This window comes from Pagrus pagrus (assembly GCF_965226575.1).
Source record: "Pagrus pagrus genome assembly, chromosome: 4".
NCBI classification, from domain to species: domain Eukaryota; kingdom Metazoa; phylum Chordata; class Actinopteri; order Spariformes; family Sparidae; genus Pagrus; species Pagrus pagrus.
In genome coordinates, this window is record NC_140188.1 from 29,377,144 (window position 1) to 29,512,050 (window position 134,907).

A 134,907-nucleotide genomic window follows, 5' to 3' on the forward strand; every position below is an offset into this window, starting at 1 on the left:
TATATATATATATATACTGTATACTAATGTGTTTGACTGCCACTGTTAAAAGGTGTGACTCATCACATTTTCACTTGTAAGCATAAATAATAACTTTTTTTTCTCTCTTGAAACTTGGGAAATAAACCAACTGACAACAGTTATGGGTCATTTTCAGCACCATTGAATAGTACATTCTCTATATTGCATCAGGATATAAAAATATACAGATATAGTGAGTTTTTTTTTCTTTAAAACATTCTTTCCGTGTTGTTCAATGGCATGAAACAAGAGAGGAAGAAAAGACCTCATGCTGACAATGAGGATTGTTACCATTATTATCGTCTATATTATTAATCCTTAGTAGATCTGTACTGGACTGTTCATTCATCCCTTCACAGCACTTTGAAAACATCAGTAGCAGCCACACATGGGAGAAACAAATGAAACTAGAAAAATTGTATTTCCTGCGAAAATACAGTGTGAATGCTGATTGCTGAAGTGACTTTGCAAAATCTGCTGAATGTGCTAGAAAACACTTGCCTAACGCAAGCTATAGCTGAACATGAAGCTGAATATTTTGAAAGTTGAATGGTTTCTATAGCTGAACATAAAGCTGAATGTTTTGATAGTTGAACGGTTTCTATAGCTGAACATAAAGCTGAATGTTTTGATAGTTGAACGGTTTCTATAGCTGAACATAAAGCTGAATGTTTTGATAGTTGAACGGTTTCTATAGCTGAACATAAAGCTGAATGTTTTGATAGTTGAACGGTTTCTATAGCTGAACATAAAGCTGAATATTTTGATAGTTGAACGGTTTCTATAGCTGAACATAAAGCTGAATGTTTTGATAGTTGAATGGTTTCTATAGCTGAACATAAATCTGAATATTTTGATAGTTGAATGGTTTCTATAGCTGAACATAAAGCTGAATATTTGAAAAAGCTGAAAAGGGTGAAAAGCTGAAAGTAATAGGCTGAAAGAGCTTAAAAAGCTGAACAGTTTGACAGCCAAACAGTTTCTGTAGCTGCACAGATGCTGGAGCAGTAGCAGAACCAAAGTTGAAAATGTCCCCATAAGAATGAATGGGAAAACACCTCCCGAACAGCTACAGGTTTAGGAAAAAGTGTAATGGTTATGGCCAAAATATGTATACAGTGAGTAACAGGAGACATTTCTGAACCATGTGATGTATTTTTTATTTCTGAAGAGTGAAAAATGAGGGCACAAGAGCGAGAGACAAAACCGGTACCGTCTGCTCCACTCCAGAGATTTAGGCTCAAAGTTAACATTGCGGCTTATGGGGGAGTTGCTGGAGTGCTTGTCGCTCGAGGGCTTCTACAGCCAAAAGTTTAAGTCGCACATCTGAAATAAGATGATCATATGAAAGCCAACAAGATTTCCTACATTTCTATGTATATATTGTCTATGTGAAGTAAAAGCTGTGGGACCCAAATCAAGCTGAAGAGAGTTTTTTCTAAAGTTTTTGCAGCTGCTCTCCACTCTAGCGATGATGTTCCGCACTCTAGCTCACGCAATACACACCCATTATAAACCCAGAAGATGAGCTAAAAATCCTTAAAACTAAAACTGTGATAATTTCAAAACCGTAAAAGATTTTCAAAAACTGAAAATCAAGTTCAATAGTTCAAGGTCTTGTGGATAGTTTAAAGTTGGAATGGTGTCTTTAGCTCAAAGTATGAGGGAGAAGAAGAGGTTGAAAGTGGATGAGTTTTGAGGAGGATTTGAGGATTTTCCCATTTGTTTCCATGTTAAATTTTTTTTTGAAAAAGCTGAATATTTGAAAAAGTTGAAAAGCTAAAAATCTGAAAAGAACAAGGCTGAAAGAGCTTAAAAAGCTGAACATTTTGATAGTTGAACGGTTTCTATAGCTGAACGTATGCTGAAGTAGTAGCAGAATGAAATTTGAAAAAATCCCCATAAGGATGAATGGGAAAAAATTTTGGTTTAAGTTTTGAAAAAGCTGAATATTTGAAAAAGTTGAAAAGCTGAAAAGCTTAAAAGCACAAGGCTGAAAGAGCATAAAGAGCTGAACATTTTGATAGTTGAACGGTTTCTATAGCTGAACGTATGCTGAAGATGTAGCAGAATGAAATTTGAGAAATTCCCCATAAGGATGAATGGGAAAAATTTGGCAGAAAAAGCTGAATATTTCCAAAAGTATGAAAGATAGAAAAATGAAAAATAGAGGCAGTAATGTCCTTAACGAGCTGAACATTTTGATGGTTGAATGGTTTCTGTAGCTCAAAATTTGAAAGAGTAGAAGAGAGCTGAAAAACGTACGGAAGCTGGAATAATAATAATAATAATAACTTTAATAAATTCCGGAAGAACAATAGTGTGAATGCTTTGGAGCATTCACACTAATAAAACACATTAGAGGGTCGCCCTCTGAAACATGTCACGTTCACAGTGCCGTCGGCCTCCCAACCACTTTTAGAACAAAGAAAGAGAGTGAAGAAGATGCCAACAGAGACACGGGAGTGTTGCAGTGCAGTGGAGGGGAAAGCCATGAAAACCAAGCTGGCCGGTGGGCTCTAAGCTCTGTGTAACCATTAGCAGTCTGTTACAGTCACACACTAAGAACATTATATCCACAGTCCAAAGTGATGGTGGTAATGAAGATGCTCATGGTGCTAGGGTAGTAATCCCCCTCCCCCCCCCCCAAAAAAAGCATAAAAACAACATGAATTCAAAGCAGGAAAAAGTCAAAAATCGCAACAAGTCAGTTTTAATACTTTGAGGCTTACGAGAAGAAAAAGAAGCGAGGCGCGGCAAGGGTGAGAGTTCGGTTTGCAGTGCATAGAGAGGGACTTCTGAGATGGAGACGGATTCACCTGCAGGTCAGTCAGATGGGATTATTGCCCTGTGTCAGCCTTGCACACGCACACACACTCACACACACACACACACACACACACACACACAAACACACAATAAACACACACCTCCGGCCAGAGTGAGCAAGACACAAGGGTAAAAACAGAGAGGGAAAGACAGCAGGGCTGGTTGATCAGGTTCCTGTGGTTTCCAGAGTATTCCCCTCTCCAGCTCTCTCTGTGGAGAGAAGCAGCCTCCAGCCGAGTGGAAGTGTCTGCCAGAATGTGTGTGTGTGTGTGTGTGTGTACGAGCGTGTGTTTGTGTGTGAGAGAGAGAGACATATATATATGTCAAAGTACAAGTCCAAAATACGCCTGGCTCCACCAACACTCTTGTTTTCCAGCCTTCAGTCAGTGGTCCTGCGGCTCGTCGTCCTCCAGGAGGCTTCACATCCGTGAGGAGGAAGCCAGCTCGTAGAACAATACGTAAGCGTCGCTGCTGCGCACTTGGCTGGAGGACATTGGCGTTACTCTGGAAAGAAAGTGAGGGGATTTGGGAAGCAAACATGAGAAGCAAAAAATGTATGAGGAAGTATGTGAAGACAAAGAAACTCATTATCTAACAACCAATTGATTAATTGTGAAAATGTTCGGTAATAAAAAATAACCCGCAAGTAGCTGCCCTAATCTGCACCATCTAATTACATACACCAACTACTACTGACTTCTTTTGTGAGTTTAAAAGGTGTTCAGTGTATAAAGCATACATGGTGTAATACATGTTCAGTTATTAATAAAGAAAACAGCAGGAGCAGAACACACACAGGACCACACATGATGCATGTGTTCATTTGAAGAGAGAAACACTGTATGGTGATGTACTGCAGTGAGCAGATACAACAGTAGCAGAGATTGGTGGAAAACATTAGATCTGTAACATACATGGTTCAGTTAGAAAGAGAGAGGTAGAGGCAGTAGAGTGGTGTGTTCTGAATGAGTGCAGTGTAGCAGGAAGGAGCCCAGAAAGAGTGACTGGATACTCAGGAGGAAGCAGAGGAGATAAAGGAGGTGAGGAGGATTATCTGCACCTTCATTACACTCACTGGAGTTTGACTTATCTGTTGTTGGTCATGGTAACTGCTAATGAGGTCAGGTTTATAACAGACTCTATTATGTGGTAAAATATTCATTATAAATGATTTAGCTCTTGCATATGTGAAATCAAGAGAGACTGCACAATTATCATTATGAAAGCCCAGTACAAGTACATGTTTTCACACAGCTCTGATAATCCTATTAATTAGTGTCACGGTGCTACTGTGGCAGTGAGGTTGTTTTTCTGTTGTTCTGTGTTTTTCCCCTATCTGCCTTTCCCCCCTCCCTTCTCCCTCACCTGCTCCTTTCCCTGTGTGTGTGTGGATGGTGATATTTGGTTATACATAGTAGCTTCATTTTTAAAGGGGCAATATGAAAGAATTTTAGATGAAAACTTAAACAACAAACAGTTATTACATTATGATGTCTATGTATTGTGTTGCAGTGATATCTCTCCATGCTAACGCGCTAGCCCTGTCCGAAGGTACTCAAAATTCCTGTACTAGGAATATTATCAATAATTAATGGAAAAAATCAACTTGGAAACAAGCAGTTCTTTAACAACCCAATTCTAATGAAAAACCCTACAAGTTATGAGTTACAACTGTTTATTAGTTTGTTTCACCAACTAGATGGCCAGAGTGGAGAACAAATGCAAGCTTAGTCGAATCTCAATTATCAAAATGGTGGTGCATTTTTGTGTGGTATTTGTGCCAGAAGAAGAAGGAATAGTTATAGTAAATCCCAGTTTTAATGGTTATTCCTGCACTTACAAGTGTCTTTTTCCATGCTGCAAACTACATTTCTAATATCAAATGTCTTGATTGGTGATGATGGTGACACCTACCTGGAGTCATTAAAGGTGTACCATTCTCCCGAGTTGGGATTGCGACAGTAGGCTGTGTAATGACCGCCCATAGTGGTGCCTGAGTGGTTGGACACTGCATACAGGTTGTACACTGCATTTACTACAACAGGACAGAAACAAAAAACAAAAAGGCTGCAGTTCTGTTTTTCAAGTCAGTATTGTCAACAGTATGCAAGGAGTGCTGGTCGGTAGGGGGTCTGAGGCACTCAGGTATGGAGGACTGAAAATGCCAAACTCAGAAATAAATAAATAAATATATAAATGATTCAATGAATACATTAATATGCCATTGAATGCACCCAAAACTGAAAATAATGTTCATTCATTTATAAAATGTGACACTGGCATTGATATTTGTGCTTTAATCTCTGAATTTATTTACCTTTGTATTAATTCAACTTTTTTAATTACATCCCGTTCAATTTTCAATTTAAATTTTTAAATGTATATACTTATTTACATCTACTATTTATTTCTGCATTATTTTCATGATTATTCACATTTTCCCACTATTGATTTCCACAATCTTACTTATTCCTGTATTTCTTTTTACTTTTGTGTATGCATGTCTGCTCCATTATGCATAAAGGGGGCTGTCATTCAAAGCCAATCACAGCACAGTAAGGCGGGGAAATGAATATCTTATTGATAAATACAATTGGAAATTAAAAGAGAAATTAAATACATTTATTTTCAATTTTATTTTTGGTGCCTTTAATGGCATATTCTTTATTTATTGAGCCATTTATTTATCAATTTCTGATTTGGGCAGTTTCAGTTTCAGACTTAAAAGCCTTTGATATCTCATTCCTGTTGAATCATAACAGCAGTATAAATATGCCTTCATATGTCAGCCATTCAGGTCTTAATCAGGGCATGTCTAAAACGTTGCCTTTCGGCTATTTCATATATAGGTTAGCAAACAGTCACATGATCAGTTTGGGCAGGTAAGTAGTCACATAATTAATCTTGACAAAATATGCAATGTTTTAACTGCTTTTATGATTCAATAGCCATGAGATATTAAAGGCTTTTTTATCTCATCACCCTCTTGAGTGCCTCAGATTTCAACAATTCTCTACTTAAAATGATGTGACACTACGTCTATATATATTAAATATATTATAATTATGTTCGTTACAAACAGGCCTGGACCTTAGAATCAGTACTTACTGCTGTTTTCGGAGGCAAACTCCCGCAGGTCAAGATCCTTCATAGGGAAGTTAACAAAGGTGGACAGTTTGCTGGTTCGTCGTGCCTCAGAGAAGCGTTTCAGGTCTGGAGAGTCAAGGACCAACTCCTCTGTGTGAACACATAGAATACATTCGGCCAACATTTTGTTCGACTCTGTAAAAATTTGGTGGAATATTTTCAAGTCTTCACTCTCTTCACTGTATGCCATAAACACAGAAACATCTGGGCATTGGTGGATGTGAGTGAAAACTACAGCCAATTATACTGTGCACTACACTGTGCTTCAAACACTTTATTGTACTCGGAGTCAGGATATCAGAGCAGTCATTCACAGAGAAGCAGCTCAAAGCAGCCGCCACACTGAACTATTCTACATGGATGTGTGTTGAAATGGACATTTTCACAAATTATTTGCAGATGCTCAAGTTGCAGTTTCTCTAACAAATCTAATGGGGATTACAAATATATGCAAATTCATGCAAAATAGTACTGACTGACTTGTTTCAAGGCGTGGGTGCATCTGTAGTAATGTTTGAATTGCACTCGACTGCTGTGTGATACAGTGTTGCCATTATACATCCCACTAACACCGACATACTCTCACAGCCATTCACTACTTTTACAGTGACATGTATCCATTTTAGGAGCTGCACATCTGTTTACTTCCTATGTGAACTCTACAGTAACGTTACCAAAGCCCCAAACCTTAGTGATAACATGTCACAGTTAACAATATGTATCGACATGAGGGAACCAGAAGTCCAAAAATGCTAACTTATTTCTGGGTGTTAGGACTCATCCCTGTGGCACCCTATAGGCTCACTGCAGATGTCTAATATAACACATCAGTATCAGACCCTGTTGTCCAGAGAAAGGATACGCAGCACTAAGATCTTGGGGAACTTCTGTATTGTGAACTTCTTTGTGCATCTCCTCCTGGCTTTACACCTGTAGCACGTCTGTGAAGAACAAACACAGAGTTAGTTCAGGCACTGTTTACAAGCTGCCAGTACAACATGAAGCACACAGACTGACATCTAGTGAAATTACTACTACAATGATATGGTTACTAGTTTTTGATTGGCAGAATTGAGACTTTTTAAGGATCTCTTAAGTGTTCGACCATAAAGAAAGAATGCTTGGTAAAGCAGTGAACCACTGATTAAATATAATTGTGGGTAATGAAGAGCAGAAAATGAAACATAAGCCGCGTTTCAACTACCAGAAATTCCCCCACGGACTAGGATCTTTTGGATGAACTCTGTGTGTTTCTAGCACTGATTGGTCAAGTTCCCCCAGCATTGAATTTTAAACCACTATTTTTTTTTTTATTTGTTGCCTCAAAACAGGTTGTTTTTTGTTCATTTAAGGCACCAACATGGACAAAAAAGCACAAGAAAGATGGACAAACAATGAAGACAAGGCCTTACTGTTGTTGTCTAGTTGTGCAAAAAAATTATGTGTCAAACCAGAAGCTGCCTTTTCATACATCAGAGGACTAATTCGCCTAATCTTTGCTGGTCTGTAAACGGTGGTGGAAACGCAGGGCTGAAGTAGAATGTTTCCTGAGACTAAAATCTCCAGGTACCTTGTCTGGAAAATAAATGTGGCTACAGAAATTGTCCAATGAAATGAAACATGTAGTGATGTAGTAATGTATAGTAATGATACTGTAGTGCTACGAAAGTGGCTTGAGAAAGTGTCCATCGGTTCTCACCGGCTTCTCGTCTCCGTCGAGGACGTCTTCTTTGGTGAAGAGCCGCACGCAGTCGATCAGACTCACCTCACCATAGCCCTTCTGAGCACAAACATGGATGCATTCACATTAGCATACACACAAAGCACACAACAGACATACACACACACACACACACACACACACACACACACACACACACACACACACACACACACACAAAGCAAAGCACAAAGAGAGACAGGTAGGAACCAAAAAGCTCATGTTAAGAGCTGTGCTCCAAAGGTTTTCAAATCGTCGAGAAAAAAAAAAAAAAAAAAAACGTCACCTCTGCACCACATGACATCTGCTACCTGTTATGTGAGTATGACCTATGTGTGTGTGTGTGTGTGTGTGTGTGTGTTTCCTAACCTTGGCGATAGGTAGAGAAAGATCCCAAAAGGGGTCGAAGACAGTGGAGCAGAAACCGCAGTGGCTGCAAGTCAGAGAGCTCTTCAGCTGCCCGACAAACAGATCTGCAAGAGCAGGAAAGATTACATGAGAAAAACATGTCACTGATGACTGGAGATGATAACTGTACTTCTCTTTATGCTAATCATATGAATGTCATCTTAGTTTTCGGTTGGACGGTAAGCCAGCTCTGCCTCTACCATGCTATGTCCAGACTAGACAAGTTTAATGTGTAAAACAAAATGTCACCTATACAAGTCGAGAGTTGCAACATTTAATCGATTAATCAATTATTTGATGTCCAACTATTTTGATAATTCAGTGATTTTTTTTCTCTGATTTCACCTTGTTAAATGTGAATATATTTTCTGCTTTCTTTACTCATCTTATGACAGTTAACTGAATATCTTTAGGTAACATTTTACAGACCAAAAAACTAAATGATCAATCAGGAAAATAATCAATAAATTATTCGACAATGAAAAAAATCATTAGTTCCATCCCTAAAGAAGTCAAGTCTAAATTCATCACAAAATTCAATGTATCCCTTTCTATAAAACTGATTAAAAGTGATCATGATGCATTTCGACTTACCGACTATTTTACTGTCTTCTCTCTCCAGATATTTACTCCACATCTTCTTACCTTTCTCTTCATCCCTGAACACAGAGAAGAGAGAGACTGTTAGAATATTACATACAACATGGACAAGACACTGATGATGACACTCAGCTGTCCTGATTCAGTAAAAAGGTTAATAATATAACAGAGGGTTCATTTTTGATTACTGAGGGAGCTGACCTACTTTATCATAGGTGGCAGAATCTGAGAAAAAGGGATTAAAAAGACACTTTCTACCCTGACACACATTTTCAAGCTGGAAAATAGTATTTACCTGCATTGTTTTTCATATTTAGGCGGAAGGGACTCATTTCGAGGGTAATACTGAAAGTTGCAGAGATTAACTCTGACCCTTAAACAAGCCACAGTTAGATAACTGATAATTATATCCAAGGAGAATTGGAGCATTAAGCTGATCTGGGCCCCAGAGAGGCAACCACTCGACACAGGAGCTCAAACTGTTGCACGCAACCTAAAATGATGAAGCCTTAATGATTCATGTTGCCTTGGTCACATACTGTATACCAAACAGAACATATAGCAGGCTTCTAAAATCGCCCTATTTTTCCATCTGTCAGTTGAGGTGTGTCTAATTCTGCTCTTTTGCCAGTCGGACAGGTTGCTCATGGGTAAAAAGTCAATACAATACATGCTTGAATATTTCATTTGGTCAAGTTCCCTAATATCACCCAAACAAATTCCTCAATTTAGGATACACTTTCCAAAATGGTAATTTGGACATTTCATTTAGTTTCTTTATGTCTCTGTCTGTTTAGAGCTACACCTGGTCTGCTGTCCCTTGCAGAAAGGTTACTTACGGCAGGTGGTCAAAGTCCTCCACAGTGCCTCTTGGTCTGACAGTGACCCTGTTGACCTCGTTGTGCAGCCCGTCCAGGAGGAAACGCAGGAACTCCTGAGCATCCTGTTGGCTGCAAGACACGGAAACAATCAGTCAGAACCACAAATATCAGCTGTTGTCACTGTTTTCAGATGTAGATACAGAACTTCACTAATGCAGTCATATTATTATCAGAAAGAGATGTACAGCAGCTTACTTGTATCCCACAAATCTGGGAGCGTATCTCTGGATCTGAGTTTTGAACTCAGACGGGCTGACTGCCTCACTGCTGGACAACGTCCACATGGTCTGTATCAGCTTGGCAAATTCTACCAGAACACAAACACTCAAGTTACTCACACACTGGGACATAAAATAATACATGTATTACACGTCAAAGACAAGGAATCATTGTGTCTCTTTTCCTAATGTGTTCTGAAAGATGTACTTCTAATCCAGAAGTAAACGGGTAATGAGTTTGTTAGTTGTGTGCAGCTATGAGTGTTTGTTTTGGACTCTAGGGGGCCTGTGTGACACATCTCTCACCTTCCATGAGGGCTGTGTTGGTGCGGCTGTTGTTGTTAAGGTCTCTGCGGTGCGAGTTGTGCAGGCAGTAGTCTCGCAGGCTGTGTGTGTTGCTGAGACACTGCAGGATACTGTTCATGAAACACTGCAAGGAAAAACAACACGAAAAGTTTAATTCCTTGACAGATGAAGTGACACAAAGCTCCTGCCTTCCTGTTCATTGCTGACAGACTACATGTCTAGACGCCTGTCTTTTAACATCCAATATCTAGGGCCAGGCAATATATATGGTATATATTGTCAACGTGATATGAGACTAAATACTGAGATTTGATATATCATTGTATCATATAGCGCAAGTGTCGTCTTTGCCTGGTTTTAAAGGCTGCATTACAGTCATGTGTGACGTCATTTACTTCACTTATCAGACTGTTCTACTTGTTTTAAAACTTGCTCTACTTTCCACAATATTGTGATGTTTGATTCTGTCGGCCAGTCCTAACATTTATAAAGGGCTTGTGAGAAGATGTCATAATATCGAGGTATATATCGTGTATCGCGATATGGCCTAAAAATATTGAGATATAATTTTACAGCCATACCGCCCAGCGCTACCAATATCTTTACAATTTAGTTGAAAACATACTTGTCACTATTTACTGGTTGTACTGATTTGTATGTCCAACAAAGTAAAGGAACAGTTTGGCATTTTGGGAGATACACTTTATGACTTTTTTGTCAAGTTGAACAGGAAGATTGATACCACTCTCATGTGTGTAAGCTAAATATGAAGCTACAGCCAACAGCTGGTTAGCTTAGCTTAGCATAGAGACAGAAGGAAACAGCTAGCTTGGCTCTGAAGATAACAAAATATGCCTATAGTGAAAAATAGAAGTGTTAAAAGAAGTTGAGGTCTGAGCCAGCACCTGGTTAGCTTAGCTTAGCATAGCATAAAGACTGGAAACAGAGGGAGACTGCAAGCCTGGTTCTGTGCAATGGTGACAAAATCCACCTACCAGCACCTCTAAAGCCCATTAATTAATTAAACCATTATATCAGTTTGTTCAATCCGTACCAACATGGAAGTGTAAAAGCAAAAAGTTGAGGCTGAGGCCAGCAGATGGCTAGCTTAGCTTATTTGTTTATTCTGTACAATACCCAGTGCTAAGCATAAAAAACACACATTACAGTTATGTGCAGGACTTTCTGAAGTCTCCAGTGGTTGCCTGGCAGCGGCACTGTGAGAACAACACTACAAGAAGTAGTCCTGCGCATAACCTAAATAAAATAAACCACAATGTTATGTATTCAAAATCAGGTCCTCGTATGGATAAAAAAAGGTGTTTCCCATAACAGTCCTTATGCTAAGCTAACTGTCTGCTAGCTCCAACCTCATATTACCTTATAGAGCTCCTCATCTAACTTTCAGCAAAGGGTGAATAAAACCCCGTCTGAGCAAAAATGTGTTGTTAATGTGATGATCAATGCAATGATATTTAGATGGATAGGTGGACAGTATGTAATTAAAATATTTAAGATGATGCAATGAAAGAGATTTGGTGATCTGCAAATGTACTACATTTTAAAAACTTACAAGACAAATTGAAAGAACCCTTACTGAGTATAATGCAATCCTCTATGCAATGTAATGAATATACACAAGGGCATGTTGTCAAAGATAGCACTGTGTATACACTGCTGCTCCCATCACGTGAGACACGAGCAATTTGGTAAGATCAAACCAGTCAGAGAAGGAGAGAACGAGTTCTCCCTGGTCCATAGTTCAGAGCTCTCTGATTAGGTTACTCTACACAAACACACGCACGCACGCACGCACGCACGCACGCGCGCGCGCGCACGCGCACACACACACACACACACACACACACACACACACACACACACACACGCAGCAGCACACATCGTTTATTTTAGGAGTCGTCCATCTGCCTGTTGCCTGGTAGATGGATACGCTGCTGGACCACCAACAAACTGCTATCAGTGTTACACAAACTGCATTATGGGAATTCAGATCGAGCTTCTTCCTCCACTGTGAAGAATAATATGCTATTGCATATGCTATGCTCTTGGAACTAGACAGATGTAATTACACACACAGTATGTGGCTGCTGACTTACAGTGTTTCCCAGGTTTTTTAGTCCCACAAGGCCTTGGGCACTCTTTGAATTCTGAAAGACAAAAGACATAATATTTCGACATTATTCACAAGACAAATCAACCTTATAATCAACTACATTTATGTACTTTAATTCACCCAAGCATTAAACATTTTTCCAACCATATTTAACAGTGGAAACATCTGAATGTACGGAGCCTGTTTCTGTATTACAGGAGACGTGTGAACAGTAAAATCAAATGTGTGTGATCATTGTTAACTTTCATCTCCATTTGTCTTATTGCTATGTTTATGTATATGACTAATATTTACTTTATTTACTTTCTGCTGCATCAAGATAGCAATCCACCATCAGTGCGCCTAACCACACCTCACTTTAAGACCAACACACCCAGGGGTGCACAGCTGGGCGCAGGTACATTTGCTTTTTACACAAAGAGGGAGCTGGATGTGAAAATGACAACTGCGTCAGTCTGAAACTAGCAATGACACTTGCACTGTGATGCTTTGCACCAAACATAAGATAGAGCCCTAAGCCTTAGTTTGTAGTGCTTTACCATGTGTTGATCAGTTATAGATGAACTAAGTATTTTTGAACAGATCTGAAGTTCAAACAGAACCTGTGATGAATACTTCCAGACATTCTTTCTCTTGTTTACATTAACTACTTCTGCTTTCGGGAGATGCATTTTCCCTTAAAAACGGTCTGTATCACATAAATAACTGTGTTTATAATTGCTGGAAGAGGGAAAATGAATTAAAACCACATTCAAACACTTGCAAGAACACAGATGTTATCTTATATACTGAAACCACTGGTTGTTCTATCACCAGATAGATATTCACTGTGTTTTTCCTTCAGGCTGGATTTGTACTTTAATGAGATCCCAGGAAAGCAGGACAAACAATAAAACCCGGACATGTGATGAAGATGTGATCTATCTACATTTTGCAGTTGAATGTGTGTGTTGTGTACGTCTAGGAATGAGGCAGGAGGATTTTCTTTGTCAGAGGAACTTGTTTTTGTTATCTCGCAGTCAGTTCCTCTCCTGGTAATCACTCCCAGATGGCAAAGTTCTGATCAACAACAGTAGATAACACCTACACCTTGAGGAGTTTCTACACTGTGGTGTTCACTGTCGCCGTTTCTCAGGGCAACAAACCATGAAATACATGCATTTAATCCCTGTGAAACACAACAGATGGCTAAGCATATTATCATGATATCAAAATCTTTAAATGGTACAAAATGCTTTGCAGAACTTATGTCATCGCTTGCTGCTTTTAAATTTCATTACATAAGTCAAGCGGTTATATAATTGAGTAGCTAGAGGAAGAACTAACAAAGAACACGGGGGTGGCTAAGGAATGCACTTGTGCCCTCCACTAAGGAGCACACAATTACACTTCATAAAACATAAGCCATGCCACATTTAATTAATTTTCCACATTGTAAGTCAGTAAGTACAATTACAGTGAGTCAGAAAACACATCAGCAAGACGGACAACACAACAGCAAGACAGACAACACAACAGCAAGACAGACATCACAACAGCAAGACAGACAACACAACAGCAAGACAGAAAACACAACAGCAAGACAGACAACACAACAGCAAGACAGACAACACAACAGCAAGACAGAAAACACAACAGCAAGACAGAAAACACAACAGCAAGACAGACAACACAACAGCAAGACAGAAAACACAACAGCAAGACAGAAAACACAATAGCAAGATAGAAACCACGATGGCAAATTCCAAAATAACAACGACATTAACCAGAAATCACATCAGAATTTTGTCAACTGGAAAGGGTGGGACTTTTACTTGTTGAATCTGATTGTGCAGATCAGTGTCAATAACAGTGGAAAATGTGCGGAAGTCCACACTGACCAGAAATGATACAGAATTGTTGAATGTTTTTGGAATTTGCGATCCTGGTTTCCAACTTGCTGTTGTGTTTTCTCTTTTGCTGTTGTGTTTTCTGAATTGCTGTTGTGGTTTGCACCCATCGGCCACCATACTATTTCACGACTGCACTACTCTTCTACCAATCCTTTCTGCATAGAAAATAATATCTGTAACACAATACTGTATGTGTAGAGCAACAAAAATGATGGTTCGACCAGCTTCAGTATTATGTATAAAAACAAGCTGGCTAGCAGTCCAGCAGAGAAACTAACAGCGTGGTAACTCGAGTTTGTATTTTCTAGGCAGAGAGCAACTCTGCAGGACCGGCAGCTTAACACCAGTCACCTGATCTCTCCGGTGACTGAAATCTATCTTACCACATGGCCCCTGTTACCCTCACCTGTGGTGAAGCTAAGGCACATTCACGGAAGAGCACTGTGGATTAGGACCACCACGAAAACGGTCCAAATCCAAACTTGAGACCACATGAAAACTAGAGTCATTTCAATGTTCAAGACTAAACCAAACATAGCACTGGAAGATGAAGGGGACGTGGCTGTTAAAGGATGAATGTTCAAGACCTAATTAGGGGAAAGGGACTATATATACAAAGTGGTGGTGATCCAGTTTTTCCTCTGTAATGGTTTTGTTGCAGTGTGGGTACTGGGTAGTTTTTGACATTTGTTCCACATTTATCCCTGGTCTTCGTTTGGTTCTGGTGCAATAAGTGGTTTGTGGTACTAATATTGTTCATTTTGGTTAACTGATTATGATTAACTGGCTACTTCTATGCACAGGGTCATATACTTGGTTGGTGTTTTTTATTTGTTTTGTTTTGTTTTCTAGATTATAATGTTCAATTTCTATTGTATCTAGCTGGAGGAATCTGACTAACAAAGTTCTGCACTGGATCAGTAGAGGTTGTAGTGGTCTTACATCTAACAATTTTACTTTTATTACTGATTAATTTGCCAAACACCACGGTTTCTCAGTATAGTTTTTTATCACATGACTGTTTTGATTCATTTACTAGCCAGTGTGGCAGAAAGCCTTGAAAGATTTACTCACTAAACGTAAAATCTACCTGCCTTTTGCGCCTGTCAGGTGCTAATTCCGGACCCTTTAAAAAGCATCTACAAGAAAAGCCATAGCCTATATTAAAATATTGATCTCAAGAATTGCAACAGCTGCCTGTTGCTGCTCGTAACAAGGTTGGTGGAAGTCCTGAGACTGAACCAAATAAGCTGAAAGACACTAACAAGCTTTCTAGACCTGAGTGGGAGTGCAGAGTAAAGAGATGATTCTAGGTAGGTCACTATGAGCAAATGACATATTCTTAATGTAAGGACATTCATAGTGCAGCTTTAAGGAACTAATTGATTACCAAAATATTGCAATTGTTGAGTAATTTTCTGTTATTTCAGCTCTAAACAGAAGAGCTTTGTTTGCATTGCAGGTTTAGCGAAGGTTTTGTCAAAGGTTTGTCAAACTGAGCAGTCCTGTCCTGAGCTCTGCTGTTAGCCTCCTGGAGGTATACATATTGGGAGCATGTTCGTTTGTTCATCAGTCGCGTCAGCCTGCAGCTTATCTAGTTATGAGTACTGATAAGAGAAGGGCTTTTTGCTATTTTATAAACAACCTCTGCCATCTGTCTCTGCTTCAGCAGAGAGAGAGTCAGTGCAGCATGCAGGGAGGGGGGAAATCTACAGTTTAATTAACCATGGCTTATCTAAATCCTCCTTTCTGTAAATTCCATTGTAGTGAATGGAACACTTTATTGGCCACGGTCATATAACATAAGTACACAAACACACACACACACACACACACACTTGTGTGTCCAGCTTTGCAAACTCACTTATAACTGAGAATGACAGGATGCAGGACAAATCCTCTGTGGTCATCTCAAATTATATTTCATAACACACACACACACATGCGCGCGCACACACACACGCACCTCTTTGCCCCACTGTTGGAATGTGTGTGTCTGACTTGGTGCTCTGCTGACTAATGCCTCGGCCAGTCCCAAAAATAGCAGCTTTGCTTATAATAACGCCTGCTTGTACACTCGCAATTGGCTGATCCTTCGGCCGGCCTGGCAGACGTCACGACAATGAAACATCTTGGCTCGGTCTCCGTAGCAACGCTATTCTTATTTTTTGCGGGATGGAAAGCTAGAGGACATGGTGAAATCACAGTGACAAGGCCAAGTGTGGAGGGAGTGTGTGTGACTCAATGTGTGAGGGAGTTTGGAATGTGAGGAGTCGAGAGTGAATGACTTGGAGCAGATGTGACTTTCAGACGAGGACCATCATCCCACGTTCACATAAGGGTTGATTCAGTGTTTAGATCAGGATTTGACTCTCATTTAAAGGCAGCATTTGTAGCATCAATGGATGCTAACACCAAAAGCCACACTGATAACAATATTTTTGGTGAGTTAGCAGCTCCTTGGGGCAGGGTCAAGCGGCTTCTATTGCAGCTTTGACAAACTTTTGAGGAAAATCTCCACCACCACACTGGAGGGATTTGATCATGTGGATATGTTCAGGGATAAGCATCCTTTAAACTGGAAGTAAATGAAACCAAGAAGTGACATTCAAATAGCAATATATTGAGTATACATGAAGTGATTCTTTTCTTTTGTAATCCTACTACTTCTAGTCCTTTGACAGACACAATGATGTAGTTATTAGCCAAGTCATTAAGTGCTCATTTTCAAAGCGGTGTGTCAAACAGGAATCTTTAATATATGTGTGCAATGATCCAAGAAGTATTGGTTGAAGCTCTGATCCCAACCTGTGGCATGACTGCAATGACAGCTAATTCCGTTATGCAAATTCTGTGTTTCTTCTATGGAGGCAGTTTAAAGCAGCTTTTAACACTGAAGCAGAAGAGGACACACTAAGTGACTGAGGAATAACTAATAACTAACCACTGTAGACAGTGTACACAGGTGCATCATTCCAAAAACTGGGTTACACAATGGTAGGTTTATAGTTAATTAAACTGTAGTTAGTTATTTCACTGTTAACAAACAATGAAATGCTTTAGAAACAATTTACAAAAGACCTATTATTATTTTTTCCCATTCCTTCAGTGTATGTATAGGTTATTATGCATGTAAATGGTCTTGAAAGTTAAAAAGCCCACAGTCCTTGCTAAAGAGAGCTCCTCTCTCCCACAGAAAACACTGCTCCTGAAGTACCTGAAACACCTCAGCAGTAGTCCCGCCTTTAATTCTGTGACTTCTTGACATCACTACGTCACCATGTCACACATTTGCATAGTCTATTCCTGTATTCACTGTAGAAGTGAACCTAACTGGAAGTTGAAAACGTGACAGAGTAAGGCTGCATGATATGGTCAAAAAGTGATATTGCGATTATTTTGACAGATACCGCGACTGTGATACAATTCATGATTATTATGGATGATTACATTTTACATTTCAATTTTCATTGTCTATACTAGTAAAATCATGATGATGTGGCATTTCTCCCAGTCTCTGCCAAACAAACATGTTTTATTACATCTAGGGAACAAGCCTGTAGGCAAGAGCATCTCTGCAGCACTACAACATTTCATTAAAACACTGTTCGTGACACATTTTACCTTCACAAAATAATTGCAGTTCTTGCAACTTGGATATTGCAATTAGTCATGTTGCGATTTCGATTATTTTGCAATTAATTGCGCAGCCCTATGACAGAGCCTACCAGACACACAGTGCTTGCTTAGTGTGTGTGAGCTGACTAATCAGAGCAGACTGCTTATTTGATAGAGGGGGCCTTAAAGAGACAAGAGCTAAAACAAACCATTTCAGGCAGAGAGGGAATACAGTGCTGCTTCACTGGACAGAATAATAAAAAATGACGTGTTTTTTGAACATTAAAGCATGTAAACCTATTTTCGTAAAAAAACCCAAAATAAAATTATAAATCTGAAAATGAGCATAATATGTCTCCTTCAAGCAAATGTAAAGGTTTATAAACACCAATTGCAACTTGAGTATAAACAATTGATTGATAAATGGTTGATGTAGTTATTCACTGCTTGTGAAATAACTCTCGACCAAAGTTTAATAAACTATAACCCAACTATAACCATTTGCAATCCTGTAATGATTTCGAGACCCCCGAAAGTCTGTTCTCAGTTTCCTACTATTAGCGAGGGGGTTATACGTTTTCTGCCAAAGTTAATAAATCTTAATGAATCATACCCAAAGTTGTGTTTTCTTTATCTTAACTTTGATTGTTTCCATTAGTCAGGGATACTGAATGTTACAGAGAAATATCAAAGATTTTAAAGCACACATATATTCCACACATATTCCAAAGGCTGGTTTGGACTTTCATCCAGTAACACTAACTAAACAAATATGTTACACTATCACAGAAAAAGCAGCCTGTGACATTCTGATCACTTTCACACTAAAAACCATCTTAGGGAGAAGGGGGGAGAAGCAGTGAGAGAGACGGGAGGAGGGGGGATACAGCAGTCACAGCAGTAATAACAGCTTTAGCTAACTGAGATATGAATATTAATAACACTAAACGTATAATTATTATTATTATTCATACACCACCAACACTAGTCCTCACAGTTACTGCTAAGATTCCGTGAATGCAGTATCTCATGCTCCTGAGATACATTCCCTCCACTTTTCAACCCTTTCTACATCCGACTACTTCCTGACTATCTAAAGTTACAAATAAAATACTAAAATCGCTATTTAAAGTATATCTTAAATATCTCAACTGTCAAATAATCTTACAAACAACAATTATAAATCATAACATTTTTAAGATTCTTTTGACTGTTTCAAAACAATGTACACTTTAGGGCTGCACAATACGGTAAAAAAAAAAAAAAAAAACACACTGTGATTATTCTGATGATTCATTGTGAATAGTCATTTTTTCACCACAATTTTTTTTCCCACTGAAAAATATTTTTAAATCAGGATGATGTGACATTTGTTGGGGTCTGTATCATATTTTCTTACATTTGGAGAAGAAGATCTATAGGCCAAGGCATCTCTGCAACACTACAGTACTTACTTATAATGTGTGTATAATGTTCAGTCTAATTATTACTTTTGCAGTTGCCAATTTATTTATAAAGCAGGAAGAAGAGTGATGTACTCAAAAAGGATTTTTGTGTCTTGTAGAAGATAAAGTGAAAGGATGGGAGAAATAAAGAGTGGGGAGGAGTACCAGAGCGGATACATTATACCAACAGTCACAAGAGGGAACATACATCTACTGTTCATATTGCCACTCGTTCCATGTGAGCAGACTGATATGTCCTGTACACAAAAGAGGCAGTCCAGTGGGATAACTTTGCAAAAATGCTCTATTCATAAATATCGGAAGCAGCTCAGGCAACTAGCAAGCTGCTTTTGAAACCCTACTCCTCTGAGGCTAAAAAGCATGGTGAACAGAGAGGCCAGGTTGAAGTGCTTCCTAAAGCCAGGAATAAGAGACAGCGGAAATGTCCCTTTGGCATGTGCCCAGCTTGGTGGAAGTAAAATCTCTCTATCCACTGTGCTCAATTAAGTCAAAGATGTGGGCCTGCTGGCCTGAGGGATGGGGGCTGGTGTCAGAGCAGAGGAAATGGGTCAAAGCAAGGTGAGGAGGCTGGACGAAATGGATAATCCCTCATTATGGCTTTCCTTTCTAGGGTGACTTAATGGGAAAAAGAGGAGGACAACAACAAACTAGATTAAGAGAGAAAGATTCTGCATTTGTGCCCGTTAGACAAACATGATACTGCTCAATGAACTTTGGCCTCCAGGCGGTAGATTAAACTGTGCAGCATGCATTCTTTGTTAACATCAAGCTTAGTCTAAGGAATGTTAAGTGCAACACATGCCTGACATGCATTCCTTTAGCTTCAGACATCAGCTGATATTGATGAGAAGGTCAGAACAAGAAGGATTTCAGGTTCAACTGACTGACGGTTCTAAGGCTACATTCTTGTCATAAGGACATGACTGTGGGAATACATTTACATGTTTGTTGAAGCCATTACAACGCCTATTAAAGCTATTTTACTCGGAAGCCATGCACTTGATAATAGAGCTCATGAGAACCATTTGCTCTTGACTGTTTTATTTGAAATAAGAACAATATTTCTACATCTCTTAATGTTGAAAACATTTACCAGATGAAGTCAACTGTTATCTGTGCCCTCTCTTGGGTGAGGGTAGGCCTCTGGGATATGGCAAAAAAGTCTACCACGATAATGAAGTTTCATATCTGCTGATATCGATAATTATTCATCATGTTTAATGACCTGTCCCTTTTGTTATCATTTTTAAAGACCAGGTGAAAAAAGGTCAAATTTAATCTCTTTATTTTAAATTTAACCACTTTATCAAGTCACACGGGTTATGTTAACGAATGAAAAACACAGAAAAAATTAAAATACTGTCACACCAGTAAGCTGACCTGCTCTTTTTCATTCACTTTCCACTCTGTCAGCACTCATTTTCTTACTCTGGTGTTAATGGGTTGTGCTTTTTCTCGCAGTAGGTTTGAAAAACACTCAGCCAGCGGCAGAACTGGTGCGGCGCATTGTGAGAATTAGTTGCTCAAGTGGTCGCGCCGACCACTTTCGCTGTCACAGCTGCAGCGGGTCTGGCCTGTTTGCTCTGCTGAATGAGCCCGGCCACACTCTGGTAGCGAGGAGCGGCTCCAGTGAATGAGTAACACCGAGAGGGGCAGCACAATACTGGGACAGAGGCTGAAGGGGCCGGTGTGTTTGCCGGCAAGGCTGCAGCCTGTAAGCTGCTGTATCAGACCACAAGAAAAGCACAAATGACTACTGTGTGAGTTAATAGTTTAACAGGCGGAGGATGGCTGGTATAGTGAGAAGCAACCTGATGCCACAGCTCCTCAGTGATCAAAACCTCGTGGAGATGTGTGAAAATAACAAGCTCGGAGCACAAATGGTGGAGCCTAATGAATACCCACAGGGGAGCTTATTCCAAATGATAAATGAGCGCACAGGAGCATTCTGATGATCTCTGTACCATCTGCTATGAAGTTTAACAAGACATGTAGGTTAGGTCAATTGGTGATCCTAAATTGGCTGTAGTTGTTAATGTGTACCAACCTCTTGCCCAATGTCAACTGGGATGGGCTCCAACACCAGCTACCCTCCAAATGATAAGCATTACGCTATATATACGCATGATGTTAAAGAATAGATGCTCTTCATAGTGTATATGAACAAAGAAAATGAAAAAAACTTTCATATCAATGTATTGGGCGCTTACGTTACTCCCTTATAGCAGAGTCGGCCCAAAAAATCCAGTATTGATCAGCCATTGTCCTTAAGTTTAAAACTCCTCTGAGGCAGCTTTCGACCACCATTAGACACTAAAACTCTCCTCTGAAAGAGTCCTGTTCTAGTCCTGGGAACTCACAGAGCTGATTCAAAATCAATGTGGATGATTAATATCTAATTGCAGTATTGGCAATGCTAGAATAATATGCCTCCAACACCAAAGCAATAACACGTGCCACTTTCTCCCCCTCCCTGCTCTGCTTGTGTCTCCTGGGCTGTAAATTAAACTTTACACTACCAGCAGCAGGATGCCTGGGTCCACCTGGCACTGCAGAACGCCAACCGCTGATTGGCTGGCTGCTGAGAAAGAACAGCAGAACAGTCTGTTCTGACCTGTCCCTCTACTTGGCAGACCATCATAAACAATCTCTCTCTAACTCTCTATAAGTTACCTCTTTGGCTGCTGTTAAGTTTCTCCCATGTGAGCAAAGGTGACACTTTTGCTCACATACCAGCTTATGTATGTGTGAGTGTGCAGACACACACTCAGTGTTGCCGCTTAATCGGGAAAGAGAGACAATCTATGTATTTCTCCCTTATAAAAAGCACACAAAGGGATGAAATCAGTCATCAGAGCTTGTGGAGTCAATGTTGGGTGACGTGTCTCACACACTTACATGCAGACTAGTAAACAGTGAGATCCTCTTACTGAGAAGAATGGCTGTCTTTCTGAGAAATACAAATACATATAGCCTATGGTCCTATGAACAGGGCCAATTAGTTGCAATTCACTAGATCAAAGGCTGTGAGAGGACATTCTCCACACACCAGGGGTATCACACTAGCATCCAGCATTGTATAGATAACAGTTTGAGAACATGTGACCATAAAGCAATGCACTGGCTGGTTTCTTACATAACAGCTCTGTTCATCTTCACACATCTCCACTGTTGTGCATTCCTCCAACAGGGAAAAAAAAAATCACCCTCAGTGGTAAAAACCTTAACTACTAGCTAACAGGCTATTATACCAAAGCCTGGCCTTCACATTACGACACCCTTCACTGGAAAATGGCATCACTGGTTTGACAAGTACATGGAAAATGACCAAATACTTACAGTATGTGTAACAAATCACCTCAGTATTGGATACAGTATAAATACTACACAACTCACATAAAAAAAAAGTTACTCCCACTGAAGTCAATGCCAGTGCAGTATTCTCAGGCTATATCTGGTAGTATTTTTCTTTGGTATAAAGGAAATTTAAAAATGTATAATCTTCTGTGAACACATATTTAAATCCACTAGATCCAGATTTTTTTTAGGATTTGCATTAAATTGTACTCACTCATAAATATACCGTCTTAACACGCCTTTTTTTCTAAGTCCATGCCTTATTCCCTTCGAATTAAACAAAAAAGCCATGAAATCTCTCAGTGTTAAAGAAAGTGAGAAAAAAAAATCATGGATCTGTCCCTTTATCTGTATCAATACCAAGAATGGGGTTTATTCTGGGCCGAGACCCATCCTCCATCTTTCCAGTTTTGTGGAAATCCGTTCTGTAGTTTTAGTGTCATCCTGCAGGACAACCAACCAACCAACCAACCAATCACCTTCTGATATATGATTATTATTGGATTGGATGATTACAATTGTTTGCAAGTGATTTTCTGTAAATCATCTAATTGATTCATCATTCTAGCATTAGCTTTAAAACTACTGAGCAAGATTAGAAAGTTGCAGCAGAAAGCAACCTTTGACCTTCCAGCTGTCAGTGCTGGTGTGCTGCGAACATGCTGTGCAGAAACACACACGAGATCACAGATAACTACACACACTCGCACTTGCACACACATTTCCCTCATGCACAAATTCATGTATGCACTTACTAAGAGAAAGACAGAGTACCTTATGGCGGTTTGTAGAGGGGGAGGAGTAGAGGACAGATGATTACCAAGAGCAGAAGGAGGAGGACAGGACAGGAGGAGCAGGTGGACAATAACAACAAGGCAGAAAGCGTGCCAAGCAGCCAGGCCTGGCCTGTACTAAAGTGTATTCTACTGTGATGTCTCATTACATAACAGAAGCTGGCACACGGCAGCTCCACTCCACACTGTAGCTTGGGAACATACACACATACAAACCCATAAACCCACACACACACACACACACAGACTTGCAGCAGGAAGACACCAGTGACAAACTAAGCGGTTCCTCTTCATCTTTTCATATTCGGACAAATTCAGCTGACAAGAAGGCTTTCAAATTTCAGTGTACCCCACAACGCACGCGCATCTTTAACTTCCATTTCTGTACACAAGGAATGGACAGCAAGGAAAGCTTTAATGGTGCAATATGTAATAATTTGCTTCCTCTTGAATTCATACTCAAAACAAATTGGGGGCGTCATATCACCAGAGTTACTGCTAACTGCTTATCTTAACTTCAGTAGATATCTCTTTAAAACAATCAAGTGACATTACAATTCTTATTTCTTCAGATTCAGATGATTTCTTTGACAATTTTAGGCACTTTTTGAAATGATAAATAAAGTAACTAAAATTCTTACATATTGCACCTTTAAGGCAAAGACAACATACAAGGTCTCTTGTTGTCAGTAGGGCCATGCTAACCATTGGACCCATTGCCAACCTCATCCTTATTATGACAATATAATGGTTTGCTGAAATGACTTTTCTTAGACATTAGCAAACCATTATTAACGTTCCTGATTTTGTTTATGTAGTTAAAATGTTTGAGACTATGTTTGACTTTTAATTATTAAAATCATTCCAGTGTGGAAAGACTTTTTCAGAGGAAAAATTATTTTAAAGTCTTTTCCACCATGATAATAACTAAACCCATCAAAATAATTACATACATTTACCCTGAGGAGATGTTTTGTCTACACACCTAGTTGGCTTAAACACAATAATTTTCTGTACATTATGTACTCAGACCTACATTTATGTGTATGATGTATGTGGCTGTGTGTCCATATGGAAACGGCCAGAGGCAACATTCATATCCAAGATATTCTAGGGCATAAAAAGCCCTGTCAGAATGGGTCAGTCTTTTATTTATTTCCATCAGAGGCCTTCAATGGAATACATAAGAGCAGTATAGTAGGAGCAACTGTAGTCTATGAGGGGATTAAATGGTGGTTATATAACCAGTGACCTGCCAGTGCAGGCCTACTGATCCTGACACAGCAGAGTACAGCGGCTTAAAAGAGCGGCTTACCTCTGCAAATGACTCACTTCAACGTTTAACTGATCATCTTTGACAAGATACATAACGCTGTCAGTGAAATAACCATCTGTGTCCTCTTTATAGTGACATACATCCTCGTTCCTGCCTGCAAGGAACCATAACTCTCTTACTACATCTGTGAACACTGGTTCCAATTCCTGCTCACACTCACAGATATTAAGCTGGTTGAGCATGAAAATATCACCCGTCCAATTGTATAAAGTAGTGAGATTTAAATAAATTCAGCATCATTTGACACGTAAGGGAGCACTTTAATATACGTTTTATTTTTACTGTACGTTTACACTGCTTGTTACCACCCACCGAGTATCAGTGACAGGAGACAGTGGACCACACGAGCACCACATCTCAATCAGCTACTGAATAACTGCTGTTTGCTGTTATACATGGCTCTTTTCCTGGTTACTACCAGACAATTCACACATAATCTTAACTACGGCCTTGTGAGTTTTACAGCTTTGCCGATAGGAAAGTAATAATACGATTAAAAAAATTGCCAGATTTTTCAATGGAGTTTGGTGTGCCGTTCTCTTTGAGGCAGAGAGAACGGACCGCAGCGGGCACCGTCTCTTACCTTGGCTTGGTTTATTAAAAGCCCCACGAAAGTTGACACCAGCACCGAGCCGGACATGCTGCCTTTTCTCCGCATCTCTTGCTTCAGAAACGGGAAAGCGGCCGCCGGCGGCTCCTCGGATACGGTCACCGTGTAGGACTGTCGCATGCTCGGCATGCTGGCGGAGGAATGAAGCCAAGGACTGGTGCGAGTTATTCAGACGAGAGCGAGTGTGTTCTGAGCGCTCCTGCTCCGCTCGACGAGCCGCTTTCTGTTGCGGGAATTAGACGTTTTCCTCCGTTTTCTGATAGGCCCCCTGCCTGTTGTCATTCATTCATTCATATAACGGCACCAGCCTCACAAATCACGCCGGAACAGAGGACCTGTGGCGTTCCCCTTAAATCACTCTACTTACCCCTATTGGGAGCGATACAGCGCCAGCAAAACCGATAAAGACTAAATAATTACGAATGAGCCGCTGGCTGCTGTGACATTATACGCAGCTGTGTGCAAAACGCGTGCCCTGTCACTAGAGTAGGTCCGTAAAAGATAATAAATACATATTGTGCTCCCTCTTCGCTGTACAGGACTGGAGGTCTGTCTCCTCTAGCTCGGGTAAAAGTCGGCCTACAACAAACGTCAGCGACCGCCTCCAACCGTGCTGCCTACGTCACAGTCCATCCTTCTCCACGCTGCTGTGTCAAAGCTGAAGAACCAAGGAGACTACTCGTCTCCACAATGATCAGGGTAAACCCTCCATGGTTTATGTAACACAGTGCATTCTGCCAAATACATTGTAACAGCATGACAACAGCTGCACGGAAGGCACACCGCTGTATGAATCTGACAATAGGGAGGGAGGCTACTTTTACTACAGTCTGACTCAGTGGGTCTAAAATTAGATTGTGCAGTACTAAAATTGGTCTTTAATGAGGTTCCGGTGATTCACCAGCAACATAATAGGCGTTGAGTAGTAATGAGTCTCACTTTGTCACAATAAGAGGATGAAGACGAATGACTGCTGCAATTCTAGATTTCACCACGATTACCCAAGTATAGGCTGTTTGTCGACCCAAGTGCTGTGACACTTGTCAAAGGGTAAAAGCAACAATAATGATCCTCCACCGAAAGGGAAAACATCATAGGGTTCATAACTAGCTGCCTATGAATAATTCATAGTTAGTTACAGTTTACAAACAGAAACAATACAAAACAAGCATATAATCACCTGTACTAGTTTAATATGGCGAAGTTGTTAGTACACGGCGTCTTATTAACGCAACCAGCAGTCATGGAACAGCTGGAACCGCAACCCAGTTGCCAGGAAACAAAGTTGATTAACATTTCTGCAAATCACTGATACATTCACAGTTATAAGTTTCATAGGCTATAGTCCATATTGACATTTCTATAATACGTGTCATATCACGTTCACAGTACGACCTGACTTTCATATTGGGAAATGCAGGGAATGGTAGTGGAGTTAAGCGAAAAGGCTGCCAAGCCGGTGGCCACAGTTTGAGACTGTGTTTTAAGCTTTTGGAAGCGTGACACCACTGGATATTGAACGGACATGGGAAAATGATCAGCTGTGTTTGCAGTGACAAAAATAATTAATGATTTTAGGACCTTGTGCGGCCACCAAAAGGTATTTTAAACCAAGGCATGATGTTTCCCTAACCTTAACTAAGTAGTTCTTGTGCCTAAACCTAACCTAACCAGATATACACGTTATGACACGAAGAAATTAAAAGTTTCAACATATTCATGGTTTGCAAAAAATATACATTGCCAACATTTATTCTTGCGACAGGGTGGGTTAAAGACAACGACGAGAGCGGTGAGCCTGAACCAAAAGATTAAAGTTGCAGGCAGGAAAACCAGAAAAATGAGCCGAAATGCTTTGAGAAGCTGGTGGGAAACTTGTGTGATAATTGTTTTCCATTTGACCCACTGAATATGAATGGAGCAGCTTTTAGGCTGAGTATTTATATATTCTTCAATGGTTAGCTCACATGAGTTGTAAAGAACATGGAGAAATGATAGAGTAACAGCTGAAGAGACCTGGAATAATGTTGCCATTAGTGAAAACTATCATCAACATCAACTTAAAAAAGAGTCACAGTTGTTAACATGGTTTCCCTCTCAGCGCTAGAACAAACTCATCTTTCTCTCTCTAAATACATCGTGTTGATTGCTAGAGCACCTGCAAGCAAATCTGGAATACAGACAGGTTTTGCATCACTGTCTTTTGATTCCATGATCAGGTGATACACCAAAGTGTGACTGAATCTGACTGAGGCAGAAGCATTTGTCACTGAGGAAATTTAAGGTGTAGCATGTCATTGCACTGCTGGTGGTTACACAAGGCTGTTGACTTTAAGCACCTGATGACAATATTGAATACTGATACACAAGATCTCTGACTGGGAGTAAAGCCATTTTTTAAGTGGTAGTAGTTTCCGAACTGTGTGTGCTGTGTCTCACCTCTGACTTACAGGTGGTATAGTTCAGGGTCAACAAAATACAATCCTTATCATTATTATCAAATGAAATTCATTATCTATAACCACTTATACATTAGAGGGTCAAAGAGGCCTGGAGCAGATCCCAGCCTACACTGGGTGAGAAGCAGGGTACACCCTGGACAGGTCACAAGTTCTCACCAAAATACCAAACTGGCAAAATTATGAAGAAACAGTGTGCTAGTCTTGCTATGTGCTTAGAATGTCATGAAAGTCAATGCAACATGCGTTTCTGTACTTGTCCTCAGAGAAAGGGTTGAAACAGATAGTGGGTTTACAGCGTTTGTGATTTTAGCTGAACGGATGTATAGAGGGAAAAAAGTGCAACGTGTCCCCAGCAGCAATCTCATGACCCCGGCTCAAGCCTGTGTACACAACAAATAACCAAGGAGCACATTCCATCACCAGGCTAAACATGTGTGTGTGTTTGTATGTCTGAATGTCTAAATCCCTGAGATGGAAAACTACAAAGTAAGAGAAGGGGGCAAAGAGTCAATGTTTGTTTGATGATATCTAATTATATCTAATGCAAAGAGTGAAGCAGTCTGGTATAAAATGGGACTAAAGTAGTCTGAGCAGTTATCTAGGAGAAGCCAGAGTACAATTGCCTAGGGATAGCTGTTCTATTCCCTCAGCTAAGTTAGGCACATGAGACTGACAATCAAGTGTTCGAATTTAACCTAGGTGCAACAGATTACTTTAGAGGGCAATTAAAACAATTAATTGTTGTCAATGGCAGATCTGGGCCTTTATTATACATTCCTACAAGGTGGATAGTGTTCTTTAACTTGCTTGATACTTAATGCTGACGCCACCTCATACCTGGTGGGTTAGCGCATGCGGGAGAGTTTCAAGACAGAATGAATGAATGAATGAATGAATGTCACTGTTACAGAACAGAATGAAGTCTTCTGTACACTGTACAACTGGATATCAGATAAAGTCAGAAGTCTGCTACAAAATTATTAAGCTAGCAAGATGAACAAGCTATTATTGCGTCTAAATGACTTTCTTAGTCAATGAAACCAGGTGCTGATTGGCTCATTAATAGGACGTGTGTATCTATTGAGACAGCTGATATATATATATAAGATCCTGAGGATGTCTCAGTCATGTTGAATTAAAAAAAAAAGAAGTGTATTATGTCTGTCCTCACAACTTCAGATTTAGTCAGTTATGACTCCTTCAACTGTCCTACACAGTATGACAACCTCTGATCTAAATGCTAGACTAAAACTCAAACAGTTTCCATTGTTCTTAGCAAAAGAATTGTAACTCAGTGTGCATTTACTAGCTTTATTCTGGAGCTTTCAACTATTTTGAATATATACTGTATTTATACATTTCATGAGGAAATGTTCTGTTTTCTGTTCCATTTGTCTAAACAAATCGTAAAAAAAGTCAGTAGATTTCTCAATAATGGAAATAATCGTTAGTTGCAGCCCTACTTAAATGCTCTTGTTATTTTCATTAGGGCTAGCACTAAAGAAAACTAAATCCAGGTTTCACCTGTAGTAATGCAACCATTGTAGCAGACAGTGGTTGGGAGGGGAAAGCTGACTCACAAAGCAAAGTTGTTGATTTATTGGTAAACCTTCATCAACCCTTGAGGAAGGTTAAGAGCTTGGGGTAGTGACCCGAAGTGGATGAGATGAGAGTCCTAAGCTGATGGCTGGACTCAGTGTACACAAGTGGTTGGATATTTCTACATATTTGAGAGAAACTCATGATTCAGCTACTGTATCAGAGACATTCCTTCAGGTGGTTGAGGCGCTCTACCAAGCACAAATGACCACACAGTGAATGTTGTTTTCCTAACTAGCATAGACGTGTTTAGGGACCTACAGACGAAGTGTGGGATGTCATAAAGGACATCTGGCTGTCTGCACACCCTGCTGCCACCATGACCCTGACCTTGAAAAACAATTAGAAAATGGATGGGTGGATGTTATTGACTTCAAAGCACTATTGCTCTATTTGTAAAATATAATAGTGCAATACTAATCTCTATAAACAGTTATCTGTATATTATGAATGCAGAATCTGTCTGCAAGAGAAATTCTTAGCCAAATATCCATTATTCTTTATCCAGATATATGTGTGATTTAAGGACAAGATCCAAATATTGATGCTGGGGCATCCATTGAATGGGTACATAATTCTGCTGACAACAGCTTTACTGTAATGTTAAAACTGCTGTCCTGACAGACATTACACACACTGACCTACAAACCCAATCAAGCAGCCCCCTAATCAAATTATGGTCTAGCCCATTATTGCCAAAGAACAAGGCAAATCTCTGAATCGTACCAGACTGTGTTTTGTTTTTTTATCAAACCATAAGCTGTCTGACCAAGGAGGTGAACTGAGAGTTGGGCAGTCTAAAAATATTGTTGACTCAACAGAAAGTCTAGACACAAAGCCTGAGCAGAAAAACCTGGAGCAAAATCAAGACAGCTTTAACTCAGGCCTTACTGTGGCTGTTTGTAGGAGCCAAAGAGCAAAAGTGTGAGTGAAAGGTCGTCAGTCTTTGCACAGAGTTGGCTCTAAATTCAAGGTGAGGCAACAATGCCCCTTGTCTCGTCACACATAAGTCACACATATTTCCCAAAAACTAAACAGGTTTGGACAGTAATAAACAAGTCTGGACTAAGCTTGATGCCATTGATCAACCCAACAGTTTTGTCTGATTAGCTTAATTGTTGCCTGTCATACTGTACATCTTTGAACAACTATGGCAAAGTTTGTGTAATAGTTGTACTCCTCTCTTTCAAATACATCTGACTTATCTTAACGTCTGTTTACAACCTGTTTCATCATCTCAGAATTGCTGTTTGTCTCTGCAATTCTTTTGCCGAGTACAGTGCAATCACAACTGATTCAAACAATGGCCTGAGCCAAAAAAACAAACAAACAAACAAAAAAACAAGTTGTAATCAACTGCAGTTTTCTTCTAAGCTTGGTTGGTAAAGTAATGCTGTAAATCTTAGTTAACCCATAGAAATACTAACATCATATGTTCTTTTCTCGTACATGTGATCTGATTTGAACATCATGCAGGAGAAATTGTGAAAACAGGTATGATAGTTATGGTAAACAGCTTGACTTACTCATAAACATGGCACAAGATGAACACGACCATGTGGCACCAGCAGCTGCTATTTTTGTGTTGTAAGTTTAAACTGGGTTTACTTTGTTTTGCCAATGCTATTTAAAGACAGCCTTCAACAGTAGCATAAGTGAAAAACACAAGATACTGTTTTGAAACCGTATACATTCTATATCTAGTCTGCTATAGTACTGTGACTGAATCAGCCTGATTTTGTATTCTGATGTAAATATTTTTTGAATCTAATTTTTGAATCTCATTAAAAAATATATTTATCATAAGAGCTATTCATGAAAATGCACTTTCATGTAAAGATTAACCAAAACATGCTCTCCTTCACTCTTCCTCCTTCCTACCATCCATCCTAACCCTCCCCCCAATCTCCACACTCTCCTCCACTCATGTAAGTGAGTGGATGTATAGTATCGGGGATTAATCCTGAGGGGAATTGGGTCACTTGTACTGCATAGAGGAAGCTCAGGTCATTAATACTGAGCTCAGAGACAAGGCTAGTGGTCTGAAGACCAAGTTCATCATAACCTGGTAGCTCTTTCTGAGCGGTTTATGCTAGCTAATTGCTGGGTTAGAAAAGGTAGTATCTATGCTAAAACCTCATGTGTGACGTGACCATGGAACTACTTACATAGTATATTAGAATACTGACCTATTGTTTGTATATGATGGGTTTCTTATTAGGTTAATAATGTTTTACTGAAAAGCTTCAACAGTCTACCAAGGAATATGTTAAAGGGATGCAAGCGTGTGTAACATGTCTGGAATATAACTGTTAACAAGGACAAGATTTGATTTGAGCAGCAGTGACCCCACTTGGTAAAAAAACAGTACTATCAGAAGACACAAAGCATTGTGGGGCTTCACCATGTGTGTGAAACTTAAGTGTGCCTCTGTGGTGATGACTGCAGCTCTGACTCAGCCTTACTCAGCTCCTGCATATTGATCCCTCTGGAGCAGCACATCCTCCAGCACAAAGCAGCAAGCTTCAAGCCAGCATGTGTGAGAACAGAGGACATTCTCTTACCATGGAGTCCCTGATGGGGGAGTCGGACAGGCCGTTACTGCTTGGCTCCCATGTTGAAGAGCTGAGCGCTCTGCTGCTGCTGCTGCTGATGCTGAAGGCCTCCTGGGTGGAGCTCCGCAACAGGCCTGAGTAGCCCGAACGGGAGCTAGTGCTGTATGAGTTGGCTCCATCACTGGTTCGACTGCGGTAGCTCCGCAGGACACTGGAGGAGGAGGAGGGAGTGGAGGAAGAGGACGAGGTGTCGTTGAGGCCCAGAGAGGCCAGGTCCCTGCTCAAGTCACTCTGGGATACAGATTTCCGTCGGTTGAGCGAGATGCTAGAGGCCACCGGTGAAGAGGAGAGGTAGCTGGACTGGGTTGAGGACGAAGAGTAGGAGCTGTAGCCAGTGTAGGCCGATCCCCCACTCAGCCCTGACCTTCCATAGCTCTTGACAGGAGTTCTGCTGAGGCTCTCACTCCGGCGGCTGCTGCTGCTGCTCCCGAGGATGTCTGTGCGCGGGATGGTTCGACCCCGGTCACAGTCGGGGTCTGATGAGGTGCTGTAGTTGCGGCTGCGGGCTGCAGAGCTGCTCAGATAGCTGGTGGAGGAGTAACCTGAGGAAGAGGTTGTGGGGGACTTGTAGGTGGACAACCTGTCCCGCTCGGTGAAGGAGCTAAGGCCCGGGGTCAGTGAGGAGCTGTAGGAGCTGTAGTGGCTGGTGTAGGAGGGGCCAGCGTAGCGCTTGGCGGTGGAGGAGACGCGGGACATGCTGCTGCTGCTGGTTTCTCAGCCACAGGGACGGTGAGTCTCTGGAAGACTGCATCGACTGCAGCCACAGCAAAGAGACAAGAGTATTAGTTCATCAGCAACAATCAAATCAATACTTTCACTTAATGTAGGCAGCAGTTAGGACATCAGTTATGTTTGCTTCACTAAGCATTCATTTGCTTTTAAAGACGCAAAGTGGTTCAAGAATGTGTATAACTGACTATAAAACAAAAGTTTTATAGTCAGTGGCATAATATTAAAAAAAAGAAAACTCGAAAGTGGTATGCCAGGCTTACTGTGTAACACACTACCAAACTCTGACCCACAATGATACTCATTGTACTAGTATTTTGTGTTCTCCCTCTCCCTTTCATGCAGCCATGAGCTTCCATTCAGTGCACTACGTTAGTAAACATCACTTCTCCTTTAAATGTGAACAAAGTTGATGTTATTTCTGTGCTGTGCATAATGCAACGGTAGGTGCAAATTGATCTGAAATATCTTCACTGCATTAGCCTGCAAAGTTAATGGAACTTTTACTAACTTTAAAGCCACAATTAATTTCTCACTCAGGCAGCTCTGAGCGGTATTGTTATAGGACAGGACAGTGTGACAGACACTCCCACATTCACTGCTGTCTATGACTTTCATCGTTCAAACGTCTTTAAAACTCCAGGGACCCAGATTTTAATGCAGAAAAAATTGTGTTTGTTGATACAAATAATGTTGCTCCTAGCCCGTGACCACAGATGGTGCTGGCCCCAACACAAAAACATTTTGTCCCATCTAGTAAAAGTGCTCCAGTGTAAGAGTTGTAATAAAATAAAGTGTTTTAATATCCTGAGGCAAAAAATTAACGATGAAATCATCCCAGGTTACACCAATGATGTGATTTACATCGTGGAATGCAGTTTTGGAAATGTTTTTGAAGAGAAAACTACCGAAACATAATCAATGCAAGAGTGGAATCAGGTGCAACGGAAGGATGTCAGTTCATCTGTGGCATGACACTTTTCTACAACCTAGACACCTTATGAAGGACTTCTTTAACTTATTCACTTAACAGAGTTTTGTTCCTTAACTTTTTACTCTTCACATTTGTGTTTGTATTTGGATGTTTCTTACACTTCTTTGCAGGGATGTAATGATACCGAAAGCTCAAAGTACGATATCATCACGATATGTAGTCCACGATATGATATTTATCACGATATTAAAAAAGAAAAGAAAAAGATGTCCTGAATAATGTCCTTTAATAATAAATGTGATGTGTACAGCATTTATTTGTTTACAATTTGTGTTTACTTTTTACTTGACATACTCAATGCATATATAAAAAGTAGCCATGAAGTGTTTTTGACAATGAATGATTCTACTGTGTACATAACAAAACAAAACAGCAGCCAGTAGCCAATAGCAATCCCTCCCTCCCTCTGGTTGTGCAGTGGGACTACCAGGGCACCTAGGGGAGTGTGATACGTGAGGATAGCTGATAACACGCACTCAGCTGCGGGTCCCAACAATTTTCCTCCCTCTTGTTGTCCAGCGGACTACCAGAGCCATGGAAATATCTGTCAGTGTAACTGACACATTTTTATTTTTAGACATTACCGGAGCTTGTGTAAACAGTTTAAGTGAGGCATAGTTAACGCAACCAATGAAGCCAACCAATCCGAGGAGGAGTAGGGCGGGTCTTATGAGAACCAGTCTATCTTCTTGAGCTGTATGATTGCTCTCTCTGCTGTTCAAACAGAGAAATACAGTGACAAGGGCAGATAATAGAATGCTTTCATACTTTTTTTCCCTTGTTAGATCCATGAGCTGCACGAACAAAATAGCCACATGATAGGTTGGTAGATATCGCCACAGTCCCACGACAGTATCGCAGCATTTTTTATGGGCGAGAAATATATCGTGAAATTCGGTATATCGTTACATACTTTCCTTGTTATGTCTCTGGGTGAAATGCAATGTTTTTAAGTTGAATATACACTTCATACAATGCTATGTGTGTGTATGTATCCTATCACCTTACATATTCTGATAGTTGATTGTTAATTTCAACAGCTTGAAGCATTCTCCTAAACACCTGAAGTAGCAGGGGACTTGTTTGAAAACATAAAAACAGTAACAACAACAAAAAATATTTGAAAATGCCTCATTTACACCCTTTCTAAAGCGAAAAAGCTGTGAAGCTTAAGGTCTCTGAAGTAGGTGCACAAGCTCTTTTGAGTTTTAAATATAGGGACTAAATAGTGTCTTTCCATGAGCATTAGGGTGAGTAGGTAATGACTTAATTTTAATATTTTGGTAAGCTTATCCTTTAATCATACTGTATGTCAAGGAGTATGCTGCATGTCTACAGGCTTTTATTGTGCACAAGTTTGTTACCCAGACCTGAGGTCTCCAAGCAACACAGAGAGACACCTACAACATGGATACTATACCATGAGCTGACATCGTGCAAGTCTGAGGAGCGTGATATACAATCCAGCAGAGACAGTTCTGGAGTGGCACAATTAGCACTGGCTAGCATACTTGCTGGTACACTATTGAGGCATGATCTAATGCTCAAGGAAGGCACATCATCTTGCACTGGGCTTTAAAACCCACTCACTGAGAAAACCGACTGAAAAATGGAAATATGGAAAATAATCTCTCCAAACTATTTTGACATCTCAAATTGCTAATCCTCTCTCTTGCAGGCCTCCAGCCCACCCCTCCTCCAGCCCTCGGTATAGTGTGAGGGTCCAACAGCTATTATGGGATAGTCCAGTTGGGTGTCGGAGGTAAAGCCAGGCAGGCAGCACAGTGTGTCCCTGTGGCGGCCGAAGCAGAGAGAGGCTCTTGTTCACATGCACAGCAGCATCTGAATAAATAAAAGTATCTGGTGTTGCTCATCCGTGTTGAGTTTAGTGAGAGAGGCTCCTATTTCTTTAATCTCTCTCTCTTTCTCTTACTGCTCCCTATCCTTTCTTACCCTCTCTCTTCCTCATCGGCACCCTGCCTTCTCTTCAAGTGCACCTACTTCTCCTCAGTGTAATTTCCCCTCCCTCTGCCTCTCTATCGCTTTCTCCCTCTGCCTCTCTCTCTCTGACCACAGGTCTATCAATAATTCAGCTTATGGATCTGGAGTAGGCAGACAAGCAGCGTGCTGGAGATAGGCCAACACACACTGTTAGCCAAAATACACAGAGGCAGGCAAGCAGGCGGCCGTGGTCAGTCAGTTGAGTACTGCTAAGCCAGCCAGGACAACAGCACCAAGAAGCTGGCCTCACTTTAAGTCAGCCAGCTAAAGGCAGGCTCGGTCGATGTATGAGGCTTGTTTCTATAATTTGGCAGTGGTGGGTGTGGGAGGGTTTTTTAGGTTTTGGCACTGTAAGGCACATGGCAACAGTAAAACATGAACACTGTCTCTGACATCACCCATAGTTTTCTAACAGGAGTATGCCTGGATGTGGATTTTATCTTCACCACCACTTTTGAGGAGCCAGACATTTACCAAGTTTGGGTAATCCGGCAAGCAGCTGAACTGAAGTGGGATAAACAACTAGTGTGACAGCTTATGTGACCTGTCATACAAGACAAAACAGCCCTAAACATACTTCTCTAAAGGTGATCTGTACATGAATGAACAAATCCTGAACCATAAATCCTAACAGTATGGTTACAAACTTACTAAAATAGTACAGAATATACAGAAACAACCCTGATGCAGTAGCTCTGTAGCAGCTAGAATGGTTGCTAAGATATTTCCCCTTGTAACAGTGCAAGTAAAGGCCTTCTTTTTACTGAACTGAACTCATTTAAAAACCAAATTTGCAGTGGTGAAACATCACAATGACCAGTGATGGTCATGTTGTGTTAAAGGAGACCTAATATGCTTTCATTGTCTTTCCCTTCCTTAGTGTGTTATGTAGGTTCATGAGCATATAAAAGGTCTTGAAAGTTAAAAAGTCCAAAGTCCAGTCAATGGAAGCTCCTCTCTCCTACAAAAAACACTGCTCCTAGTAGTAACCCAAAATGAAATTATGAACCTGAAAATGAGCATAATATGTCTTCTTTAAAAGCCTTGAGTTCTATGAGTAATGTGACTGTGAGTGATGTGGTTCAACACACAAAAAACATTTTCTTCCAGCATTAAAACAGTTGTAATTATCTTATATGACAGAAAGCGGGAGCTGGAAAAAGGCGATGTCACATATGCATAGCACCAAAAAGGATTTAGCAATATTTCAATTGAAATCAGATGACTGCAGGGTGTATATTTAGCAAATTTAAGTAAAATCTGATCCTGATGAGCAGATTGGCTTACTTATTGGCTATTTAAGGGTAACTACACCCTCAAAATCTGCCAAAACCATAAAGGAGAGAGCAATTTCAGGGCCGATACAGATGATTTGAAATCAAGGAGACTGATAACCAATATTTGGAACCGATATACATTTGCTGTAAAAATAAAAATCTTAGCGTCAAAATATAGAATAACCAATGATGGAATATAACTAACTACAGTTTCCTCAAGTGCTGTACTTAAGTACAATTTTTACTGTAGTATTTCCCAATTCTGCTTCTTTAAACTTCCACTCAACTATATTTATTTGAAAACTTTAGTAACTAGTTACTTAGCAGATATAGATTATTCACTGTTCACTGGCTAATACTTGTGATGTGCAACCAGTCGGATAGTGTTGTGGGAGGGACACTCAGTGAGACCACCAAACGTGACCACAGAAAGAGGGAGGATACTACATCAGAGCCAAAGTGAATTTTAAAATTAATTAATTTTCTCTGCAATCAGACACAAAAACCCGATTAGCGATAATCTGAAATATGCTGAATACCTGCCTTGATAATAGACAAGGCCAATAATTGGTCCATCCCTAAATGTAAGTATTAAGGGTAACTGGATACTACTTTCAAAGCTGGTTCCCTGCATTAATTTGAAAGTTGATCACTGATCACAAATGAAAGAAAAAAGTCTTACTCATGCCTGCGTCTGTCTCTGGGTTTGTTCTGTATTATAAAAAAGTGCATTTATGTATTTGAATTGGCTCAAAATTAGACTGCTCTGCCTCAATCCAAAATTCCTATGCAAATTAATTTATATCAGTGTACATGCTCTGGTAATTTGACCCGGTTATTACTCAAAGTTTGAACCCGACTTTGATTAAGGCAGAACTTATTCATCACTGCAGATTCCACTGATTTACATGACTGCAGTCGGTAAGACCATTATATCCTTATGTAAACATAGGGAGAACAAAATGTGAGTGAAAAGGGTCCCGGATGATCCGCAGCACCATGACTTGTGCGTTCTTTGACAAAACTGTCAGTGAGACCCACTGAAGTGTGGGTTCTGTGATATTTTGGAGCTATACAGCCCTCAAACAAGGGTAGGCTGCTGCTTTGAACCCATGACTGCACCATGTTGGCTAAACAAAGCATCTTGGTTAAACCTTATCCTTAGTGCCTCATGCATGCACCTCTCTGTATTCCCACAGTTGTGTCACAGTCAAGACCAAGAGCAGCTGAGTGAAACAAGCTCAGGCTAGCCTGCTGGGCAAGCTGCTAAGAGTGAAGTCCAAGCAGCAAGTCACATCGTGGGAGTAACACCACACAGCATGGACACACAGGATTGATAAGATGATGGCAAACTATGGATATCACTTCTGAGAGGAGACGTCTCCAGGGAAACAACACACACACAGAAACGAGCGTGCGCCACAAACACATTCACAAGCGTACTCTGGCTGCTCTGCATTTTCGGCCTCCCCTGAGGTTGTGCTAAACAGTAGTTACCATAGCTACCGTGGCAACAAGCTGCCTTTGTTTGCTTGCTACCAACGCATAAAGGACTTAAAAGTAGCAGCAGGGCATACTCCATAGATAATTTACACACTATATTTCAGAGCCACAGATGAGTGGCTGCACTTAATGCTCCATATTCCTTTCTTTCCTTCAAAATACATCAAGGAAATTAAAAGCTGCTGGAAAATAGAAAGATAGAATTAAATATTTGAGGTCAGAGGAAATACAGGGTAAAAGCATGAAAGCATGTGAAAATCCAACATTCTGCTACTATGAATGAGCTGGTTGGTCTGCCAAGCTGATGCTTAATCTGTATTATGTGTTGGGCACACTGGTAAGAGCAGGTTTGGTTATAGGCAATTAATAATTACTTATAGTAATTATTAAAAAGTTTGACAAAAATGACTAATATCAAGAATCAGGGACCAATAACTAACAAACACTAACTACCTAACAATTGGAAAACAGTCTCAAAAAGAGGAGTTCACTTGTACATGTACATATTTATGACATTTAACATTAAAAGGAAAAGTGAAAGAAATGAATGTGAGCACTGACTGTCACAACCAGCTGTTGACACAATACACAAGCACAAATAATCACAGAAAACTTCTCTGTACAATATGTTTGTGTGTGTGTGTGTGTTTGTGTGTGTGTGTGATTGTAGTTAGCAATCCTCCCCCTCCAATGGGGTAGGTCATCTAGTTCTCGACCGCAACCGCGAGACGTGAACTAAACAATGGCCGAACCATAGATTTATTTAATAACTAGATACTTTTATAACCAAATATCTCCCTCCATAGCCGTAGATTTTTTAAGCTTCTTGTTCACAAACTCAAATGCCTGGTCGGGGTCTTCAAACCTCTGGGACTGGTCGCTCGGCATGGTGATGTGTAGCGTAACCAGGTACCGGAGGCTGAATTTGACGTAAGCACACAGACGTAGCTCCCTCTTTACCTTGATGAAGGCCACCCTCCGCTTAGCCACAGTCAGGGTGAAGTCATAGAATGTCATATCTGACTTGAAATTGTGTCACCTGGACAATAATTAGACATGGTGAGGACCACATGGGTTGAGGGAACAAAAACAGTGGACAGAAAAGTTACTGTCTGCAATCACTGCTTGACTCGTGTTGCCTATACCAGTGGAAACCCACAAACATGAGCACGCATCTGCCCCGCCACCACCCAACAATATCGCTGTGTGGAAGCAGTACAGCCGAGCAGGTAGCGCCATCAGTGAAACGACAGTCTCTCTTATGACCTCAAACAAACCTATCTTACCAGCTCAAATACACACAAATAATCACCAGTGCAGTGGGGGCATTCATTGCTAAAGAGCTCTTTTCGGTGGTGAGAGATGTCAGTTTTTGTCAACTAAGGAGAACAATTACATCAACAATCACCTTACATTGTGCCCTCTTTTACTTTTTCAGCAGTTATTCCAAATCTCTATGAAAAGACATGCAAAGTCATAGAAGATGAATTTGCTTAAACACAGAGTCTTTGTGCTCACCACGGACAGTTGATAATTATTTTTCTTTTCATTATACCAGCAGTCGAGGCCAAGAGGCACTTGTGGCATTTTTTACATTTGAAAGTGTTTATATTATTGATTTGACATTATACAATACACCAGAAATGTAAAACGCTTTTTGTTGTTGCTAATAAGCTAAAGTAAGAGAGAATTTTGGGTAGAATAATGTAGCTTTTTTTTCTCCTCACAAAAAATGTGTACTGAACTGAACTAAAACTGTGATCTAAAATAACGAGGTACGTATCGAACTGTGGGCAAACTGTATCGCTGCATCCCTACCTTCCACTGGTCATTGTTTGTTGATTGAAATGTGGCTTATTTTGTGCTCACACAGCAGCAAAGCTAATACTTCCACAATGTGGGGAAGCTCAAATCAGCTTGTGATGAACACAAAGGCAAACAGCAATCACAATGTTTTACAGTTTAAGACAACAGCAAATCGGTCCAAAAAACTCACAAATGCAGCTTAAAAGGATACAATACACGCTATCAATAACCAGTACCTGCCCAGACACTGATAGCGTGTGTCCATCTGCCTCGTTAATCCAGATCATTCCTCAGCTTGGATGAGTGGCATAGAGTAGCAGCCTATTAGAGGGCTGATATTGGCTGTTCTTGCCATCATGGCGGAGGAAACAACCAAGTTGACAAGGGCAAAGAAAGCAGGGCAAAGAAAGCAGGGCTTGACAGCGGCCTGTTTCTCTGGCCCCGTTTTCTGCTCGGATGAGAGGCCGGAGTGCACAGCATCTCCTCTGGATCTGGAGTGTGTTTAGCAAACATGAAGCAGTCTGTTGCTGGTCCAGCAGGTTGAAGATTATGGCCTAGGCGAAGGTAAAATCCAAACGTTTGGGTGCTCCCTAGTATCTGCTGCACAGCAGAAAGCTGGTGCATCCAGCAGCACATTATATGGGACTGCAGTGCACAGTGGTACTTAGCTTTCCTGATATCATGGCTGTTCCGCTGGAATGACAGGTGTGCTTTCAGCAAATGGGAGGGGGAAGTTTTGAATCTGGAGAAATGTAACAACCAGGTGTGACTTACTGGGCCACTGGTGTGGCCACTGGTGCGCACATTTCCATTGTTGGCAAGCTTTACTAGTGCGTGGAGGTTGGATGTTGGCTTTTGGTTTTACATGCAAGCCTCTCTAGCGTTTAGATCATGTGGTGATGTCCCAACATAAGAGATCGGTCAACAGACCACATTAGCACAGTGGAAGAGAAGATTTTGGCAGCTGACTGCTGACAACACTTAGGTCAGGAGCTCAAGGGATGAGGTTTCACTTACTGAGCAGATTTCAGGAAACCTTTTGGTTACACCAACAATTCAAGCTGGTGGAACACAGTCAATCACCAGCAGTACCAAAGCTCACTGATGAGCCACTGATGATGTCACTTTCTTTTGATTTCAAAGATGCACTTGAACCAATCAAAATGTTTTTTTTACAATAACTTCCCGGTAGAAAACCCCTGCATCACGCACTAGCCTACAAAGAATGTATTTGTTTTTTTCCGACACTTTTGTCCAAAGCGACTTAGCGTACATTTGTCACAAGAAAGAAACCACAACATATCACCATCGATAAAGTAAGAATGAAAAAATAGAAACAATTTTCAAGCCCTCGTCTGAGCATAGTAGCTGCTATTTATCAAGGATACCGTAAGTAACTTGCTTGAAGAAACAGCAGTCTATTTTTATTCATAGTCGAGAGGTGAGCGACATAGCTGTGAAAGCTAGCTACCTTATTGCTAACGAAGTAGCATCAGCTTCAAAGCCCTATTCAGATAGTGAGTTTGTGAAGAAATGCGTGATGCAGGCGGCAGAAATTGTGTGTCCCGAGAAGTGGCAGGCTTTTGCCAACATCAGACTGACACTGGCAGAAAAGTAAAGTAATTTGTTGCATTTTCGGTTGCAATTGATGAGAGCATGGACATTACAGATGCTGCTCAGCCAGCCATATTCATCCATATTGACCAACACTTCAACAGTTAATGACATTTTCAGCTCTCGTCAGAGTGCTGGACTGGGTCGGTGTGGACTGGGCTCGTGATGTCAGCCTGGCGACAGATGGCGCACCATCTACTTGGTTACTTGGTTAATATCACGGTGTTGGCAGTGTCAGCCTTGTTTGATTTTGATTTTGTTTCCTTTTTGTTTCCCCTCTCCTTTTCCCTCAACCGCTCCTTCCCAGTGTGTGTGCTTGTGGGCGTGGTTTGCTGCTGCAGCAAAGAGACGCACCTGAGTTTCATCATACTCATCAACAGCCACTACATAACCCTGGTCTCCACTTCACTATGGTGCCAGATTGTTCCATCTCTACCGGTGATTCTCCGGCACTCTTTCCTTGTGACTTATCTCGTGTTTTTGATCTCCAGTTTGCTTTATGGATGTCTTTGTTTGACGCTGTTTGTGTTTGCCTCATGTGCAGATTTCTCTGGTGTCTCTCTGCTCAGCCATCAGCTGAATTGTCTTCTCCAGCTCACCTGCGCTGCCTGCTACGTCCTTGTAACCCAGTGAGACCACTCAGTAGACTACTACCAGTGTGTCTCAGCTCGGCAGCCGCATGGATCAGGTGGCCACACAACTATCCTCCGTATCCCCTGGTCCCAGCTCTTCACCACCTGCCTAATCGACGGTTCCCGCTCCAGTGGCTTTCCACAGTCTCCCTTGTTAACCATTTATCCCCATCCCTGCCAGGTACTCAGGAGGGTTAGGTAAATGTGGACAGTTTATTCACCAATGCTCACGATTTTCTGATCAGCAGCCTATCACCTATGTCTCTGATATAGATAAAATTGCTTTTGTTATGACAGCTAAGCGACTTCTCTCACTCCGGGTGGGATGATATGTCACTGCAGGGGGTGTTCATTCAGCGGTTAACAGATAGCATTAAGATGAGCTAGCTGCTAGGGATGAGACAACTTCTCTGGAGAGTCTCATTGCGTTAGCCATCCGCCTCAACAACAGATTGTGTGAGAGACGTATGGAGAAGGCTAGTAAAGGAGCCCCCCCATATTTTTCACTCTAGCTCAAAGATCCTCCTGACTCTCCACCTTTTGATTCTCCTACCAGAGCGCCATCTCTCCCCTCTCCTGAGGAACCCGTGCAGTTGGGCCATATAAGATTAACTCCCTTGGAAAGACAAAGAAGATTTCGATTTCTACTGTGGCGAGTCTGGTAACGTTGAGGAGCCAGACCACCAGCTCACCTTCTCCCTCTATGAGGACTCAACTGCAGAGCTCCCTCTTGTGGCCACAACACTCATTACCCCTCCAAGTTCTCATTGGCTCTGGTGCTGACGACAACTTCATCGACTCTGACATTATCACAATTCTCGGGCTCTATCTTATGCTTGGTTGCAAATTGGCGCACAGTGCAGGCCAAGTGTCATTGCTAGTTTCAGACCAACGCAGTTGTCATGCCCACGTTGTGTAAATTGCAAATTTACTTGTGCCCATTGTAGTGCCCCTGGGTGTGTTGGTCTTAAAGTAAGGTATGGTCAGGCGCACTGATTGCGGATTGCTATCTTGAGGCAGCAGAAAGTGACAGTGGCATAGACCAAGAAAAAGCTGGTCTGAAGTCAAAAGAGCAGTCTGTTTCCTGCTATTTAAAGGACGCATTATTCAGATGCGCCTACACACACGCATACGCTCTGATTTTATTATGAGAGGCTGCTTGCAGTTATTTTAAACATGTCACTGTAATAAATATCATGGCACATTTAATCAAGAAAACTGAAGGCTGTAGTTATAAACTCTCCAAAGGAAACAGTATTAAACTTTTAGCTTCTGAAATACATATGTTTCGACGGGATCCCAGGAATTATCAGGGCAGTTGCTTTATGCCAAACTATTTTACTGTATGAATCTGGACAGTGTGTGTGACCTTTTTGATGTGTAGAAGAACACAGTACATTAACATGAAATATTATTCGATCCTGTCGGCCAGTCGGTACATTTAAACAAGGAAGTTTATCAGCTGTTCCATGTGCGCAAATGTGCATGCTAGACATTTATCGTTTCTGCTGCTAAAGGATCACTGCAGGTAATGTCATTTATATTCTCCCCTCTCATTCCACCATTATTGATCAGGATGGTACTTTTTATGAGTCCCACCTGTCCCACCCGATCCACAGCCTCGTACATTTTTACTCTACGGACAGATCGAACAGCCTATCACATGGCAAAAATAAACGCGACCACAGCCAGGGATCGAGCCGGCTAACTTCCAGTTTAGCGCCCAGCTAACTTGAATGGTGATAAAATAATTTTATCGGGCGGCTCTTCTAGACGTTCCAAATTTTATTGGACCGAATGCCACAAAGTCTGACAGTATAATGAGTCATTTTGCGGGGGTTGTGAGGCACAAAAACAATTATGCGGTCTGAAAGTGCAGCCTCCGCTACTGCAGGAACGTAGTATCTTTGCAGAGAAAGTTCCGGTCTCCTCTTCTTCATTGGTTTTACTGGTTTTTATAGAGAGAGTTGTGTTCGTAAAGGTAATAATGTCAGGAATGAACATGGGGGCAATTAGGAGATCTCTGAGCTGTGCTGGGTTTGGCCTGGTCTTACAGGCAGCTATAAATACCCTGAAATGTGAGCAGATAAGAGACTGCTGATGTCTGTGAGGGCCACACTGACGCCTCTGCCCTCCCTTTCTGCCCGTCACACCTAGTTGCCAGGCTCTTTTGTATTAAAACTAGGCTTGACTACATGGTCCTTCTGACATGCCATAGTTGGACCTTCTCCAACCTTCCCTAGCTACTGGTAAGACGCCATTCAAAACCCTCAAAGACTCTTCTTTTTATGTTTCAACTGAATTTTCTGCTACAAGAATAAATTCAGATTCAATACAATGCACAATTCCCTGAAGAACTACTCTTGATACCATTATTTACTACACATCCAAGTTTCTACAGTATTAAAACCTGGAGAGGAGCAGCCAGTTAGCATTTATCATTACCACCATGTTGCCGACTCACAGGAGAGGCCATAAGAGCAGTAGTAACCTCAGAGAGGACTGAGTCTAGGGTACAGTGATTGATGTTCTAGCCTCTGCAGCTGACTGGCATAATTCTGTATTCATTGTCACCTAATCATTTGGTAAATTAGATACTGGGATTATTTGAAACACCTATCAATCTCTGCCATTCCACTGAGAGACGCATTAGATACACAGAGGTGGCTTAAAGCGACTAGAGGTAAAAAAAATTAATTGAAAATGATGGAACAATTTCAATTTTCAACACATGCTTCCTATCTATACACAAAGACCAAACAAAGACGTAAGCAGAGCTAAGACGCAACAATTTCCGTTTACTCCTTTATACATACTTGAGTAACTTTTTGGGGTATATTGTACTTTTTGGAGTAGTTTAAATGCAGCATGCTTTAGCTCTTACTTAAGTAGGATTTTTGAGAAAAATCGTTACTTTTACTCCGGTATATTTGTGCTGGCCTGTCACTACTAATGGCGCTACTTTTATTTGGTATTTAATGCATTCATGCACATTCTGTTAAGAAGCAGGTGGTTAGCTGGTCCCAGGTCTGCTGGTGCTCTGTTATTGATCCTACCACAGCCACAGTTCCACGTCTCTGTGCAAAGCAGCACTAGTATGGATTTCAAATCGTGCTAACCGCCAATATTTCTGGATGAATTAACAGTGCATAGTGTTGGTATGAAATTAATAGAACATATGAGAACCCATCGCTGACAGAGAGCTGTATGTGTATTTTTTGTGGTAATAGGTTTGATAATATATACACATAGTATAACATGCTTCAAAACTACTGCTACTGTTCCTGCTTTCTGCCCTAATGTAAATATTCAAGCAAACGGTGTTAGAGCACCGGGTGCCATGCATTTAACTTGTCATGCTTATTGGTGTAACCTGATGAAAAGAGACAGAAAAGTAGTGACCAAATTATGCAAACGAATGTAGACGAGACTGATTTAACCACAGGTGGTCTTCTTCAGGTCTAAGTAAAGAAGTGAACACACCTCTATTTAATACACAGTGATGACACATCGCAGGCACAGCATTATCTCCCAATTAACCTATATAACTAATTTGACCACACCTGTATGCTTATTGTCCTCATGTGATTGGGGGCTCACACCTGATTATGATGGAAACTGAGACATCTATACTGGAATGATTGAACTTTAAGGACACTGTTACATGTGGACACTCTTTATATTTCCCTTTTGACTTAACAGACATGGTCTTTTATACACAAGATTTGCAGATTTATTTGCCAAATCATTATATAAAATAGGACACAAGAGCGGAAGAACAAGAACATCACCAGAAATGTTTTTTTTATAATAGTGTATAACAGTATAACTTTTACCTCTACTCGAGTAACTGTTCATGAAAAACAGTACTTGAGTACATGGACTGAAACAGACAACAGACTACAACTTAACAGTAAAAAAACAAATTCTTTTTATTGATATAGATACTAAAGCCCAAGAGATGCTGCATTTTTTTAGGGCAAAAATCAGATAATGATATCACTCACTTCTTATTTTTAATATTCAAATTATATTAGATTTCTTATTCTCAAATTTATCCTATTTTCTATGTAACTATACACTATTATACATTCTGTCAACTAGAGGGCAGTCGCACAATACCAACAAACTATAAACTAATACCTTTCTTGCTAAGTAATAATTAAAGCCCCCCTCCAGTGTATTTTAACATTTTTATGGTATGTAATTTTTTTTAGTTCTTTCTTGGCAATGTTGATGAGCCACACTGTATGCCATTATTTTTTTTGAGAAATAACTTAATTTTGTGCTCAAAGTTTTAAAAAAAATTAAAAAATTTTTAGCTGGTTTTAAAATGGAAAAATGAAGTATGACTATGGTGGAGTCTTATGCCATCCTCCAAGCTTGGCTTATAAGAGGGGCATGGCTCCTTTAAGAAACAGGGCAGTGTGTAGTGTGTGAGTGGTTGAGCAAGAGAAGGAGAGATAGCTCAGGTGGTTGCTGTCAGAGCAGACCAGTGCTAGTGACTGAAGCAGAGGCAGAGTTTAGCAAGTTAAATTAAAGTTACAGTTTGACCATGAATAAACTCTGCAGCTCGTCAATACCCAAGAAGTACTTCTGTCCGAGTGTCAGCTAGCACTATCCCTGCTTATATTCAGGCTATTGCTTTTCCATGCTAATGCTGTCCATGCTAGTGATGTTGATCTTGCTAGAATTCTAGTTGCGATGGTAACGGGTTACGTGTGGCTATTAACCACACCCCCATTCTCTGTTCAAGAGAGAACCTTGACTTTAATAGGAAGAAAAACTGACTGGAGGTGGGCCTTGACCCGAACCAAAACATTTTATAAAAAAAAAAAAAGAAAAAAATTGGTGATTTTAGCATTCGATTGGATTATTCAATTATAAACTGATATCAGCTGATATATCGGCCTGGCCTGGGTCTAGCTCTATCCAATACTGTTACGCACAATTATTGTAACGTTTTGTCTTTGCCTGCCTCAGAAAATCATATGTCAACTCCAGCTGGTCCTGAACTCTGCAGTGAGACTTTTATCAAAAACTAACCATAGATCACTCATTACACTGGTTTTAGCTCTTCTCCACTGGCTCACTTTTAGGATTAACTTTAAAATGTGACTTCTGACACAACATGGTCTGTATGTAAAAGGAAGGAGGAGCTCCAGATCATCAGAGCAGGGACTTCTGGCTGTCCCAGGGTCAAGGCTGAAAACTAACGTGATTGTGCTCTTGCTGTTGTTCCTTCTCAAATCTCAACCAGCCTCCAATAGACTCAGAGAAGTCAAATCAGGGCACATCTTCAAAACCTCATCAAAACCTATTTGTTTTTTCTGGCTTTCTCTTGATTATATTTTTTACGTATACTAGATAAACTGGTCTCCATTGAAAATCTGAATATGTAACCATCTTTGCTTTATACAGTATTACAGATGCATTGCATGGCAGTTTTGTAATGCAGTGCATATGTGCTGATAATGCGTGTGTTGAATGTTGTTTTCACACTATTTTTTATGGTATTAGCATCATCAAAACCTCTCAACAGTGTACACTGCAATCAAAATACCCTATTAGTGTCACAGCCTGTAGGTCTACATGGCAGTCCTGCTGTAAACTGAGAAGGAACTGACGTGCAGCATCACCTTTCCAGTTTAGTCATTACTGTGAGTCATTGCTAAGCTGATAAAACAACACATAACTTAACTGTGAAACTTTTTCTGATTCTCTCTCACAAAGGGACGAGTCAACTCTGCCATAATACGTCAGAACCATGCAATCTGTGACGTCAAACCGGAATGCGATATGAACTCCATGTACTTGAGGATACTTAAGACTTCACACTGTCAACTGGGTCAGCGTCTGTGTGTGTGTGCGTGTTTGTGTGTGTGTTTGTGTGTGTGTGTGTGTGTGTGAAGTAGTTAGCTGCCTACCTGCTGTATTTGCAGCGGTGTGTGTCAGTCGCCACAGACTGTGATGGCTCTGGGGCAGCTCATTCTACTGTTGCTACCCCACAGTGTACACACACACACAGGCTCTGTGACACTAATCACTCCTGTGGAAACACACAGACATGTCACATGACATATAACATTCAATACAAAGGACAAAACAGTCAAACAGCAACATTAAAAACTTTCCTGTTGACTGGGAATTTCATTTAAGTAAGTGTAATCTGAAACAGGCGAATACATACAGTATCACCAGATTATATGCTGTCAAACACTATCGAGCGATCTGAGTGGGACAGAGGCTGGAGAAGAAGAAATATATCGCCTGTAGGCCTACAAATTGACAAACATAGCAGATTACATCAACACCTTGATCTGTTTTGGGCTGTCTCCCCCAGCAAACTGTTTGGCTTTACAGCTAATACACTCGGCATGAACTGAGGCCACCAGGCAACACATTCTCTGGATCTCATGTCCAACCATTAAAGACTGGTGATGCTTCCTTCAGCTTGTATTGTCAATTCCAGAAAAGTTGCTCAATTATAATGCTAGGCATTCAACTGACAAACAGGTACCTAAAAGAAGAAAAAGGGAGGAAGAGTGGCGGTTAAGTTGGTTCGTAAGAGGCTCACCCTTGTTGTTCTGAGCGGCCAGGCGAATAGACAGAAAGCAATGAGGTGCTACTTGGGAGGCTGTGGCCCCAGAGTGTGAGAGGATAGCATGAGCACAGCGATCCAGAATGCCACAGATCAAGTTACAGGGCCGGTAAATATAGCAGATGCCTATGACCTCTGCAGGTCGCTCAACCCTAAGCGGCGTTCCAATTTGTTCTTAAAGGACTAGCATTTAGGCTTTATATAAGTCAAGCTGGGTGAGCATCAAGTCCACCACACTCCTTCAGTCGGCAGATTGGCTGCTTTCACAGAAATTAAAATCTGAAGTGAGAGTGGCAAGCTTCACTGGATCATGATTCATCCACAGCTCCTCCGGTGATAGTGCCACTGCATAGGAAATGGCATAGATATGGTATACACCCCAGACGGCCCTACTGTGTGATTTGTTGGCTGTCAGTTACTCTGACATTTCACATATTAAAGTGAAATCCGTCATCAATTTTGATGCTAATGATGCTAATTGTATTTCAGCTTTTTAAGACATGGGCCGGTCCGTGCATGAAGTATCATTCATTTGCATATGTTCAAGTTGTATAATGACAAAAGCTTCTTAAGGAGTTATTTCCTAATTTCATTGTCCTACTTGCGCTAATTCAATCGTATTTTGACGCATGTGAGCTCGCTCTTCAATAGCTGATGTTGTCAAAACGCGATTAAGGCACATTAAACAAAGAGGTACAACGTGATTCAGTGCACCAGATTGTCAACTTATCCTATCATCCGACTGAAATGAAAAGTGAACACAAGAGGTCGACAGCCGGAACCAGAGACACTTCGCCTTCAAAGTCTGTGTTTTTGAAGTGTGCTTCAGCCGTCAATCCAAAATAAAAACATGAACAAATGACCAAAATAACAAGAATAGTTCACCACTGTAACAGTGATATATCATTCATTAGATAATTACGCCACAAAGCTATCCGATATTTTAAAAAACGTTTATCTATTCTCTCTAAAATAAACTACATTTTGAGTTTATTTATTATCTGTCTTTACAAGGCTAAATAAATAAATAAACCATCTTTTTGATGGATTATCCACTTGTATGTGCAATAAAACGAAACAAAAACAATGGTAAGTATAGAGCAGGGTAGCATAGTACTACCGAACATAAAACCAAACCATGTGGAAACCACATCACAACAAAATGAAAGCTTTGCCAAATATAGTCACAGTGTCACATACTGCGCAGTGTTACAGTGGGCATGGATTTCAATAACATGAGTTACTAGGCCTCTTGTGTGAGTACATGCATTTATTTATAAACACTGAGGTCACAGAGGCAGCAGATCTAATTTTGTTCTCATAAAGTTATTTTAATGTGTGTAGTGTATTTGTGCAGCCTATACTGGATCAATTAAAGGTCATTTATCAAGGAAGCAGTAATAATGTGGATTGGTACTAACAAGATGAATAACGAGAATGAAATAAAGTTGCATCCTCTGAAGTGGTTGAATACCTTAAGAAGTTACAGATAATGTAAATCCATTGTGCTGTGGAATTACACCAAATTTGAAATAGCCAAATGTATTTTTAGCAGTTGCGAGTTGGTAGATGTAATTGGCTGGGCCAAAAGCCATGTTACCCATAATGCCAATGTCCAGCAGGAACATTTTTTATTAAATTTTTTACAGCATTTGAAATGTGAAAACAGTTATTTCATATGTAATTATAACTGTTAACAACCTTAACAACACTTTCGTTTAATTTTTTATTTATTTTATTCATCATTCATTCATTCATGTATTTAGCCTGATTAAGAGAGAGAATGAATAAACTTTTTCACATCAGATAGCTTAGTGGCGTAATTATTTAATGAAGGAAATATCACTGTTTGACAGGTATAGACTACATACACTGTCTTGGCTATTTATTATTATTTTTTAGTTTAGATTAACCACTTTTACTTTGAAGGCGACCTGTCTTCGTTTTTTCTCTGCTCTCTCGACTTTGTGTGTTCAATTTTCATTGTACAAGCTTATGGAGGACCACAAGTGTCACGGAAATGGTAATAAAGCATTTAACTAATTGTACAATAAAAACAGGTATAAGAAATTAGTTTACAATTTAATTTATTAATCTATTTACATAGACTAAATTACAAAGTAATTCATTATTTGATATTTTAATGGGTAATAAAAAGAGGAATTATAAATATAATTTACAAATGAAATATTCATAAATTGTTCAAATTAAAAAGGGATTTACGAACACAACATAAAATAGTCAATAAGTACATCATTTAAAAAAACATTAATAAATTCATAAATAAATAATGGAATTTAAAAATCTATTTGAAAGTGCAGTTTAAAAAGACAAATAAATAGCTTGATTCACAAATTGATTTAAGAATACAGATTTTAATCAGGCATTTAAAGGGCGATTTCCTTTTCTATCCGCATTTCCATTTACCCGCTGCTATTCCTTTTCCTTTTAGCTATTCGATTAGCCATTTAGCCTTTCCGTTACACTTTTGACCTTGAGCTGGTAAAACAATGCAAATTAGCCATGGGATGTAACAAGCTCTGTCATTGGTTGGAGAGCTGCACCCACCTCATACCCCATCTTTTCCTGTGTCAAGAAGACCCTTTTGAACATGTTGGCGCCAGGGCAGTGTTTCCCAAACAATTTATTTATTTTCGGCCAAGCCAACGAAGAAGAGGATGAGGAGCTTCCTCTGAAAAGAAGACGGCAGGCCTCATCGTGATATCAAGACCCAAGGAAGAGTGCAAGGCTTGGAAGCCAGTTTTCATAGTGGCCAATCTGTGTAATTACAATGTCACATGTTGAGGTCATGAAGTCTAGAAGAGAAGCACGATTAAATGATTTAATCCCCATTCAAGTTAGCCCGGTGCTAAACCGGAAGTTAGCCGGCTCGGTCAGCGGAGGTCTCTAGTGGCTTGCATCAAATGTGCAAGTCCTCCTCTACTCTACCAACTTCTCTTTCCCACATCCAGGCATGTCATATATCTGCAGATGACATGCCAGGTGAGAATAACCTATCAGACAGCTTGTTACATCCCATGGCTAATTTGCATTGTTTTACCTCGTTTTACTATTTATTCTATTCTATTTATAATTCCTCTTTATATTGTCTTTTTGTTAATATATTAATAAATTAATTTGTAAACAAATGTGTTAATACCTGTTTTTTTTGTGTGCAATTAGTTAAATGTTTTATTATAATTTCCGGGACACTTGTGGTCCTCCATACCAGTCGGATAATGGGACAAGTTGACATTCTGGTCCATTGAAACGAATGGCGTTTAATTGTTAAATGCGACAATGACAAAGGCAAAGCCTTAGTTTCGACAACATGAGCTCACATGCGTCAAATTAAAGTTGTAATTTCTAAAGCAGGACAATGAAATCAGGAAAATTACTCCAAAACTGGCATTTTTCACTATACAACTTAAACAACTGCAAATGACATGTACTTCATGCACTCCATTATTCTGGCTACATGTGTATATTGCCTAATCAGTAGGCTACTGGTGCATGAAATATACATTACCCGTAAATGATAAAATATAATCTTGTAGGACCTAGCATGTGTGCAAGACAATGGAAAAAGACAGACGTAGTAGCCTACTGTGGTGGACTGTGGTCTCTGTGAGGGGTATAGCACTGGCACAGAAGCCATAGTTGATGCACTGCAGTGCGGCCGTCAGTAGACGGTTCTAAATACACTGGTGCGGCGCGAGTATCGCTGTGGTCCAAAGGTTCGACATTGCAGTAGCTTATGTGGATAACGTTATTCACCACAGGGTTAGGTAACCACTCAGACCCCCGGAGCGTGGCTCGGTAATGGACGCGGGGCAGCTTTGACAGAGTGCTGTCCGGAAAGGGGGCGGAGAGGAGACTGAAACAGCTAGCACTTACCGTCCCCAAGTCCTTTGGACCGGGAGACAGAGACGTGCCGAGTTAATAGAACGCGTGCTAATGATTTTGTCAACGTAGCCTGGATAGACGTCACGCATTGGTTAGTTCCCTGGCTAACTAGTTAGCTAACTCAGCACTCAGTGTCGGTGTAGCCAGGACAGCAGCGGTGGTACGCCAGTGTGTGCGATATGAGTCAGTTGTGGCACTGCTCATAGGCAAACATAATACATATTTCACGATAACAACAACACTAGGACCATTACATTCAGGAACCGATTCCTCTCCTAGGACACAGCTTTTTTCAAATAGAGAAAGCAAGACTTGATTCGACAAAAGCTCAACTTTTAGTTATTTCATCGTTTATTCTTCGCCCAGAAGACCCCGTAGGCCAGTTTATGTACCTGTCTACAGACATGACATTACACAGAAATTAGGAGCTGCAATACCGAATATTTTAGTGATTCATTATGACTTCTAAAATGTTTTCAATGGTGGTTGGTGAGAAATGCATGCATTCCCGACTAGCAGGGCAACGTAACATTGCCAGAGTTCGACAGGAGTTTATCTCGTGCTTCTGTGGATAGGACAGAGCAGTAACCTACCAGGGTTATGGTGGTGTACGGTAGCTAGTTAATTGCAGTCACTCACCTCACAGTTGGAGATCATCCCGATCCAAACGGGCAGTGAAACGCCCCCCAAAAAGTAACTTTGTGGCTGATTTGTGCTGCAGTTTACACCATGACGTGAGTTGCTTTGGAGGATGAGCGATAATGTTGGACAGAGGACTACACCGCCATGGGCTTTAATCAAGACTACGCTGGTATTCAGCCATATCTTCTATCCCTTTGCAGTTGGAGAGTTCGGCAACCAAGTAACGGTCCTTTTCGCTTTAACGGTGACGTCAGTCCGGTAACAGAGCTGGTTTGTGATTGGTTCATACCTCTCTGTGAGCGTCATCCGAACCGCCTCCTACACCGTCGCCATGGAGATGAACGTAAACATCAGAGACTTCTTTCATTGAAAAAATGCGACGTTCGCGTATATGGGAAAGATGGCCACTTGTATTCATTCACTCGAGCTCTGTGGTCTTAGGTCTAAGTACCGCCAGAAATACTATTCAGCTGTTCAGTAAGCTTTTTCAGTGTTAAATAATGCTTACTCCACCCAGTTAGTGCACATTTTTTTTAATCCAAAACCATTTGAATTTAACAATGCCCTGAGAAGAATTCAGATACTCGGTGCAGTAGTTTTTAACTGTAAGCTTTGTTCGGACTGTGAATGCAACTGTCACCACATAATCTGCTGTGTAAAATTACAATGACATTGTGAGTTCTCTCTGTTTTGTGTTTTGTTTTTTTTGTTTTTTTGTTTGTTTGTTTTTTGTTAGCAAAGTATTGCTGTAATATTTTTAGTAGTAATGGGAACTGAATTAATATATGGATTTAACTAGCCCTAAGTAAACAAATAAGAATACATTATGACTATGAAATAAGTGCCTCCTAACACATACAGTAGATAACGTTTGATTATTTGTTACCATCATGAATGGATAACAAATGGACACCTTGGGCACAGGCTCAGCTGGGCCCCAGGTGTCAGGGTGCCCCTGGGCCAGAGCATCTGTTTGAACTGCAGTTAACATTTCTACAAGTCAATCATATGAGAACAAAGAAACACAAAACAGCTACAGAGCCACAGAACTTCCACAAAGAGACACAAAACAAGCACAAAGGGACACAAAACTACAACGAGTCAGAAAAAGACTACAGAGGCACAAAACTATCACAAGGACACTGAAAATGACCATAAAACAACAAGGACACACAAAACATCTACAGAGACACTGTGACTCTTTCAATCTGGTTGTGGTCTTGTGTCATAATCTGTCCAGGTCCATGGTCCATGGTATCAGAGTGCACTTATATTTGTTACATACACTATTCTGCTGCTAAAATCTGTTACAAAAACACATTCTTAGAAGACATTAATAGAGGCTCACATTTCTGTGATGTCCTGACTGTCCAATAATTCAAGAACAATGGAAAAAATGCTTTTAAATAAATTAAGTATTTCATTTTATTTTGTGATATTAACTTCTTTCTATAAGATTACATGCATTGGTGTTACTGTGTTCAACTAACAGTACAGATGACATTGTGATCAGTTTTTACTGTTAAACTAACAGAAAAAAAATTCTAATAATGTATTGTAGGATAATAATTATTTCTTTCTGTACTAGTATTGAAGGAGATCTCTCAATAGATCATGTCTAAGATTGTTTATTCGTCCAAGTTGCAGCACTCAAGTAGTCCCTTATGCTGGAGAGTGCAAGCATCGTCATCAAAGAGAGTGAGTCATAAAATCATACTGCATTATAACCGTCTCTACCATGGAAAACATCTGGACCCATGAAGCTGTTGCTGTGAATGAAACAAAGTGTGACACACTGAGGAGGGAGATTGCCATTTATTACCATTCAGTGATGCATCTTCTCTACTTATACTAATACATGAGAGATGACTCAATCTGTTCCATTTAATACTTCATATAGGTGCCAAACAAAAATGATTATGTTTTTATTTGCCAAAGATTACGAACAGCCCTGTGTTATATATAGATGGGTGAGGTGATCAGCTTAAATACTGGTGCATAAATCTAAGCGGGGATGAAACCTGCACATTTAGTCCAACCAAAATCTATAACACTGTAATCAAAGAGAAATAGAGTCTTCGAGAGTAGTAAGTGTGTATTTAGTTTCACAGGGTTCCATTCAAACAGTATGTGCTGTACTGAAGCTGCCAGAAGTCTTATGTGTTGAGTATTTAACTAAGCAAAGAAAATATCGAGTTTTTCAATGTATGAATTATCTCCATTTGAGCAGGCAAGCTCTAATCTAACAAAGAAGTGGTTCATCTTTTGAAAACAGATCTGAAATCAGTCAATGCAGTATTTCAACTCAACTTTGGCTTCTCATTTGCTAATTACAGTAAGATCTGACTGCACTGGTTTCCAGGAGTGGAGCAGGAATTGAAGCATAAGTTCACTGAAAAATGAAAGTTCAGTGATTCCTCTCTCCCATGCTGATGGAGAGTAAAGTGAAAGTGAAGTTCTGTAGACCACAAAACATTTCTGGAGCTTCACAGCTAAACAGCGCAGCAGCATTCTACTAAACAACCGAAGAAGCTGGAGACTTGAATGTGAAAAAAAAAAACAACAGAAGAAAAAAAGAAAATTAAAATGGCAGAGATCCCAAATTGAATTGGAAATATTTACACAATGTTGATGAACGGTGAAGGTCGTGCATCCACTCCAAACGGGGTGCGCACCAACATTTTTAGCTTAACAGCTATAGTGCAGATTTTGAATTTATGAGAATAGCTGTGAAGCTCCAGAAATGTTTGTGGACTATGAAACTTCCCCTGACTTTTCACTGGCATGGGGGTGAGTACACAATGACAAAATTTTTGTGTTTGGATGACCTTATCCTTTAATGGGTTATACCTGGTTAAATTTAAAGGAAAAGTCCACCCTTAGTTACTCTTCAGTAGGTATCTTTGCTACTTAAATTAATACATTTCCAAGTAATTTGAGTTGAAGGTTGTGTCAAATCAAGTCCCCAGTCAAGTTAACTGCATTACCTGGTACTTGTAAAGAGAAAAGACAGTGTACGTACGTTTTAATATCATCATTGGCCAATATATCTAACCTGTTTAAAAAAATATGACAATGAGTTGATATTCAATGAAATACATGTAATCAAAGAAAACAAAAAAGGCCAAATTATTCCTTCATTTCTTCTCAATCAAAATATCACTAGATATCATTTTTAAACAGTGAAAAACTGTCAGCCAGACTTTAAAAAAACAAACTAATCTGAACACAGACAAGTCATTTTGGTCATCATGTCTCGTGTCCAGTCTAGTCATGAGTCTTTAACTTCCAATTCAAGTCTCAAGTAATTTGTTTTGTCTAGTTACAAGTCATCAAAACAGTGACTTGAGTCAAATCCAGGTCAAAATGACTCCAGTCCATGTCTGAGTGGTTACAGTGAATTCTGACCTATCGAGACTACTGCTGGTAGAATTATTATGTCTGCCTCTATGATGGATGTGTCTCTAGAAGGCCTCACACAGGCCAAAAACTCGAGGTATGCTGTTGATGGTCCAGTTGGTAAGAGTATGGTAACTCAAAATTTGCAGCACAAAACAACAGATTGTTACATAAAACCCACACAATGCATTGCTACAAGGTGTTAAAGGGCATTAGGGTGGAACTTTCCTTTAAAGGGTCGCAAGGATCCGTTTTCTCATTCACCTTGTCATATCACGCAACATATAAAGTGTTTATGTTGTTTGGTTTTGCCTGAGTTTCTTCTCACTCATTTGAATGGGCAGGTCTCAGTGATGTCACAAAATATACCAATCAGAAATTAAATCAAAATGTGATGACATTTGGGGTTATTTATTTATTTTGCAAGGCCGCCGTCAATCACATTTAATCCAACCACACCCACATACTCTTGATGGAGCAGAGTTTTTGTTCAACTCTTAATAGATAATAACTGTTTTTTTACCTAACTTTTATTGTTGCTATATTAGTTCTGAATCTGTAATGTTACAGAGAAATACTTCTAAAATTAAGTTTTCAGGGGCTATAAGAGCTGTAAATGGCCTCAGGCAATATTTTCGGCTTGTAGATGGTTGGACAGTAAGCAACAGACACAATAAATAGCATTATAACAAATAAAAATAAAAAAAGAAAACAAAATCTGGAAAAATTCAACAGGTAAACAATACATTTAGATCAAGACTTTAAATATTTTTCGTAGGCCGAATGAACAACAAACTTCTATGACGATCTAAGCAGGCATGGTGACTTCCCTCGCAAACACATAAACCCCTACAAACAATGACATACTGCATGTTCTCACTTCAAACACATCTCACACTGATTAGTACAGACACTGTAACTCAATACTGAAGTTGGTGCCGGCACTGCACTGCCGCCTCTCCCTGTGCTGGTTTCAATGGCTGTGGTTCATGCTATGCAAACATTTAATCAGCATCACTGTGATAACATGGGACAACAGGTTCCTGCATTGTAACTTGTTTCATCTAACCTGCTATATGTCAGTGCTACACCTTCATACTGACTCTTTAGTCTATTACATCACACCTTCTAGTATTCAAGTATTGCAGTTGTGTTATAGAATAAAACTGGTAAATTATAATAGTAAGGAATGAAATATTGTTGCATTTATATACTTTAGATATTGACACTTTTGGAGTGAAAGAAAACTGTTAAAAAGAGGCCATACATAGCACGCTGAGCTGAGTTTCCTATCAACAGTTGATGAACTGAGAGTATAGCCCAAACATATTTCTTTCCAAACAGCCACAACATGTGAATATTTAATCTTGTGGCTTGACGAATCAGCGGTGTCCATAGCTATAACACTGCGCGCTGTCAGGAATCCCCTGCTCTGCTAAGTTGCTTGCTATAGGAAAAATCGATAGCACCAAACATCAAACATCAATGCTCCTCTGATACATGGTGGAGGCTGTATAGTAAAATCAATACATACTGTAATTATTCTACATTATAGTAATAATAATACCCTAATGAGCTATCTTTGGTGGAAGTACTTCTGGGCATGGATAGAGTAAAATGCAGAATGTGGCATAAAGGAATATTTAACTGAACAATGGGCAGTTTAAAGGTGCATACACGTGCACTAAACTGAGCAAAATTGTTAATTATTTTCTTTAAAAACTAAATAAAGTGCAAAGACGTACGTCCATTGATAAAGTATTTAAAGGTCCATAAAACAAGATCGTATACAATGACATTAAAAAAATATGCAATGATATAACTTTCATGAGTAAAAAATGGAACACTGAAATAACAGAATGCTTGAACACACAAAAATATAAATACATTTAAATAAAATTATTAAATAAATAGTGACAAGCTCTCAACCTTATCTTGCTCCCTTGCAGGTGCCTAAATTGATTAAAATGGTCTGGGTAAGCAAGTAGTATAGCTAAAGGAATGATGGGTGGATGAATAGAATCAAATCTGTACTTTCATGATGATTTAAATAGTTAAGTTGTGCCATCATACTGCGCCTGTGTAGAATATGCATGAGGAGGAGATTGTATACAATGACCCCAACATGTGTGTGTGTGTGTGTCACTTTTTTCCTCACAACAACAACAAAAAAAAAATCAAACTGATCTGGTGAGGTTACTGTAGTGGCAGACATTTTTCTTTATGACACTGTAAAGCCAGTAGGGGGCAGCACATGTTTGCAGTAGGTGTCTCGCCATCCATCCATCCATCCATCCTCTGCAGCTTATTCTGAGCCACCTTCCCAACAACATTTTCCTGCTTCTTCTGGGGGATCTCAAGGCGTTCCCAAACCAGATGAGACACATTATCTCTCCAGCATGTTCTGGATCAACCCCGGGGTCTCCCGTGCCCGAAAAACCTCTAAAGGAAGATGCCCGAACTGTCTTGACTGGCTCCCGTTCGGTGCACAAACCTGCCTGTTGAACTCCAATGTATCCTCACTAGTGAAAAAGAACTTGAGATACTTGAATTCCTCCACTTGGGGCAGAAACTCACTCTTAACCCGAGGAGAGCAATCAAAATATTTTTTGACTGGGAACTTCAGACTTGGAGGTGCTGACTGTCATCCCTACTGCTTTACATAGGGCTGCAAACCACTTTGGTGCATGTTAAAGTTCTGAGTGTGGTGAAACTAATAGAACCACATTATCTGCAAAAAGCAGAGGAGCAATTCTGAGGTCCCCATACAAGACACCCCGGCTGCACCTTGAGATCCTATCAACAAACATAACCATTGACAAGGGACAACCTTGATGAAGCCTAATAATCACTGGATGGCTGGTAGCAACAGCTCCAGTGCCCCATACTCCCACAAGACTGGATGCTGAACACTGTAGAAAGCCTTCTTGTAGTCCACAAAATAGTCAAAGGATAAAAGAAAAAAAACTTAATATATATCATTGTATTCCTAAAGCCATTTTGTCATAAAGTGGTGAAATTTTCCTTTTTGTTTAACCTGTTTTCCCTTAACTGTCTAGGTCCATTTCTACTTTATCTAAAGTCCCCCACCAGTCAAAAAATATGTGGCTTATTGTTATTTCACTTGAATAGTCAGACTTCACTGTACAGAGTTTGACACAACAAAACTGTTTCCATATTCATCTGCTGATAGAGGAAAGTTTCTCTGAAGTCACCTTAAATTAGGAATGCACAATATTGGGTTTTTGCCTTTTATCTGATATACCAATATTTTCAAACTTGTTTTGACCAATCACCAACGGCAATAACAATATCTAAACTTTTCCACCTTACTGCCGAGTACATTAAGTCTCTCCTATAGTGAAATTATCAGCCACAACATCAAATCCACCTACTAAATACTGTGAAAATAAGAAGAAAAAAGAAGAGGAAAAAAGTTGAACATGCGTTTGGCTAAATGGCTCGGCAGCACCCCCTAAAAATGTTGCCCTTTCTATACATTTCACCTACATGAATGCAATTTGGTAGGCACATGTAACATCCCAAGACTTTAAAGCAAGTCTCCTGGGGACATTACCTAAACCCAACAGGTAATCAGCTCTGTTGTGTTTGTTTATTTTGAAATGTGGCTGTTTATAGGACTCACAATTCCACCTTAATCTTGGTCAACATATGTAAAAGACCTTAACAATGCTCAGCTGCAAAACCTTTGAGTGACCATGGTGTTGAATTTAAGTATTCTGTCATGAAACAGGAAGTGTTTTGTCACTTGACTGCCCCAAACTTCATGTGTTTGATATAAGTCTCGGTCTGAGGACATGCCAATAATCAGTTACAGTAATTGCGCCACCTTATGGCAACAGGAAAGTAGAGGCCCTATATGCTTACAAATGACTTCCGGCAGGTTAACCAGATCCACCCCATATGGGGAAAGCAAAGGCTTAAGACTTTCATTATGGCAAATAATGAAGCTTACAAATTTTCATTAAACAGCATTTCCATTGTTCGCAATGATTGCACATTGTCAAATCTGCCCAAAACACATGAGCATGTGTTCGATAAGACTTCCAACCTCTTCCAAAAGGACATCTACATGCCAATATTCAAAAGTCACTGTGCCACCTACTGACAACAGGAAGTATGTGTTGTGTCACAATAGTTTGATTTGCATATATTTATGGTGTGGTCTACACTTGATATACTAGATAGAACACAATGTGTAATTAGTGGGTGTTTTCTGGTGTCCCACAGCGGACATAGAAAGTGACACTGAACCCTCTGCAAAATCCAAAACAAATTAAAATTCAGAGCCTTTTTGACCGGTCAATGTCCATGGCTGCCACATGCCCCAACGCACAGGGGGGGCAACGGTTCCATGCTGCTTGCTTAATTAAGCCGATAGGGTCGTTCCATGCCAACTCACTTTCCCCAGTTCATCTCAAGGATTTTCTCGAAATAAATTAATGTTGAAACTTCCATTTAATTCATGAGACCTTCCAAAATTGTATAGCTGTACTCAAAATACTTTTTAAGTTATGAATTTTTTAGGTTTGACCCTCTGTGCTAAATTTCAGCATATTGTGGTACCTTGTACCTTGACCATTTTTCACTGGATTGAGTTGAAATTTGTCCTGAACATCCAAGAGACCTGAATTGCATTATTACTACACAGAACCAAAATTTGGTTGGAAAATTTGGTTGCAAGAAAGTCAAAACTATTGGAGATATGAATTTTTGAAAATGACAGATTTGTTTTTCTGGTAAAAAAAAAATCACTTCTGGTTATTAATCGGATTACTTTAACCATCCAGCAACAAGCATTAAAATGAGAAAATGTCACCAAGTTTCCTTAGAGTCTCTTGAATGTTCAGGACAAATTTCAACCCAATCCAGTAAAAAAAAAAAAGCGATTGGTAAGGCTGAGAATACACATACAAGGAATCACAAAAATACCGCAATTTAGCTTTGAGGGCCAAACTTCAAAAATGCATAACTTACAAAGTATTTAGAGTACAGCTATAGGATTCTACAAGGTCCCATGAAGTTAATAGAAATTTGAATATGATTTTCTTTGAACAAGAACATTGTTCAAGAACATTGAGTTGACACAGAATGACCCTATACCAATTATGTGCCAATATTATTGTGCATCCCTCCCTTAAATCTCAGTTTAACATGTGTATGTACAAACACAATGACAACTAGTTTGGAAGCCAATCATGATGCCGTATGCAAAATGTGTGATGTGGAAACAAGAAGCCCAGATGGCGGCACATACACTGACAATCAGTGAAGTAGGAAGATTTTACATCATGTAGTTGAACTTTTAAGGCTAATTCCAACATTTGTGTATTCATAGATTCTGGATTTTAGAATGAGGGAGAAGGAGTCAATATGTTCAAACATTTCTAAGTAAAGAAACGTAGACATAAATTATTATTCAAAGAAAAGTATTTTTACACAACTTAAAACATCTGGGAGGACCTTAAGGGTTTAAAATCTGTGTTTTCTGTTATTAAATCCAAACTGATTGTTGATTGTCATTCTGGCTCTGGAGAGATATTTGCTTTTTGACTCTTTTGTCAGACAATCTGAATGGGATGTAACATCTTGTAACTTTGGCAATTACACACAGATATAAAAAAAATCCACCACTGAACAACAAAATGAACTCCAAAAATGCTAGTTTCATTGTGACCCCCTGCATTTAACATTGTTTATGGCATGATTTTTCCTTCAGCAACTGCTGCTCCTCCTGATATTGTGCCCACTTAAAAAGTGCAGATGAGCAGAACACTCCACCCCGAAGCACGGCCTCACAACTAATCAGGGTGGCTTTTGCAACAAGTGGGCAAGTCAGTGGTGTTGGATACTTACCTAAGCAGGTGCTATGGTACATACTGTGTACTAAGAGATAGAGCTGCTTTGCTGGCACAGCAGTGCCCTCCCCTCTGTTTAAGCTGTTAGCTAATTGCAAGTTGCTCTCTAGGCCTGTTCTCCAGTGTGACAGATTTGTCCATTAACTCCAGTGGATGCCCTTAAACAAAGATGAAATAAATAAAGTTCTTAAAATCCACTCAAGACTGGCTGCATTTCCAGCTAGAGCCCCCCAGCAGCCCACTGTGCAGTTGTCATGACGGGGTTCATCATCTTCTTCTTTTACCCTACCCACATTCCATGTGGGCTGCTGATGCTGTTCCATATGCATTTCCCAGTTATTTTGTGATAATCAGTTAACCAATCAACAAATAATCCAATTAATCAATCAATCATTGAGTCACTCTATATCAGCCAGTTGGACACCAGCGGTTCACTTGGTCTTGGGCACCACCAGTATTTCATCACCGTCTTGAATGCTGTAGGAATGGAGAACCCGGGTGTTGTACTTCATTTCCTCCGGACCAAAGGCGCTGCACTTGTCAATGTAATAGATCCTCATGCTATTGGTGGACAGCTGGACCACTGTTGTCAGCTGCTTCTTCAGTTCAGCTACTGTCTGGTCCAAGCGGATATTCAGCTGAGACAAAGACAAACAGTTTCTACATTTAGGTGTTAAATGGACACCCCTGTCACTCATAGTAAGTACAATCAGCCAAAGTCTCAACGTTTAACATTCTATACATAGTGGCTTTGAGAAGAATTGCTTATACCTATGCTTTTCCTGGTGTTAAAACCTTCACATAACCCTGGCCATCAACTTAAGCGTACTCACACACCATTTCATTTTAAATCACATGCCATTCTTAGTATTGTTCATCTAAATGTACATTTGTTTGTTATCAAATATTCCTGAGCAGTTTTTGCATATTGTCCTGCTGGTGGGGCCACAGCCATCAGATGCTGTGCTGTTGCTATGACGGGGTGCAATTGGTCTGCAACAATGTGTGATTTCTGTGTCAAGTGGCATCCACATGAAGGACAGGACCCAAGGTTTCCCAGCAGAACACTGGATTGTAAAGAAATTATCAATGTTTTTCACTCCACCTGTTTGTCCTTTTAATGTTTTGGCTGATCACGTATAAGCTATTGTACAAGAGACTAGATTGGACTCTTAACCAGCTAAAAAAGCCAACATAAATCAGAATATCCACCAGACTTTTAGGCCGAATGTATAGTTAAGTCTGCATTCCTTTGTTTTATGGTCGTTTGAGGGCAAAGGTTCTATCTTATCTCATCTTAATACGACGAGATGTAAACACAAAACGGAATATATGTATAATTTGGCAAAAAAGAAAACACACAACCTGTGGCTTAAGATTATGTGGAAATAATACAAACAACCTGAAGGTTGAAAGCACATCACCCTGTCTTTTATGCCACAGTGAGTTAGCTAACTTAACTGTACTAAATTGTCCAAATGTTAACTCAGCATATTTGCGAACTTTAAGTGTTACTGAGCAGTCGGCTGTGTCAACTTGTGGCAAATTTGCTCACAAACCACTCTGGTTAAGCCTAGCTGCCAGTTTGTCTTGTATAAAGAAGTTTTCAGTTTTTTACTCAGTTTGTTACCCAGTCTGTAATGTTGTAATGTGAGTGCAAAACATGCAAGTCTTTTACAATTAACTTTATAACTTGTCCAAGACAAGTAAACGTTTTTGAGAATTGCTTAATCATATACTGTCATGATGTTTGAGTGAAACCATGGGGAAAATGTATCTAAATGCGGCAACAGCCTGATCAAACTGTCTGCACAACCTTGCACTGCTGGAGCCTACAGGAACTGGTAGAGGTGCAGTGAAAATTCAATGTAGGTGCAGGTCGCTAAATCTGACAAAATAGTTTACTCAGGTGGGTGGGAGGTGATTGATTTATGTGTGCATGTGGATTTTGACATCAGAGCCACATCACTACTGCCAGGTATGTCTGGGCTGATGCAGTTGTTGATTGCTTGCTGCCCCTATTGGGCGGTTATGAGGAGAGAGGAGTCAGCAGTCAGTAAAATAGTTTTTTTCAAAAATTGCGACTCACCAAAACCACAGGTGGTCATACATTCATACAGTGCGTGTGCCCAAAAAATATTAGGTAATATGTGAGATTAGCTGAGGATAGATACACACACGGACACACACAACCACAAACACAACTCATGATCCCTTCCAGGCTTAACAAAAAGACCATCAACAGGATTGCAAGGAGGAAGTAAGGTTACATAATATCACTTTAAGCCCTGCCTTTTTACATTTGTGAACTATTTCGATTACCTGCTCCACTTTTTCCTCACAGTGAACCTCCACCTGGGCACGGCACCGAGGTCGAAGATCAATCTCAGCAAGCGGTTCCAGCCTCCCATACTTGGTTACCAGGGAATGGTATCTGAGGACGTAGAGAGCAGGTTAATAGCACACGCACCACTGCCGTTAGTGTGTACAGACAGTGGGTACAGCATACCTGTAAGGCAGCTCTTCCTCCGGGTAGTCAAAGTAGTAACGGATGAAGAACCGTTCTGCGTCTTCTCTCTCACTGTCAGTCACTACACTGCCATTTAGCATTGATATTGAAGGAAGCCTAACAGAAAGCACAGACATTCTGTATCATTGCCTTCAAATGCAACACTCCTCAGTGTTAGGAGAAAACAAAATAACCCCTATACCTACTCTATTCTCCCTGATATCATTGATGGAACTCACTGTGCTATCATGAGGCTGCGTCGCTCTGCGTTGGTGTAGGCCTGCAATAAGGGAATGCCCTGCAGCCGCACCTCCTCTAACTTGGGGAAGAAGTTCAGCTTCTCAATGTCGGCCCATTGGTTGAGACCTGATAAAACACACACAAGTCATGTTTCAAATAGTTGGGCAAAGAAATGGAGACAGTAGACAAGTACTGGAAGGTGTATGGTGTCCTAAATAATAGCAAGCGAGCATTATCCCGAAAGAAGAAAATTAGAACATATGGCAGCGAGGCCCTTAAAAGATAACAAGGACACACACATAGATTGATACATGCACCAGAGCAAGACTTAAACACCAACAGCAATAAAGATAACTGGCAGGTGATTCAAAATGTCACAGGCTACAAAAGCAGGAGCGCCCTCATCATGTGTGAGGCCACGCTGCCGGATGAGCTGAACACATTTTATGCTCACTTTGATCTCCTCAACAAAGACTCAGCTGTGAAGTCTACTCCGCCTCCAGAGGACCAGCCAGGCCGGTTACCAGAGCGGATGTGAGCAAAGTCCTGCTGTGAGCGAATATAAATAAGGCTGCTGGTCCAGATAATATACCTGGCCTTGTACTAAAAACATGTGCCGATCAGCTAGCTGTTGTTATTTGGTGACTTCAGCTCAGCATTCAACACAGTCTCAACAATGAAGCTGATTGGAAAACTAAACACTCTGGGCTTGAGTACACACTCTGCAACTAGATATTGGACCTCACAAGCAGACCCCACAGATTAAGGATTGGTAGTCATAGCACTCCTATGTTAGTGCTCAACACCGGAGCCCCCCAAGGCTGTGTGCTCAGCCCCCTCCTATTAACACTGGAAAACCAATGACTGCACTCCCAGACATCAAGAGAACTTTGTTGTATGCAGACGACACCACCAACATCGACTGAATTTAAAACTAGGGGTGCAACGACTAGTCGACTAGTCGTTAGTGACGTCATCGTGTGTGTATCCCACGGCATGCAATGCCACGCTAAACAATATTTCAGAGTGAGACATCTCATTTTCCCCAACTCGTTGATACACTGACAGCACACGCCCACTTGTGACCGGGAACAGGAGCAAGATGGAAGCGGCTAAAGTGACGCCAATGCAAAATAAAAAGGTTCAAAGTTTGGGAACATTTCATCCTGGACACAACAAAGAAAATGGTCACATGCAAAATTTGCAAGATGAAACTCGCACACCATGGGGCCACCTCAGCAATGCATGAGCATTTTAAGAGGAAACACATTTTAGAATACTCAGACGCACCTCAGCAAGATAGTTAGCTCCCATGCTAGTAGCTAGCCTATTACTGTATGTGCAGACGGAGTTGTCTTGGCGTTATTTTATTGCTGCTGCCACTTAAATATAATAAATAAGAGCCATTATTTTTTTTGTTTAACAAACTTTGTTATGCATGCTGATTGTTATGCACAAAATGCACTTTTGTTAAAGGAAATAAAGTTTATTGCTGCTGCAACTTAAATATAATATATAGAGCCATTGTTTTTTGTGCAATTCATAATCTGTTATAGTAGTCGATGACTAGTCGACTATCAAAATAGTCGTTAGTTGCAGCCCTATTTAAAACAACAATATGAGTTCATACCCAGAGGAGTGATGCACAGAGCACTGTTCTACTGCTCAGCATCAAACCAAGGAGCTGATTGTTGATTTTAGAAGAAAAGGAGGCAAAGTCACACACCCCTGTCTACATCAGTGGAGCTGAGGAGGAGCGTGTGAACAGTTATAGGTTCCTTCGAATTACCATCACTAGGAACCTATCTTGGTCATCACACATCTCTAAAAAACACAGAAAAGGCTCTATTTAGGGAAGTACTAGGTAGGAAAGCTAAATTACGGAGCCAGATTCTGGTCACCTTTTGCAGAGGAGCAAAAGAAAGCATCCTGAACTCAAACATTGCAAACTGGCATGGTCAGTGCATGGCCCAGGACAGGAAGGCTCTACAGCACTCTGTTCAACCTGCTGCCATCTGGCAAAAAATACACAAGAATCCGCTGTCATACCAACAGACTACGGAGCAGCATCATCCCCCAGGCCGTGAGACTCCTCAATTCATCATCAAATATCCATTTTCCAAGATATACTGTAGCAGGCCTCAAAGGACTCAAACACTGTTCTGTTTTTTGGAACCTTGTGATTTAAAAAATAAATAAATTTACCTTAAAAGGTAATTTCTTAATAAACTTTGCAACGTGTGTGATACGTATTTGACATACATTAAACCCCTGAAAACTCATCTCTGTGCCTCACAATTACATATTTGGAGGTTTTTCAATGAAAAATCACTGGCTTTAAAATGACTTGGATGTCACTCCACAACTTTGACTGGATTGGTTTTCAGACGAATACTGGACATGAATAGACACTTGACACGATAAGCCTTTCACCCAAAAAGCTAGACAGTAGTTTCAGTCCTCCAGTCTTTATTTTCTCTACACTGAATCACAGGTCACTGAGACTCTGTTAGTTCACTTTAAGCTGACGTGAGTCACAGCAACACCAACCAGTGTTTTCAGCTGTTTGGTTTGAGTTAATAAGTGAAGCTGGAAAAGCAACGTAGTTTCCTTAACTGGCAGGGTGACAAAGTTCATCAGCAGAGTTACAGCACTATTGTTGGTGTCCCCTTTAAGAATTGCTCTTGAGAAAATTTCATGTAGTCCAAAGTCGATATTAGATTTTGACCCATGTGCCTTGCCAAGAACACTGTGCCTCTGCTTCAAAAATAAGTCTGGTGATACAGTATATTTTACTTATTGCCAAAAAATAACACAACAACAATTATTGTGTGTGCATCATAGCGTGATATATCTTATCCCTCTGCGATTCATTGTTCAACACATCACACTCATTAATTTTACATGATGTAAGAAAAAGTCGGACTACTGTGTTAGTCCGACAGAAATCGTACTTAATTGAATTTCTCATAGTTGGACTAACACACCCAGATAATGATGTTGGAAGTGGATTTACTCTTTCATGTATATATGCCTTAGTCGGACCTGGCCTCGACTGACCACACTGCACCAGGCATTGACCCAGAAGTCGTCCATGGCATAAATCCGTAGCAGAAACCCGGAAAAAACTAAAGAAAGAAGAGGACGACGAAGGTATTAATACAATATATATTATGTAATGTTCAGCACCGAAAAGTCATCCATGCTTCTAGCAACTAGCTGAAACAGTGCATACCACCACCTACCGTGGTGGGGTTGGAAATACTTCGGTCATAAATTGATTCTCCCCTGGTGCTTGTATACTAGGACAATGGTAGTAGTCCAATTAAACGGCCTAATCGAGCTATGACCGGAGCTCGACTTAAGTGTGCATGGGAACGTACTGACTGTTGAACTGGGTGACAAGTTCCTTTATTACCATGAACATACACACACTGTTTATTTTGACTGAAGATTTTGGGGCTGAGAGCCACAGACAAGGTAGGGAAGTTGGAAAAGTATTGTGAGATAGACTGACACATTTTTTTATTTGAAATAAGCCCTGAAGCTTCATATAGGCCGATAACGATAATTACTGTATAAATCATTTTTATTAACCTGTTTATTTTTATCATTTTTAAAGACCAGATGAAAAAGGTTGAATTTCCAATTTCCTCTCCTTCACCACTCATTTTCTCACTCTGGAGTTAGTTGGTTGTACTTGTGTTTTTCTTGCGGTTGGTTTGTAAGCCGTAGTTAGCTGGTGCAGTGGATTGTGAGCCCTAGTTGCCCTAGTGGTTGTGCAAACCACTTTGGCTGTGGTAGCTGCAGTGTATCTGGGCTCGTAGGTAGAGCAAACAGGCCGGGTGGCGGAGCAGCTGCTGGCAGAGCTAGACTGTCAGCCCTACCTAACAAGCTTGGAAACAGTGCTGCAGCAAAGAGTGTCTCTGAAGGATGAGTGACACCAGGAGCAGCAGAAGATCAGGAGAGAGACCGAAGGGGTCGATGTGTTTGCCGGCGGGGCTGCGGCCCGTAGGCTGCCATATCAGACCGCAAGAAAAGCAGAGATGACCCAAGCTACTGTGTGAGTTACCAGACGGAGCATGGCTGGCCTTGTGATAACCTTCAGTCGGATCCATAACAACACCTCTGGCACGCTCTCCTGTTGTTGTCTGTCATGTGGCAATGGTGAAACCAAACATAAAATGCTCCATTATCAAGGGATATGACAACACTGTTTATGAGCCAGGGCGTATTTGCTATGCAGTGTCCTTGATGCATACATGTGGCATTATCAAATATTTCCTCTAACAATTTTATTATGCTGTTGATGACATGTCTATCGCTGATACATAATGCTATCATTTTAACGCCCAGACCTACCTACTAAAAGTATTTAGTCAACATCTTAATCCTATTCCACAATCTTTGCTGCATCTGAGACAAAATGACTTGCAAAAAGGATGTTTTCCTGTGCCTCTGGTGATTTGACAAAGTGATGCATTGAAGTGGATTTGTAGATGTCTTTGGTTATTGTCTTTGTCCCATCTATTCTCAACAGAACTCTAAAAATAGATTCACCACTGATATTCCTCGAAATAGAAACAGTTCCTCCGATTGAATAACATGGAGAAGAATCTAATGTAATACTCTCCAAATAAATCAAAGCTTTTAAGATGCAGTCACATGTTTGCTTGTGCTAATTTTATCATCTGTTACAAAGTCATTGCACACAGACCCTGATACTGTCATTCTGGGGAGAAATCTGTAAACTAAAAGCCTTAAGTAAATCAGTGGGACACTGAAACACACATTTAAATTATGTCCTTCACAAGAACACACACACAATGAGCCAACACTCCACTGTTCCACTGACCTGAGTTGTGCAGGTTGATGCTGCGTAGGTTGGGAAAGAGCCGCGGCAGGATATCCTTGTTGTCCTGAATAGAGGCCAAGTTGTTGTTGGACATGACCAGAGTGTCTAGGCTGGGGAACATGGAGCCAAACTTGCGGACTTCGGCCCAATCCTTGAGGCTGTTGTCGGTGATATGAAGCAGGCGCAAGTTGGGGCAGGCCACACTGGAGGCACTCACACTACTGTACTCATTAAGGCACAGGAACAACTCCTCCAGCCTGCAGGACAACACAGGAGAAAACAGGAAAAAGAAGACAGGAAGAGAGTGATCTGGCCCTTCTGACGACACTACAGGAACTATTTCTTTAGTGGAAATCGCTCTTTTTTTTTTTTGTTATGGTGTTAGCTCATTGAAGATGACAAGAGCAGACCCTTTATAACTGGCTTTGGTGGACAAAGGAAACAGCAGCAGTGCTGTTTGGAAATACTTCACATTTGAGGCAATTTAACAAGGACAGGCCTCAAAAAAAAAAAGTTCTAACACTAAATTTAGCAAAGGAAGAAGATAGACACACTGACGTGCTGATTTCTATAAAGCATTTTGAGAGTAGTGGCAGCTCCCATTTCAACATCACCAATTAATGAAGATCATGATAATAAACAGACAGCAGAGTTTCAGTTGACAGGAAAATACTTTGACAATGGTAAGATGTAAATGCACTGAGAAGCTGATGCGCTTGACCCACTACACAAACCTTGTTATATTTATCATTTAATATTATTTTTTATTTTATGCCTTCATTTTTGTGTCAATTTTTCCCAGAGGTATTAAACATGGTATTGATTATCAATATTTTTTCAAGATATTGTAACAGAGTAAGAAATTCCAGTATTGTTTTACAAACTGACACTTGCTTTCCGTTGTCTGATTAATAAATATTGTAAATTGCAAACCTCTTATTATATTACAAATTATATATATATTTCATATATATGTTATATATATATATATATATATATATATATATATGCATTATACTAAACTAAACTAAACTATTCATTATATATGTGTATATACTGTAGGTCATATAGTAGATGTATTGTATCACATATGTTATCCTTCATTAATCTAATTATGGTGTCTAGTATACAACAAAGTACAAAATTCCACAAATATGTGGAACCATCTTCTAGTGTCGGTTCAGGAGGTAGACACCCTCTCTATGTTTAAGAGTAGACTTAAAATTTCCTTACTGATAAAGCCTATAGTTAGGGCCTGCACAGGCTCTTAGCTATGCTGCCATAGGTTTAGACTGCTGGGGGACTTCCTACCTGCACTGAGCTCCTCTCTCTTTCTCTCTATCTGTACACATTCATGTCTCATTAATGCATGTTACTGACTTGGCTTCTTCCCCAGAGTCTCTGTGCTCTCTCGTCTCACAGGTTCCCATAGATGGTGGTTGGCCCTGCTGCTGTGGTCCTGCTTGACTTCTATTATCATCATCATCATCATTATATTTACTCCTTTAGTATTATTAATATTCATATCTCAATTAGTAAAGCTTTTATTACAGCTGTGGCTCCTGTATCCACACCTCCTTCAGTCTCTCCCACAGCTTCTCCCCCCTCTCGCCCTCCCCTCCCTCACTTGCTCATGGGGGAAATGTTCTCTCTATAAATAAATGAATCAGGGAGTATGGTCTAGACCTGCTCAAAGTGTCATGAGATGACTTTTGTTGTGAATTGGCACTACACAAAAAAAGATCGATTGACTGACTGATTGATTGATTGATATTTCACATAGATTACAATATAAAACATATGTATTTTTTTCCCAAACTCCATCAAATTGGAAAGGTGACATTTATTTATTTATTATTAAGTATTTGCATGGATAGATAACACTAGACGACTTAAATTGACCATTTCAAGTCAGAAAACTACTAAATCAGTGTTCATTCTCATTCTCAAAAGCACAGGATTGCTTTGGAAAAAAGCCTGTGTAGAAAAGGAGAAGCAGTGATTAACTATTCTTCTTACTCAGGTATCTCTCTAGTGAGCAACACCACGGTGTCCCAGGACACTTGAGTGTTGTTGAGGACGAGGCGTCGGACCCGAGAAAAGGCTTCAGCCCACTGTGGCTCAAGGTGCATTCCTCCCAGGGGGTTGGAGCTCAGGTTCAGGAACTCCAAATTTGGGATGTTGGACACAATTTTGCCGATCTGAAAATTAGACATGATGTGAGTTTATATCTGCTGTATAGTCCAAAACTGCACAAATTTAAACAGAAAACTAGAAGACTGATCCCACTTTTTGGACGACAGTATGGCAAAGATAAGATAATCCTTTATTAGTCCCACAATTGGGACATTTGCTAAATTACAGCAGCAAAGGGGATAGCAATACTGCCATAGAGATATGCATAAAAAGCTCTAGCTTCATGTGTTTGTTAGCTTATTAGCATAACGTGTGTATGTTGTTAGCATTCATTAGCAAAGTGAATGGACTCTTAGCCAGCAACCTAACACTTATGTTCACTGCACTTCTCTGGAGAAGACGACGCTGTCGCTGGACACCTGTGTGCCATCTTGTTCATCACAGAGACTGGTTAAAGAGAGACCACGGCCGCTGAGGACACCCGCCTGCCCTTTTGTTCATTAGAGAGCGAGAGACTGGTCAACCTGCAGACTGGAAGCTTTTATTTTTGTTCATTTGAGTGAACCAGCCATGCATTTTGGGCCTCATCACTCCCAATCACACCTGCAACAGGTGATTTCTATATTTGATGTTATTATATGCCAGCTTAGGTGTGTAATTGATGAGTGTGGGCCCACTGAGTTCAATGTGCATTTTAGTTAAGGTAACTTGAAGTTGGTTATATTGTGAGGTGCAATTGAACGGAAATATCACTTCAACATCTGGAACTGTTGAGAGGTTGTTATCAGGTAGCCAGTACAGATCGGGTAATGACTAACAGCACCTCACGCCAGTCCTGCAGCTTGTTATGAGACAGGTCCAGCTCCATGACATGAGCACAGAAGGCAGCAATCTCAGCCTGGTCTCCCGCCCTGCTGATCCCACAGCTATTCAACACCAACACACTGGGCAGGTTCAGACGGTCTGGAGGTGATGTGAAGGATGATGGGGGGAGAATTAATGAGAAGTCAGACAGAAGAGAAGTTTCACACCAAAATAGGAGGGTTTTTAAGGGTAGTTTATTTAGGTAAAATGGCCTTGAGATTTAATGTGATCTGTCACAGGAAGCTGTGTTTTGTCAAAACAAAAGCTACCATACTAGCAAATAATTCAGCAGAATGCTGGAAAAGTAAAGGAAAAGTTCACCAACAAATGAAAATTCAGTCATTATCTACTGACCCCCATGCTGATGTATAGCTGTAGTTTACATACATGAGTAAAGAACATGTATTTCATGGCAGTTGAGAGTTCCAATGATTTCTACAGCTCTCATTTGTCTGATTGAATGAACGGAACACAAACTACTTTGTCAGAAAAAAACATTCATGAAGTTTGATTCAATAATGAATTTATTATATGTCTTCTGAAAATATGACCAAATCTGTTGAGTCAAAAATAAAATAGCTCCATACAGCGGTGCGACGTTATAAGTCTCCAGAAGCCCCGAGATCCAAATCAATTTGAAAAAGAAGTATTTACACCCTTGACACGGGTGTGTCTTCCCTCTTCCAACCGTGCCAGGGCCAAGAAAGTGTACCGTGCTTAAGCACGGTATGGAACACTCACACTCGTCAAACAAACTGGACTTTGGGGGTCAAATGTGTACAGATTGCATAGTGTAAGGGCACTCTAAAGTGTTGCCTTAATTTTTTTGAGCAGTGTAGAAAAAAAAAAAAGAAAAAAAAATCACATCCAATCAAATTTAATGAGGAGGTCACCGCGGCAGTCAGCCCTCCCGACCGAGTCTTCAGTAAACATCAGAGGAGACAATCTGCACTTCCTGGACTATGCAGTACACATTGAAGCAGATAGAAGCCTCAACACTGAGATGGTTTGAAAGAGGAGTAAAAGAATCCATCTATGTCAAACTGGAACGACTGTCTTTGAACAGAGGAGGTGGCTTACGACCCTACCTGTCACACACCTACAATGCTGTACTGAGTTCTCTCCCCAGACACCTTAACAACCATTTGCACCTGGGTTCACACAGCCACAGCAATCCACATGAAGGCTGGTTGAGTCAATGACCCACAAGTGACTCTCACAACACAGCTGACATGTGTCCTTAATGACTCTTTAAGGAGACTCCCACACATACACTACCAGTCGAAAGTTTGGACACACCTTCTCATTCAATGGTTTTTCTTTATTTTTATTATTTTCTACATTGTAGATCAATACTGAAGGCATCCAAACTATCAAGGAACACATATGGAATTATGTAGTAAACAAAAAAGTGTTAAACAAACCAGAATATGTTTTATATTTAATATTCTGCTTTGCACACTTCTGGCATTCTCTCAGTCAGATTCATGAGGTAGACACCTGGAACGGTTTTCAATTAACAGGTGTGCCTCGTCCAGGGTTAATTTGTGGAATTTCTTGTCTTCTTAATGTGTTTGAGACTATCACTTGTGTTGTGCAGAGCTAGGGTTGGTACACAGTTCAATACAGTGAATAGCGCTATTCAACTACTGTTCTAATCCATATTATGGCAAGAACCACTCAGCTAAGTAAAGAGAAATGACAGTCCATCATTACTTTAAGACATGAAGGTCAGTCAATCCATAAAATATCAAGAACTTTGAACGTATCCTCAAGTGCATGAGTGTGGGGGTGCTTTGCTGATGACACTATTGGTGATTTATTCAAAATTCAAGGCACACTTAACCAGCATGGTTAAGTGTGCCTTGAATACCACAGCAGTTACCTCCGATACAGCACCTAGATTTACCATGACTTGGATGACTGAGAACCTTCATCAACAAACTCCCCCCTGGAAAACTTAACCGGCTTTCCGTCAGCCTCGGGTTGAGTAGATAATGACTGTATTTTCATTTTTGGGTGAATTGTACCTTTAAATAGAAAACTATGACACTGTTGTACAAAAGCAGTTTGTGAGAGCCAGAGAATTTAGTTAATATTGCAATTCACAAAACAAATTAATACAGTCATGAGCTGATGGTGCTTTACAAACAACACGGAGATGAAAACCATTAATTGCTATGGGACAATGATGCAAGTTCCCAAAATAAAGAGCAACAACTTTTGTGGAGTTTTAGCTAATAAAAGAAAGCACATTTTATAAAGTTTAACAGTGTCTGTTTCTTCTACCTCAAATAAAAGAACGGATACATCTTGTATTCATGGGTCCAATTTTTCAACACTAAAATGCCTCAAAAGACCAGAATGCAATGCAGCCACATGGCATGTACTGAATCCAAATGTCCTAACTTCTCTACAACTTGTGTACATGTAAAAACATCTGTTTATCATTGTTTATGTAGTCCTAGTTTACTCACATAGAGGGATTTGTATAGCATTACTTATTAATACTCGTACCTTGAAAAAAACTTCAGAAAACATTGACATACATTTTTTAAAATGGCTTCCACATCACAATTGAAATCCTTTTCACAATACAGCAGTAATCTAACACTAAAGTATGATGTTTTACCTCAGAAGCCCAGTGTTCAGACAGTTGTGTACTGACCCTATGCAAATCAACCCATACTTTAGAGCAGGATAAACAATTTCCCCCCGGGGATTAATAAAGTATCTCCCAGATGCCCGCCCCCCGTTGCCGAGCCCAAACCTATTGTTTCCTGTTACCTGCATATAATACTGACCAGACTCATTCTGGTCAGAAAGAACTTTGCATCCCTGTTATGAACTTCTGTCTCCACTGATCAGTGAATACAACTCATCTGAACCAGCCACAGAATTAGTTTTCTTCTACAGGTGCAGCTGGCTAGAAACTCTCTTTGTCTGTCTGGGAATCACTAACAACTGCCCTTTCTAGCCACATATAAAACAAGCCTTGTCCCATTCTACAGGCGCTGTAGTGAGTAATAAATAAATGATGCCCACATCTACGTATCTGTTAATTTCACAAAGCAAGCCATTATTCACCTCCAGCTCACCTTTCATAGGAGAGCCTTGAGGACCTGCGGTGGGCACCACCACCACCCCCATACCAGGCCCTCTGCGGTACGGGAAGTTCTCTGGACTGTACTTTTCACTCATCACCTGCACAAAGGTACGACCCTCCATGTCCTCTGGTGGCTCCATGGCTATGTCCAACTGAACAGCCTCCCCCTCAGCTGTCGAAAAGAGACAGAGCTGTCAGCTAGTACACAGTCCTGTTTTCATTTTCTAGTCCTCACCCATTTGCTACTAAATACATTTTGCACTACTCAGACTTTTGCACGAAAAATGACTGAAAGAAGACATATCATACTAATTTTCAGGTTTTTGGTTGCTACTAGAATTGTCACTGCCCTGTCAATTTGGTTTCATTGTGTGTGTGTTTTTCAGGTGTTTTTCTGGTTTCATGCTGTCTTTTGTCCCTTTCCATTGTTGTCTTCCCTCCTGTTTTCTTGTGTTCCTCACCAGCCTGATTTTCCCTCCTGTGTTGAATCCGATTTATCAGCCCCTTCCTGTTTCTAGTGTTTTTCCATTCATTTCCTTCACCTGTGTTTCTCCGCCTCACTCCATCTGTACCTCATCCCCTCATTAGGTTTGTCTGTATTTAAGCCTGTGTTGCTCCCTCACTCTTCTCACCGTCAGTTCAGTTCTCATCCTCACGTAACTCCTGTTTCTTTTCCTTGGTCCTCAGGTGCTCCCTATGTTCACCTTGGATTTATGGTTTGTTCTCTGTTTTTGTTTTACCGTTTACTGGATTCCCTTAATTTGCCAGCTTTTTGTTGCCTGTCTGTTTCCTTATCTTCTTTTGGATTTTAGATTGATAATGAGCTTTTATTAAAGCTAGCTTTTTGTGTTGAAACTGCCTGCTCCTGTGCCTGCATTTGGGTTCTGTTTTTGCATGTGTGACAAGAATAGGTTTACATGCTCTAATGTTCAAACAACATCTTAGCTCTTGTCTCTTTAAGGCCCCCCTCCTGAATACCCAATCTGAGCCAGCACCGCTCACCGTGTTTCCGGTCTGCTCTGTAATGTTTTCAGATTCCAGTTATCTTCACTTCTACCGTGAATATGATAACAACAACAACTTTATTCGTATAGCATTTTTTAAAACACACCACAACACATGTTAACAGCATCCATATGATTCTAATCAGTCGGCGGATACAACTATCATAACTGTTGTCCACCTTTTTTCTGTCAATCATCTGATTAATCCACTGATCCTTTCAGCTCTATCTATATTAGTAAACTGTTGATAAACTTAACTGTCAAAGTTATGTACTATTGGAGAAATTCCATTACTAGTAGGGCACAGCAGTCCAGTCCTGTTCCAGTTTATCAGCTGGTTTCACATCCTGGTCTAAAATTTCAAAACATTAGTGTCCTGTTGATCATAACGATACAACCTCCTCATTCCATAATACAGCCATTAATAACACATCCACCACATTTTGTAGATAAACCATTTCACTACTCTCAGTTGTAGCCTGTAGATCAGGCATACAAACAGAAACACAAAGATGGCTAGGTCTGATCAATGCCTGTGTTTCTATTGACGAGAGGTAGGGATGATAATGGGAGCAGGGAGTGAAGAAAGCCCTTTTAACCTACCTTATCATTTCACTTTCTATAATTAAAATGACAAGTAGCTTTGTGTGTTTTAAAATGCTCGGCCTTGATGTGGAATCTGCTGCAAGCAGGCATAAATTATGTAGTGGTTTTTGCTGAAATAAAAAATAAAAGGATCCTGTTACAATATCTTAGTTGACAAAAATGGGCTGCAGTAAATTGTGGTTATGTACGAAAGCACTATGTTATTGTTGAGCATATAAATCCAGATATTTGCTGTAATGCCACGGTTATTTCTACAGACATAACACAAGAAAAACACAGATCCCAAACAACACACATGTGAGATTTCTAAACTGTTTCTGTCATCTCCAACTGAATATGGTTATAGTTGATATAATGATATGGCAGAAAGTGTCTTACCTGAAGGGATGTTTCCCTTAATTTGACCACTGTCACTGCTCACTGTCTTCTTCTGTGTTTGTACTGATGGCCTGTTAAAGAAATCAGCAGTTTCCTGATTCATTTCGTATCCACTGACAGATGTATTCTTTCATTCACTTGAAGTGCAACTGGAACCAAACACAATTAACTTTAACACGAGACAAAGCTGTCTATTTGGAAGATGAAACACAAGGCCAATAGTGTAAGTCAGAAGTGTCTTACTCCAGAGTGCCTGGCAGGGCTGACATATGTCTCCAGAAGAAATCCTCTCCCTCTTTGATCAGTTGTCAGGATTTGCTCTGGACAGGCCAGAAAATGGAAGACTTGGAGGGCATTCAACACATGACACTGGAGAACAAACAAAGTCAAAGATCAGCTTCTGCCTTGGTAATCATTTGACAATATCAGTAAAACATGAAAGACCATGAAAGCACATTTCCATTGTAGAGTGCTACTGTGAGCAGCCAAGCTTTCTTAACAGTGCAGATACACAGCAGACAGGAATAACTATAAGGGCTAACAAAACCAAACACTTATCTGTCAGTGACAATATAAACACAATCAGTGACTTATGACAGTAAGTTGTACAGTAAGTATGTCACTTGAATAGTGAAGACACTAATTTGATAGAGATAAAGGGGTTCTGATGTTCTGTTGTGTCAAGTCCACCTTACCAAACCCCCTTGAGAACTCTGACAATTTTACTTATCTGTGCTTATGAGTACATGAACGCACCCAACAGTTCAGCATACATTTAACAAAGTAACCAGCCAGAGCCTCTCACAGAGGAACATCTGTTCGGTGTGGTAACAACAGTCACACTGGTTATGAAAAGTTGATATTTTATTGCAATGTTGTGCTACTAATTCGATTAAATGTACGTCGACCTCATATTTAACTGTGTGATTCGTTAAAGAGCTCACAGAGGTGTTGTAAGGTTACACTGATACGGCACTGGCACCTGCTGTAGGAAGTGACAGATTTTCAAATGAAATATGGCTTGTTCTGTTCCATGGTAAGCTTGCTACGCCAAATGCCATTTAAACGTATCATATTTTTTATACTTCTTTGCTTATCAGTAAATGTAGACATCTAACAACTGAAACGAGACAGCTTGCTATTCATCGCCAAATTCTTGTGAATTCGGCATACACCCCTTTGACAAAGTAACAATCAATTAGACAAAATATCAACTTTGATTGGTGCTTTACTAGCTACAGTCCCGTACCAGGCAGCGTCAATTTGGTTGAAAGCGGTCCTGGCAACAACAGGCAGACTGATTACAAAAGTTGATATTTCATTGCTGTGAGTGACACTTCTTTAATGAGAGTCATGCCGAACTTATGTATAATTCGAGGTGATTAATAATGGTCTTACTTTGGGCTTGTTACGTTACAGTTAGGCCGATAAGTCACAGACTGCTAAAAATCGACAGATTTGTGAACCTAGTTTGTTTTTTGATTAAAAGCGTATGGCTAACCCTGAACGGTCAATAACAACACAGTTCAAACCATTCTATCCTAAATACTCCTATTTAGCATTTAACCGGTAAATAACAAGCGCAGTTGCGTGTTGCTGGCAGCCGAGCATCAGACAGTGTCCAGTCCAGGCTCAGTGAGCCTGACCCCCAGCAGCAGCTCGATGGAGTCTGACATGGATTACAGATGGCACCGATATAAACATATTTTCAAGGACCACTGGCTGATGACAATATGCTAAGAGAACGGCTCAAATACTGATAAAGTAGGAGGTCGTCGTTCTACATACCTTTAATGTCTATTTTGAATTTTCCTTGTTGATAAAAACAAACCAGCTGTCATTTTGCTCTCCCTTACATCCCGGAAGTGACGTAGCTTCTTGGCTGAGAACGATTTTTTTTTTCTTTTAATTCAGTAATTCCCTTTTAAAGTAGCACATTTTTATTTGTAATTTCTGAGCCTGTGCCTACGAGATGCTAATGTGCAAAAACAATTAAAAATAAAAGTGAGTTATCTCTGATATGAGGAACTATGATGTCATTGTGTTCTCTGGTATCATGTAGCTGGTCTGACACTGTAGATATGGTGATTCTTATTGTGCTGACAGACCTTGCTACATTTTGACACGTCATGGCAGGTAAAGAACAGGTGGATCACTCATATCACTAATGATGGTTGCATTCAGTTTAGGTGATAAGGTTCAGGGTTCTGGTACTTTGCATGCTGCCTAACCGAAATGTCTTACTTACTTACACTATTAATAAAAGAGAGTAATTGTAATCGTAATACAAAATGTCTGCTGAGACAAATGCCTTATCTAAATAGCTATTACCAAACACATGACTACTTAGGATATATTATTTTGAAATTTTTGTTTCTTTGAGTAACTGTGATATCTGGAAAAGATCATTAAAGGGGAGTGAATGCATTAGGGAAGGTGATTAAATAGAAGTATTGTTAAAAAATACACTGATCAGCAGTGGCAGTTCTAGCTTGCATGACACCCTGGGCGAACCTCACTCAGAACCACACACACAGTAACACTTATAATAAAAAAATAACAAATAATACACAAATAAGTAACAACAATAGAAAGAACTAGTATAATAGAATAAAATATAAATAAAACAGAATCAAATCTCTGAATTGCACAAATCCTTCATCACACAAATAGAATAACTATCATGACTGAATGAATGATGTGATTGACTTTAGCCTACTAATTGTAATAGTTGTGCACTATTAGATGAATCCCCTGCTTCACCGCGCCCCTGCACCAGTAGGGAGAGCTGAGGTCCAGAGGTGAACCTTTGCCGATGAGGGCATGTAAGACTACTCCTGACTTAACACTGTTGACCTTTACACTGTAATTTGTGCAGAATGAAAACTGTGTGAACCACAAAAATGTAAAATAAGAAATGGCACTTGAAAGCACCATCACTTTAACATCTGCATTAAAACAAGTTTCATGTTTGTCTATAATTGACCCGAAATAATAGCTGAATTTGTGAATGATGTATTGACTGTTTGGAGTAAAGGCAGCGTTGATGGATTGTAACTAAGTTTATCTACTTAAGGTCAGTGTAATTACTGCATATAGCCTAATTGTACATTTTATAATGGGTTATTGGACTTTACTTGATTATTTCCATTTTCTGTAAATTCATACTAGCACTCCACTTCATTTTGATATTTTAACATATCTTTACCTTTATGCATGTATGGCATGCAAAACTGGAGTGATAACAAAGAAGCAAGACAACAGCACCACCTTCAGAAAATCAAAATTCATCAACAGTAAATCTAGAAGATGGCATAGTAAGGTTTTTCATCTTAAATGTAACTTCGTATTTTATGAAGTAGGATGAAGTAAGAGAACGAAAATCAACTTACAGGAGCAAACACATCAGCACTAAACAGGGACGTGCCAGAGCATTCTGACCAGTGGTTCAGCCCTTCAGCCACTCTCAGGCTCTCGGATAGGATTCCATTACTCTGTCCACTAGGGCCCTCTAGTGGCTGCATCTAATAATACCATTGTCTCCTAAGTGTGCAGTTATTTATTCTCTTGTTGGCTGAGACAGCTTTTTCAATGTGACGGTTGACCTTACTGTCCAGTTTCTGTCCTGTTGCCTGGGTCTTGGTGTGAACTCCTGTGAAACTAAAACTAAATGTAGATATGTACTAATATCAGTGAGTCAATGATCTTCAGGGTGTCAGTAGAGGAAAAGATGAGCTTGTAGATGTCTTCTTTTGTAATTTGGACACACAGGGCTACTTTGTCCAGTAAGAGATGGACTGTTCAACTGAAGATGAATGCTTTCATAGCAGCGGTCACAATATTCTCAAACATGATGTCACAGAGTGTATCCATGAATGTGGCCTGGCTAATAGCTGTTTTCTCATATGTGAAATTTGAACGGCTGCTACATTGGGGAGCATTTAAAAGGTAAAAAGCCGGATTCTTTGTGGAGACCAACATAAACATGCACACGCAGACATGCTACACAAGACACATACAGCAAATCTTTCAATATAATTATTGAAATTATTTAAAATTTTGTTGGGATTACAAAAAACACATCAGTCTTCAAGCTGCAAATGAAAGGAAAAATATAAATAAGTCACTGTAAGCGGTACCATCTCATCAGAAGACTTCATTTTATGCCTACACAAGTTTATTAATAAACTTTTTCTTCATAACAAGTAGCAGCAGAGGTGTAGTTTGTAGGAAGGGGCCAGAATTCTAAGGTAACTCCAAATAACCGCTAACTGCTGCTCTTTTTACTCTTTGGTGTAGTGAATAGCTGCTCAGTAAGCTTTGGAGATAGTGGCCTCCTGCGCAACAGACTGTGACTAAACACAGCCCCCAAGACCAGTGGAGGTCAGTTTGAAGACAGGGGACACGGTACGTATTGTAGGTGATATGCAACAGTTCTATGACTCCTAGGACGAGAAGTCATGGCCGGCGACAGAAGAGATGTGAATTGTCAGAGGAGGGAGAGACAGTTGAGCATCAGTGGGGGAAAATGAACATTTTATCTAAAGCTTTGCCGGGCATTCACTTCATAGTTCATAATATGTTTGAGATAAGTACATTAAGAACTGTGGATGGTCACACTTGAATGCTGTGGATAAGGAAAGTCAATTGTCAAGAATTGCAGTATTTTCTCTTTAATTGAATAATAATTACATCCAGGGACTCAAGCTTCAGAGCAGGTTTGGGTCTGTGAGATTTGCTGGTGCAGTTAGCCTTGGGTTTGACCTCCACACTGAGAGTGGTGACATCAGTAGATGCTGGGATGTTATAAAGGACAGAAATCTGGAAAACAGGTCTAATATTAAAGTGAACAAGAAGATCTTTTCACATGCTGGTGACTGTAGTTTTCTGTTGCATTATCTGGTTAACTATTATTCTGACAGAGAGTGAGCAACAGAACCTAATCAGGTGTCACACCTCTCTGTCCCAATCCTAGTGCCCCGCCTAAAGTCTCAGGCTGGATTCACATCAAATCAGGTGGTGCAGATACAACGCAGGTTTTCCCATTCATTTTATAGGGGAACGTCTACTTTGAATGCAGCGGTGCTGGCCGCAGGGGGCGCCACAGGAAAAACTCAGCCGGCATGCTATTTAGCATAGCTAAATGCCACAGAGGGAACACAACGAACACTTCTCTAACTAGCGTTATACTTCACTTGTGATCACTCGGTTTTGTTGCATGCCCAAGTTCAAAACACACTGGGATTTGGGACTTCTCACTGAAAAAACATAAAATATATAATAATTAAAACAATAAGCAGGATAACACATAAACACAAGTAGAAACATATTCATTCAGCGGTTTTAGAGGGGGAAAAGTTCCATAATGTTTTGAAAGGTTATTACTTTTTTGTTTGTTGTTTAATAAACTGAGATTAGAAGATGCGAAATCTTAGGAAATGATTAATCATTTGGATTATTATCGTTGTTTTTTTAAAACATTCTCAGGCTCCCCCGTGTAATCCATGTTAACCCCATGTTATATCGCACAAAGCTATAAACAGTGTGTCCTAAAGGACTCAAAATGTCCCCCGGGAGCCAAAAACACTCAGTTAGTAACCTGTGGCTCTAAGATTTGCACTAGAAGTTAGTCTTAGGATCAGTTCTGGTTGCATGCTTACGTTGGATTCATAAAAGATGCATAGCATTAAAAAAAACATTGCTTTAGCAGGTTCTACGAATCCCATTTGTAACTTACATGACTGTGATCAATAAATCTCGAATCAACTTAAATTGACGACGTCAGGCTTGTGATTGGCCCTCATATGAGGCTGACACAAAAGAGGGTTTGGTCAGAAATATACATGGATCAAAAGAGAAAATGAATGACAATGACATCATGGCAAAGGGATACAAGGAGTGTGAATATAAATATACTTACAGGCAGACTATGTGATAACATAAAACAGACCAGGGGCCACATTTATAAAACAGACTTACAATCAGTTTTGATCTTAAGAATGATTTAAGCAGAAAACCACATATAAGTAGTTTATAAAGCCTTACTTTTACATGGAAATTATCTTTTCTCTATGCAAAGTCTAGACTTAACGTAACTGGGTTTCCTGCTAGTTAAGTAGGGGTATTGCAATTTGGGAAATATTGAATTGAATGTAAACTACTACTAAGTTAATTGACAATAGAAGATCAATCCCCTTGATGGTGCCAGTGAATTTGTTGCATGGAGCATCAATATGGCCAGAACAGACCTTTAACTAATAATACTAATAGTATTTCACTGCTCTGCATTGAAGCATATGCAGTGCTCTTCACCTCCAGGCTGTGCTTTCATCCTTCAGCACTTCTTCCTGGTTTGTTGTCCTGATTCACATCAAGCTGGCGCTGGGAGACTGGACCGTCACTGTGCTCGAACCCTCCGCACAGAATACCAGAGTGGAGTAGAGAGCCAGAGCCTGAGGAGCCACTACTATGTCCTACAACACACACACACACACACAACACGAGATAAGCAATTATTATTATTGCATTGAGGTAATGCAGCACAGACCTACTATGAAAGCCTTCTTGACCTTCTTTTGTGCGTACAACTGAGTGAACATCATGTTGACTGTCCAAAAGTATACTTGATGACGGTGGTACAGCAATATCATTTTGGAGCATGTAATCGACCTCAGCATCTAAATAACTTTGTTTTGCTGGTGCTACATGGTAGAAGTGTTGTTTAATTGGCTGAGCATCTCCAACATCAATATCAGTTGGTTTGTGAAGGAACATCACCAAACAAACAAGGAAACTTGCGAATCAAGTCAGACAGTTCACAGCGTCTCAGCTCTGGTTGGTGAGCCAACAACTTGTTATTCAGAATTTTTTAAATGGCCACACAGCAGGCCGTCATCAGGCTCTGGCCCTCCATCTCCCTTGTGCGCTAATCCTCTGAAGACACAGTAAGAGCTGGACGTACACCATCCTTCACATCCTGACCCAAGTCTGAATCAACTACACATCTGTCGTATGGTTTCAGGGGATTTACACGACAGACTCGCCTTGCGTTCTTACGTCCTGGTGTTGCCACATCATAATTCGAGGCAGAAAGTTTCTCAATGACTGTATATATCAAGTATTTTATATATTTAAAATCAAATTTTAATTAAAAAATAATTCTGTCTAATGAGGCCAAATCAGAATGACTTTAAAGACAAAGGTAATGGTCTTTAGGAGGGTCCTATTGACAGTGTCCCATTCAAGCTGGTTTTTCCTACAGTTCATATGTTAGTAATAGTGACTGTGATAACTGTGACTGTGACTGTGATATCTGAAGTATGTTCTCCTTTGATCATTTTCTCATGTTCCTTTTAGAGTTAATATATGAACAGAGTGAGTTAAACATGTAATAGAAGCTTCTGCTTGAGAGCAGGTAACACTGACTTCAGCCACTGGAGGTCAGGAGTTCACAGTTTGAAAGGAAAAAAATATTATGAATAAAGCATCATAATGATAAGTCATAATATTGTCATGTGAACAATAGGAAACTTATGTGTGGATGAGACATTGTCAGAGGGTTAGGGTCAGGGAGGGTTAGACCCTCCTAAAGACCTTTAATATATATATATATATATATATATATATATATATATATGAAGAGTTTAACAGATAAACCTGTTATAAAACAACAGTATTAGCAGCAGTTGTTTCAGATCAGAAGGGACACAATTATCCCAAACTCAAAGATGTGTTTGTATGGACTAAATCAGTTTTATCAACAAAAGCAATTCCGTTTTCTCTTTATTTCTAACTTTTGACTCAACCAGCGCTCAAAGATTATTCAGTCAAATCGTTTTGATCAGGAAAAATAACCTCAGCTTTTTCTTTGGGCTTCTTTTTAATTTTGTCCATTTTGTTTTCTCTCGTGGTGAACTTGTCATCATGACTTTGTAAAAGAAGGAAAGAGCTTTAAGAGGGTCTGTAGACAATGTTCCATTCACATTCTTGATTCACCCTCGTCAGAGGGTTAGAGTCTCTTAGGGTCCTCTTACAGACCTTTCCTTCTGGTATAAAGAGTTTAACACAGACAAACTCATTATAACACGACACTAACCGGATGGTCCTGTTAATAAACATAACATTTTGTCAAGGTAAACTATGAACCATATCAACAATTTAACAATAATCTCATAAAGATCACAAAAACAACAAGTGCACTGAACTTTAACAATAGCGGCCCATATGTCCAAATCATAATTGAAAGAATTACTAACACCTTAGAGATGTGTATTTTGTAGGCACTTCAATAAAACTGTGGTTGTTGTCTACAGTATGCAACAGCGGCACAAAAACAGCTCTAAAAATAACCTCAAAGATCTTACAATGTCACCAGAAACATATGAAGAGTTTTGAACTTCAGAATCAGGAATTATAAAATCGCCAACAGCTCATAGATCTGTTTTTAAAACAAGTTTAATTTGGCAAAATCATTTCAATCAACAAAATTAAGTCATGTTTCTCTTTTTTTATATCTCTGATATTTTAAATTTGTATCAGAAGTAAAGCTCTTTAAGAGGGTCTGTAAACAATGCTCCATTTGTTTGTTTGTTTGTCTTTATTTATTTCGAACATGTAAACATGTAAACAGTGAAAACGAAGACAAGAACAGCAAATAAATAAAATAATAATAATAAGTAAATAATAAACAAATAAACACATGGAGCATTGTCTACAGATAAAAATAACTGTTTTGCTGCATTGAACACATCACAGACTTTAGTAGACTTGAAAAATACTCTCAATAATTTTAAATGATGCCAACATTTGCCATATGTCTCTATATATATTGATTTATGGTAAAAAATGACAACTTGTAAAACAACTTGTAACTTAGTGTCTTGTTCTATCATGACGTTGCTATATGAACAACAGGAAACATGTATTTGGATGGGACACAGTCAGAGGACTAGGGTCAGGGAGGTCAGACCCTCTTAAAGACCCTCTCTGTTATAAACACAGACACTTGTTGGCAGCCAAATGCCAAAAAGTCCACAAGTAGATCCAGCCGCAGCTGCAGCAGGAACATGAAGGACGTTGAGCATCCAAACACGGTTTTTGCAGGTTTCATGGGCTGGTTTGGTTAGAGAAGAGACCAAAAACTACATTTTGGTGTTCATTAACTCAGCAACTTCTGGAAAATTCAAAATGTTCTACATTGAGACTTTTTAAAACAAGTTTTAACATCTTCTGGATGCAGTCTGATGAGGTTTATAATCTTCTGCTTTGTACTGTTTCCTGTTTTTCAGGCACATTAGTGATGAAAGGCTCATCATCCATTGGCAATGGGAAAGGAGTCAATCATCAAATTTTAGCGTACTTATCGCATATTTAGTAAATTGTTTTGTGTAAAAGTGGTATAACACATTCATGATAAAGAGGCACAGCTTCCCCAGACCAATATGGCAGCCATGTTGAAACATCACTCCAATGAACAGCAGCGACACTGCAACAAGCATAGCCTATTTCAAGTTCAACAACTATGACTATGTGAGCTGACAGTTATTATAACTAGATGAAGTTACAAGTGTACATTCCACATTTTTAGTTAAATAGCTGTTTCACATCAATTGCGAGTCCTTCTGTGACTCTCTTCTTTTATATTCAACAAGTAAATGAAACTGATTTCAACAGCTGAACTTCCTAAAGAGAAACTCAACAGGTGCAATAGATGCAATGATAATGTTACTCTTACATGTTACTGTAAAGCACTTTGTTTAGAGATAGAGGCACTAATTGACATGGAGGTTACAGTTCAGACTAATTTCTTTAATTTTTCCAGCTCTTGTTCAGTGTCCTCCATTACTTCATCTGTCTCCTCATTTTGCTCATTGTTCTCCATTAAACCATCAATGTTCTCCAGGAATCCCTCCAGTGGTGGAAAGTCAGATGATGTCTTCTTTACTGATGCTATCATTGGATCCATCATGCTCATATATTTACTCATGAGCTCTGACAGGGTGGCTCTTTTTGCCTAATTGGGGAAAAAAACAACCGTTTAGGCCTACATCATGTCACCACCTCACTTTGCTATGTTGTTACAAAATGTTGTGTCCACAGAGTATTCCATCACTAAATTTACTACCACAAAGGAACTTGTTGACCTGACTGACTCACCTTCAAACTGTCCAGTTTGAAACGGATAAATTACATACAATGCTTTAAATACTTCTGGTGTCACCTCCCCCACAGCACAACTAGGTAGAAAAGTAGAACGGTTTGTATCGCGGTTTTTGTTATTCCAGGAAAACCATAAAAATAAACCAGCAAGAAAAAAATATGAATATCATTATTTTTGTCAGTAGGTTACATTTATAGTCAGCCATTCTTTTTCAATAGTGTCCAGGTAATGTGATCCATTGACTCAAAATGAATGCCGAAATGTCTTCCTATACCCAAGGAAGGTGGGACCCAAGGTTTTATGTTATGACACTTATACTGTAGTAACATGTTTCACTCCCATATACCTAATGCTTGAATTCTGACTCTCAGTGATTCTGGAATGTAGTCTGAGATTTTGAGCCTGTTGGAAAAATATACATAGACAGAGCCTATAAAATGAACATCACAAGGGGATCATGACTGCATATACGTGGGAGTAATAAAATATACACAGCTGCCTTAAATAATGTGTATCCAAATGTTTTGTCAATCTCATCACAGCTCTGTTATTTACATCTGAATATCTATCTTTACCCGATTTCCATTTTTTTTTTTTTTTTTTTTTTTACAAAAAAATCTAGATGGAACCTCGCTTCAGGAGACGGGCTGATGGCAGTCTTCGCTTCACGGACACAGCTGAAGGGACAAATGTCAAAGTTATAAACAAAGGCAAGCCATGTATGCGGCCAATGTCCCCAGAAGCAGTGCTAATTAGGGCTAAAAAAGCCGTTTTTCTAGCAAATAGAAAACACCTGTTATGTTTCTTTGAAATCCAGTTTGGTAGTTTTTCGCTGGCAAACATTCAAGTGGGTGACAGAAAATTCTCTGGGGTGTGCTGGTTACCTGGTGGCAGCTATGAAGAGGGATCCCACAGGGAGAAGCAAAGACTCCCACGACCATGCCCACAACAAGAAGTGTTTCAGAGAGAATACTGAGCTTTATCCTTCTGGCAGAATTGCTGTTGTCATGAAGCAAGAGCAGTATGCTGGGAAAACTGCCCAGCCCCCTGCCACCACCCAGCGTGCTGCCACCACTCGGGCCTGCAAGCACCACTCAGCTCTCTGTGCTTCCACCTCGTCTCTCTGCTCCCTCTTGGTTAGGAAGCACTTGCCTAACCAGAAAAGCCTGATAAAACACTGTACAAAGGCTGGTTTCCCCCCTCAAAGCCAACCCTTGTAAGCATATATTTATTTATATAACACATTTTATGTTTAGTATTTAAAGTATAAGAAAGGTGTTGAACTGTAGCTGATTCTTAGGGTGGATATTCACCATGCATTTGATAGAACCCGAGCATTGGTCACTGCACTTCATTAACTCAAGTTGAAAGCACAGCAAGGCACAGGGCACTTATACACTATAGGGGACTTAGACAAGATTTGTGAACCTGTGGTCTTGTAAATAGAATTAAAGTACAGTGTTTAGGGCAAATAGTTACAGTAAGTAAGTAGGCTCCACATGGATTTGCCCAGGTTACATTAGACATATTCCTAACCGAACAAATTAACTGACATAATCTATTCAACTTAATGTCATTGACTTGTACATTTACAAAGGCTGCCATCATCCATCAGAGTGAGGTAAATCAAATTCTTAATGCCTACAGTCCTGAATACATAAAGGCTGTTGATGTCGCTGCCACTGTCCAAGACAAACTTTACAACTCTAAATCGACCCATCATCAATTAAACAATGAATCTCCCAAACAAAGCAAACTAACATCAGGACTACTGAGAACTATACAGACACAGGTTATAGTTATTTATTTTATTCTTTTTACAATTTTACATGAGAGACTGCAGTTGAAATTGGTTATGCTCTCAGAATATAATAATTATCCCAGACCACATGTATTAAGCTGAGCTAAACCCTGAAACAAAACATAGATAGCATACAAATACAAAACTGTATTGTAAAGGCAGATGCAACCAGCTAAACTATGAAATAATTATTCTGCATTTACTTTATCAAGGACTCACATGAACACAAATAGTAGAAAGAATACCGGTTTTCAACTGTCTCAAGTCCTGGTGGTAAGAAGAAACCCATATCAATGGGGAAACAGCCTTTGACACAATGCCTGTACGCTCACTCTTGTTTTATCACCCAGTGTCTATCACTCTCCCTCTTAGCCTTCTTTAGGTTCATTTTATTTTGCAGTGTAGAGTTTCCACAGTTATTCCAGTTGTTCCACAGTTACCTGGGTATAGCAAACAGGGAAAACAATTCCTCTTCCTGTTTTGGTTGCAAGGGCAGACTCGAAAACAGATTGTTTCTGTGTTGGAGATGATGATGAGGGTTGTGTTAGGGTTTGTAACTTTATTTTGTTTGTTTGTTTATTAACCTATGTTGCACTGTTTCATTACATTTTACTGCACATTTTAGAGTAGAAAAGTGCTTTATTTTTATTCTTTTTTTTTTTTTTTTTTTTAGCTTTTGAGAGTTTATTTATGCTTAAAGTTATTGTTGTTGTTATTGATATTATTGTTAGTAGTAGTAATATATTTATTATTGCTGTTATTATCATTAGTGTTGGATGATTAACTGTACTAAAATTATGTACAGTAGATAAATAACAATAATCCTCATATTAGTCGTATTCTTTGTCTATTGACTGGTTAATGATCATAACAAGTTGGAAACGAGCGATCCGGTGATCTCCGGTTGTATTTCACAGACTTTGACAAAGGAACTTGGGGCAGGAATTGTGAAAGTTTTAAGTTTTTTAATGCTATTGGGTGATGAAGCGTTCAAAACCAAAAAGAATGAGCCCACCAATGTATCTCTCCATTGCCTTGAACAGGCTGTGTGCTGCATAATGTACTGCAATTCAGTGTCCAAATTTCCCGTGCAGTCCTGCGGACGTGACGTAAGATGACGCTGAATGCACGTCCTTGGACATGGGAAGAAGACAAGCGCGGTGGACCCAAACTAGTGTTTGGGTAGTAATGGATTCTGCTACAGCCAGCAAACGACCCACCACCACACAAAGTCCACTAAAAAGTCATACTTAGAAGAAAATGACAACGGCATGTCGTGAGTCGAAACAAAATTATGACCAAAGCCGGGCTGGCACCCAAATAAACATCGGATACGCGTTCGACTCATGGAGGCAGCTTCAACTTGAACTGGGACTGAAAACAGATGCTGACATGGCTCATTTCCTGGTAACCAGGTAAGAAAACATTACAGGTCATGTTCAGAGCTTGATTTGAAAATCATATGAGATCACCGAGGACTCGGAGTGACCTAATGTGCAAAGTAGCGTTAGCTGCAAAGATGTAACTTAGTCCACCGCTGTGTAACACTGATTAGTTACAGACTGCGCATTTTCCATGGTCCTTTAGTCTGAAACGGAATAGTTCGAAATATGTCCCTTTATATATGGGACTGAAGGCACAACCTGTTATCAGGGAGGTGACGTTAGTAGCTGGCTGTTATTGTTTGTTTGTATCTGTGTAGCAACATTAGTCGCTTACACACAGCAATCCCGTATCAGAGACGATATTTCTGTCCCTCACTATGTCGTCTTTGCTTTCGCCTGTGCCTGTCAGACTGCATCAACCATAACAGTAAATCGCCGCGCTTGTGTGTCACTACACACAGCGAGCCGGCTTCCCGGCTGCTTCAGGCATCAGCTGTACTGCTGTGAAGAGTTCATGCGCGCTGCAGTTACCCTAACGGCCGCAACGGATGTTGTGTCACTATTGAGTCTTATTTCTTGATACTGCCCCAAGTCCCTTTAAAAGCGTAGATAGACTGGGGAACAGTCTGACGTTCCGAAACCCCTCCATTCCGAGACACCGCTGCTCCGAATCCGACTTTCAACTTCCAATTACTTCCCAATATGGTTAGGGTCAGGGGTTCACAATAGCCTTTTCGGAATAGAAAAAATGGGAAACCACGCCATTACGATGAATGGAAGTCTATTTTCGGAACAGCTGGGTTTCGGAAAGGCAGGGTGTAACCGATAGACTGATGCATTCCGTCCTAAGGATATGGCATAGCCCACTAGTTTCAGCACCCTAGTACTTGCTGGTTGCTACTCTTCTAATGACAGGGGATTCTGAACGTCAAGTCAGGTTTTGGAATGGAAACTTCGGAAAGTCGACCTGTATTCCAGGACACATTTCATCAGGCACATGGCGGAAGCCCACTGAGATCCGTCGTGGCATGCTAGATCGCCAGTCCACCCCTGGCCCCAACAGAAAGCAGCACAGTAAAATGCCTTGTAATAAGTATGTGGTCTGATGCATAGATGCTTTTTAAGAACAGTGTATTATAAGGATTCAAGATCTACATACAATTAGATCTGATGTTTATAGCTTTCTTACAATAATTTTTTGAGCTTCATAGTGGAGTGATTAATCGCACAATTTAATAATGAGATATAAACGGCACAAAAACAGTTTTGAATTATATTAATGCCATCAATTTAACAAAGGCAAAAACTCATACTTTTGAGTAAAACCATATGCTTTACTTGGTTGCATGCTAACTTTTCAGTAAAGATAAACCTGTAATCTTTGTGTGTTAGCTACAGAGAGAATGTATGTCTAATTGTGCTTTTTTGTAAATATGTTTAAAAATATGGCTTAAACTTAACATAATTCAACAATTAGGTATTTATTACGTCAGTATTGTAAGACTTAATTGAATGTTTATGACCTTGTTTTGTAGCTGACACTGACTTGAATTGAAATGTAAAAACATGTCTATCTTATTTCAGGTACAGAATTGATAACTTTAGAAACATGATGAAAAATCTTTGCATGACAGTAAACATTATTTTCCTCTGATTTGCTCACTGCTCTCTCCATGTCCAACATGAACTGAATTATGTGAAGTGTAATTCCTTAATTTGTGATCACATGACTATTTTTCTTCATGGTTACCTAGATACTGTACAGGGTGTGGCTCATTTTACCACCCACTGCTCTCACAGGCTAGACTTGCCCCGTTCTCCCTTACATATTTTTTTTCTGAAATAAGGTCCCATGGTGCTCCATTGATAGGAGCGTGTCTTTGCCTCTCTATAAGCCCAGCCATTCATTTCATTGGGATTTAACAAAATGATTGGATAGTCTGCCTGCTTGTCTACCTGCGTACCTGCCTACTCTTGTGCACTCTGCCCATGCATTGCACATGACCAGAATATCTGTTGTTTGGTCATACTGCAAAAGCAAAGTAACTTGTTGTACAAGAATAGAAGACAAAGTACAGCCAAAACTTGCCAATAGCCTATACCGACAAGCTATTTAGCTTGTGTTTATATGATTGTGGCATTCATTTATGTATTTATTAGACTAAAAAAGCTACGAAAGGTTGTTGAACGTAGCAAAGCCAGCTGTACTTTCCCCAGAAAACACAGCATCCTCTTCGGCTTGTCGAGCAAGCTCGTAGCAGTGTCTCTGGACAAGGCAGAGCAGACAGGCCAGGTGTACACATGGCTTACTGTCCCTCCACACACACCGAGCTTGGATGCAGGAAACGTTACTTGGTTTTGGCAAGGCGGGTTTTGCCACAGGGCTGCTCATGGAGGGGCAGCCCTAACTTCGGACACCCAGCCTGTCTGCTCTCTCTAGCCCGGAGACACTCCAGAGGAAAAACAGTGAAACACAAGAGTGGTTGTAAGGTGGAGATTGAGATCACTTTATTTCATTGTCCATTGTGCATGTCTTTCGCTAACGTGCAATAATTCTTAACTGCATGTGTACAATTCAATTACATTAAAAGGTAGCAGGGCTTTTATTAAATATTACTGGAATCAGCGACCACCTGAGGATGGACTACACATCACTCTTCAAGCTGTGAAAGAAAGAAAAGAAAACTCAAAGTGATTGCTTTTTGTGGTTGAAATGTTTAAGGTTATCAACCATTGAATTACTTTCAGATATATGGATTTGCCTCTCTATGTTATTACAGATTGTTACCTGCAACACAAGGGTAGTTGTATTCTGTCTCAGCCTGGTCACCTAGCAGAAGAGAGATGGAAGAGAGAAAACAATCAAATAAGAGTGAACTTTCTTCAAGTGCTCCAGTCTAACTCATTAAGTCATACAATACTCAAATTTACTAATATGATATTCTCTTGATACTCCCTTTAAACAGGCAGGCTTTTATTGTGTGCAGGTAAACAGTCAATGTGTAGAGCAAAAGAGATTGAAGGGATTGGCCGAAATACAATCTCATATTCTCTGATATTCGTTATCTGGATATCTGATGGCTACAATGGAAACCTCACATTGGCCATTGCCCTCATAGGCTAAACTGTCATCAGACAATAGCCAATGGGTTCATGGATTGCTATTCTGACAAATGCTCAGGTTTTTGTACAGCTTTAGTAAAGAGCATAGTGTATCAGTGTGTGGTGTAGTCTCTATAATGAGTATGGTCTAGACCTGCTCAATTTGGAAAGTGTCATGAGATGACTTTTGTTGTAAATTGGCGCCATACAAATAAAGATTTATTGATTGAGTATTAGAGAGGACTGTAGTAGAGTATCTGATGTACTTGTTTGGTAGTAGTCATAGATCTTGACCACAGCTGGCTTCAGGTTCTGCACTGGGTGCTCCTGCACAATCTCAAGGATATGGTTGATAGGTATGTCTTTTGTTAGCTGTTGGAAGAAAAACAGACAACGCAATCAGTAACAAATGTGTAGAACATCATTAATAGTTACTCACTGTGAATTCCTCTCACCCCCTTAAAGTACACGAGAACGTGATCTTCCTTTTGTTCAACACGATCCACCAGCAGAGCACCTTTGAGCTGTGAGGAGATGATGGGTTATCCAGTTGTCATGACATCAACAATAGACACAAATGCTCACACAAATAATGCAAAGTTAAAGTTTAAATAACTACTAAAATAGCTTACCCTCTTCAAAGACTGTGGGTCTGGGACAAATCCTGAGAGCATTTTGATATCCAGGATCACCATGTTAGTAGTGCTCTCCTTTCCTCTATATCTGTAATACAAGCATAAAAATGTGATGTTATTTAGTTACATTTCATCCATTTTCAAGATCTACTAGTTGCATGCAGACATATCTTTTAATATGGAGCTTTGGACGGGGCTTTATCTACAGTTAAGATATGCACGAGCAAAGTATTAACTACGAAGTTATAAACATTTCCCACATGTTCATCTGCAGAGGATTGTTCAGTGTTTTAGTATTCTTCTATCATTGCTATAATGTAGATCCAGTTGTTGATGATTACTTACAGGGACTTCAACTTCAGAGTGAGTTTGGGTCTCTGAGATTTGCGGGTGCAGTTAGCCTCTGGTTTAACCTCCACACTGAGGATGGTGACATCAGTAGGAGTTGGGATGTTGTAGTGGAGAGAAATCTGGGAAAGAGGTGCACAAGGAAGGTTTAATACCAATAAAAGTGGACAAATGTGGTTTAAGTAACCCTTTAATTTCCCCTGGCAATCAAGCCATTTACTATTGCTATATCTGCAGATATTTACCATAGCATGGAGCATAGTGTTTCACTTTATGCTGATGACATTTCTATATCTTTTCCTTAACCTTCACAAACATCTGGACCGGTATTTTTAAATATGTGCCCTATATTTACATATTTTGGTGTTTAAATCATTCATTGTTACCAAATGTTTGAGAATGGGTCCAGTAAATCACCTCAGCTGGCAGCTGAAATACAGCTATTGGTTGCAAAACAACCACTTTAATTGCTTGTTTTTGCTGCTGAAAGGGTGAGGTTGTTAATCTGAAAACATTACAGAAAAAAAATTGTATGGAGATAGAGCTTTTTGTTAAATGATGAGATCTGTTTTGTAACCAGAGGTGAGTTGCTGCAGGAAGACCATGATGTAAATGTGAGTCAGAGATGGAGAGAGGAGTTTGGAGTGTAGCTCAAAGACGGCCATCAAGAATTTATTCAAAGTCACCTCACAAGATTTCAGAGTGAGACTTATTAAATGAGATGTGTGGTCTTGTTACAATGATTGTATTGTAAGTATCATTTACACACCAAAACATGAAGGAAGATGTTGAGTGCTGGCATCTGCTGCATATCTTCTTAGGTGGAATAATTAACACACTGAAGACGTGTGTTTCCTAAATTGTTATACTTATTGTCAGATCACAATCTTCTTAACATAATACTTTTGTAATAACTGAAATAGTCAGATTTCACCCCTAATTTGGAAAGGAAACAGCCTTCAATTAAAACAAAGCATACTACCACGACCCATTATAATAGAGGTATGGCAAAAAATGCATATTTAACATTGGTGCATTGTTGTGTTTGTGGTAATGTATGTGCTGTATATCAAAGAGAAATAGGTAGAGCTGCAGTGATGACTGACCTGCATCGAAGCACATGCAGTGCCCTTCACCTCCAGGCTGTGCTTTCCTGTCACATCCTTCAGCACCACTTCCTGGTAGAGCAGTTTGTTGCCCTGATTCACATCAAATACGAGCTGTTCACTGGGAGACTGGACTGTCACTGTGCTCGAACCCTCCGGACTGAACACCAGAGTTCCGTAGAGAGCCAGAGCCTGAAGAGCCACCACTGTGTCCTACGAGACACACATATATATAAAAAAATCAGAAATCTAATGACAGCCATCACTGATTTTAAGTTAAAACAAAGACAATTAAATGCTCAGATCCTTAATATTTGTAATTTGTGGTTAAGATCTCGACATAATTTAAGTTTAAGACATTCCAAAAATTAACTAACCCTATCAACAGAGTGTGAAGAAGTAACAGATCTGGTGTTAGGTCGAAGGAGAGATATCAACTGCTAAGCAGCCAGGTACTGGTTGTCTCTTCTTGTAATACCTTCTCTAATAAGTCCTCCTGGCCTGAAGGGTGAAAGTGAGTCACTGTTTTATTGTTACTGTGGCATTGCTAAAGCAGAGCTAAGTGAGCTGTAAAGGTACTGTATACACACATGCCACACGTGAAGATCATAAGATAGCAGTCTTAATTTGACCAGCTGTATTCTTGCTCTACTGTCAGTTATTAGTTGCCTTTATTTATGACAGGACTGTAAATTGTGATTGTACGTACACAGTGGTAGACAGACTATCATCCTTGTTGTTATTGTAAGGACTTTGCATTATGGTTATGAGATGAGGCGAGATTTGAGGTTGTATAATTTCACTTTTGGGGACATTACAAGGATTATGTGTACAGTTAGTAAATCCAGAAATTCTTGCTCCACGTATGAACAAGGAGCACCTCTGGCTTCTACCCCCATGAAGAAACAACCAGGACCTGCAGAGCTGAAGAGCTGAAGATCCTGCTGTATCAAGCATTGGACTGAGCGACAGTGCCAAGTAAGTCTAAAGTGGCTGAAGATCAGAAGTACTGACATCAGCTGAGTGAATGAATGAATAAACCTGAAGTCTGTAATAATCAAATGAAAGATCCTACTAATCATACCTTATATGTATAGAGGGCTTTACAAAAAACATTCAAAACACTACAGTATTCACACTGTATATATCTGAGCCTGATCACATCACTGTTCAAACTTCTATCTATCTATCTATCTATCTATCTATCTATCTATCTATCTATCAAGCTAACTGCAGCAGTGAACTGTGGAGGTCCATTGTTGGGTGTTAATGAACTGACTGCAATCTGGAGCTGGATGGGGAAATGTAATGTTATTCATGAACATAACGTTACAGGGAGGAGAGGGAAAAACAGACAGAAAACCTGACTCTCCGGTGAGTGCTGAGCTTAGTGATTGAACTGAATTCAAACACACATTTGGTGTATGTTCCATTGCTCACTATCTTATGGTTAATGTACATTAAACTAATCTGGTTGTTTGGGGCAAATAAACACATGTCCAGGTTATGTGAATAAACACAATTGATAATGCGGTCAAACTTGCTGTGCTGGTGGACTTGTATATATTACGCAGGCAGTGTTGCAAAAATGTTCACAAAAAGCAAACACATTGGCAGAGCAGATTAACGAGTTATCAACTGACATTTATAAACAGTGATGGGACATGAAGTTTCACTGCATTCTCTGTGACACTTGTTGAAAGCACAGACTGGACCGAAAACATACAGCTAGCTTTTTTCATCAGGGGTATTAACGACAAATTCCAGGTGACAGAAGAGTTGCTGAGATTGTGAGCTAAAGCTAAATTCAGAGAGGCACAAGGAAAAGACAACATGACAATGTCAGAGAACTCCCTCTATCCATCCTGCCTTTTTGGAAGCATGTATCTGTGTGAGAAACTGTTTCTCGACTACAGTATGGAATTTAATAAATGCGAGTACAGGTCCAGGCTTACTGATGCTCATCTTGAAGCTGTACTTCAACTGTGCTTCAACTGTGACCTTCATCAGGGCAAATGTAGCTCAGCTGTGTGAGCAGAGGCGCTGCAAAGTGTCTTGCAAGAAATAAAGTACAAATCTATTCTTTCATTTGTTAGTTCAATGCAAGGTTTAAATATGTTATTTAACAGCCAGAAAAGTGGTTTAGGTTAGGCAAGGCTGCATCACAAAAGGGTGTTGGGATTGGTCACGTTGGCCTGAGTGGGGGTATGATCCTTTCCAACTTCCTAGTTGGAAGTAACATCACAGGGAAAACGACGCTACTTTGTTTGGTCTATGGCGCCATCGCTTTCTGCTGCCTCAAGATAGCAAACCAACATCAGTGTGCCTGACCACACCTCACTTTAAGACCAACACGCTCAGGAGTGCAAAGATGGGGGCTGTCCATTTGCTATTTAAACAACGTGGGCGCTGGACGTGATAATGACAACTACGTCAGTCTACACTAGCAAAGACACTTGCACCGGGCATAAGATAGAACCCATGGTGACATAGGTAGCTCACCATCTGGACATAACTAGGGTCTGATCAGCCCTGGCTGGGTCACACGGGGGAGGGTGTTATGATGAAGAAAGACTTGAAACACCCCATGATTTCAGAAACATCACTGAAGACGTGTCTAGAGGCCTTAGTAGATGTTTGTCCAAAGTTTCACGAAGGTCTAGCTGTTATTTGACATTTTAATGAAGACGTTTTACATATTATATCTGTAATCCAGAGTACAGCATTACACTATTTAATCTGTACCTGTGTAGAGGAGAAGCCTCCATAGTAGTTCTGCTGCCCTGTGAGCCATCTGACAATCGGTGTGGCATAACCCAGGTCTTCAGCAGTAGGAGAGGCACTGAGTTTGGCCAGCAGCACATAGGAGCCAATCTCCACAGACAGAGAGGCTGACGTTTCTGTTGCTGTCTGAGACCAGTGGAGGAAGCCGCCTACAAACAGACAACGGGCACAGGTAAGATACATTTACAATAATGGTGCCTCAATGATTTCCCTGAGGAAGATGACTCACCTTGTTTTAAGGCAACAGTGTCTAGGTACTTCAGAAGCTCAGCACGGGCCTCCATGTCTCCTGCCAGGGTGAAGACGTATGCTAGCAGAGCAGTGGTGTAGGTATTGCTGTGGTCATTTATGGACTCCCTGAGGCATGACAGACTCTTTTTTACCACCTCATCCTACAAAAGATTAAAAAAAAACACACCCATCATAATAAATAAATGTATTATCAACTGAATTTATTGATCAAAACACAGCATGTTTATTCTGTTTTATGATTGTTTTGTATTAGAATGCTGTGTGAACACATTCTTGTATTCAAGTAAACTTTGGACAAAGACTTTAATGAATGGATACTGAACAACAGGTTAAAAAGTTAAATGCATCAAAAAGTATACCATGTTTTATTCATTATTGCCTATGACAAAGTTTACATTTCAAACCACATTAGCTGTTTGTACGGCCGAGACTCTACTTACATTTACAGACGTATTCATCTCCAGGAAGGCAGCAGTTATGTAGGCACTGAGAGTCACTTCATCAGACACACCACCCTGTAGAGATTGAGCATCGTTCAGATATTATTACCACTGTATCTCTAACACTCAGAAGTTATTCAAGTTATTTAGAGCACTGCTTACATTCAGATGCAAATGGTGGCAGGGTTTCAAAGTTACCACTGAGCCATGAATAAAAAGGGTGCTGATGGTGCAGTGGAAGTGTACATGTCTTACCTTCATCAGTTTCAGTTATCAGCAGCTGATGGTGATAACTGATAGTCCTTTTAGAATATGAAACACTACAGAGATTTTCACCTTACCTTCATTCTGTTGTTGAAGAGTCTTCCTGACTGTTCAAAACAGCCATTTTCACGTTGTTTGCTCTCCAGCCAAGTCTTTGACTCCTCAATCTTTGTTGGGTCGATGTAGGTAAAAGACTGGGCTTTGGCGAAAGATCTCAGCACGAAAGCTGTCAGCCTGAGCATATTACAACAAGGTTAGACATTAACTACTAGGATACGACACCAAGATGGACTTGACCTGTGTAATGTCTCACGATAGTCATCAGAAAACACTAAACATTCAAAAAAACAAATAGGATTTGTTCCCCCGTACATTTTCATCAATGGAAAAAACAAATTAAGGAATTTAGAAAGATTATTCAGGCAGATTTTCCACCAGTTCTCAAGTCATTAACACAGAGAACGCAATTTAGATCAGACTTAAAATCTGGAAAATGTACTTGCTCCTGACGGTTTACATACATGATTCACATCATCAACTCTGTGTTTTTAGTTTAGTTTCTTTTTCTTGAGGTCAACTGTATATCATTGATAAGAGATGGTCAATGTTGCACCTGTACAAATACTATATATGGATGATTGATCAGTAGTGTCCTTACCAAGTGTTCCCCGGTCCTGCTCCAAATGTGCTATAAGCACCCTCGCGATCTTTGTAGTTCAGCTGTCTCTGGTAGCCTGAATAAGAATAGAAACCAATCATTAGGCCATTAACGAGTCACATATTGACAAGGAGAGAAAATTGTTTATGATGTTTCCATCAGTTTAAAGGTACAGACAAAGAAAAACAACATTTTGGGGAATATTCTGCCTTCATTGGACAGCTAGTAGTGAGAGATGAAAGGGAATGAGAGGAGAGCATGCAACAAAGGTCGCCCAAGTGACCTCAGGATTATGTTTGGGACGCTGTCAAGTGATTACACACACCAGATCTCCTGCTAATACATTTTGCTAAAAATAATCCGATGCTTGCAGATGGTATATTTTGCACATCTTAAGGGTCTTATATGTTTCTAAACAAACAGAGACTCACCACTGGTCAGGTAGTTGGTAGACTTTTCTATGATGGCTTGGGTCAGCTGCTGTGTATTTCTCAGGTACTGGAGGATGTAAATGTTTGGGGCCAGGAGTGCCATGTTCTGCTCACCACATCCGTATGGCATCCTCAGCAGCCCATCCAGGTTCTTCAGGGCTCGGCCCAGAATGTCACCTGCACAAAAACACTGACTCACTAAGTAGTAACTAACCTGACACAGATAATAAAAGTGTGTGTTATGTTAAACCTAAAAGCTAGTCTAAGGCTATCCAATCACAAATGGGCCAGTGAAAACCCTGGTCTTTGGACAAAGAACAAAACTCTGCAGCGGGCCCATGTTTGGAGCGGTGACCATGAAGGCTACGCAGAACTGTCATAGTTTGAGTTTGTTGGGAAATAATGTTGAAGGAAACAGATTTGCTGAATAAACTCTGATGTAGCGAACATTCAACTCACATGACTGATCAGCTGTTTCAGCTGTCTGCGAAAACATGCCAGTAGGCACATTGTCTTCGGACAGCATGCAACATGGCCAATGCTAGCTGACATGCAAGAACAAGTACAACTTGCCCTATCGAAAGTAATTCCTAAAGACCTCTCTCCATTTTGTCTCCTTGTTTGTTTACCTCTAGCCTCTGTTTACTTCCACATCCACGCGTTTCAAGCCATGTAGCCTACACCACGTCATCCTCTGACGAAATTACACTTTACGTAGCTCAGTTCTTTGCTCAAAACAGTATATGGAAACACACCAGATTCATGTTTTTATTTTTTTGTAAACTTTCAAAAGTTCTGCTCCACTCCTGTGTCTCCAGGTTTCATCTCCCCATCGTGTCTTTCTGGCTTTTATCCCCCAAGTTATTCCTGGTTTGTACTATTGCCCTTTTGATTTGATACTTGATACTATCCTGTGTGTTCTGACAAGAACAATGCAGGAAGAAACAGAAACTCCTTTTATTGAATGCCTGCTATTGATAATGCATTAAACATCAAGGGTTAAAAAAGTAACTAATACTGTAAAGTATTATTTTAATACCAGTAGCTTTACTTGAGAATTGAGAAATATTTCAGTAATGTTACTGTACTTGTAATTGAGTTCAGGTTTTCAGTACTCTTTCCACCACTGGTTAAAACAACACTCCATTTAATTCATTCATTAGTTTACCTAGGACTGATAGTGTAGCTCGGGCAGATCCATCAATCATGACCTCAGGGAGTTGTATGTCTATTTCCTCTGTCAAAGCCTCATCTGTGTGCAGAGAAAGAGAACAAACATAATATAGAGAGCATCCTCAAGTAGAACTCAAGACTAAAACAAAGGCGTCATTGAGATTTAATTTACACAGTTAGTATACTGAAACAGGTCAGACTGAAAATAAGATCAGTGTCACAAAGTGGAGGGTCCTTGGGTCATGATGAGCTCTGACATTACTTTAATGAAATGTATTCAAGTAATAACATTTAAAAGAAGAGCTTTGGACAAGGCACAAGTGCCAAATTTAGACATGTTATCCATCCATCCTTCCATCCATCCATCCATCCTTCCATCCTGACCTTTTGGACAGAGCAGCCAGTTGTAGTTCTTCGTCATCTCAATTCCCTCAGCCTGAGAGGGAAGGAAATAATGACTTCTCTTAGTTTCTATTTTGTATTAAATACAGTGCAGAAATGGTTTCTTTGTCATCTTTTGTTAAGGTACCAACCTTTACAATGAGAGATCGTGTGACCACGTCAATACGACCTCTGTCTGGGACGCTCACAATCTCATTGTCACATGAAGTGTGGGATGGTACAGCCTCAGCAGTCACAGATACATTCACAGTCCCTAAAAAGATCAACCAACACAGCATGAAACACCAGTAAAACATTAAATATCACAGTGTCAAAACATTTTGTCACTGATGTCACAGAGATGAAAAACAGAAGTGCTGGGGAAAGAGGGACAGCAGTTACTTCACCTCAGCACTGTTCAACATTTTACCCCAGTGTGGATGAAAGCTTGACCCTTACCCAAGGCTGAGGGAGCCATGGTCCAGCTGAGGGTGTTGCGCTCATTGCCACACAGACAGGACGTATACCGGTCACCAGAGAGGGGGGTGAGGGTGTAATCTAAGGAGGCTGCTGGAGCCACATTGACCTGTTAAATGGAGACATTGATATATATTTTCAGGCTGTCCCCATCAGAAAAACGGCCACAGTAGGTCAACTGTGAAAGCAGCTTATTACGACCCATATTTATGTTTCTTGTTAGCTGGTGACCTTTATTTGCTGTATGTTATTAGATTAAGTAGTATAAAGGCTGAAAAAATCCACATATGGAGGAGGTTAGGGACGGATGGTCAGGTCAAACAAGCACAGCACTCTCACCCAAGAGACCGCTGTTCATGTCTCATGTGAAAGTCAACGGTGAGTAGCTTTAACTTACTAATAAAGTTAAGTTACATCACGTACATTACATAACTGAAGTTACTTACATGACGCAGGTATATTCGTGACCGAAGTTACTTAAGTAACATAGTCATTTTAACCGAACCATGATGTTTTCCTTAACCCAGCCAAATAGTTATCTTGCAAACAATTTACCAAAACAGTTAGTGTACAATGAATGTCCATTATGCCTGTTGCTGATATACTGCAACAGTCATGTTGTTTTGGGGAACTGTGATATACTGTATGTTGTTTTAAGGAGTCATTGGCAATGACCCATTCAGTTGTTTGGGTATGAGAATGTGTGTAACTGGGAATTCATGGCAGATGGAAAACAATTGTTCAAAATGTAGAACAGCACAGCATGTTTAACAATTTGAAGATGTATCTTGCAAAGGTTTTTATTCCAAATAAAAGCAGACATCAAAATATAAAGTATTCTCTAAACTAAGCTAGTTAAGAAAATAAGGATAATTCCAAATGTTTACCACAACCTGTTGTCATGATTGAGTTGTGAGAATATGGTAAACATAAGTATGGTAAGCATGTTAGTGTTGTCATGTTCACATGCTGACATTAGCTTTAAATGCACAATATCTGGTTTCTGCATTTATGGGGTCTCTTCATCAGAAAACAAAACAAAAGACTTATGGGAGGGAGGTCTGGGCAGAGTGGGGGCATAGCTGCTGAGATGCACCATTACCTTGAAACTTGTGGACCTTTGGGATAATGAAAATACACAACTCAATAAAATATAGAACAAAGGGCTAGCCTCCACATTTTAATGCAGAAATCTTCCATAGTGTATCTTTAATTAATGTAAAAGCATTGATTACCATGATGCAGCTGGACAGGTAGTTAAAGGTAGTTGCCTTCAGTTCAAAGTGCTCCCCCCGAATGATGGAGTAAGGTAGGCTGAGCTCAAGGAAGAAAGGCTGGAACACTCTGATCTCTTTACGAGGGGCCAAGCCAAAACCCTGAGAGGACAAACAGAAAGCCTCTGTCTCCCAAGTGGTGATTGTGTCCGGGACAGTGAAGGGCACGTCCTTCGTTCCAGACTCTCTGGATGAAAGGATACACACAAACACATTCAGTGAGCTGGAAAAACATACTTATATAAGTCATATTCATAAAATGTGATGGCTGTAGTTCAGGAGGTAGAGTGGGTCGTCTAGTAATCGGAAGGTCGCTGGTTCGAATCGTGCAAGATACTGAACCCCAAATTGCTCCTAAAGAGCAGTTGGCACCTTGCATGGCAGCCTCTGCCATCAGTGTATGAATGTGTGTGTGAATGGGTTAATGTGACAACTGTTGTAGAATACTTTGAGCAGTCTGTAGATTGGAAAAGCACTATGGAAAGGCAAGTCCATTTTCCATTCCATCAAAATTAAAACAACTTGAGAAGATGAGTTAATGTGTAGGATTAATTGATCTATTGTAAATAGTTTAAAAAAAAGTTACTCTAACCTCAAATATCCTGTGCAAATGTGAAAAAACTTTTCTATATTGTGCTCTTAAGAATTCAGAAATTCAGACACTGAATGAGAGAGTAACATAGTTTGATGCAATTCAGTGGAAAACAGACAATATTTCTCACCATAAAGAGCATAACTCAAAATATGATGCTATGTTTATGAATAATATTTTTGTCAAAACATAACATGTGTAAATCGATTAATAAGTAACACATAAAATAACATAAATGACATTACATAATTACAAACATTACATGATTTGTAATCACAATCTGCCTTACTGTACATGTGTGCATGCAGGAAGGAGAACACATAACATAATAATAATATAATGATAATAATAATAATAATAATGCATTTTTCCTAATTTCATGCGAGGAGCTCACCCGACTTCCACCAGGTCCCATATCCAGGTTTCAGGGAAGAAAGTGCGGACTGTCTCTATTGGTGAATTATCATCGAGATATCCTCCAGCTCCCCCATCCCCGCCACCTCCAGCTGCACCTACCAACATCACTCTCCTCGCCATTGGAACACTGTCATACCTCATAGAAATACCTGAAAAGAAATCAGAAAATACCTCATCAGAAGCAGAGCACAGCAAAGACACAGTGAGCTCTTAAAAATCTGGTGAATATTCAGCATGTGTCATTTCATAGATAAGAAAAGCAAAGTCAGCATAGTGACCATGGCCTTGGTGGTATTGTCTTCCCATGTATTTGAGGCATGAAGGTACTCGGATAAACAGGTTTGTTGCCATCTTCAGCCCTACATTCTAGATAATCCGACACAATACAGTCATCATTGAAAAGTTAATCAATTGTACATCAACATAATGTATGAATATATTTTTTATTTGGGGTGTAATTTTTTGTGCAGTACCTGGAAAACTGTATGAGCATCCTCTCTATCATCACGGTCAGGATGTGGCATAATGTGTCTTCTAGGTCTCACATGCAGACATTCGTCAGGATCTTGAATGTCATATGGAATAAAGGATGCTTTTCTGACAGGCAACAACCCAAATATCTGAAAAGAAAGGTATGGTTCAAGGCTATAAACGACCAAATGTTTGTGTTGTATGAAGATCTGACGAAAAATAACTTTTGTGTACAGTATTTTCCTTCCAGCGTGGGTGAAGTTATCAACAAAAATCTGTACAGTTGGTTAAAAATCTACAACTGGCAGAGGGAGAAAGGAAAAAGGAGAAAGAAATAACTAAAATGATAACCTTATATAAGAAAAAGATTATTCAGAAGGCACTAGGGCTGTAACGATTCATCGAGTTACTCGAGTTACTCGATTACAAAAATTGGTCGAGGCAAAAACTCTGCCTCGAAGCGTCGTTAAATTCCTATGACGCGCAGGGATCTTGAATGTTCCACACGGACCGTTGTTACTACTGCGTAAAGTGCCGTACACGGACACAGAGAGCCCTCTCCGTCGCAGGAGAGCCTGACGGAGAGCCTCTCCGTACTCTCCGGGCGCATGAAAGATTTTTTAAGTGTCCGTCACTCCGTCGAGGGGAAACGGAGACAGCAAGGGCTGTGATTGGTCCTCTAAACTCACGTCCTCACGCTGGTTCTCCAGCAGCCCGGGGGAGATTGCATTGCGTATCCGCCACCACGACGGAGAACTGCGAAGGCTCGAGATGACATGCCAGAGCAGAATCAGTTTGTGCGCGTTTAAAAAACGTAGATATGATATCTGCTTTGCAGACAGTTGAGACCGACATGACATGTTCTCTCTCTCTGTCTGTCTGTAAGTGTGTGTGCACGTGTGTTTGTTCACGTCGGTCCGGAGCTCCTTCCTTCGTAAAACAGAGCGGAGGAGAATTGTAGATGTGCGACGATGAAGAAATTATTAATTAAACGAACACGGTCCGGACCGGTTCTATAGGAAAAGTGACCTTAAATGACTTCTGTTGTGATTTGGTGCTGTGTATAACATAAAATTATATATAACACAGCATGCGTGCACACACATAGGTTGCTAGGTTACCATAGCAAATAGGCCTATCCCAGAGATTATATATTATTTGTTAGTAGGTGGTTAGAAGGTGCAATCCCTTTTTGTAATGTTGTATAAGACAACACTAAGGCAAAATGGCCGTTACTATTTAAGTTTGTATTGATTCATAGTGTTACATGTTATACATGTTTTACAGTAAGTTGAAACTGTATTGTTATTTAATTGTTTGCACTTGCACTAAATGGGTAAATTGCAATAAAGTTTTGGAGCCAAATGTTGGAGTTGTAAGAAATACCTCTGTTTTTTTAAGAAATAAAAGCCAAATGGTTGATCATTTTACAGCCACATCATTTTCGTCATGCATTATTTGTTTTGGTTGTTTAAAAATGCAAAAAAATATATATATACGATTAATCGATTAATCGATCGATAAAGTGCTAGATTAATCGATTCCAAAAAGAATCGATAGCTACAGCCCTAGAAGGCACACAGATGATGTTTGCATCCATCTGTGGTGATTCCAGCAGTTACCTGCTCTGCCTGCAGGGTCTTCCCTGGCTCCTTGATGAGGACACTCTGGTCGACAGCACTCACACCACACAGAGAGTCTGGCTGGGCCGTCACCTGCAGGTTGGTCTCCTCTCCTGGGACAGCTGAGGAGGGAGAAAACTCCAAGGACACCTGACACATACAGAAAACCCAAAACACACCATCTGGGTTTTAGTGGTTTAAGATGACAATCTCTGATCTCGTCAAATGCGTAAATGACTCCTTGACTGATTTTTAATCAGGAGGCCTGTCAAATTAAATCACTGTCCTTTTCATCAAGCTAACACCTTTATGTGTAAAGTACCTCGCAGGGGAGAGGAAAGATAGAAGTCACTCACTAGAATGTAATTTTTTTTCATGGTCAGAGGTGCTTGACAGAGGAATGGCCTCATGGCACTAATTTGCACGCATGTTAGTAAGTATAACTACTGCAAAGGGATTTCACAACCATACCTGTGAAATATTAAATGAGCAATTTGTAAGACATGGCCAGAATTTTAGTTTTAAACATTAGAGGAAAAAAAACTTACATTATCATCAGTTTGAAGAAACAACAGTGTTGATGTAAGTCGTCATGCTAATCAGCTAACCCTGTCCTGTCCCTGACAGGACAGGCTGTCCAAGAATACCACTTTGTACTTCAGCTCGGAGCTGGAGTTTCATTTACCCATTTTCACAAGTTCTCTTAACTTTTAGTGTTATAAATGAACAAAACAAATGACAAAAGTCAAGAAAGTAAATACTTTTCCATCTATTTTCCTTACCAAATAGTAATATAACCATATGCCATCTGTAGTAACATTTCTCTCTTTCACTGAACAAAGAGGAGCTTACTTGCCTTGTTAATTCATCTTAAAACACACTTCATTCAAACTCAACAGAAACAAAATACAACTCAGTCACAGTCTTGGATACATTTGTCTCTCACTAAGCAGCTGCTGTAAATCACCTCCATACCGTATCCCCTGATGTCAAACTGACCTCAGTTGGTCTTGGAGGCTGTTCATATAATTGATCACGGCCACATATTGACCTTTTGTAACACAACTAATATACCTTTTGATTTTACGCGTGCTTTTGACAAGCACAGTCAGTAACACAAGTCTTCTTATACTGACCTTGTGACTAAAACATTTCTCAGTGGAGAAGTCAGCACTGTGGGCGATCACAGCCTCACTGGGGAGGACGGCGTAAGCCACAATCTGGACGTCTGGTGCTATCTCTGCAGACACTTTCAACTTGAAGGACATCTCACCCTCAGTCACTGAAGCAACAAACCAGCTGTTATTAACAACAATCATCATACACATGAAACAATAGATCAATAACAATGCAGCTCATTCGGTCTCGAATAAAGGGTTATTAAGACGTCATACTTTGCCCACCTGATTTATCTTGCACCTCGATCTGTTTAAGTCCTTGCATGACAATGGCGCCTCTGGATAAAACCTGAAGCATTTCAGAGAAAGGGACATAAAGAATGAGTAATGTTACACTAAAAACTCAATATCCTTTAACATCAGGTTACAACACTGCCTGGTGTTGTGGTGTGTGATCATTTGTCATTTTATTAAGTACTGAGGGGTATTTGTTTCTATGATTCAGGTCAAAAAGTTTTCTGTACAGGTTCAGTGTGTAAGACACCAATATGTGGTTGTTCAGCTAAAAGGGGGATCTGGGGCCTGTCTCACAGGTCTCACAAGTTCAAGAAGTGTCGCTCAACTCCTATTATTTGGATAAAAGCAATGGATGGAAACAAGGTACAAGGTACAAACACACAACAATCCATATTCTATTTAGCTGTTTTTTGGAAAGGTGATTAAAATTTGCACATTTGGAAACACATAATTTGCAGTGTGCAATGTAATAGGCTGGCCAGTCATCAATGGGGATCAGTGTACATTTTATCTCTATGGAATATTACTGGGTCTATCAAAACATTTTCTTTTTCATCTTTCTTCACAAAGTAGCCTCATAATATTCAATTGTACATTTTATGTATTACTGTTTCTGCGATTGAAGCCGTGTTTACAGTGTATCCTGTAATTTTGGATTATTATGAATCTATCAATTATTTTAAGATTACATAACAGATGTTGCTTTTTTGTGTTAGATGCTGGTGCAACATCTTTGGAGGAGGATCTGCTCCCTCTGTAGATTTAAAGGCTTGTTCAAAGGTAATGAAAACACAATGATTATTAGTTTCAGGTGATTATATATTATTATATATTATATGATTATACACTGATCAAAACCCTAATTATGAATATTATATTCCCTTCACACTAATGGATCCTCGTAAATCGTACACAGTGGATCTTGCCAGATGCCAGTAATCTAGTTTAAAGGTCAGATTAAAAATATCTCTGCTGTCCTTGTCTCTGGAAGAGAACTGGTGTCGAGCCGACAATCAGTTCACCCACCACTCACCAGATACATCACATCCACAGAGCCCTGCGCCTCTCCAACTACAGTGTATTTAATGGAGATGTCTTCTTCTCTGTCACAAAGAAGTGGTGCATCCTTCTTCTTCACCTCCAGGGAGCTCGTGGATTTAGTATCAGGGGAAGTAGGTTGGACCAAAGACACCATATGATTTCCGATTTCATAGTGTGCAACTCTATAAGGATCATACCCCAGTGCCGGTTTGTTGCCAACCTAGATTGCAGAAAAAACATAAATAATTGAAGTGGTTGAGATAAAAGAACACTTTGGAAAGTGAGTTCATTCTTCACAGCCAAGCAAATATTTAGGTAGAAATGGTAAACAGTTCCAAGATGGGCACTAGCTACTACGCTGGCGCCTTGTTCAGTTGTAGCATTTTGAGATACCATTAAAGATATCAGTGTTTGGGCTACGTTATCACCTTCAAAAAAGCCTTATGATGTGACTTATGAATGTAAGCTAACAGATTGTGGTTTCTGTGTCTTATCTTACTTACGTGGAGTTGGAAGTCACCTTTAAAGTTAGCTGTGCTCAATGAGAAAGCAGCAACACCATTGTTGTCCGTTGTGAGATTCTGTAGTCGATTTGCTGACCATCTCTTACCCTCAAACAGGTATACCGGCATGTCAGGAATGGGTGTATTATTGTAATAAACTGCTTTAACCTGTTGGAGGCACAAAGTGGTATCACTGTCATTGCCCATGGCTTGATTTGCAGAGAATTATACTGAAGAAGTGAAGACCACATTCACTTACTTTTCCCTCCACATTTGATCCTTGCTCATAAATCTTGGGTGTGTCAATGAACGACAGCTTTCCAACAACATATGAAATCCTTATTTTCTCCTGTGCTGCGTGTGAAATATCTGCACAAGAAGCCTTCATGTTACGTCAGTAAGCTGTATTGTTTAAATTCATGACACTGTAATTTTCTTGATACTTATTCTCTTTGTGAAATCTAAATATATGATAAGATATTATATAACTTGCCTGTCCCCTCCTCTTCCACTGTGGCCTTGAGGTCCAGCTCATCCCTCAACACTTTCTGGTCAAGTTTTGTGAAAGTGGACTTCTTAAAGGTAAAAGTGGCACAACCCGCCTTGTCTGTCTGTGAAGTCCAATAAAACAAGATACAATTGGAATAAATGAAAACATGAATAAATGGACAAACTCTCCAAATTTCAAACACATTATGGAATTACTCCTTAAATGCATAATATGTATTTTCTGCCTCTAGGAGTCTCTCCATCAAAGCAGAGCAAATACACAGGACCGAGTGGAGAAGGGGTGCATAGCCGCTGCAGCTGCTCAGGGTCAGCCAGCTCTGGAGGAGAGAGTCGGTGGCAGACCCAGATAAAGTGGAGCAATAAACACCCTGAGTCACATTAGATTCTGCTCTGATCTGGAGCCATTTACCAACAGAAGGAGAGCTCTGAGAGAACATATTTTACATTAAGGATTTAAAAAGTGGATTAGTCTTTACTTCCATTTATCAACCTGACTGCAGCAGCGATCAGTTGAAGTGACCTCCATTGTTGGGTGCTCATGTACTGTAATCTCGACTGCAGACTGAAGCTGTAGGGGGAATGTACTCGAGCCCAGTATTGAATGGTTGTTACAATGAAAGCATGATTGAATTTCCCCCAACATGATTAAACAGATTACCCAAACAGTTCAGAAGTTGCTGCAGTATTTCATTGTTTTTCATGGAATAATGCACACACACACACAGAGACTGTATAAGCACATATAAGGTCTACCTTTATCTTCACATTGTTTCAGCACAGATGAAACTGTACCTGCTTTGTCTCCTTGTGACATGGGGCTGTTATCTCAGGGACACCCTCCGGATTATCAAGGTCAATTATAGGAACACGATACCGGTAGCGTTGAAGAGGTCGGCACATCTCAACATGAACACTGCCTGGTACAGGCTGGCCATATGTATACCTTTTTATGATGGTCATAGAAAATTGTGTTGTTTAAAGGAGTCATTCAGCACCACACTGGATCAATTGTAGTGTAATGAGTGAAAGGCCTTTGACTTACTTTGCACATACTTCAGCTTCCATTTCTTCCTGATCAATATTTGCCTCATCACATGATTTTTTTATTTTGACATCAAATTTAGGCAAAACTGGGGACAAAATAGGATTGTTAGCATTCTTGCTTGATTTTTGTTATTTTTCAAATGGACTGAAATGAAAAGTTGTAAAAAACAAATATGACATACCATATTTCTCAACCTTGAAAGCATGATGTATTTTTTCTTCACCAACTGATACAATAACGTTGTAGGTTCCTTCACGGGCCTCAGAGTTCAAGGAGTAAGAAAGCTGCAGTATTTTACCACCGGATGTCTTGCTCAGCCACTGTCCAATCCTGTTGCTGTTAACATCCTGTGTAATAAAATACATGGGACAAAAAGGTATTCATGACAAAAAAGGGAAACTACTGTAAGAGGTAACATGTACACAGAAATACAGTGCAAACCATACCATGCTGCTGACTGATTATTTTTATCTTCTTTATCTTCTTTTTGGGGGATACATTTGGACGGTGTAAAATTGTACTTGACTCTTTGTGAAAACCTCATGTTTACATAAAGCACTTGAAGCCTACACTTTATATTACACACACTTTTTTTTTTTTAATTAACTACCTCCAACAGATCCCAACTAATGGCAGTAGTAGCATCCCATTACAGATATACTGGTATGAGTGGATACTGTCCATTGCAGATATATGAAGGGAAATTATTGCTAAAAAGAATTATATATATTTTGCTTCATATCCTTTTTAAATCAAATTGAATAAAATTGTTGAAATAAATCTAAACTAATGATTAGCTTTAATATCACAGTCCGTATATCTGAGTGGAGCTTGTGCAGTGCATAAAAAATAACAACAAAAACGGGGCAAACTCTGTTGATGAAGACCGTTATATGCTTTATAAGTCTACAGAAATGCTTGAAAACAGAGCTTGAGTTAAGATTATTTTTTTGTGCTAAACTGTTGAATGTAATTTGTACAGAAGAAGAAGGGACGGGTAAGTTAAACTAGCCTATAAAACATGATTTTACAGTGAAAGCAACATTACTTAACCTGAAATCAAAAGCTTCAAAATCATTTTGATGTTACAGTGACTTGTGTTTCTGGACTACGTAACTTCAGCGAACGGAGCATAAAGCTCTACGGAACAGTCACACGTCACTATCAGTGATTTTGTAGAAACTGGATCATATTTTATGGAGAAAATGTTTTCTGGTTTTCCCTCTGATGTCCTCCAGCTGCTCTGCCTCAACTCTGTAATTTAAAATAACATAAAAGTATCAACTAGTTATTGATCATTAGCCAAGTCAGCCCGTTTCGACAGAGGTTAAGCCGACAGAATGTTATAGCCATGTGTTGTTGTAGCTGGTTCAGGTTACGATAGCTTTGCATGCTATTGTTCTTGGGGGTTAAGTTTTGAGGTGACAGAATTGTTAACTTAACAGAAAGCTTAGTCTCTTGCTGTGTCTATTTTATTACATGAGAAAAAAGGGTATGTGGACCTTGTCTTACCTCAATTTCAATGATATTGTACTGCAAGAAAAAAATGAGAGATATGTTATATATAATTGATTTATTACAGCATCAGCAAAAATGTTCAAACGCAGCACAGACAAGTTTACTGAAAGAGGCCCTGGTTGTACTATTGACCCAGAGCTTCACCAGGAGCTGACTGAGTCACATAACACCAACCATGTCAGTCAACTCATTACATAACTGACTTCTGTTATAATGTGAATCTGTCCATTTTGAGCACAATTCAATAACTAAATGACGATTAAATATAAATGTTCACAACATGAACAAACAGAACATACACACAGCAGCTGAAGAGAGCACAAAATCCAACAACAAGCACATTTTATTTTGGACTGCTATTACATTACAGGTCATCACAAATAAACAATGGTGCTCATGTATAAAATCCATCAGAATATGCCCAAATAGCCTTCATGCGTCCAAAAACTCACCAGCTGACTGGCAGGTCTCAACTTGGAGTCTAGTGTGATGACTCTGAAATGCACTGAGAGAAATGTAAAGAAATTATATGAAGCATTTTCAGCTCATCTACAGCAAAGTTCAACAGTCAACTGAGAAATTACATCAGTACTTCCAAACCTAGTTAATATACATTAGAATAACAGTTAATTTACTGTTGGCTTGATCCCTCTATTATCTGTTGTGCATTCTTTAACATTAGAGCAGAGCTTGTGACCCATTCCTTCAACTATACTATTGTCATTCAGTTGTTCTCTTCTTCTATTTACTGCAGCGAATTGTCACAGGGCATCTGAAGCCAATTTCAGCATGCAGTGGACTACAATCTGGGAGATTATGATGGGTTTCCCAGCGAGGGATGAAAACACAAACCGGAGTGCAACATTTTTAATTTGGGATAATGAGAATTTTCACTATCCCAAGAATAATCTATGTTGTGTACAACATCATAGATAATCATCTGAAGGTTACCTGTTTGTCCAGGGAGGTAGATCGGTTTATCTGTTTGGACAAATGTCCTTGGTTGATAGAATTTGATTTTGACACTCCTGACTTCTTTTGAGTAAAACGTGTTGCCTCGTACCTCCACTTCCAACTTCTGCACCAACTCATTCTGCACTAAAGGAACCTGTTACAGACAAATATTTCATAGACAGCAAAGGCGCCATTAAGATCAGTTTTCTCTTAAAATCACAAGTGTATGCTGTATAACAAAAGCATTTGTCGATAAACACCATTGTGACTTTTTAAAAACATTTTGTGCGACAAATCTGTGTCTTATAGTCCATTTCGAGAGCTGACCTCAAATTGAATGCAGTCGTGAAACTCTTTACTGGATGTCTTCTGGAGAAGGGTTGCATTCTTCTCTTGGGACGTCAAAGTGACAGTCATGACCAGAGTCTCATTGGGCTGCAGGAGACTCGCACAGAATTTGGTGTTAGCTCCAGCTTCGAGAACTGCAGGAATGGTGACCATGTACTGCCTACAGTCAGAAACATACACACATACAGTAGGTACCTCACTGGATCTGACATGGAGGACACTCCAACCCAGATCATAAGATTATGCAGCAATAAAGCATTATTCAAATTCATGTAAACCCCCATACGCATGCTATTATTATTCTGTCGGATAGGACAGGTCAACTTACGGTCCTGTTGCTGCTTGACCAACACACAACCAACTTAAGAAGACACACGCTGTCCATGTCCACATCTGAATCCCAGGAGGACCCATGGCTGACTGACAGGGGACTCAGAGTCAGCATCTGTTAAATAGACTTCAATACAGAAATCCACCCCCGCTCACACACACATGATGCAACTCATCGTGCAACCAATCTGATTTTCAGGGAAGTTAATCAGTTACAGATTTGAAGATGTTCTTAATGTAGTGTTTCAGGCTGACTGCAATTGAAAGGCTGTTTTTAAAGAAAAATGAAATGACTATTTTTCTACAAAACAAAAGGACAAAATCCAATTCATTTCAAGTCAGTTGTAATATAGACATACTTTTTACACATTTTTTTTACAGTAATGATGCATTCGCCAATGCATTGCTGATGTTGTTACATCACTGTATATAAAAAATTGAACATTAAAAGCTTTACAGTTTTTCTTTACAGTCGTTTTAAGATATTGTGGAGCTATTCATATTATTGTGTTTTAAATCTTATACCGCAATTCATAAGCATTTTCTTCTGCACATTCCTTCAATGATGACAATGCCAAGATATCACGCTAGTCGTCAACTATTTTCTTCGATCAATTCTGAGTAAGTTTGACTCTGCTACTAACATTAAACATCCCACGCTGCCCTTTACCCAGCATGTGATGTTTGATTTTGTCATTGCAACAGCTCTTAACCACTAGGGCCAAAGTAAACATTCCTTTTCACAGTAAGTTAACCTTTGTGAACTGATAATGTCCTCAAATATTCCTGATGGATTACAACACAGTGGTAAATGTGCTTACTGTAAGAAATGATGCCTTAATGCAAATAATGTACCTATAAATGGTTCTCCACGCTTTATAAGTAGAAAGTCTGCATGCGCAGAAGACAGCATCTGGAGGCCAGATCGCGACGATCTAACTTGAGACTGGTTAATATACCCGAGGGCGCAGAGGGAGAGGACGCGTGCGCCTTCTTGGAAAACTGGCTGGCCGAGGCTCTGAACTTGGCACCGTTACGCACCGCTCTGATAGTGGAGAGAGCGCATCGGGTCGGCCTGAAGAGTACATCAAATACTGCTGCACCAAGGACTCTTATCGTGAAGTTCTTAAATTACAAGGATAAAACGACCGTGATAAAAGCTGCCAAGGCAAAGAGACCGATACTATTCAAGAACCACCAGGTGAGACTGTACGAAGACCTCGCAACCGGCGTACACAAAAAACAGAAAGAGTTTGACGCTGTGAGACAGCTGCTCCGAGCCATGGGGATCCGATACGGCATGATTCCTCCCGCACGGCTGTTGGTGACACACAACGGACAGTCTCGCAACAAAAAGGAGGAGATAAATAATTTATTTACTATGTTTGACATATGCTGGCCCAGAGGCTCACAGCTTATATTAATACTGTAGCCTAATTTTCTGAAAGTATATAATAACGAGTTTCCTGTGTAAATAGCGGGGTGGGGTAAGAGGAACCGTGTTCAGGCACAGTTGGTTGATCCTCACTTTTGTGTGGAACAGCCTTTAGCTGTTAGATAGGTACTGTAATAAACCTTGTTTCTAATGCGAGAAATGTAGAGGGCCCGTACACAGAGTATTTCTACTGTGCACACACAAGAAGGAGGAAACTAGAAGGTACAGGTAGTTATATTCTTTATTAACACAAGTTTCTTAAAGTACAGCAAGTAGCTCAGCATACGAGGATGGGACACAGTGAGAGTCATTAGCCTGCTCCTCAAGGTGCCACTCCAGGGCCAGAAACAGGTAAGGCTACTATTAGCATGGACCGCACCACATGGAACTACACCCCCTTTAGGGCACTGCAAGTACTGCACGGCAAAACCAAACCCCACAGGGCACACCACACGACACTGCACTGCACTGCAAACAACTCACTCTCCACTACACACACGTGTTATGGACCCACATGCTGTGACACCTCTGAGACTTGTCTACCTTCCCCTAACTGCCCTTCCCACCCCGTCACTATAGCCACGCTGTTGTCTTAAAATTCATGACACTAAAGACAAAACACACACAGACAAAATAACGCCAAATTGATCGATCTCAATTAAAATCACTTAACTGGCCCGGGGTCCGAGACCCTCCCCCAGGGTCTGAGCTTTAACGCCGGCCGGCTTTCGTCGGAGTCGGTTGCGAGGCGATCGCCGGTCCAGCGCCGTGAGACGTCTCCACCTGCAGCAGGAGAGCCTCAACACCAGTCCGGGAAGCGGAAACAGACACTCCTAACACTACTTCATCCCTGCCTCACGCCGGAACCTCGCCCTACACCCGCTGCCTATCTTCGCCGCCGGCAGCCCTAAACGGCATGCAAACGGCCACCACCCCCCCGATATTGAGTGAACAGCAAATGCTCGGCTGGGCTGATACCCCGTAATGCTCACCGAACTCCGCTCCCCAGAGACGCCCGCACCCCCTCACTCTCTCTCTTTTCACATCTCCTATTCCTCCCGAAAACACTCCCCTCCACAGGTGCGGCCACTCTGCAATTATCCCCATACAAACAATCCCCCACTCTCCCCGGTCCCCCGGGTCATTCACTGCAGTACCAATATATATAGGGGGGAGTGAGGTGGGTAACAAAGTTCAAAGTTTGGACTCGGGCTGGACTCGAAATTTCGCCCTTGATCGGTGTGAATTGTGCGGGGGGCCCCCAGTCGGCAGACCCACTGCTCTACCAAGACTTTGGCCACTGTCTGAGCTTCCTGGTTGGGGAGGGGAAAAGCCTCTGTCCACTTTGAAAAGTAATCCCCAATAACTAAGATGTACTTGTTTCGCTCAGGGGTTTCAGGCAGTGGCCCTAAAATGTCTAAGGCTACCCGCTCATATGGCCTTGAGGTGACTGTGGGCTGAAGAGGGGCACACAATTGCTGTCCAGTTGTCTTTCGGGAACCACAGTCTACACACTCCTGACACCAACGTCTGACATCCCCAAACCACCCCGGCCAGTAGAATCGGTCCTTTACCTTGGCTTGCAACTTCTGTACCCCCAAATGGCCTGCAGTAACCGAATTGTGCAACTGGTTTAACACTTTTGGCACCAGGGATTTGGGGAGAACAACCTGCACTTGTTTAGCTGCATCAGAATTTACCGGCGGTAACCTCACCAACCTAGCACCCTGTACCTGCAACTGCGCCCAGACTGGTGCAAACCTCTGCAATTCACTAGGAGGCTGTAGACACTCATTCCCCGTCCCCTTAAGAGCAATGACTTGTTGCAACTCAGCATCCTCTCTTTGAGCCTCCGCCAACTCATCTTCCACCTCTTGACCTGGGGGCACCACAGAACCTATATGCTGTACTGCACATATAGCCTGAGCTACTGGGCCTTCCGCTACCTCGCCTTCTATCAAAGTGGGCGAGGCGGCTGGCAGGAACGCTGGCAACCTGGAGAGGGCATCTGCATTAGCATGTTCTCGCCCTGGGCGATGCACAATCTTATACTGAAAACTAGCCAGCTGCTCCAACCACCTGGCTAGCTGCCCCTCTAGCCCCTGGAAATTATGCAACCACCTCAAAGAGTTATGGTCCGTCCTCAGCACAAACTCTTTGCCCAACAAGTAGTGCTTGAAATGTTTTGTAAAAGTGACCATGCTCAGCAACTCCTTCTTGGTGGTAGCATATTTCCTTTCCTGTTTAGTCAGAGCCCTACTAGCGTAAGCTACAACATGCTCCTGCCCTCCTTCTTCCTGTGACAAGACCGCCCCAATGCCTGCGTCACTGGCATCTGTGTCTAGAATAAAAGTTTTGTAAGGATCAGGATATGCAAGAATGGGGGCCGACATCAAGCTAAGTTTAAGCTGTTCAAAGGATGACTGACAGTCCTCTGTCCATTTAAACCATCTACCCTTCTCTGTGAGTTGATGAAGGGGGCGTGCAATCTCTGCAAAGCCTTTCACAACCCTCCGATAATAGGAGGCCAGTCCAACAAAACTCTTTACTTCCGTCTGGTTTTTTGGTGTCGGCCACTGTCTCACTGCTTCTACCTTTGCAGGGTCAGCTTCCACACCCCTCGCTGAGATTATGTGGCCCAAATACTTCACCTGGGCAGAAAACAAGTTACATTTAGATGGTTTTACTTTGAGATTAGCCTGGCGTAATTTGATCAACACCTCATCCAAACGTGACAAATGCTCATGAAAATTCCGGCCAAACACGATGATATCGTCCAAGTACACTAAACATGTCGTCCACTGCAGATCTGCCAACACCAGATCCATCAATCTCTGAAAAGTACTGGGGCTATTGCATAGGCCAAAACTCAACACATTGAACTCAAAGAGGCCCTGACGCGTAATGAAGGCAGTTTTAGGTTTATCTTGAGGATCCACTTCGACCTGCCAGTAACCACTGGCTAAGTCGAGAGTGGAGAACCAGCACGCCTTACTCAAGCTGTCGAGAGCGTCATCAATACGGGGCAGAGGGTACGCATCTTTTCGAGTCAAATCATTCAGTTTACGATAGTCAACACAAAAGCGGAGACTTCCATCTCGCTTGCGAACCAAAACCACCGGCGCCGCCCAGGGGCTGTGAGAGGGCTGGACGATGTCATTCTCAAGCATCTGTTTTAGGTGCTCTGATACCTCGTGCTGCAAATGTAGAGGGACACGACGAGGAGGTAACTTCACCGGCCTTGCTCCCCCTGTATCAATCTGGTGCCTGGTAAGGTGAGTTCTCCCCAAATCATTATCCCCCGAACTGAACACTGATAAGTTCCGGTACAACATATCCCGAATGGCTGCCAATTCAGAAGTCTCCAAAGCTTTCTGGTGTAACCCAAGATGTACCAACAGCGTATCTGCTGTCCAGGGTGAGCGTGAAACACCCCCCGTCACCCCCGCCCCCAGATGTTCTGCCCTACTCCCCACTTCGATATCAGTATGCCACATACCCACTTTTACCCCTTCCTTCAAGGTGAGAGCGTCGTCGGTTACATTGATGACCCGAACCGGCAGAGTGCCCTGTTCCACCTTACAGACCACTCGTGCCACCATAACATTACAATGGTTCGACACCGATTCAACAGGCTCAAGCATTCCCTCTTGTCCCGGCCCAACAATGTTTTCTACCCTACCGGTAATAATGGCTTCACTGCGGGGGGGAATTACTGTATCAACAGGGACTGATACAACTTGTGGTTTCTCCACCTCTGCTGGCACAATAAGGGGGAATAGTTTACCCATTACTCTACATTCCTTTCTCCCAAAATCCACCACAGCTCCATACTTGCGGAGAAAATCAAATCCTAGTAAGATCTCTTGAGACGGCACATCAGCCACCAGAAACTCTGTAACTAATGCCAGAGAACCAAACTGACACACAGTGTGCCACTTTCCTAGGATTCCCATCCCCCCACCATTTGCAGCAGAAACATCCCCCTGGTGCCCAACCAGCTCTGACCCCCCCTTAGTAATGGCTAACCAAACCCCTTTTGGAATAACAGACAATGTTGCCCCACTATCCACTAACAGGATGGAGTCTAACCCGCCTATCTTAGCTGCAATATACCCTGAACCCCCATGATTACTTGCAGAGGCCACAGTTGTAACGGTGTGTTCGGGGGCAGGCAGTTGGCCTACTGTACCTGCCCCCTCTAGTTTCCCTGCAAATATGGGCAATCACACCTGAGGTGCCTGCTACACCCACATTCCCAACAGCCCCCTCCTGCTCCTCTAAACCCACGATTGGTTGCCCAGCTAGATGTTACACTACCCCTAAGGCCCCCATCTGGGTTTTCAGTGGGCCTGGGAGGATTTTGTCCCTTTGGAGCTGCTTGCATGATTTTAACCGTGGATTGGAGAGACCGCACCTCCTGTCTCAACTCCTCAACCATCCCCACCAACAATCCCATCTGCTCGTCACTGCTAGACTTGGTCACCGACACCCCCATCACTTTGGCCTCCGAAGTTACCTGCGTCTGCTCCAAGTTTCTAAGCAACTCCATTTCGGAGGAAATCTCAATGGCCTCCTCAAGCGTTTTGGGTTTGGCACCACGCAAGCTGACCCGAAAATCACCTGTAGCAAAATGTAAAATAAACTGATCCCTTGCCAACATATCACGGGTGCACTCATCCGCTGTGGGGTACGCTCTAGTGGCCAACCTCCTCAAAGCGTTCCCAAACTCCCTAGCAGTCTCATTGGGCCGCCGCCGCCGGGCAGTAAAGCTAGCCCTGCTCCAGTCGTTGCTGTCACATGGCTCAAAACATCGAGTCATGGCCGATTTTAATAATGCATAGTTGTTCTTAGCCTCCCTGGGCAACCCACTGTACATGTCCCTAGCCCGACCCGCTAGTAAAAGAGACATGAACTTAAGTTTAAGTGCCTCATCCCAATGATTCACCTCAGCGGCCAAATCAAACTGTTCCGACCAATCGGACCACTCACGACCCACTCCCGTAAATGTATCTGGCATGAAGACTGGACGGGGCGTCAGGCCAACAACTGACTGCCTAGAATGGGTCCCATGGTGACCGCCGCTAGTAGATGGACCCTCCTCAGTATTGTTCCCATTACTCCACACCTGCGGCAACTGATTACCTTCTGTCTCCGACATCTTAAAGGGCCACGCTCTACCAAGTTTTAATTTTGGGAGACACAAGATCCCACCGCTGCCACCAGTGTAATAAACCTTGTTTCTAATGCGAGAAATGTAGAGGGCCCGTACACAGAGTATTTCTACTGTGCACACACAAGAAGGAGGAAACTAGAAGGTACAGGTAGTTATATTCTTTATTAACACAAGTTTCTTAAAGTACAGCAAGTAGCTCAGCATACGAGGATGGGACACAGTGAGAGTCATTAGCCTGCTCCTCAAGGTGCCACTCCAGGGCCAGAAACAGGTAAGGCTACTATTAGCATGGACCGCACCACATGGAACTACACCCCCTTTAGGGCACTGCAAGTACTGCACGGCAAAACCAAACCCCACAGGGCACACCACACGACACTGCACTGCACTGCAAACAACTCACTCTCCACTACACACACGTGTTATGGACCCACATGCTGTGACACCTCTGAGACTTGTCTACCTTCCCCTAACTGCCCTTCCCACCCCGTCACTATAGCCACGCTGTTGTCTTAAAATTCATGACACTAAAGACAAAACACACACAGACAAAATAACGCCAAATTGATCGATCTCAATTAAAATCACTTAACTGGCCCGGGGTCCGAGACCCTCCCCCAGGGTCTGAGCTTTAACGCCGGCCGGCTTTCGTCGGAGTCGGTTGCGAGGCGATCGCCGGTCCAGCGCCGTGAGACGTCTCCACCTGCAGCAGGAGAGCCTCAACACCAGTCCGGGAAGCGGAAACAGACACTCCTAACACTACTTCATCCCTGCCTCACGCCGGAACCTCGCCCTACACCCGCTGCCTATCTTCGCCGCCGGCAGCCCTAAACGGCATGCAAACGGCCACCACCCCCCCGATATTGAGTGAACAGCAAATGCTCGGCTGGGCTGATACCCCGTAATGCTCACCGAACTCCGCTCCCCAGAGACGCCCGCACCCCCTCACTCTCTCTCTTTTCACATCTCCTATTCCTCCCGAAAACACTCCCCTCCACAGGTGCGGCCACTCTGCAATTATCCCCATACAAACAATCCCCCACTCTCCCCGGTCCCCCGGGTCATTCACTGCAGTACCAATATATATAGGGGGGAGTGAGGTGGGTAACAAAGTTCAAAGTTTTAAACTAAAGGGAGTATATTATTCAGTGTTTATTATTATGGATGTAGTTTTTAACATCCAGGTATTTTATGTTTCTCTGTCTTTAAATTGTCTGAATGTACTGAGAAGCCAATGCAATGTTTTACGTTGTGTCTGGTGGATTAAGAATTAAAATATCTTCTTGGAACTGCAGGGGACTACAAAAACTGAAAAAGGTAAAACAGGTAATGACTAGGGTGAAATCTATACACTCTGATATCATGCTACTTCAGGAAACCCACCTGTTATCTAGCCAAGAGGTGAAGATTAGGAGGAGGTGGTAGGGCAATATATTTTCAGCACCCTTTACTTCCCAGGCAAGAAGGGTTATGATTTTGATTCATAAATCATTACCATTTCATGTGACAAGGGTTATTAAAGACAAGACTGGGAGATACATTATTCTACAGGGCACACTTATTACGGAAAAAATAAACCTGATGAATATATACGCTCGAAACATTGATGACCCAAAGTTTTTCATAATCTCTTTCTTACAATTTCATCTCTGGCCCAGAATTGGATAGAAGCTCAGGTATTGATAACTCTCATACCAAAAGTAGACAAACTATTCAACACTCTATGGAGGAACTTAATTTGACAGACATTTGGAGGGATATGAATCCCAAGGGTTTAAAATACTCCTGTTACTCAAATACACATAAATCATACTCGCATATCGATTACTTTTTAGTTTCTGCTAATTTAAAACATAAAATAAAGGACTGTCACTATGATAGCATCTTAATATCTGACCATGCACCAAATTCATTAATATATGAAGATTTAAGACTAAGAAGAGACCCCCCTAGGTGGAGATTTAAACAAAAATGGCTCCTAGACTCAGAATTTATATCTTTCATAGATAACGAAATTAATATCTTTTTCGAAACGAATAAAGATGAAACACCACCCTCTCCAAGGTGGGAAGCCTTTAAGGCCTACATAAGAGGTCAGATAATTAGCTTTACGAGTTATAAGGCAAAACAAACTTATCAGAAAACAAAAAAGTTGGAAACAGAGATTGAATTGCTTGAGGGGGAATACTATCAAACGTTATGTCCAAACATTCGTCGAAAACTTCTGCTACTAAGAACACAGTATAACAAATGTTCTGCCTCTAAAGCAGCGTCTTAAGCAGGCATTTTTTGACCAGGGGGAGAAGCCCGGGAAACTATTAGCCTGGCGCCTCAAACAATTACAAAATGAGAAAAACATTACCTCAGTTGAAAATAGTGATGGACAGATTATTGTTGACCCACTAGAAATCAGTGAAACTTTTAAGGTCTTTTTTGAGAAGTTATACAGCTCAGACATAACGCACGTGGGACAAGAACAAAATCTTTTCTTAGATACTCTCCAAATACCTAACATTTCAGGATTAATAAGTGCAGATCTTGGGGCAGCTATAAGGAGGAAATATCTATTGCGATAGACCATTTGAAAACAGGCAAAACCCCAGGCCCAGATGGGCTGCCGACAGAAATTTATAAATAATTTAAAGACAAATTGCTCTCCCCTCTTTTTGACTTGTTTTCGGATTCATTTGAAAAAGGAATCCTCCCTGTTTCACTAAGAGGAGCTCTGATAACTCTACTGCCTAAACCTGGTAAACCTTGCAACAAATGTGGAAATCTAAGACCAATAAGTCTTCTTAATGTTGATTTAAAAATACTTTGCAAAATTTTGGCTAAAAGGCTGGAGCGAATTTTACCAAACATAATTGCTTCTGAACAGAATGGGTTTATTGTAGGTAGACAGGGATTTCATAATGTGAGACGTGTGTTGGATATTCTTCATAATTGGGAAGAAAAACCAGATACTGCTTTGCTATCATTGGATGCCGAAAAGGCCTTTAATAGAGTTCAGTGGCCCTATTTATTCGAAATACTAAAAAGATTTGGCTGTGGGGATATTTTCTGTCGGTGGGTTAAACTTTTATATAATGAACCATATGCTGAAATAATAAAAAATGGAGTTATATCTAAATCATTTAAAATCAAACGGGGATGTAGGCAGGGGTGTCCTTTGTCCCCCTTATTATTTATTTTAGCAATTGAACCGTTTGCCATTGCGGTGCGGTCTCATGAAAATATAACTGGTATGTCAGTAGGCCAACAGGAACAGAGAATTGCTTTGTTTGCTGATGACGTCATTCTCTTCTTGGAAAACTGAAAAATTCCATTCCAGCCTTGTTAGATCTAATAAACACATTCGGAAGGATATCAGGATATAAAGTAAACAAAGACAAATCTTCAATAATGTTACTTAAAGAATTAATGTTCTTAAATTAAATATAATGCCCAAACTTCTGTATCTGTTTCAGAACATCCCATTGCCACCTCCTGTTAATTTATTCCCACTCTTAAAGAATTTTTTTTTTTACGTTTTTTGTGGAATAATAAACGATGAGACTACGTTTATCACTCTTGTACCTACCGTATGATCGAGGAGGCCTCAAGTGCCCCAATCCACCTTGGTATTATTGGGCAGCTCAACTGAGGACTATGATGCATTATTTTACAGATAAGTCCCTTCCACCTTGGATGAATATTGAAAACTGCTCAGTTCCTCTCCCTCTCCCTCAGTACATATACTCAGCAAAAGTCGGAATGTTGAAAAAAAAGACAAAAAATCCTATACTCAGAAATATGATTATAATTTGGTATCAGGTTAAGAAGTATTTAGGCGAACCCTCCTCTCTGTCACGCTTCAGCCGATATGGGGTAACCAGTTTTTCCCTCCAGGCAGAGCAGACCCTGGTTTTAGAAAGTGGGCTGAAAAAGGTTTAAAGACAATAGGGGATCTCATGGGATCAGATGGTGGGATTTTGATGTCATTTGAAGAGTTGATTACCAGGTATCATATTCCAAACAAACATCAATTTAAATTTTTGCAGGTGAGAAATTTTATTAGATCACCTCAAAACCAGTGTTTGTCGATCCCCCCGTTGTCCACTTTGGAAATGGAAATGAAAAAAGATTGCTATGGAAAGGGAATTATCTCCAAACTATATAACATGTTAGCAGAGGGATCTCCTGAGTCTTCTTTAAGGAAACTTGATGCCTGGAGGGAAGATTTACAGGAGGACTTGCCCTCTGAGAACTGGGAAAAAGTGTGCGCTGAAGCACAAACACAAACTACCAATACTCGTCTCAAAGTACTCCAATATAATTGGCTAATGAGGACATATGTGACACCAGAAAAGCTTAGTAAGTATAACAATACTATCCCAGACCTGTGTATCAGGTGTGGAGAGGAGAAGGGGACGTTCTTTCACTGTGTTTGGGAATGCAGTAAAGTCCAACAGTTTTGGCGGGAGATTAAACAAACTTTAGAGACTATACTAGGTATAAAATTAGTTCTTGACCCTAAACTATTTATTCTAGGGTTATATCCTGATAGACATCACATGTCTAGAAAAATCATCACTGCCCTGGATTTATGTTTACTGCTTGCAAAAAGAGTCATAGCACTCTCATGGAGGAGTACCAGTAAACCAAAACTCCTCAACTGGGTTAAGGAAATATCCACAACTTTACCTATGGAGAAGATAACTTACATTATAAAAGGAAAACAACCACTATTTCAAAACATTTGGGGTAATTTTATGGAATATATGGAGAGTGTGGATTTAAGTAATGTGGGGAATGAAGCTGACGAGGCGTAGTTGCTGGTAGTCCTTTGCAGTGATCCAAAATAATTTCTTTTCTTTTGATATTTGATTTCTTTATTCTGTGTGAATTGTACATCTAAATTTGTATTTTTGATCCGCGCACAATAGTGAAATAACCTGGGCTAACTCTTGATAAGGCAGAGAAACCTTTATTGTTCGGTTGTTGTTGTTGTTGTTTTGTTTTTTGTACTTATACTTTCACCTAAGTGTTGCTCTATGTTATCTCATAAATACCTGACTTGCAAGGAAGGACAATTTAAATGCTGGACAATAATTTAGTTATCCTTGATGTGAGAGCACTCTTATTTCTGTATATTTATGTATTTTGGAAACATTGTGAAAACTCAATAAAGATAATGTTGGGAAAAAAAGAAAGTCTGCATGCAGTGAATCAAACCAGGTGGTACCACTCAGGTGGTAAGAAAGCAAGGTTTTCTAAGGGGACAGTGCAGAGAGCTCTTTGGTTTACATGCAGGCCTGTCTATTGTTGTTATATATATATATATATATATATATATATATATATGCACAGGGTTGAGACTATATATATACACATACATACACAAACATTCATCCTGGTTTATTTTGGTTTTCATATCGTTGGGTGCATGTCACCAGGTGGCGTTGTTGGCCCATATGTTAGTCCCCCCCCCCATAACTTTAAAAACTCCACTTCTTGCCACACTATTATGTACGGAAGCGTATTGCTGCCACACCAGCAAAAATAAAAATTGATCAGTATCATGAAATAATGTGATACTTATCATGAAATAACGTGATACTTATCATGAAATAACGTGATATTTATCATGAAATAACGTGATACTTATCATGAAATAACGTGAAACATATCATGAAATAACGTGATATTTATCATGAAATAACGTGAAACTTATCATGAAATAACGTAATAAATAATGGTCTCGGACGGAGGTAGTCCCCGCATGATTGTGAACCGCCAGTGGTCTTCAGCAATGAACTCGCATCACCTTGGCCCAAAACACGGATGTTTACGGAAGCATGAGAGGCACTCCTCTGGTACACCGCGATTTCGTAAAAATATGAAAAGTGGGGTAACATCCGTGTTTTGGGCCATGGTGATGCGAATTCATTGCTGAAGACCACTGGCGGTTCACAACCGGAAGTAGATCATGTGGGGACTACCTCCGTCCGAGACCATTATTTATCATGTTATTTCATGATAAGTGTAGTATATTGATACTATAATTGCATTGCTGATATATGTTACACAGTTTGTGTTTAACCACCGCCATCTAGTGGTCTTTTGGTAATACAGCAATACCTGGGTTTACTGTTTTTGTGTTGTCTGAGAACTGCAATAAAGAAGGCAGACGTTTGCAAGTAGGCTCCGTGTTCATTATCTGTTATGGATATATTAACAGTGTTATATAGGCAAAGCTATCACAATAAGTTTCACGTTATTTCATGATAAGTATCACGTTATTTCATGATAAATATCACGTTATTTCATGATAAGTATCACGTTATTTCATGATAAATATCACGTTATTTCATGATAAGTATCACGTTATTTCATGATACTGATCAATTTTTATTTTTGCTGGTGTGGCAGCAATACGCTTCCGTAATTATGGCTAAGTGTTGACCTGACTATCCCATTTCTTCTCACACTGACCTTGTGATTGACGCATTTCTCAATGGAGAACTCGGCACTGGTCGATCCAATTCCAATGGGGGAATAACCCATGACCTGGACCTGGCTTTTGATTGTATCTGTACTTGAATGTACCTGCTGCTGTGATTACCTAATTTCCCCCTGGGAGCTGTTTTTAATCAACAATCATGGGGGACACAAACTACTACAAACTACTTTGTGCTGAGGGAAAAAAAAAGAATAATGAATAATGTGACCAAATTTGCTGGGTCATAAATATACCAACAGTAATTCTAGTTGGTTAAATGTCTCTTGGCCATTTTCAGCTCAATTGGGTGCTTTTGATAGCCATCCACAAGCTTTTGGTAGTCCTCTGGCTGAATTTTTAACCATGCCCCTTGACAGAATCCCTGAAATTGATGTTAGCTTCCTGGCACAGACTTGTCTCTTTAGCACAGTCCGCATGTTCTCGATGGGGTTCAAGTCAGGACTTTGGGAAGGCCAAGTCAAACCCTCCGTTTTAAAATAAACTGGACTGGACACACAACACAGATGTCCTGTTCAAGAAGGGCCAAAGTCATCTCCATCTATTGAGGAGACTGAGGTCCTTTGGTGTGTGCAGGTCACTGCTACAAACTTTCTATGACTCTGTGGTGGCATCAGCGATCTTCTACGCTGTGGTCTGCTGGGGCTGTGGAAGCTCAGAGAGGGACAGGAAGAGACTCAATAAACTGGTCAAGAGGGCTGGCTCTGTCTTGGACTATCCTCTGGACTCCATTGAGGAGGTGGGTGAGAGGAGGATGTTAGCCAAGCTGACATCTATTATGGACAACCCCTCTCACCCCATACATGAGACTGTGGGGGCCCTAAGCAGCTCCTTCAGTAACAGACTGCTCCACCCACGGTGCAAAACAGAATGCTACCGCAGGTCGTTCATTCCATCTGCAGTCCGACTGTACAACACCAAAAACTCTTAATGTAGCACCATAAGCACCTTAATACCTTGTTAATACCTTTTTATTTTATTATATTTTTATTTCATTTTATTTTTCTACACATTTATATTTTCTGTCTCTTATTTAAATCCTTTTTAGTATTTTAAGTCTACTTGTTTTATGTCCCCTGTACGTATTGGATGTCTGTCTACCTGCAGGTGTATTTATTGTATGTCTGTTCTTACCTGCTGCTGTAACGAGTAAATTTCCCCAATGTGGGATGAATAAAAGTCTAAAGTCTTTAGCCATTCCTTTACCATTTTTGATGTGTACTTGGGGTCACTGCTCTGCTGGAACACCCAACTGTACCCAAAATCCGAGGGGAGAGCGATATGAGCTCAGAGGGGAGGGGGGTGTGTGTGTGTGGGGGATGCTTTTTTCAAATCTTTCTCAGATCGTAGACCATAGCTTTAAGGAATACTGTATTGTAAGCAGGGCCGCCCCTGGCCAAATTGGGGCCCTTAGCAGAATTTTATTTTGAGGCCCCCCTCCTTTACAAAATGACTGTATCACCAAATGCCATTTAGGTTTACAACCTTTATTAGTAGGAACAAATCAAATGAACAGCTTCTTTCAACAATGGAACAAGCCTTTTACAGATGCAGGCTGCTTCAGTAGACATGGTGCTTGATGGCCCTTGTGAGGTACTGGCCGCTGGCTCCGTGTCACCCTTGGTAACAAACTTCAGCATGGACCCTGTTATGACAAGAAATCCATCATACAAACAGATTATTAAGATTTGTTTTGGTCTTAATGCTAAATTACACAATGAAATTAATGTAAATACTAGCCTCACAAAGATTAAAATGCAATTAATGCAAATACGACTACAACTAATAATATTCATTATGATTTGATGATATTCCTATATTTGAATATTTTTCTATACTTATTTTTAAATTTTGTACTTAGGTTCTATATTCCTACACTGCTGTTTGCTGCTGCAACGCTTTAAATTTCTCCATTGTGGGTCAAATAAAGGATTATCTTAATTTATCTTATCTTATCTTATATGACTGTTATGAATTAAATTCACCAAGAGATGGCGACATTTTACCTCCATAAAAATAGCCCAAAACTTCTATTGATAGCATAGATTGATAGGCTATAAACCTGAGCCAACATACGACCACCAACTGGTCAATTAACCACTCCTTTTTCAACAGAGCAGTTAACAAGACATTCAATAAATGATAATCAGGGTCGCTGGAAAATGTAATCTCCAGTCCACATCTAGACAGAATTAGCCTCTCTTCTGTCACATGATTAGCATGCTTGCACCTGAGGTGTTTATGCCACAACACACCCACCTTCAAGTGAAGCACGAGCCTCCTCTTGTTTTGACTTTGTCTTTCTTTTTCTTGCTCCCTATTCATATTGCCGTTTGGAGGCCATCTCTCCACCTGTATCCAACTGCCTGTCGGCGCATCTGACCGCTGATTGGTCAGATGCTGCGTGCTGTCAATCATTGCGGCAACGTGTGCGGTGTCAGATTACTCATCTCTTTTTTTCTCTCTCTCCTGCCTCGGGCTGACTCGGTGCTCTACGCGCGCGTCACAGCAGCAATGCGCATCCTCTGCGCATTTGCAGAGAATGCGTCCCCTTGCGCAAAACGGGGGCCCCCACGGATCGCGGGGCGCTACGCACAGCGCGTGTTCTGCGTTTAGGGAGGGGCGGCGCTGATTGTAAGGATGCAAGATCTAACATACATTTAATTGCATCTGATGTTTATAGCTTTCTTACAATATTTTTTGAGGTTCATAGTGGAGCGATTAATCGCTCCACTGTTTGCCACAGCCTTTCACTGAAGCAATTTTAAGACTTTGAACTGCACTGTGACTTTTATTTTTTCTCTGTGACTTTTGTTTTCTATTATTGTGAATAGTAATTTTTGCTGGATTTCTGTTGATCATTGTGATAGTTGGGCGACTCAGACCAATCCAGGGCAGAGTAAATACCGGGTTCTGGGAACGCCGGAGCTAACAGGAAGAAAAGGTGTTTTTTCCTATTAAGCTGTTTTACCGCTGGATTGGGGGCCAACTCAGGGCCGAGTGGAACCAAGTGGAGACAAGGGGTCTCTTGAGGTTATCACCGCTGGTTGGCTGCTTTTTCAGAATTTGTAGCGTAAACAAACTGAATTCACGGTGACGACCGGGTCTAAAAACTAAAAGTGCATTGTGATAGTTGGGCGACTCGAACCAATTCAGGGCAGAGTAATACCGGATTCTGGGAACGCCGGAGCTAATAGGAAGAAAAGGTGTTTTTTCCTATTAAGCTGTTTTACCGCTGGATTGGGGCCAACTCAGGGCCGAGTGGAACCAAGTGGAGACAAGGTGTCTCTTAAGGTTATCACCGCTGGTTGGCTGCTTTTTCAGAATTTGTAGCGTAAACAAACTGAATTCACGGTGACGACCGGGTCTTAAGGATAAAGTGCACTGGGACGAGTGACAAGTAGAACAATGGGAGATAAATCCAGCAAAAAACCAGGAAGCTGGTGTAAGAAACCTATTCTATTTTAGCCTACTTTCCTATTTCTTAACTTGTTTTAATGTTTTGTTTTAATGTCTATTTCTTAACTTGTTTTAATGTTTTGTTTAAATGTCTATTTCTCAACTTGTTTTAATGTTTTGTTTTAATGTATCTTAAATGTTTTACTGTAATTGTATGCGCCTGTAAAGCACTTTGAGTTGCCCTGTGTCTGAATTGTGCTATACAAATAAACTTGCCTTGCCCTTGCCTTGCCTTGCATGATTTAATAATGAGATATAAATTGCACAAAAACAAACAATTTTGAGACAATTTTGAATTATATTAATGCCATCAATTTAACAAAGGGAAAAACTCATACTCTTGAGTAAAACCATATGCTTACTTGGTTGCATGCTACTGTAACTTTTCAGTAAAGATTAAACTGTAATCTTCGTGTGTTAGCTACAGAGAGAATGTATGTCTACAATAATTGTGCTTTTTTGTATATTTGAAAATATGGCTTAAACTTAACATAATTCAACAATTAGGCATTTATTATGTAAGTATTGTAAGACTTAATTGAATGTTTATGACCTTGTTTTGTAGCTGACATTGACTTGACTTAACATGTAAAAACATGTCTATTTTATTTCAGGTACAGAATTTATAACTTTAGAAACATGATGAAAAATCTTTGCATGACAGTAAACATTATTTTCCTCTGATTTGCTCACTGCTCTCTCCATGTCCAACATGAACTGAATTAAGTGAAGTGTAATTCCTTAATTTGTGATCACATGACTATTTTTCTTCATGGTTACCTAGATACAGGGTGTGGCTCATTTTACCACCCACTGCTCTCACAGGCTAGACTTGCCCCGTTCTCCCTTACATATTTTTTTTTTTCTGAAATAAGGTCCCATGGTGCTCCATTGATAGGAGTGTGTCTTTGCCTCTCTATAAGCCCAGCCATTTCATTGGGATTGAACGAAATGATTGGATAGTCTGCCTGCTTGTCTACCTGCTTACCTGCCTACTCTTGTGCACTCTGCCCATGCATTGCACATGACCAGAATATCTGTTGTGTGGACATATTGCAAAAGCAAAGTAACTTATTGTACAAGAATAGAAGACAAAGTACAGCCAAAACTTGCCAATAGCCTATGCCGACAAAGTATTTTTAGCATGTGTTTATATGATTGTCGCAAAGGATGCGCATTGCTGCTGTGACGTGCGCGTAGAGCACCGAGTCAGCCCGAGGCAGGAGAGAGAAAAAAAAAAGAGATGAGTAATCTGACACCGCACACGTTGCCACAATGATTGACAGCACGCAGCATCTGACTAATCAGCGGTCAGATGCGCCGACAGGCAGTTGGATGCAGGTGGAGAGATGGCCTCCAAACGGCAATATGAATAGGGAGCAAGCAAAAGAAAGACAAAGTCAAAACAAGAGGAGGCTCGTGCTTCACTTGAAGGTGGGTGTGTTGTGGCATAAACACCTCAGGTGCAAGCATGCTAATCATGAGACAGAAGAGAGCATAATTCTGTCTAGATGTGGACTGGAGATTACATTTTCCAGCGACCCTGATTATCATTTATTGAATGTCTTGTTAACTGCTCTGTTGAAAAAGGAGTGGTTAATTGAACAGTTGGTGGTCGTATGTTGGCTCAGGTTTATAGCCTATCAATCTATGCTATCAATAGAAGTTTTGGGCTATTTTTATGGAGGTAAAATGTCGCCATCTCTTGGTGAATTTAATTCATAACAGTCATATAAGATTAGATAAGATAAGATAAATTAAGATAATCCTTTATTTGACCCACAATGGAGAAATTTAAAGCGTTGCAGCAGCAAACAGCAGTGTAGGAATATAGAACCTAAGTACAAAATGTAAAAATAAGTATACAAAAATATTTAAATATAGAAATATCATCAAATCAAATCATAATGAATATTATTATTAGTTGTAGTCGTATTTGCATTTTAATCTTTGTGAGAGTAGTATTTACATTAATTTCATTGTGTAATTTACCATTAAGACCAAAACAAATCTTAATAATCTGCTTGTATGATGGATTTCTTGTCATAACAGGGTCCATGCTGAAGTTTGTTACTGAGGGTGACACGGAGCCAGCGGCCAGTACCTCACAAGGGCCATCAAGCACCATGTCTACTGAAGCAGCCTGCATCTGTAAAAGGCTTGTTCCATTGTTGAAAGAGGCTGTTCATTTGATTTGTTCCTACTAAT

General features: G+C 40.4%; 3 protein-coding genes and 1 long non-coding RNA gene across 8 annotated transcripts; 1 reads left to right on the plus strand and 3 right to left on the minus strand.

Annotated features, from left to right (window-relative positions):
- Nucleotides 1–2,718: 2,718 nt before the first annotated feature.
- On the minus strand, nucleotides 2,719–53,967 carry usp2a (ubiquitin specific peptidase 2a). 5 transcript variants are annotated; one of them, XM_084350918.1, is made up of 14 exons: nucleotides 53,716–53,967; nucleotides 48,497–48,618; nucleotides 31,963–32,767; nucleotides 12,248–12,298; nucleotides 10,131–10,254; nucleotides 9,802–9,913; nucleotides 9,565–9,675; nucleotides 8,720–8,784; nucleotides 8,087–8,190; nucleotides 7,697–7,774; nucleotides 6,860–6,938; nucleotides 5,959–6,063; nucleotides 4,765–4,885; nucleotides 2,719–3,354 (listed from the first exon to the last, which is right to left on the minus strand). In XM_084350918.1, the coding sequence occupies exons 3-14, from the start codon at nucleotides 32,707–32,709 to the stop codon at nucleotides 3,270–3,272; spliced, it is 1,782 nt and encodes a 593-aa protein (XP_084207044.1). In that variant the 5' UTR covers nucleotides 32,710–32,767; nucleotides 48,497–48,618; nucleotides 53,716–53,967; the 3' UTR covers nucleotides 2,719–3,269. The 5 variants fall into 5 exon arrangements, with proteins under 5 accessions (XP_084207044.1, XP_084207042.1, XP_084207043.1 ...); XM_084350916.1 differs by having other exon boundaries at nucleotides 7,697–7,777; nucleotides 53,716–53,966; XM_084350917.1 differs by lacking the exon at nucleotides 53,716–53,967 and adding an exon at nucleotides 49,147–49,259 and having other exon boundaries at nucleotides 7,697–7,777.
- LOC311256052 lies at nucleotides 42,338–44,795 on the plus strand. Its single transcript, XR_014622436.1, has 3 exons — nucleotides 42,338–42,375; nucleotides 42,482–42,767; nucleotides 43,126–44,795. It is a non-coding gene; the product is annotated as an uncharacterized lncRNA (long non-coding RNA).
- Nucleotides 53,968–55,517: 1,550 nt separating the features above from the next.
- tbcela (tubulin folding cofactor E-like a) lies at nucleotides 55,518–80,557 on the minus strand. Its single transcript, XM_084350737.1, has 11 exons — nucleotides 80,483–80,557; nucleotides 78,938–79,063; nucleotides 78,695–78,765; nucleotides 76,699–76,878; nucleotides 73,560–73,699; nucleotides 72,620–72,801; nucleotides 70,601–70,857; nucleotides 65,745–65,871; nucleotides 65,506–65,622; nucleotides 65,319–65,430; nucleotides 55,518–63,634 (listed from the first exon to the last, which is right to left on the minus strand). The coding sequence occupies exons 2-11, from the start codon at nucleotides 78,961–78,963 to the stop codon at nucleotides 63,428–63,430; spliced, it is 1,419 nt and encodes a 472-aa protein (XP_084206863.1). The 5' UTR covers nucleotides 78,964–79,063; nucleotides 80,483–80,557; the 3' UTR covers nucleotides 55,518–63,427.
- Nucleotides 80,558–94,528: 13,971 nt separating this feature from the next.
- LOC311255515 (alpha-2-macroglobulin-like) lies at nucleotides 94,529–116,214 on the minus strand (the record flags this gene model as incomplete). The annotated part of the gene is made up of 36 exons (XM_084350059.1): nucleotides 94,529–94,702; nucleotides 94,828–94,869; nucleotides 95,408–95,513; nucleotides 95,597–95,665; nucleotides 95,774–95,864; nucleotides 96,122–96,246; nucleotides 97,231–97,443; nucleotides 99,976–100,163; nucleotides 100,244–100,406; nucleotides 100,707–100,781; nucleotides 101,048–101,204; nucleotides 101,629–101,704; nucleotides 102,060–102,236; nucleotides 103,228–103,311; nucleotides 103,617–103,668; nucleotides 103,766–103,887; nucleotides 104,073–104,199; nucleotides 105,326–105,551; nucleotides 106,351–106,522; nucleotides 106,652–106,739; nucleotides 106,847–106,993; nucleotides 108,467–108,616; nucleotides 109,603–109,748; nucleotides 109,870–109,933; nucleotides 110,915–111,142; nucleotides 111,426–111,593; nucleotides 111,685–111,794; nucleotides 111,919–112,036; nucleotides 112,728–112,878; nucleotides 112,978–113,065; nucleotides 113,162–113,327; nucleotides 114,493–114,513; nucleotides 114,951–115,003; nucleotides 115,450–115,606; nucleotides 115,780–115,960; nucleotides 116,129–116,214. 36 exons carry the CDS (start codon nucleotides 116,212–116,214, stop codon nucleotides 94,698–94,700), a joined length of 4,392 nt encoding a protein of 1,463 aa, XP_084206185.1. The 3' UTR covers nucleotides 94,529–94,697.
- Between the last annotated feature and the right edge of the window lie 18,693 nt (nucleotides 116,215–134,907).

Coding starts and splice junctions, on each gene's coding strand:
- usp2a (XM_084350916.1), bottom strand. CDS start 32,709: ATGTCCCGCGTCTCCTCCACCGCCAAGCGCTACGCTGGCCCCTCCTAC. Junction 9,914..10,130: donor CAACACAGCCCTCATGGAAG/GTGAGAGATGTG, acceptor GTGTTCTGGTAG/AATTTGCCAAGCTGATACAG. Junction 3,355..4,764: donor TACACCTTTAATGACTCCAG/GTAGGTGTCACC, acceptor CTTTCTTTCCAG/AGTAACGCCAATGTCCTCCA.
- tbcela (XM_084350737.1), bottom strand. CDS start 78,963: ATGTCAGCCCTGCCAGGCACTCTGGA. Junction 73,700..76,698: donor TCAAGGCTCTCCTATGAAAG/GTGAGCTGGAGG, acceptor CATCACCTCCAG/ACCGTCTGAACCTGCCCAGT. Junction 65,623..65,744: donor CGCAGCCTCATGATAGCACA/GTGAGTTCCATC, acceptor GCTTTCTGTTAG/GCTTCCTTCAATATCAATGC.